At 37.0% G+C, this 144,179-nt stretch overlaps 1 protein-coding gene across 1 annotated transcript; it reads right to left on the bottom strand.

Annotated features, from left to right (window-relative positions):
- Positions 1–25,677: 25,677 nt before the first annotated feature.
- LOC134531490 (thyrostimulin alpha-2 subunit) lies at positions 25,678–137,282 on the bottom strand. Its single transcript, XM_063367199.1, has 4 exons — positions 137,210–137,282; positions 63,569–63,711; positions 40,367–40,542; positions 25,678–28,114 (listed from the first exon to the last, which is right to left on the bottom strand). The coding sequence occupies exons 2-4, from the start codon at positions 63,687–63,689 to the stop codon at positions 28,022–28,024; spliced, it is 390 nt and encodes a 129-aa protein (XP_063223269.1). The 5' UTR covers positions 63,690–63,711; positions 137,210–137,282; the 3' UTR covers positions 25,678–28,021.
- Positions 137,283–144,179: the final 6,897 nt, after the last annotated feature.

Below are 144,179 nucleotides of genomic sequence, written 5' to 3'. Positions count from 1 at the left end.
CACGTTATTAACACCTTCATTCTGTCCAAACTTTGGTATTTAGGATATATATTTCCACTACCACCAAGCCTACAAGCTCGTCTAACCATGTATGTCAGAATGATAGTTTCTATGGAAGTCATAAATGTTCTGTATCCCCCTGTTACCGTTTTCGGTAACTTTCTTTGCGATTTAGTTGGCTGTAGCTTGTTTTCTTTTAAGAAGCGTTTCTTTGTTTTTGCCTTTAATAATTTAAAATTTGTTTTCGTAATTAATAATTTATTTATTGTTTTTGTTATTGTTATTTAATTATTCATAGTTTTGCTTATTAGGTTTTTCCTTTTTTTAATATCTAATTGCATTAGGAGGACACAAAGAAAATGAAACCGTTTGCTCAACGGCCGCCTAGTGATGATTTTTTTCTAACCTAACTAAAACTAAGTGTATTTTGGAGGGGTCCGGGTTAGGGAGGGACCTAGGTGCGTCTCAGGCAGAAGCCTATACGCCTAGTCATGCTGGGATTAGCCATGCAGGGAGAGGGTCGCATGCATCATGTGCTAGGAGGGGATTGGCCAGCCACGGCAGCGATTGGCGCCATGACTAACTCCCCTCACTCTTAAATCTAGACTATAACTAGAGATAGGTTGGGCCCAGGTAAAACCTGCATAGACACAGGGAAAACCCTGGGCACATTCATGCGGGATGCAAATTGGCATGCATTACGTGTAGGAATTTACAGGAGACAGAGGATGGTCTGGATGAAGTGTTGGACAGAGTAGAAAAGAGTCTACCATGCGGGGGTTGGGCACTTGGACTCGTGGTCCGCTTTGCTAATTGTCCAGTACTGGATTTAGTGACCAGGGACGCAAGCGCCCCTGGTGGTGAGTGGTTGCACTGACCACTCACTCCGCCGCCAGTCAGCACGCCTAGTGATGATTTTTTTTTCTTTTCCTAACCTAACTTAAACTAAGTGTATTTTAGAGGGGTCCGGGTTAGGGAGGGACCTAGGTGCGTCTCAGGCCGTAGCCTATACGCCTAGTCATGCTGGGATTAGCCATGCAAGGAGAGGGTCGCATGCATCATGTGCTAGGAGGGGATTGGCCAGCCACGGCAGCGATTGGCTAGTGATGTGTGGGTTTGGTTGTTACGAGTGTACCCGAGGTCGGCCGAAGAAGCTCGATGGTGACGTAGCCGAGTGACGCGCTCAGCGGTGGCGCGCGAGTGTGCGGCACGGGACTTGCAAGCCGGACTCGAGAGGAGAAGGATGGTTCGGAGCGACCGTCTGGCCCGCGGTGTGGCAGCGGTGCGGAGGCAGGTAGACCACCAGCTGGGGCCCCACTCAACATGCTCAAAGTAAGGAGTCGACGCTCATACTTGTTATGGCCAGAATAGGCGAAGCTCGGGGCTGTGAAATACGTTTTGCTGAAGTAGACGGCGACTAGCAACGTAATTTGACTTTACTCAGGACCGGTCAATACATTTTTGGTGTATGAACGTTAATGTACTTATTATTTCATTCGGGCTTGCATAGTACTAATTTGGATGGAGTGCATGGAGACAGTTCACGTACTTTTGTTTTAATATTACGAGGACTGCAGTAACACCCACGAGCAAACGAGTTTAGGGAAAGTGCGCGCACAGGACTGATAGAAACTTTATCTCTTAAATTGTATAGTATCTTTCAACTATAGATTATATATATATATATATATATATACCTTCTGGTAGGATAACTATGTATTTATTGTATACGTGGGGGGTTGTAATCATTGGTAATGAGTAATAGCCATGAAATTAAATAATGACTGCACTTAATTTTATTTTTTTTTAATTTAACTCACACATTGCCCGGGGAATAAGCGGAGAGGTAGCCATTTACCTTCGGTTGGCCTTGGGCATGATTGTGGGGAAAAGTTGCTAATCGCACTGTTGCGGGAGTTAAGCAGCAGGGCGGTAGCACCCCGCACAAAAATTTACTTCCCTACAAGTGCCAGCGAGCTAGGAATAATTTACATTAAATATAAGGTAACTTCACTATTTACTGTCAATGTCGTTTAGGCCCTTTTACGAGAAGAGGAGACAGTGAAACTATTGCAGCGGCTAGTGCTTGATGGTGTTGGCAGCCTCTCAGATGAGTACCGTACACACGATCATTCAGGAACTTCCCGAAGGTAAACATGTTACAGCAAGTCGACTCTACCAAACGCTTCAAAGGAAGAAACCTTTAATATCGCCAAAACGATTGCTGCACTTAAATGTTAACTGGGTACAGTTATGGCGGCAGCTGTCCGATCCGGCGTTACCTTCACACCTACGTTCGGCAGCTTATGATTTCTACAACGACATTATCCCCACGGCATACAAGAGAAAGAAGATTCATCTTGAGAGTACGAATATTTGCCACTGGTGTGGGGACATAGACACCGCATACCACAGGGTAATATCATATTCGTAAGCCCGACCAATATGGCGCTGGGTTAAACTCCGCATTGCTACGACTATTGCCGTTCCAGACATCGACCTGCCAAATGATGATATTGTGAATATTCTATTCAAGTTGTTTCCGCGTGTGCGCCAGCGCGGAGTTATGTTTGTGGCTCTTCACCTAAGCCCTGCAGTACCCGTTATTGCGACAGTGCCGCCGGACACACAGGACTTCTTGCAACATCTAAGACTAGTGCGATACGGTATCCTCAACAATATGGACACGCCTTATTTGGGTTTTGAGCATGGTTTCTTAGTGGTAGCATTGCACTGGAGTACTTTATAGATAGTACCAATATTTGAATTGTCATGATCCCAATGTATGTGTAATATAACGTATTCTGTATCTAAAAATAAAATGAAAAATATAAAAAATTATGGGAGAGCGTTAGACTGAAGATCTAAAGGTCCCTGGTTTGTCCCGGGTTTTGGCAGTGCCTAAATTTTGTATTAGTTTCCGTTATACTCTTGATTGTTTATCCCAATTTTTAAAAATAATTAAAAGTTAATTTAATTTCTATTCAAATGTGAAAAAAATTATTCAGGAAAAAAAAAGAAAAATAAATACTGCCGAGAGGTCCAAGTCGTATGTGGTCCAACCCAGAGTTCCAAGCTCTCATGGTTCGAATCACCGCACTTCCAATGTATTTTGTATAAGATATAAAAAGTAATAAGTCGATAAGGGTTATAAGAACACTGGCAGGTAACGGAACATCGTCATGAGGCAGAGCGATGCTGGCCCGCAGTAGAAATAAACAGCTGAAAAAAAAACGATGGATATTAGATCATACAGGATGGCGGCCTCCAGCAGTCGAAAACTAAACGATGGCTGTAATTTCAAAATAAAGATGGCAGAAGCTTCTACCGTAACGAAACCTACAACATATTTAAGTGGGGTACTCGAATTTAAGATGGAGTATTTCAGGATGGTGGGAATGGTCAAGGTCAGAGGCTAATGATAAGGGCACTGTTTCAAGGTCAAAGGTCAAGGTCATTCAAATTGTTTCTGTAATGTCAGAACAAAGGTAGCAGACGCCATCCTCAATCCACACTCCAACTGACTCCTGTCCTAGGAGGAAATATTATATACTAATTACATATTTTCACCAATTATTAATAAAAAGAAAGCCCTTGAGACGTTTAAGTATTTAAATTATATGTTAAGTGATTGGAGCTATTTCAGCATTGAACCAATTATATTTTTTTTTAGGTGTACAAAAACAAATTGTTATGTTCGCTGCAAACTTTGTTGAGACGACTTAATATATTGTTGGTGGAAATAAATAATAGTTTTGCATGTATAAACAAAAGTTATATTGTCTCAAAAAAGCTTTTTCTCAGTGTACTTATAAGTTCACCCTTACATGAAATATTTTGAATTCCTAACTTTATTCTTTTGTCTGAGCCACTGTTTTGTGTAGCAAAGAAAAAGCCAGTCAATGTCAGTATATCGATATTCTTTGCCCTGACTTTACCCTTCTTCGTCACCTTACACACTTTTTTTAACCTCTAAAGGTTGTCTTTTAAACGCTGATAAATAAAATTTTTATTAATTTTGCTTCCGATAATGTATGATTTTTCAGAGCTAATGTGTTAATTTTTTTGTGGGTGATCAAACCTTAGTGTTAGAACATATTTCCTAACTTTACATATGCTAGATAATATATAAATTTTTAACCAATGCAAATAAATACCGGCAGATTAGAACATGAAGTCAATATTTGTCATGGGTAAGTTAATCTCATATCTGATCTGCAAGTATTTTTAGGTGCTTCCAAATTTACATAAAACAGTGAACAAAAGCAATGTTTTGCTAACGTGGGCAGAACTGTAGGTGATGGATGAGGCAAGTGGCCGCTATATAATTTTGTTTGTTGGCCTTCGCTTTACACTTCGTGTGTATACACTCCAGAGTGGTACGTGTGTGTGTGTGCAGAAAAACGTGCTTTTATCCTAATTTTTACTTGTAATCCTGTTTTTGTTGTTACCGGCTAAATATCACGGACGTTGGTTTAAAACTACAAAGACGTCAATTAAAATATTTTATTCTAATTACCCTTCTTTTGATTGACTTTCCCGTAGTACACTCTCATGGCAGTAATCAAAACTTCGACAATTCTCAAATTTACATTTAAGTCAAATTTGTAATTATTTTTCTGTAAAAAAATTTAGCTGAACATGTTAATCTTAAATGTTAGTTTTTAATAATTATTTATTTATATCTTGTAATAATATCAAATTAAAAACTGTGGAAAAAAAAATTCTGTGAAAAATAACGTAAATCTTATTTTGATAAAAAAAAAGTACATTTTAGTTACCTGAACTGATAAAGAAAACCTAATTTAAAAATTCAGATAGTTATAGATACTTCGAATGCTTCTAAGCCTATTTAATATCAGTAGCCTCGCAAAAAAAATTATATTATTTTTTAAAAAAATCTCAAATAAGTCGTTTATTACTGTGAATATTTAACGGATATACGTTTGTGTTGATAATAAAACTTTGTTACGTTGCGCTTTATTTTGAATTTATTTAATAGATAACTGATCACCGCAGTATAAATTATTTACAGAATCATTATATGTTTGCGAACATCTGCAAAAACAATTTCTAATTCCTCAAGTGTGTTGCAAATAATAAATACCATAAACAGAGGAGCAGTACAACTAAAATAACTTTCACGGTTATATCAACATTTCATATTACAGTTAATTTCTTTAAAAAATCGTACTAAATACCTACGGTAGATAAAACAAAATGTTTTTCGTATAATTTTGGTAATTTTTAGCTTTAATTAAGAAACAAATATAAATTTTAATAAAACCAAACAGTGTGTTCTCCATTCTCAAATACTATTAAAAACGTTAAGTTCCTCCTCCAACTTATTTGAATAAGATGGGAGTTACTACTGTATATACCACATGAATTAGCCATATGTATAATTCAAACCAAAATTTATGGAAGTTACTTCCTTAACTGGAGTTGCTGTCCGTCATAAATTTGGCAAAGACTCCTCATTCCGTAATTTTACTTCCTATCGAAAATGACATCTAAACGTTTGACTGGACAGAAGCTTCACTTTAGAGACGCAGGTGGCGCCATATAAATTGGCTAGTCATTAATGAAATATCAATGGTCTCCTACAAGAAAATGATAATTATCAATTTACGTCTACAGGAGTTTGGAAACAACGAGAAATTATTTGGCAGAGTTAACATCTTACTCTTTGGTGACATTCTGCAACTACCTCCAGTCAAAGGTCACTTGTGTTTTTAACAACCATATTGTTTTGCAACAGAAATTATTTTGAGGCCTCAGTTTTCATTTCGCGAGCTCACAATAAATATGCGCCAATGAAACCATAGTGAATACACCGATATGTTAATTAAATTGCGGATTGGTGAATTAAATACCTTTCAGATGCAATTACTATGTGAACGTCGCAGAATATCTTTAATAGGGGAGGTTACTGACGAAGTTGCAGTTCGAATCTATCCAACTGTGAAACGAATGGATGCTTACAATGATACCATGACAGCAGCAAATGCGAAAACACGTTCAGTTTACATCATAAACGCTCTAGATGAGTCTCGTGAAATAACCACGTATGGAAAGATGCCACCAAACATTGTCGTTCCAAAAGATGTCAATAACTGCGGCGGTTTATCATCAACGCTGAAGTTGCTGAAGATTTCCGGGTCATGCTAAGGCGAAATATATCAGTTTCAGACCGGCTTGTAAATGAAGCAATAGGGATGGTCAAGAAATTAAATTGTCCTGCTCTTCGGAGAGAGCGTACCGAAGAAGGCGAATGTGTTTTAATGAAATTTTATGATGATATTATTGGAAGCAGAATGAAAGATAAAGATGGCTTGATTGCGATAACCCTTGTTGCAACATTTCAGACGACTAAAGGATACGGAGACGTCAAGCGCCGAATGTTACATATGATTCTAAGCTGGGCAGTCACGGTGCACAAGTTATAAGGAACTAAAATTGATAAAGCTGTTATAAACCTAGGAAACAAAATTTTCAGCAAAGGCCAGATGTATGTGGCTCTCAGTCGTGTGAAAACCTTGGAATAAATAGCATGGTCTGATTTATAATCAAATAAATTATTGATTAAGCCAAACGACAAAGATCACTATCAGAAATGATGCGATTGTGAAGTCTAACTTCGTCCTGTAATTGAAATTATATACTTACAAATTATAATTTTTACTTATAACATATATTAAAAATTGCATAACTCACACGCAATAAATCAATTCACCGTATTTATGTTTTTTTTTTTTTTTTTTGCTAAAGAGTTCAAATGTGTTTCTGCTTAGTTCTATAGTAAGTTTTGACATAACATTCATAATATCTCAATCTACACATTCGTGCTGTTTGTCACTAACCTTCGTAGTCCAAGTCCAGTCCAGCACGTCCTTGGCCATAGTTAGATACCAGCCTGTCTTGCGATTGTCATAAACCTAGCAATACCTCAATCGCTATACATTTCATATTTGATTTTGAGGAGTTTTCTGGCGTATCTTCGAAGTACAAGGTCCAATAACAGTGAAATAAAAATGGGAACACCTTGTAGGTATATTTCATCCAAAGCAAAGAGAATCATTAAAGTCTGTTCATAAACAAAGAAGTTATGACCGAACGTACATAAAAAACACATATCTAGACGAATTGAAAACATCCTCATTTTTGAAGTGAAAAATACTTTAGCCACTATAAGCGATTTTTGGTAGTGGCAAAACTTATGGGTTCGCGTCACCGACATGCTAGTTACGTATTGCGCCAGACTGGCGAATCGCAGCGGCCTGTGTACATGTATACGCATATATACACTAATACATTGTATATACTCGACTGTATCATGTGCGTGTTGGACTCTTTTTTGGATAAGTAAAATCTTGTTTGTTCGCATCACCGACATGCTGTAGTAGCAGTAAGTGAAGTTAATTTGACCACGTGAATACATGACCTAGGTCTGACATCACTGGTGAGTCATAGCTAAGTAATGAATTTTTACGTAAATTTTACATACCACTGACATCTGTTGTGACTAAAAAATGATGTAATGATAAATGATATCATGCTGACATCGAACTGATATAATACTAAAATCATTTTCTTACGTACATTTGACGTAGAAATGATGTCATATTACACATTTAAAAACAAAGTTTTAAGTTTTCAATTTTGTTGACAGTCCCAATGACTGGCTATTTTATTTTGTAATGACATTTATCTTAGTAATTGTATTTTCTCTGCCCCGTCTGGGCTTTGCTGGCAGTTCGTCTGCTCGTTGTCCCGTCTGTGTTAGCCAGTGCCTCTGAACGTTTGACTTTTGCATGGATTAACATAATGTTAATAATTCTAGTTGTGGTCTTACTGAAGCGTGTTTTCCACACGCTGGATTCACCTGTCTGCCCCGTTTTATTGGATATTGTGGACGTTAATACGTCTTATTTTTGGCTTTATGTGTTTTCGTGGGTTTTTTCCCTTTGCATTACATTGGACCGGCGGGTCGTATACCTAATCGTTAAAATCGTGTTTTCGATTTTGTATTTCGAGATATGTATGTATTAGGCGCTTCACTGCACCTAAGAACCGGCCTGTTTTTGTATTTGATTATTGATACTAACATTGCCTGTAAACTGGTCATGGTCATTTATTATATGTATATATTATTGTGTGTTACCTTAAAATTGTGTGTTATGAAATATCTCGTGGGAATATACTCCTTCCGTTCGTCTAGACACGTTATAGCGTGACATCACGGCTAGCGAGATTGACAATAAATATTTAAATTTTTTAAAATTCAGTTGCAATTATTCTGTGCTGTATTTTCACCTCGTGCCCAGGACATTATGTCCAAGAATCCCTGTTTAAATCGTCTTCTGAAGTTTCACGTATTTATTATACTTTAAAAGCCTGTTATTTTTCCTTGCTTTTGGAACCATATATCTTATATTCCAGCTGTTGGCAATTATCTAGTAACTGTGCCTAATCAAGCTTAGGTAAAGGGTTTATCTTGTCGTTGTTCACAGAGTTGAATTCTGCTGGGACTTAGAATCCCAGGAGGTTTTAAAACATTGTTGTGAAACGTTTCTGACGCGAAATAGACGGAGAAAGTTGGCGGACCGCGATGCCTTGAGCGGGCTCCACGTGGCGGCGTGCGGCTCAGGTTGAACCCCGCCATGCTGCAGGGATAGGCGGGTCACGGCGGTAGGGACCCGCCTGCGCCTGCCGCCATCAGACTTGCTGGCATCTAGTAAAGTAGTGTTTGGGCAGAGAGCAACACAACGAGGTTTCAGCTTATTGTGAACCGCCCCACGGGCCATATCTGCAAAAAAATGGCGTTTTTTTCATGTAAGTATTATTTTAATTACTTGTGTAAAACAGTAGTTAAACAGTGTTATTTAAGTATTGTTTTAGGTGTGTAACTAAATATTTTTGAATGAAACTTCTTTGGGTGCGATGAGATTAAAATTTCAGTTACAATTTCAAGACAGAATTTTAATGCAACTTTTTGTGAAACATAATTTTGAAACGTTTCTGACGCCAAAGAGATAGAGAGAGCACTTACGAGTCAAGGTTCGAATTGCCAAAGAAATTTAACTTCTATCATGTGTACTGAGATATACGCGCTCTTTCTTTATTTTTAGTTTTTGCATGTTTTCCCCACGCACCCTTGTGTTTAATTCTTAACTGTGGCGACAACATGTTTCCACGTTTTTTCCTCCTTTTTTTTTCTTCTTCCCCCAAACATTCTACTCCTCCCCCCCCCCCTCCCCCGCGGGCCAACAACCCACCAAAGGGTAAGTGTTAATTAGCGACGCGAAACGCGGCGCCAACACGCGCGGAATGCCGTAAACGCCCCTCTCCGTGGTTTAATAACGGCGCCAACCACGGCCACCGGCGCGACTCTGCTGCCGCCAAGCGGCCAGACCGCGCACCAAGCCTGGGCGCACCGCCTTAACTACCGCCGCGGCCTTTATGCTTACCCCTGCGCTGCCCGCGGCCGTAAAATAACTTACCAACCAGGACAAATGCCACGCAGATGAACATCCTGGCATTCATGACCCGTTTCGTTAGTCGAACCCCCATCTCCGTGTGCGGAAGAGAAAGCAATGCTTCTGATAACGGGCTGAAGCTGGGTTCACAATAGCGCGACATACGCGGGGCAGCAGTGAAACATCACGTTATTGTTGACATGCAGTTTCACCCGCGCGGCAAACACATATTACATGTGCTCCACACATCCTGCAGTCGTCTATGTTCACAAGTTATTTAATCGACATTTTTGAGAGAAATATTTTAAAACCTATTTTTAAAAATTTCGAATAAATTATTGTGCGTGAAATCACCTCAATTATTTCTGAGGAAATTTCATGAAACGTAAATTTAATAAAATCTAGCACTCAGCCTATAAATACAATGTTACCTTTTAATAACATTTCCTTACTAAAAGGTCTACATTTATTATTACCTTGAGAAATTGTAACTTTAATATACATAATCAACAAAAATACAATAATAATACCAATATACCTGTCTAACTACTATTTGAAAACAAAATTTTGACACGCATTTCAGTACACACTTAGAACTTACATTAAATTTACAGACGTTTCAAATAAGTATTCACCTCAAATAAACGAACAGTTCATCATAAATTCAGAGAGCTGAATCTCCTTTAAGAACTACGCCGTGTCCCAACTTCCTAGCTCCGTGCTCCGTGTGAACAAGGTAAACAGGCAAGTGCAAGGAAGAACGGCGTTCTCGCTGTTGAGTTAACAAGTTTCAAACAATTTTTGTATGGTATGATAAAGATTACCCTTTTGGAGTAATGTTCTATGCAAGAGGAATCGGTAACTGTAAAATTACGAAGATAGCAGTAAATTATCGAAGATCCGTGGATAATTTGTAACTTGAGTTCTTTATCAATTTCAGGTGAACATTTTAAACAGTGTAACGTCAGAATCGAGACGCAATGGAAATGGAACATCCCTCTAATTGGAAATTCTTCCACGCCTGCGAATTTTGCTGCACTGACGTCACCGACGTGTCTATCTGTGTTGGAGGGGGGACAATTCCATACTCGCTGCGTGTTGACGCGCAGCTGTGTGGTCGGGTCGCCCGCGTACAGCCGAACACAAGCGTGGTCACGAAACTCAACTGGGGAAACTGTTGCCAAAGCAATAATATTCAAGCGGTGAAATAAATACTTTTAGTTCCGTATAACTGTGCAAATCTTGCTACAAAGATAAACATGAAACCATGGACGAGTTTAATGATTTATAAACAAGTGTATCCAGTTTTTCGACATTTTAAAATCTTGCTAAATGAGACATCGTTTAAAAACACGTTCCAAGTTAAATTTTTCACTTGGATGGATAGTCAAAGGTGGCAAAGGTAACCTATTAAAATATATTACGTCATAAGTCATGCAAAAAAGTATAATCGCGTTAAATCTGAAGCAAAAAAAAAACTATCATCCTTACGTGCATGTTTGTTTACATTATTCACAAGAAAGCCAATTAATCTACTAATGAGTTTCGTGAAAACAGCAGCCCACCCCCTCCTCTTTCAAACAATAACGGCTTTTTATTGCCAGCAAGCAGGAAATTTTTTATATTTTCTCGGGGAAATTTCTCTTTCTCTCTTTCTCTCTCTTTCACCCTCCCCTTCTTAAATTTTTTTCCAATTTTTTTTTCTTCAAAATTATAGAAAATGTTATTTTATTTTGAATTGTTTTCAACAGTCTGATTTTTGAGGATTGCGTTACAAAGATTAAAATGGTATAATATGAAAATTTGTAGTCGCCGTATCTAATAATTTGATGAAAGTTGTGGGTTTTAAAACTTATGAAAAAATTAAATTTATATTTAAAACTACGACACTTCAGAACAGTAATAAATGGGCCTGTCAGATGTTCACAACTTGACTTTGACTTCTGGGACATGGTGTCTGCAAAAGGCTGATAAAAGGTTCCCTCTTTCAGAATATAAAAAAAGAGTGACTTGGACGCAGTCGTGTCGCACTGTCGCTCGCCGGTCCGACTGGCTTCAGGACTGGCCGAGTGTCGCTGCGAACGGGCGCAGGGCGCGGGAAAGAGGCACCCTCGCGTGTAACTCTAGCCTGGCTTCTCCGCGCGAGTCAAAGAAGGGCAGTTTGCCTCCTGCCCGCCCCCATTACCCGCGGCGCGCGCCTAACGAGCCGAGGTCTGTACCTCGAGTCTCCTGTGACGAGACGTCCTGCCGCCGCCGCACGACTGCGCGGCGAGACATTCCTCGGCATGTGGCATTTACCGGACACCAGTCAGTTGTAACACATCGAGATGGATATTGTAAATACATACAACACTTGGACATGGATAGTTTTGCTTCCATGAAATATTTTTTTCTAGAAAATACTCAGTATTTCGTACGGAGATTGGCGCATAATTCTATATTTTACTTCATGTTTCATTCAAGGAGTGTATTTTTTAACCACGGAAATGATGATCGATTGCTCAAAATTTTGACATTATTTTGTTGTTTTATTTTTTAATGTACGCAGTTTAATACTGGAAAGCTATTCAGGAAGCGGTTCTATATAACGATAACTATAGGAGGTACTGGGACAACAAAAAGCATAAATTCCTTGGTAGGAATCCGAACCCAGTATACTACGAACACAATTATTTTTAGTGATTAAGTGGTTTTCATATAAATGTACAAGTTTTCAAATATCTGTAATTTTACATACATGTTTATGTTCCATTTACAAAATGAATCTACAGCGTGGAAGCAGTTGCAAATGAATGTATTGTATTGAAGTAACTGCATTTTCAACGATGGGGATTCTTAATTGCCGGTGTATTTGTCTGGACGCAGATGACTTCATCTCTCGCGTTGACCGAACACACGATTGTCCACGAACGATGCAATAATATTACACTTAACTCTAATGGATTAAACCGTAGAGTGGTTTCGGTACTTGGAAGTTACGATTGCCTACAAAGTATGACTTTCATGTCGTACACAGCATCACGGCAAACAATTGCCAACTTTGGTAACGTAGGGTTTTACGATATATGGTTACGCACAAAGGCCTAAGGGGGAGAAATAGGAACCTAAATTTACTTCCTTGGTTTAAATGTTTTGTGGCCATGACATTTTTCTGTCACTTGATATTACAAATTTGCCTACGTATAAACACAGTAGGTATACTTAATAGAACGCCTTAAGTTTGTATGTAGTAACTAGCTGCTACAAACAGTTCACCCTGTGATGTCACTGACGTTTGGTATTGAATTCATTATTGGGGTATGAATACAGCCATTTATTATAAATAATACGTATAGAAGTTGCCAAGCCATAAGAACATATTGCACTTTTAAATACTAGTAGAGCTTCCCAGCGCGAGATGGTATTTTAATCGCCTTGTCAAGCTGGTTGCGTCGTCGTGCGATAAGTTGGCGAATTACCACAAAATATCGCTCTTTCTCTGTCTAAACCACACGTGGGTAGAAAAAAATAAAATTGCCTTTTGACGCTAACGAAAATAGTAAATATTTCCCTTATAATTTCTCTGCGGTATGCTGAAATATTATATGAGGGATACAAAATTATATCTTATATCGGAGCTAGAGAATGTTTTAAAATTTAAAAAAAAATTAAATGTTTTTTGACAGAAGGGTATGGTAAAGTTAAAGTTGTTATTGGTTTACAAATTTTCTAAACATATTCCTTGATGAGGTAAAAAGATATAATATTTGGTATTGTAAAATATATGCTTCTTTCATGCCCAATCTAAATGGTTTATTTATAAAATTCACTTATAAATTACCACTTTGAAATCCAACTCTGAATTTTTTTATTATGAATGAAACCTTGAATTCAGAACGCATTATTTGGAATTAATCACATACTACGTAACAATACTTGCACTATATTGAAATTATCGTGAGGGAGTCAATGGCTTATATTTATAAATATAAATATTTATCAATATTTATTTTTGTATTAAAATTCCTAATCTAATTTATATTTAAATAAATGTTCTAAATGAGTATTCATCGCATAATTATACCGACATTGTATTACCGAAAAAAGTTTATAAGTTCTCTTGAATTACGTGACATGAAGAGTTTTAGGTGTCAAATTAAGTATCGCACCAATGAACTTCTTATGGGAAGTCGATGAAGCAGCTGAGAATCTATTACTGAAGTGGCCAAAATGTTATGGAATGTTATAGAATTTTACAAAATGTTAGAGAGTCTTCCATAATATATTCCAAGATATTCGATAATGTTCTAGTATGTCCCAGAAGGTTCTGGACCATCCAGGCGACTTCTCGTTCTAGAACATTCAAGAACTGTCTAGTATGTTGTAATTTAGTTACTTTTCTTATATTAATGTAAGTAAGAAACAATTCTGCAATTTTCCAATAAAATCTTTTATACGTGGGTTATACAGGTCTTACTTTGTTTGTTTGGCCACTAGGTACAAAGTCATTTTATTGTGAGCGCCTGCATCTTTAGACCGGGTGGTTTTCTATAATGTCAGCCTTACATCATATCCACTGGCTGTAAAAAAGACAACAGACCGACACAAGTCAGGAATAGGGAAAAACTAATCGGTAATTGGCAATAGAAGCCATGAGACATCGGACAACCGGGCTGAGATTCGAACTCCGCTTGTCAACTCTTGTATCACTGACTGATAATGCGACCTTCGACATCGGTTACCGTTAACACAGTCTCTACCTCAAAATTACACTGAAACACTTTTAATTTAGTAACAATTTTTTTTACTTCCACGTACATTACTTCGGGTCAAAGGTTATTGTTTCACAATAATTTATTTTGCTTTTAGCACCTCTTTACTCACTTGGATTCTTTGAATCATTACTTTCCTATAAATAACAAAGGATTTCTCTTTTGGTTACCATGACACTGACGAGAGGAAGGAGGGCGTAACTAGTGGCCAGTCGTCACATCACCCTGGGTCCAGCTCTCGGCCCATGTGAGCTGCATGTCCACTCTATGGCCTCGGCGATTTGTGACGCTGCTGTGAGGTTTCGGCCACACAGAGCACTTTGCTTGCTATGCTCTCTATGTTCGCTTTGTTCGCAGTGTGAGTAAAATATAGTCAGCTGCATCTCAGGTGTCACTGGCCACATCAAGATGTGTTCGCTATGTTTGCTATGTTGTTGATCCTGACATCACCGGGTGTTTGCATATCGTGCCGTCAATAGCGATTTTCAGCTCAATTTTTAAATTTGAACTTTAAATTATCATCTTAACAGTAATTTTATAGCTTGAATTTAAAATTATACAACTCACTGTAACCTCACACTTAATTTTGGTTCGGTTAGTTCTTCGAATTGTTTACAGCGCAGTATCCGAATTTTAGCCGACCCTTTGCGAGGCCAGAATCTTGCCTCGTGTTCTTCCCACTTTGATGCATGACCCGCGCCTGAAGTCGTGACCAGGACCGCTAGTCCCTGCAGCTTCTCAGGGCAGCTCGTTTCTCAGAGCTCGCCTGAGGTGAGCACTCACAGTCTTGCCTCATCCTTATGTTCCAGGGCTCTCGAGCACGTATAGGCGCTCCGGGTAAGACATTTCTCACGAGCCAGCACCCCACCCCCTTCCCGATATTCCACGAATCACAGCCCAGAGCATTGACCGGTGCTAAACCCCGGCTAGCGATGGCCTGTCTAAAGGACTGGTCACTGGTGTTCGAATGTACCGCCTCTGACCTCTAGTGGCGGAGTTGTCTACTACTTCCCTGGGTGTTCGAGATTTTGCTCAATTTGCCTGCCTTCTAGCGACCCACGCAACAAATTTTCTCCTGTCATTCTCTTCCGAGCCACCAGAGCGCTCCACCAGTCTCCTCCATAAGCCCCTTGCTTTTGAAATACTCTCGTTCGAGATGTGCGAGTCGACTTCCCTTCTGTTTCGGCCAATCCCCAGGCGCCAACTGCAGCATCGAACTTTCGAAGCCTGTATTTCTCGATCCCTCCCTCGGATGTCTTCGGAACCTTTCGGCCCTGAAGCCGAAGTATCCCCTCTTTCTTTCAAGGCGAAGCGCCGAATTTAATTAAGCAACATGGGTGCCATAACCGGTACTTCTTGGCGTGACTTCCGACTGGCTGCATAGTTCTCGGCTAGCCCTCAGCTAAATTCGACTTCACTTCTCCAACAAAGATGAAGTCGCCTCGTCAAGGGATGTTTTCCCAAACCTTGTTTTAATTACATTTTTGTAAACAGTCAGTCAGTGTTATAGTTAATAGTGTGTTAATTTTTTTAAAATTATAAGTTGTTCTGTGTCCACTGTGCTAGTTTCCGCCGAGTTTCGTGAGAATCTCGGTGAGACACCTCCTGATTCCAGGATCAACACCCTTTTTTGGTGAGTTGTCAATACCCATTCTCTTCCCCGATAATTACCTTTTTTTGCTGCATTGGTGCCTATTTACGACTGTCTGCAGATTAGATCTAAATCCTTTATAGGCCTATTTGGCTTGTTCACAGACAGGGTTCAAGAACCGGTGCTGAGATTGCAGCCAAATGGTCTTCCTGGCATTATAAGAAATAACCACTCCAAATCCACCGGTTACTGATTGTCTACTTCAAAATTTTCCACGCCGACTCAGGACCTTTTTTTATCCGTAACACTAATGGCGGGCCATTTCCGCGAGAATTAGGATGTTAGCAAGTTGAGAGAAAATACAAAATTTAAATACCGCCACATTTTTAAAATTACTTGTATACCAAACAAAAGTGTGTGTCAATCATATATATATAAACATACTGTATCACATTTTATTTTTAATTATGTCTTAATGCATTTGTGCAATTAATTTCGGGCCTGTCCTATTAAAAATTTACTCTGTCATAAACTTAACTCATGTTAATTTCTTTTTTTAACAATTTATACATATGAAGTAAAAAAAATTGTTGTCTGTAAAGTCGGTTTACGGACGATAGTTTAACGTAACAACATAATAACAAAACATTGATGAAATGATTGATCCAGAAGAAAAGGAAATATCATATACGGCCTGAGACTGAGCCGTAATTTGTTTTTGCAACCAAACCATTTAGGCATTAAAAATGTTATATTTTGTTGAATATTTTTTTTAATTTTTCTATCTTTTGTATGATAAAATCTACCTCTGCATATATTTATGAATAAAATCGAATCATTTTTATTGAATTATCACTATTTTGTATGGATACAAAGGAGTGAAATGAAATATAAAATTTAATTAATAAATTTACTTTTATTTGCATTCATTAATTCAAATAAATTTATTACTTTTGAAATGTTGCGTACGTCGTATTTATTTATACAAGAACAAAAAATAAATTTCGTAGCTGCCAGGAGTTGAACCGTCAACCTTCGGATCAGAAATTAGACACGCTAACCACAAGACAACAAGGCCAATTTTGAAAATTGATAGTTTCAGATGGTATATACTGGTAAAAAAAAAATTTGTTCACGGTAGGGGAATAATATAATTTAGTTTTTATAACACGATTTCATAACAAATACGCATCCCAAATACACCAAACATATTTATAATGTGTTACAATATTTTTTAAAACATTGTGCAAAAAATCCCGGGTGTAATTTGAATTATTATGTGTAACTGTAAAACACCATTGTTGGTTCAAAACGTATTTGAGTATTCAACATTACTTTTAAATAACCGTACCGATTGTTCTGAAAATCGGTGGACGATCGTTAAATTACGTTATATTAATAATTCGAACGACGAAAATATGATTGAAAAGTCAAATCGATGGTTGTTCCAATCGAGTGGAAGAGAGATGCCACGCATGCGTACAATGAGCAAACAGGGCACATCCGTAGTGGGACATCCGTAGTGGGACACTTTTTCGTGCGTGCAGCCGGCGTTTATCGATTTATTAGACGTTGTCACGTCAAAAAAAATCGATGCACGCCTGCAGACGAAACAGCCTTTTTTTTATTTATTAATATAAAGTTACCGATCCACAGTCTCCACAGTGTTTACAGGAAGCCATTATCTTTTCTTTGTTTGGCCTTTAGTGTCGCCTCTGAGATACTAAGTTTTGTAAGCCTGTTTCATTTTTTTTAAATCCCAGCCACTTCCAAGATAAATTATTATTATATTCTTATTTTCTATTACTAAATAAAGCCATTACAATATCATTTTTTTATAAACCTTGCTAGCTTTGCGCATTTGAAGCTAATGAAACTAATACCTTTTCGCGCAGAATTGAGCTGTACTTCTGCCATTGATGATTATAAAGTTTAGTTTCTCATATTATTGTGATTTAAATAGTCTGGAAAATGGAAAAATTCTTTGCAGAAGTACGATGGAAGATTATACAAGGCAGGATATGCAGAAAAATGAATGGGATTTTATTTCAAGGGAATTGTATTGAACTGTGTTGTTTATATTCTGAAATATTCCATACATTTGGCTTCGTCCTCCAACACAATTTATTGCTTCATCAAATGATGAAAATCATTTTATTTTTATTTTTTGAATTGATTTCATTAACCAATTTCTTTATAAGTTTACATACTGTGAGAGCCAGCAGAAAATCATAATCGTCGGAGTCATCACTCGAATCCCACGGCATAATTCTTTCCAACATCGCGAATCAGACTGGTCTGTCTGGCCACCTGTAGCAGCGAACATAGCTTATTATTACGTTTTATGCGGGGAGAACTACTGGGTAAGTGATAGCCCAATTAAGATAATACAGTTCTATTCATTACTAATTTCTACACATTAAATTTAATTACTGCACACAATGTTTCTGTCCAGAACAATTAGTCTTGCATTGATCATTGAAACATTAACACTTTCCACTGGAGCTTGGCTCGACAGTGGCTCGTAGTGGCTATCATTTCAGGCTCGAACCGGATTCTGTGGAACTGCTGCAAAACCAAACCCCGGTGTACTATGAAGCGCATTGGTACATCGCTGTTGCAGTGAAACATTTACTTTGTAACGAGTGTATCTTCGTACACACTCAGAATCGACATTGCCCCTAACGTGTCTGTGGATGCTGCCCGCGCAACACTGAGCGCGCGGGCTTTGAACGCTGCGGCTGGGCGTCATCGGTTGCGCGCCGATTCGCCGGAAAAGGAAGTCCCCCGAACGTACGAGACCATTCTGTTCTAGCCTGGTGAGGAGTTCTGCGGGTATAAAAGGGCAATGCTTCGAGTCAACAGAAGGCAGATCAACTGGGACTTCACCGAGCCAGCCCGCCGCGCAGCCCGGACACCGCTCGCCGCCCTACGCTGTAAACATCGTGGAGTCACCGCCACCTAGAGAACCCGACGGACTTCATGTTGGTGAGACTATTTCATGTCATAAACGTTGCTAGAGACAGTTAATGAAGATAGCATAAAACTCTGGGAGCGGTAGGAAACTTAAATCAAGTCTCAAGTATGAAGTCATGATAGGCGAGTGTAAGGCAACTTCCGTGAGGGCGAGCGAATGGGGGCTTCAAAAAACACGAACAGAACACTATACGTAAATGCAAATACTGACGTCGACTGCCATACATAACGAACACAGGCAAACGTAACACCGCGCTCACAAGACAAGTTGCTGCAGCTGTTTTCAGTATTAACACACGGTGCGAGGTGCATAAGAATAACTACATGGAATACAAGTGATTTGGGTGACAGCGAGACATTTTGTGGACGTAGTAAAAACTTTAGCCAACTTCTACAGATACCATATCAGTCAATTTTATTTTATATTTATTATGGTAGTAATAATTTTAAACCACAGGCAGTACTTGTTATTGATTGTAGAAATATATTTTTATATCCTTTTTTGATAAATTCTGTATGTAGTGGGCTGCAAATATTTCATTGAGAATTTGTACAATTGTTTATAATATTTTTGTAAATGTCACCCAGTAAATCTATGGCCAACCACCGTTGTGATTTACAGTGTATACGCAATACGTTGAACCGAGGCTAGCACAAAGTTGATTTAGGGTGCTGCTTTGATATTTTTATCACATTGTTAATTTAATGTGTTTTTGTTATAGCTGACCTGTAACGAGTATTCAACCCCACCACGCAGGGGTACAGCTTTATAACGATAAAAGTCAGTTCGATAATGAGATGAGATATTTGTTTGTGAGAATATTCCTGTTAATAAAATGTTGTATTTACGAATTCTACTGGGCACCTAATTTTCTGACACACTCGCATCCGTTCTTTCCTGGCTTGTTAGGGTTTCCTGTTCCTTTAGTGATACCCGTGACAAACTTTATGCCGAACAGTAGGGCCTTTGCACGTCTTCAAGTGTCTTTTCAACTTATTATTTCTTGTAAATTGCTTCCGACACTTTTTACAACTAAACATATTGCTAGAAAGATTTATTAGCACATTTTATTTTCTCGTGTCAATGTGCATTACTGTTGTTGAGAAAATCTTTTCGCAGTAACGAAGATGCCAATGCAACTTCAGTGGTCATTGCTGCTAGTGGTACTGCAGTCATTGAATTCTCCTTCTCTGACAACTTATCATTTTCGGAGTTTCGTCTGTGGCCATCAATGTAGACATTAAATTCTCTTCTGCTGGTAGAACCACGCCTGTTAAATTCCCCTCTAGTTTTGTTGTTTTCGATGGAACAACTTTCATCAAGGTCTTCATAGTTAGCATCGACGATGCAAACCGGATATCCTTCGCTGTCGTCACCGCTGCCATCAGAGTCCCCGACTTCGATTGTAAAACTTCCATCGAGTTCGTCGTTAAATATGATAAATATGCCATCAAGTACTCAAAAATCGAATCTGGTGGGTCAAACTATATTATCTTTTCACCGTTGTAGGCAGTAACTAACTTAGAGTAGTATCGTCCAGTCACCACTTATATATCTGTGGCTGCTGGAATAATATGCGAGTTTAAACAAGAACGATTTAGTTAATACACGAGTCAAACCCATATTTGAAAAAAAGAAGCACATTTCAAAAAACATTCGGCAAAAAAGGAAGCACATTCCACAAAAGGAATTACATTCGTCAAAAAAGAAGCACATTCGTCAAAGAGGAAGCACTTTTGGACGTAAATCAACTTGGTGTGATAATATCTCAACACAGATAAATGATCTCATCAGAGGATTACGATATCAATAGTATGGATACGATCTCATCAGTAGAGATACGATCACTTCATAAGGATACAATCTCGTCACAGGGATACAATCTCGTCAGTAGTGATACGATCTCATCATAAGGATACAATCTTGTCACAAGAATACGATTTCATCCCAAGAATACGATGTCATCAGAGGAATACGATTTTAACAGAGGGATAGTATCTCATCAGAGGGTTACGATATTACAGACTTAACTTCGCTCATTTAACAAAAGGACGTACATTTACATGAAAATTTGGTTCAGTAGGATGGCTATCCTGATACTATCGCCAAAAAACAGAAGGCTCCAACTGCTCCAACGGTCTTGACTTCTACTCTCTTTGGGTCCAACTGCTTCAATGGCATTTGCCTACACGACTAAAAGGCTACTTGGTTACAAGGCTACAAGTCCACGAGCCTAGCAGGCACCAACTAGCTACATGCTACGAATCTACCAGTCTACGAGACTACGAGTGTAGAAGGCTCCACATGGCTACGAGGCTACATGGCTATAAGACTAGTTGACTACGAAGCTACAATTCTACGAGACTAGAAGGCTGCAAAGCTGTGAGAGTACACGTCTGCAAGTCTCAAAATGGCTACGAGGCTACATGACTATAAACTACATGGCTACAAGTAATTCGACTAATTAATGAATCTCTTTCTTTGACATGTTCCTCAAACAGTCTCTCTTTCATGTGGGATGCCGGATACTCACTCACTATCGCAAGAGAAGAAGGGTTCGCTAGGTATAAAAGAGAAGGAAGTTCTTCTTCCATGATAGAATTTCTCAGTTGTTTTAAGACAACATAATCGCCTGAGTAATAAATATTAATGTTTGAATTCCACCTAATAAAAAAATTTTACGTGCTTATTTGGTATCTTTATTTGATAATTCACTAATTAAATGAACTTCCTAATAAAACTACTTGTCTCAATTTGAAAAAAGTTAATAAAGGATTGTTTTCTCAGGAATAAATAGATACACAAGGAGAATATCAGCAGAAGTCTTGCCAGGAGTAATCAGGATCACTTGGAGAAAACCAACAAAATATTGACATGAATAATAAGGAGCACATGGATGAATCCATCACACATATTGCTAAATCAAGATCAGCAAAACACACAAATTATTTAAAAATAAAATTTAAAACAACTTCTATCAGCTTGAAAACTTCTTCTTTGTTCAACAAGGATATAGTTCTAGAACAGGCCATCGTATTTTTGTATGTTTTTTTTTTCATTTTTTTTAAATAATTTTTGTGGTTCACTGATCTTATTTAGCAAAAAATTTGCTAGTTTTCTTTATGTGCTCCTGATAATTTCTATCAATATTTGGTTGTTTTTATCTAAGTGATCCTGATTATTCCTGGCGAGACTACTGCTGATATTCTTCTATTGTTTCTAGGTATATCTGAGAAAACTGTCCCTTCATGCAATCTTTTTTTCTTAATAAGGCAAGCATTTTTATTCAGAGGTTCTTTTAATTAGTGAAAGCCTGTTACCGAATAGGCATATATACTATTTTATCAGGTGTAATTCAAACAAAATAATTTATTACTCAGGTGATTACATTGTCTTAAAACACTTGAGAAATTCTAATATGCAAGACGAACTTCCTTCTCCTTTATGTCTAGCGAAGCACTCTTTAACTTGCGATCGTAAGTGAATATCCCGCATCTGACATGAAAGAGAGACTGTCTATAAAATGTATCAGACAAAGAGATTCAAGTAGTCTTGTAGTCATGTAGCCTTGAAGATATGTAGCCTCGTAGCTATGTAACCCGTTGTAGCCTTCTAGGTTTGTAGACTTGCAGCCCTGTAGCTAAGTAGCCTTGTAGTCATGTAACCAAATTCCATTGAAGCAGTTGGAGCCACAGACAGTTGGAGGATTTGGAGCAACCATTTATTGGCGATCGGATCCTACTGATTAGATCACAATCCGACTGAGTTGAATGTTCATATAAAAGTATGCCTTTTTCGTTAAATGCACGTAGTGAAGTCTGTAGTATCATATTCCTCTGATGAAATCTTATCCCTCGGTTGAGATCGAATCCCTCTGTTGAATACTTATCCCTCTGATGTTCTAGTATCCCTCTGTTGACATTGAATCCCTGAGGCCAGATAGTATTCCTGTGACGAGAAAATATCTCTGTGACAAGAATGCATCCCTCTGAAGTGATAATATCCCTGTGACGATATTGATTTCCTGTGATGAGATCTCATCCCACTGATGAAATTATATACCTGAGACGAGATTTTATCCCTGTGAAAAGAATCTCTTTAAGGAGATAAAATCCCTATGATTATATGGATTCCATGTGACGAGATCATATTCCTCTTTTGAAATTGTATCCCTGAGGTGAGATTGTATCTCTGTGAGGAAATCCTACCATACCAAATTGAATTTTCGTCCATAATTGCTTCATTTTAGTTGAAATTTCTTCCGTTTTTTCGAATGAGCTTCATATTTTCCCAACGCTTTTCCTTTTTATCGAGTGTGCTTCCAAATGTGCTTCCTTTATAAATACGGTTTTGACTCTTGTATTTATGTAAATGGTTCTTGTTTTGAATCGCATATTAGTAGAGCCACAGTATATTAGTGGGGAATGGACAAAATGACTCTCAGTTTATTACTGGCTACGAAGGTATAGGGATCATCTTGATAATTTGATGGCATCTTAACCAACTTTAACAACCAACTCGATAGACGTTGTACAATCGGCGTCGGGGAGCCTGATGGCCGCGACGACGAAGGAGACGCAGATCACATTGCATCGTCGACAACAGCTACGCAGACCTTGATGGAAGTTGTACCATCGACACCGACAAAACTAGAGAAGAATTCAAAAGGTGTGGTTCTACCAGCAGAACAGACTTTAATGTCTGCAGTGCTGGGCATAGACGATATCTCGATGAATGATATTTCGCCAGAGAAGGAACATTCAATGGCTGCAGTACCACTAGCATCAATGATGACCACTGAAGGTACATTGGTGTCTTCCCAGAATCGGTATCGTTACTGTGACAAGATTTTATCCAACACAGTAATGCTCATCGACACGAAAATAGATAATGTGCTAATAAATATTTCTAGCAAAATATTTAGTTTTAAAAACTGTCGCAAGCAATTTACAAGAATTGATAAGTTGAAAAGACACTTGAAGACGTGCAAAGGCCCTGCTGTTCGGCTTAAAGTAAATGTTTCGCTGCAACAGTGATGTATCGATGCGCTTCAAAGTACACTGGGGATTGGTACTACGGTAGTTACATCAGCATCTGGTTCGAGCCTGAAATTTTCGTCTTTATCGACTAGACGTCCTTGTATGTACTGCGATATGTGGTTTGTGTTTGTCTATGATGCATGAAGAAATAAATGATTAAAGATTCCTTCTTGTACACTTAGTGAGTCGAAAAACGTTTTTACTTTTCTTGAAGATATCAAGCAGTGCATTATCAATCAGTTTACTGGTGAAGTAACGACTTACTGATGAAGTAGCAAATTATGGCTGGACTGTACTTATTGTAAACTGTATCCGTTCGAGGACCAATATTCAAGACTATGAATACTATAATTTACAGTTCTGACGATGTAAACTAGTAATCTGTTAAACACAGTGTAGATAATCTCTGTCGGGAAGAGGACGACTATGTCACTATAAGATCTTGCTGGTCTCTGTTTTCATTTAACCGATTGGACCTGAGTATTAGTCAGTTCAAGCCAATGGAGAATTAAATATTTATTAGATTGCTACTTTAGCAAGTGTTCCTGTGGTAGAGTATAAATGGTGTGATAAATTGTTATTTGTAACAAATTTGTATTTTTTAACCTGTAATGCTTATGGTTAATTTAAATATATTATCATTTTGCATCAGTCAAGGTTATTCATTATTTTAACCAGCGTTTTTTAAATAATATATAGTATATTTCCCAAATATTTAGCAAAATAATTACAGAATTTCATGATGGCGGCTAAGACGATCGACAGGATGGTGGATATCAAGGCAATCAATACTACTGCACTCTAGCATGTGATAGCTATAGGACCAAGATGATGGCTTCAAGCAGACGAAAACCAGATGGCCACCATATGTCAAACTGAATGACATTGTACTTTTAAAATTAATGGTGGGAGGTCAGTTTGCCGGCAGCTTCCTTGGAGAAAGGATCTTCGTCATTTTTAATTAATTTTCTTCATCGGGTACGAACCGAAGACTCCATGATATAAGTACTTATTTATTTGAATTTTATTGTATTAATTTTTTTTATCAAGTTTACAATTTTTTCGCTAATTTCTATCATAAAAATACGGATTTTTAATGTGGCGGACAGATTAAAAAATGGTGGATTGATTTTTACTAAATTATATTAAAAGTTATCATTAAGTTTTAAATTTGTTTCCTTATTTTTTTTAATAATAACGGATTTTCAAGATGGTGACCATAATTATAATTTTAACGATTAGGTAAATGAAAACTGAAAATGGTGACAATGACATCCAAATGGCGGAAATCATGATCTCTTCAGCTTCGGACGGCTATTCTACGGGGAATTTTAGCCGCATTGGAAAGGGGGGAGGATATTGGTTTTTTTTAGGCAAAAATATTTTGAGGTTTTTGAATTCCAAATTTTTGAATTTTTTATATGATTTTCCCTCAAAAATTTAATTTTTTTAATTTTTTGGTATAGGTAATTATTTCCTAAAAATTGGACATTTTGGCGATTTTGGGCGAATTTTTAGCAAATTTTGAAACATTTTGCAACAGTTGTTTGCAAATATTAAGGTCAAGGTCAAAGGTCCTCCAAGATGGCCGCTCTGACGTCAAAATCCAAGGTTGCTTTAAACTTTACGGCTCCGCGCCCTGGACCCTGCCGCCGTATATGATATATCTACTACTACTAGGCAGCAGCCAAATTATCAATGCAGCAGTAATCAATTATACCACCGCGGCATTTTCCCGGCTCTTAAAACATTATAATTAGATTTGTGTAGCAAGATATCTCTTGCAAATATTACGTGTATTTGGATAACATCCGTGCAAAGGACAAGAAATAAGACAATATTTTGTTTCTGCTCTTTGAAAGTATTTATTTACAAATCCATAAGTCAGTTCAAAACAAGGTTCATTTTAACACGCAGAACTTTAAGCATACTTAAATACAGGTGATTGTGTTATGAAACATGCATGAACACATGATAAAATATCACATTAACACATTTCGTTAAAACGTTTTGAAAGATTGCAGTTACACACAATGCAAGAAATTTTTGCCCATCAGATGATTTTCAGTATATATTTTGGTTTTACTTCTCTTAAAACTGTATGCTAGACATATTTTTGAATTAAGAAGTTTAGGTTTAGCCAATGTCAACAATTTAAATAAAAAAAACTATTATTAAGGGCAGGTTATTGCTAATAACATCAATTTTATAAAACTTAAACTTCAATAAAATAAAATTGAGTATTTTTTATATTAGTATGCATTTTACATTGCAAATATAGATAACTATTTTACAATGAATCAAAAATATTTTCAACAAGGAAAAACAAGAGGCTAAATGAAGAATACAATAGGTGATCGCGATGAAGACACAAAAATAAATTATATGCTTTGAAATAAAAAGATCTAAATAGCAGATACTGCAACATATATATTATTAGCTAATTGTAACTATATAAAAGCAAATGTATAATAATAAATTAAATATGGATTTTTTATATTTATTTTAATTCTCTATATTCTCTAAATGCACTACAGTAGCTGGAATGTCAATTTTACCTTGATTATGTATTTAAAAGTCTTGGCGCCTAAAAAAATTAAATTGTATGGAAAACGTAGTTAACGAAGCCGTAGTCAAAATAGTCATTAGCATCATCAGACCAACTAAATAACATTCATTGAGATGGTCACTTACAGCGAAACAAAAAAAAATGTGCAAGATAGTCTGTAGGACAATGTAACTTCTCCCACACTTAGGTTGGGAGAAATATTTTTAACCTTGTGCACTTATTTTCATTATATTCACGAGCCTTATTAAAAACTAAACCATTGAAGAAAGAAATGTTGAAAATTAAAAAAAAAGTTAATTCATAAATAATATTAGAATTTGTTTTTTTTTTTTTTTTACGATAGACAATATAGCTGGCTGGCAGCCTAAGGTGAACTTAATTGTACTTATTAATATTATCATGCAATCAAAACATCCTCTGAGACCAAAGTTAAAAACAATCAAGAACAATCAGGCGAATCTTTATTCAGGGAGAGGATTCCTACCCGTCGCAGCACTTTACAGCCCCGAGGCAAGCCTTTCCTGGTCGTAACGTCTGTTTCACGGAAGCAAGTCTTTATCTCGCGACCGCGCCTCAAACGACAACACTTTAAACTGTACAGCTCCAGACTAAAGCTACAGAATTACACATCTCTTAGATTGGATCCTGAAGAAAGCTTAAACACGGCATCATGGATTAGACGAGATTAAAGTGAGCCAAATTCTATATTTAAAAAAAAGCAGTGATACCATGTAGAGTGACCAGTATTATTGTTTTCTTTTTTAAACGTGTTAATAACTGATTGTTTAGCTATTAAATAAAAATATAAAAATAGTATAACAGATAATGAATTCCTTGTTTATGAGACTCTTAACCTAAAGAAGAAAATTAACTCCAAATTAACAAATTTGAATTAAAATAGGATAGTCATCGCTCATCAGTAATCCTAGTCCAAAAAATACAATTATTAAACGAACCCATTTGTTTCATTTCAATGATGTCATTCATTTTTACAGTTTCTTATACTTATATCTCTGATGTACAAATAGTTACATGATTATTTATTCCTGTTGCTGATAATCACTGAATATTAAATGCATAGAGATTACTTTTACCTTCATTCAAAACAAAATAAAATTTTCAGTAATAATCATCAAAAAATATGTGCAGTATCATCTATAAACACAAAAATAAAATTCTGCCATCACAATAAATAAAATACTGGTTGTGCATTGCATCAGAAAAATTCATATGTGAAACATTTCCAAGGAAATTTACATTTGAATAAAACGAAAGTTTACTATTGGATAATGATAATTCCTACATGATCGTAAGAAAAAATTAAATAAGGCTGAAATGACATATTGCGGGAATTGTTACATAATGTTCTCGAAACGTAGTGGCATTGCAGTAAAAACCAGCGTCACGAAAGCAGAATGCGCGTAGCAGGAGATGATGAGCCCAGAAGAGGTAAGAGTGGAGACAACGTTCACCAGCAGCAAGGGTTAGACTTTCTTGCAATGGTAGCAAGAGCTGCTCCTTGTGTGCTTCACAGAGGCAGAATGCGCATAGCAGAGAATGATGAGCTCAGAAGAGGTAGGAGTGGAGGCGAGGTTCACCAGCAGCTGCAGCAGAGTTAGTCCTTCTTACAGTGGTAGCACGAGCAGCTCTTAGCAGACTTGAACACGAGGTCTCGTGTCCCGTCCAGACACATCACTCGCACCTCGACCTGCCACACACAATGCAACACATCAGCAATCAGCAGTCCTCTCCAGTGTTTGCAGTTTGTCTCTACCCAGTTTAACCTAAACTCTGGTCACGCATTACGGGATGTTTTAAGAGCGCAAGATTATTGTAAGTTTCATACTGAAAAATTATTAACAGTTATTGTAGGAATAATTTGCTTAAAGAAATGGCTTCTACATTATTTTTGTTCAACCATTTAAAACAATGATCTTATTGAAATCAAAAATATAAATAAATAATAGTAAATCTAAACATACTATTTTACTATAAACATTTATAATTTATCATTCATTTTGTGATCAAAAGGGGGATTGTAGGATTGGATCATAGTTATCTTATCAACAATTCTGTTTTTAAATCAATTTTCTGTTGTTTCAGGAAGTTAATTTACATTTTCCAAAAAAGAAATAATTAACAATGGATATTAAATAAAACTGTACCTGTGTTCTCTATTACACTGAACACGTATGTTTGAAAGCACTCTGTCACTCGTACGTCACTGAGTGCTACTGAGGGAGTGTACTCGCAGTCACAAAGGCGAACAGGCACGCAGCTCGCTGCAGGTAAGGTCGTGCAGATGGACACAATGTCCCGCCTGACTTGGCCCTGCTACAGTCGCGAGTCGGGTCTGTCTGACCTGACTTCTCGTGCTGTCCGACCATGATGACTGTTTGGATGTTTGGTTTTATCGTGCATTGTGCCACTGTCATTTGTCTTATGACTCCGGTTATCATTTAAATGTATAGAGAACAACACGGTTGATTTCTATAGATATTTTCTTTGGCTTAACTCGATATATTTATATAAAATACATTAATGGAATTTTTAATTAACAGAAATCAATATATTTCTTGAAAATGAAACAAAGTACTTTAAGTATATTTTGGGATAATCTATTAATTTCCTGTCTACGTACTACTTTCATAATTTTTTTTTTTCCTTTTCAAAGAAACTTTACTGAAAAAAGATAAAACATAATGGTGCCAAAGACGAAAAAGATGAAATCCTACAAGATATTGTTTCACGTGATTTTATAGTTTATTGTTCTCATCATGCTTCTCATTGGTGAACACTGCCCATGACGCCAGATGCTGATGGTTCTGACTGATCTGTCTGACCTCGGAAGTTCAAGTTTGTCAGCTCTGTTCAGACAGATGCGCTTCACGCGACTGTAGCATCAAAACCTGACGTCATATCTCGCAGGTCACGTGAACCAGTCTAGTGTAACATCCGCATCTGCTCGATCAGCTCCGACCCGGACAGACGCGACTGCGTGAATGTTACTCGGTCTCGGTCCTTCGATGTAATTAAATTTGATCTTTCCTGATCAATGAGGCCATGCACTTTTCGTGAAAAGATTTCCAGACCAGCTGTGTGTTAAAACTTTGTAGCATCGTCTGCGTTTAGTGGTTGGTTGGGTTTATTTCAGGCGCACTTCTACTGTTAGCCAACCAATCACAGCCATCCAGTGAGGGAGCAAACGCGTCCTGAGTGGCCCGGCCAAACAGGGCAGATGGCCACCAATCACAAGGGGGCAATCGCTGGCAAGGGGTATGCCTTACTGTAGTCTAGTGAGCGGTCACATTTTTCTTTTCGCAAAAAATACATGCCCCTACTGATCGAGTATAGTTCATTCTCGAAAGTTTCGTATTCTAAGTTTTCATGTGATGTCATTCTCGATCTATAAAATCGTTACAAAATATAGTTTCGTCTTGAGAAGATACGAAGCCCATTTCCTTGGCCGTTTTCGTGCTTGTTTTCTATTTGTGCGCATCTGCTCCCGTTAAGGCCTCCGTTCTAGAGTTCTGGCTCTGGGTTTTCATACCCAAAGCCTTACCTAAAACCGTACTAGAACCTGTTTTTCTTTTCTGCTATAGCCAAGAGCCAAATTTGTCAAGATAGTGGACCCGTGTGTGATGTCATACACCCGTTCAGTATATTCTCATTCATTTCAGGGGACGAACTATACGTATTGGTGTGCCAAATGAAAATTTTTTATGGTCAAACTATCCCGAAATACAATTTGTAAACCTTAATAGTTATGAAAAGAAACAATCATAACTTAAAAATACGTGATAAAACTGACAACACAATTTTGATAGCTCATACGCTCAGCTCATTCTAAAGTGGGTGGTTCTCGGACTCTATTTAATGTTTTGATGTGGTTCCAACACTTTCGCTGGAAAAACTTTAGATTTTACTTCTATTGCATTAAACAATCTCTACTTTGTGACCATTCAGAATATTTGCGTGTTGTTTGTTATGGTTATTTTGCAGATATTTGTTTTTAAATATTAATTTTAATTATTGTAATGTACTAAAGTCATCCTAGTGTTGCAGCGAGCTACCCATGGTTAGGAGTTTTGATAAACACTTATTTTCGGTTTCACTTTTCCTAGTTTGTAAATTAAATTTATTTTTATAATTGAATAATTCCTTTTTGTGCTGTGTCTGCACTAGGCACACATTATTCTTGAATTAATATCTGAACACAGTTAGCCAGGTAGAAATTATTTCATCCAATATTTCTCTTTGATGCCTTACTCAGTTTGAATGTAAGATTCTAGTCGCTTGAAGCAGGACATGGGGCCAGACGACTCCTGTGCGGGGCGGCCCCGATTCCCACGGGATTCGCACATGAGACCTCGTGACGACAGCGGATCAATTAGTAATAGTCTATATCAGTTAAATTTCACGACGTCTGCCTTCTGTAGTGTCACACGTGCGGTGTAACGCCGGAGCCGTAGTGAACTTCCGCGTTGGACGTTAACGAGACTCCAGTCCAGGTTCAGCCGAGTCGCCGATGACGTCCTACATCCTGATCCGAGAGATACGTCCTTGCTGAGATTCTCCCAAATCCCCAGGTGTTTTCCAGCAGCCTGGAGGAGCTGCTGTGGCTGAGTTCCTGGCGTCTATAGCTGTAATTTTAGCTCATTCTACATCGTCAATACCTGACGTTCCTGGAGGCTGTGCTGTCCACCTGGAGTTCACAGCTCTACCGGACCCTGGGTATGTTGCGACACATTTGTGTGGTGAAAGTGTTTTCAAGTTTTGATACATCTAACCCAGAAATAAACACTTAAATCTTGAAGTATTACTGTGCATTCAAGGGTATCCCACTGGCGTACATGAAGTGAAACTTCAGCTATGTACATAAATTGATATAAACATGTTAAGTACAGATTATAAAGAATCAAATATCCATTCCAGAGTTAAATAAATTTAGAATAAACATGTGTATTTTTTTTTTTTTTAGAATTTGTTAAAATTGACAGAAACTTGTATATTTTTACATTGATAAGCAGTTTCTTTAGTAGATAACTGCTTTGGTTGTTCTTCTGTTAGTTCTTTCGGTATCGTATATGCAAAGGAAAAAAAATATTTTTTTTCGTTATACAAACTTTCACATAGTTACCACAACTGTAAACTCAAACTTTTAATCACGGGAGTGAGTGAAATACATAGTTAATAACTACACATTGTTTTTATCTACCAATCAACTAAGTTATGACTATAAATATCATTACATATTTTGATATCACACATTTATGTTTCAGAAGAATGCATTTTTAAATAATATATAAGAAATATATATTCGTAAATATAAATATATTTATTTTATACGTTGCCACTGTAACATTATGCCCGCTCCCAAGTTTCAAAGGAGGAGAGGAAATCTTAAAAGCCGAACTTATCCGAGCGACTATAGCGTCTTAACGATTACCTACTTAGAATACACTTTACTTGCTCTCGATATTTTCTGTCGTTAGAAACTCTATCGAGTGAACACGATGTTGAGATGACTCGATGGACGTAACGATATACTTTGAATAAGCCCCGAGGACAAGCAGAATAGAGCTGTCCAAGCCTTATTACCGCACCGGCCTTCCAATTACTGGCCATCAGTCGCTTTCCATACAGGGATCAAGTCTACGTGCTCTTAGGTTATGCCGGAAATGCGCTAAAAGAGTTTGCACACAATGACGTTCACGGATTTCTTTTTCTGTTGTGACAATTGAGAACAAATCCACAAAGTTTTTTATCAAAAATAAAACAGTGTATCGGTTGTGGGAGAATGTATATTGTATATTTTTTATTTGTATACTCTTTCAGAAACTGGGGACGAAAAGGTCATCAAGAGGCCCGCCTAAGCGGGCACACATACGGCGTGCAGAGCTTCAGGAAAAAACACGCCCTCATTACCAGAGTGGTGTCTATTTACGAAAAGCATTTAAAGATGCGCTGAGGGAGGATTGTTAGTTCATTTTCCGTATTTCGTATACAATTTGTAGGAGAGTAAGAAGGGTTAAGACGCGTGATTTCCGAATAATTTTTAGACATGAAACGCCCGGTAAGGATTCTTGAAAGCGCCCAAGGGCCTTGCATTACACCTCTGTCTTCATTTCACCGCCATATAATGTAAAGTTTAGTGCTCTAATCTCATAGTTGTCCTATGCACGCAGAGCAGATTGCGCGCCAGTTCAAAGCCTGGGGCTTAGAGGCGATACTGCGCTAGAAAAACCAGCGAGCGTCGCACTAACACAGTTTCAACCCTGACTAGGCGGGCTACTTAAAATACAGTTGAAGAGGAAATGACGCCCTACCGACTTGGATTTTTCAATTATTTAGCCACTGTTTGCCATGCAGTTTCTGTATTATATTTAATGGCTCGGGGATCGAAGGACTTGGCTTTGAGAATGTGTTTAAGTCAACATTTATGGACTGGTGTAGTTATTACGATAGTTGTTTACCAAGTGAAATAGCAAGATATTTTTTTCTGCGGGGGATTACAGTCTGTGTGCGAGTGCGAGGACAAAACATGATGTAAAAGCTTTGGACTATAGTATCTGTGTCAGGCATTAGGATATAGATTTCAAAGACGTAAAAAAACTGATAATAATTATTCATCCAAAATTGTATATATTTATTGTCCAGTATCAGCCTCGCGAGGTCGCTGTACCCTGGACGTCTGCACGACCCAGTGCAAGTAGGTCCCTCTTCTCCCAGCCTGACGCACGTCTGAGCGCTGAGTCGACGACCAGGTCTGAGCCCGCTGCAATCCGGGCGGTACCGTCGTCGTGAACAGCGCGACGTAAGGCCGGAGAGTTTCAGCAGTCCTGCGGGAGCACATTGAGCTGAGAGATAAACGATCGTTTAAGGGGCGAACACAAAGGAAAGGGAATGAACCGGTTTATGGACTACGCATACTTCGGACAGTCTTGCTTTATGGCTTACGTTTCTGATTTCATATTTAAAGTAAAGTGTTCTGAAAAATTTTAAAGACGTAGACGTTACATGCAAAGAAGAATTTATGATATTTTTTTAGGTAGATTAAAAAGAAATACTACCTATTGTAGCCGTTACCATTGTGAGACTTTTGGAAAAATTTTATATAGTTTTTCGTTTCACGGTCCATAGACACCAAAACCATCTTCAACTCAAAAGTATGTATATATTACTTTTTGTGGACACCATAACTGTCGCAATTTTTCAGAAATCACTTCCAAACTGATACATAAAATCTATTAGTGGAAAATCTCGGTCGAATTCGTTAACGAACAATATTCGACCAAAATAGTAGAAATGGGGAAGGTTTTTTTAAAAACAGAAAAATTGCTATAAATTCCATAATATGAAAATTATCACATTCTTTTGGACGTATTATAACTCGAAGGAGTACTACCGAAATCATTTGTTTGAATAAATATTTAATACGACCAACCATAACTGCAAGGGGTTAAAAAACAAGGTTTGGAGGACAAAAAGGTCATAACTCCCTTCATAGCAACAACATCGAATTCATAAATAATTGTTATTAATCGTATATTTTTCATCGAAAACTTTTGTCTGAAACAATTTTTGATTAGACGAACCATTCCTGCAAGGGGTTGAAAAAATAACGGGTATAATAAAAAAATTCGTATCTTCCTTAGTAAATACACTTTTATTTTGTTAAAATGTTCGTTAATCTTATAAATTTAATCAAAAACATTTGTCTGAAACAATTTTTGATAAGACAAACCATTGCTGCAACGGGTTTTAAAAAATGAGGTGGAAATTTTAAAAACATTCATAAAATATGTTCCTTTTACAATATGAATCCATTCCTTTATTGTAAACCCTAAAAATATGGTCTACATTTTTTTCCGAATTTTTTTTTATACGACCAACCATTTCTGCAAGGGTTGTATAAAACAAGGTTTGGAAGTCAAAACATTTTTATAACTCCCTTAGTAAATACATAATCGAAACCGTTCAATTTTTTTTTAAATCTTATAATTTTTCTATAAAACTTTTATCTGAAATAATTTTTGATAAGATGAGCCATTACTGCAGGGAGTTAAAAAAAAAGAAAACAAGTGTGGAATTTTTAAAAAAATTCATAATTTTCGTACCATATACAACTATCAAATTCTTTATTATTTTTGTCTAACTGTCTAAATTTTGACTAAAACTATTCTCAGGCAAATTTTTGTTTACCCAACCATTACTGCAAGGGTGAAATTAACAAGGTTTGAAAGAAAAATAATCAATAATTTTAAATATATATATATATATACATATACTATTATAACCGTTAAAATTTATTGTATGAATCCTAAACTTCATCTTAAACTTTGGCCTAAACAGTTTTTGATCAAACGAATTATTACCGTAAAAACGTGGGTTGAAATTTTAAAAAATCGAAACTTTCTTAGTATAAATTTCGTTTGAATTTATTTCAAACCATCCTAATATCATCTAAAACTTTGGTGAAAAGAAAAGTTTTATAAGACCAAGTTAATAGTGCAAATGATGAAAAATAGTGTTTGAAGATAAAAAATATAAATATTTACCTAAGTTGGCATATAATATATTCATTCTAAACTATGCAATGCTGCGTTGTAAACTATTGAATGTTGGATACCTTGAGTTAAAAGTATTCGTAATATTTTTGTTGCATAGAAAAAGAGCAAATATTTAAACGATAATTTTGTAATATTGGATAATATAACTGTTAGGTACGTATATTAAGTTCTTAAAATGTTCCAGAAATGTATAGAAGTTTCCAGAATAATTCCAGAATAAATAGGTACTTTGAAATATTCCTACGCATGTAGGCTGTGCCGAAAGGGATTTTTTTATATATATTTATCATGTTTACACTTGTTAAACTTTCACTCACTTAACGCAAATTACTCTTTTAAATCAAATTATTGGCGATTCATTTTTTTCATTAAAACATTAATTATCAAAAGAAGCTTGAGGAAGATGTTTGTTTCCTACTGTTTTGCAATTTCAAGTTTTAATGTTGGTGACATGTTGCGACATGCGTGCTTCCTAAACGACCGTGGTTTTCTTGCGCTGGTTGCTGTAGCGTCGTGTGATGTTACGTCCCTTGTGTAGTTTATAAACCCGGCCTTAAATTAGTTTTATGTTTGCAGGTCTGCCAGTCTGGCATGTTGGGTTACTGCCATTTACAAACCGCTTAAGTTATATTTCAAGTGTCTGGATACAAATACCATTTAAAGGATACTGCACTTCCTTATGGTAGTTTCGTTTCATGGTATAGTTTTAATCATCTAATTTTTCAACAGCATAAAAGGTTTTAACAGGTTGTTACCGGGCGTTTCATGGTGTGAAAACTTTGGTGCACTATAGCGTGAGTAGGATGGGTATTGTGACATAACATTATAGTCTCACAGACCTAGGCCAGTTCGGTGCCTGGCCTCAGATTCATTAACCTTAGCTCTGACTCCAGAGCACGGTCTTTGCCTCGGCGTGTCTCGTCGGCTCAGTGAAGCTCACGGCACTAGTAGTAGTGGAGCCACATTATTAGCATTATGTTAAGTGAGATTTCGTATATTATTCCTAATTCCTTCTCAATTTTTTTAAATTCCTTTCCACATTAGCATCTTTTCATTCGTTTGGTTTTTTTTAAATGCCTATTCCGTACCAAAGCCTGAACATTTCTCCGTATTTGTCAGTTAAGTTGAAGTGGTGAGAGAAATGCTCGCTCTTGTATTGCGCCTGGTTGTAATGAAGGTTACATCTCCAAACCATAATGTTTCTGCTAAACATTAAATTTTTAATTTTATACGTAGTAATAAAAGGGAAACTTTTTTGGGATTCGTTAATGCTAGTAAACAAACTGTTTTATGATTTCTAAGCTTATTTAACAATTAAAGATCATAAGCGAGTGCATAGCAAGCCATGTGCATAACTGTGGACACGACCTGTGCGAAATCGGTTCACAACTGAAATATTACTCTTCATTCCAGCCAATGGAATTTCGCGATGTATCCGACATGTGAGGGTAGTGCCTGAAAATAACCATATAACTACCAAATGATTATCTCACGACATCTGACCAGTAATTTTTGAAGAAAAGTTTTTTACATGCAAATTAATTTGGATTATGAAAAATTGTTAGTTTACCATTCTGCCCAGGAAATATTGTTATCTATTATTTATTTACATTGATGTTAGTGAATTTTTATACGCAATATCAATAATTAATTTTTAAAGCAGGAATTACTTACCTTCACCTGAGCATTGTAATACCTAGACAATTACTTGCCCCAATACTATTGAAAATTATTAACAGTTCACTAGTCCCACCAAAATTGCATCATCCGCTACACTCATTGGTTATTGCGCTACGAATCCGTAACAGAAACAATATTATTTATTCATTTCCTTCCTATGTTTACGACATTTCTCCAATGCACACGACCATCCTATGCGCTATTGGGAGTCAGTGGGATCGAAAACATGGCGGTAAAATTTTGTGCACACGACCTACTGTAAATGTTATTATTTCAATTGTGTACCCATATTTATATAACTCCATCTGTAAAGTAATCCATCACATGTTTTAGCTTTCCTTTCAAGCATTACGTGGGTGAAATTTTTTGGCACCCATCTTGAAAGTAAAAAATATTTTAGTAAAACCGTATTTAAATTTTAACATCATCAATTAATGTCTTAAAATGATATTAAATTCAAAAATAACATTCTGGGCGAAATAAACAACGTCAAAACTACATTATAAAAAATATTATTCAAAGAAGTAAGATAATATATTCCATTAATTAATGTACTTAAAAAATTTTTATTCATAAACGAACCATTTAAATATAAATGTCATAATTAAGAGGATTGTCCGATGGTCTTAAGGTTAAGACTGAACGAACATGAAAAAATAATAACTATATCTAAAAATTCACATTTCAAATAATTAAAGTTGCTTGAAAATTAAAATGTATAGCAAACGAATAATATTGATTTAAATACGCAATGAACATTTCAAATATGGGATATCCTAGTTATTTTTTAATGAGCATTCTCAACACTCCAACTTTGAACTAACATTTGCTGTAAAGTTACAAGTTGTTACTATGTATTTAACCCTTACAAAGCTTCCAGATGAATTTCAAATCCTCAACTGTAACTTAAATTTAAAACAACACAGATATTTTATTAATGTGCCCACTTTTCTACGAAACTCCCATGTACCACAATGTTAATAATGGGCTCAACTACTTCTAGCGTTGCTAATTAGCAGGCCGCCACGAGTTTCACTAACATAAGCGGACGAAGAATGAAGGGAAGTGGCCAGACCTATCTATATTGCCGTAGTTTCGAACGTATCTGAAGCTTGTTGCTCGCTTGTGAAACTTCGTGGTCAATATATATATATATATAAAAAAACATATTTCAGAGTTGTTTACAAGTTAAAAATTTGTAATGTTGCTGAACTAATTTAAAAAACTTTCAGTTTAGTTACGATTATCTAGAAGTCCGAAAACGTACACTCCCATAAAATAAATAAAGAACGAATTTTTGCAAGAACTTTATTTATCTAACACACCTGATTTATCTATCCTTTACCTGTACGACAGTTAAAGAAACGAACGTGGATTGAATGTACGTGTGACGCGGGGTGAATGGAACGTATGTTACCGCAAACACTCTGGAGACTAATACTAAATATTGTAGTAGATTAATATACGAAAGACGTCAAAAAAAACGGGAGACACGTTGTTCTCAACGCATTCTAGTGGCAGGGCCTGATCCTACAGTGTAAGTGCATTTGTGACAAGGTTATTTAGCTATTTTAAATATATGTTTTTCCAGGTTTTCTGTAGTTGTAGTTATTTATTATAGCCGTAAAATTTCTGTCAATGGTTGCAACAATTAAAATGTTGCTAACTACTCAAAGTAATTATTGAATTTAAAATTTCATTAAATTCTTTAGGCGCATCGTTGTGGAAGTGGTTCTCGTATGCCGTAATTAACCGATATCCGCTTACATGAACACCGGGGGACATATTAAGCTTATCGGTGTGCCAAATAAATCTCTGTGATAGTGAAAATGATCTGGAATACATTTTATAAATAGTAATAATCACACAAAAAAACACAACTTTAAAAATACGTTATAATTTAAGTATTACAAAGTTAATAACACAATATTTTACAATAATTTGTTATATATGTGGTTAGCAGTGGTTGATAACCAAAAGTACTCGGATTCAAATCCAATGCAATTCTAATTTTTACATTTTCATTATGATTCATTACTACATTTTAACACCATTGTTAAAGTAAATTATATTATTACTTGTTATTGTTTAAGTAAATGTTATAATAATAACTTTAAATACATAGCCCAGTCCACTGGTTTGGTTATTATACAGTAGGTAGGCATATAATATTAATTGTTTACTTACAATAAAAATATAAAAAAATTCGAAATTGTTTATTGGGTATACGGAATATGTTTAGATGCATAAATATAAATAAAGTTTATGTTTGTTTGCATGTCTTTTATACAAATTTAAAGTTTTATTGCAAACTTGATGAAATGTCTCAGCCTACATAACATTCCTAAAAACCACTCCCATTGTCTTTAACCCCCTGAAACTGAACTGAATTTGGATACTTCTTGGTAAAATTTGACACAACTGCCATACTGTCTTCATCTGATTGTGAAAAAAGTGTATATAGCCTACAACCTTTATAGATACAAATCTCATTTATATATCTGAAGCATTTTATGCTTTTAAACGTTAATTTGTTTATATATAATAGTTTTTTTAATTTCGAAATGTTAAATGGTAATAATATAGAGTTTTCGCTCTCGTAAAAAATAATATAAATGTCTGAAAATAGTATTTTTGAGTTCCTCTCGTTTTGTTTGATGACTGTTAAACAGCATTGTGATATTTCAAGAAGTTTACAAATAGTTCGCTGTTTTTAACAGTTGATACAGTTAAGTTAGCTACATTTAACACGCTATAAATGTTTTTTAATGGTTTATTAGTTAATTTAGTGACATTAAAAACACTGTGTTTTTCAGGATACAAACATTCAAAATACCATTATTTTTTTTCAGATGAGCACCTATACTAGGAATAAACTATTTTACCATGTCTCGCGGGATAATTAACTAAATAAACTATTAACAAAAATTCAAGTTTAATGTTAAGTATGTTACATTGTTAAAAGTTGTTTGATCTTTGTCCTTTGTTGTTTGCCCTTTGTCGTCATGTTTAAAGTTAGGCCATTTTTCATGATCTTTAAGTCAACAGATTTTTTAATTTTGCTGAAAATTGTTTTGATTATGAATGCAATGTTTACATAGAAATGTATGGAGCATACTGTACGACAACAATATTTCAAACGACGAGAGAAAATCTGTGCCGAGATCGCCTATTATAATACACGTAAATTTGAATTTCGTGGGCGTTCTTTAGGCCAAGCTGCTAGGATCGCTGTAGCCAGGTGTCGCCAGCGTTCGCCATGTTAAAAGGCTCGAGTTTCCTATATTGTCCTACTACAACATTTGATAGTACCCGACAGCTCTATACTAATAACACAGGTGAGAGTTCGAGTAATAATCTAGCGGCAAGAGGTGAAGCTCAAAAACACATTTTATAATAAATGGTTGAAATACATATTATAGGATATGGGTCAAATTCGATTATTTTTTTTAAGTAATTCGAATAACTGGGGGTTTCATTTTGCCGCATAAAAGTGTAAAATGAATAAATACGAAAATATTTTCTAAGCTAAAGGAAAGTTATTTCTGCTGTCCTAATGTAGAAAGCAAATGCATTAAACAGATACGTTGTTCATACTGTCACGCCAGGTTTCCACACAGAGGTCTTGCAGCTGTCGGGGCAACTCTGCCACGGTAATCATGGTAACAACGGGTGACTGCGGTGCAAACGGTCGCAAGTGTACTCACGTCCTCCGTGTCCATGATGTTGCAGCACTGGCCCACGGACGTGATGGCCTGGTGCGGGTTGACTCGCAGGGTCTCCAGCGCCGAGGGGATGGCCCACGACTCGCAGTAGCCGCGACACGCGTTCGTGGTGATGGGGAACTGCACGCAGTCGGGGATGCTGATGGTGCGGGTGTGTCCTGCGAGCAGAACACTCGTGCCAGCGAGAACACTCGCGCCAGCGAGAACACTCGCGCCAGCGAGAACACTCGCGCCAGCGAGAACACTCGCGCCAGCGAGAACACTCGCGCCAGCGAGAACACTCGCGCCAGCGAGAACACTCGCGCCGCCCCAGCGCACGGCACATTAGCCACAGTCAATTATAATAAATGTTTATTTTTTTTAATTCCACAATATTTTGAATGTCCTTGCAAATTTACAAATGAATACATTCTGAAAGAGAAATTATCAAATATAAACTTAATTTATTATTTCACAGGAGAAACTAACTACAGCAGTCGGTCATTGTTAATAACAAGACATTTCATACAATCAAAAAGATCATTATTTTTAATATAAAATAACATTTTAAACATGTAAGCATTTCAGTACTCGCCAGGGATGTTTAAATATCTAACCTCAATAGCCAGCAAATTCATGTGTCCTCACGTTGCAAATAAACTCATAATACGAACTTCGGGCACGAAGTTAAACGCCGAATTCTTTAAAATAATGCTGAGTATGATATAAATGAAAATTATTAATTTTAAAAATAACCTGTAAAACGTATTTAAGGTTAACTATAATTATGTTAAACAATATGATACTAATGATTTCTCAGGCCTAACCGTACAACAGGAATACCGATCGTGTCGCATGTAAACTCCCCATCAATGTTGTACCTGTGACATTTCCCCTAGACATGAATTATCATTTTATTTTGATGTTGTACCTACTTCTTTAGGTGCATTGATGGTGAAATATTAACGCAACAGAAATTTAATAGTTTGCAAGCAGAAACTGATATAGCCACGAGCCGAAGTCATCACGATGGTGGACACATGTGTGGCAACATGCACCCTTATGTATTATTTTTTGCGAGCATCGGGGATGCATTAAGCGTATTGGTGTGCCAAAGTAAATTTTTTAGTAGTAAAACTTTTCTGAAATATATTTTGTAAACAGGAATAGTCATAACAAGATAATTTTGCTACTTTAAAAATATCTATAATTTATTAGTCAGGCCAATTATGTTGGAACAAAATGGTATCAAAGATATTTAAAATTGTTTGTTCTCTATAGCATTACGAACTCGTTGCTATTTTTTAAGTGGAAGTTCTATATCTATATATATAATATTATATATAAAACAAATTTAAACTGAAACCTTTAAAAACATATATTAAAACACTAAGAATATGTATGTATATTTTTTTTTCCTAAACAAGAGGAATCAGTCTGTAAAGACTGTATGTATACACATAATTGATGTACAAAAGTTCCTCGTCATCGCTCAACATGTTGGTCTAAATGTTGAGAAACATGTTGCACGTCAATTGTTGCCTAATAACTACATCGCTTAATGTGCGCAACTTATTCACTTGCATACACAGTCACTCTGCACTAAACTGACTAATTTCTTTGCCGGTTCACCACTGAAAAAAGTAAGTTCAAAAAATACATCTCTCAAAAGTGTTTTGTATCACCTGGAATTCTAATGAAGCATGTGATCTACAGTTTACCACAGATAGTGAAAAAGTGCACACATTAGTGACAAAACTAACCAAAATGTACGACTCCGTACAACCTGATTAGAATAATGCCCTACAGTTGATCTCCACTCGATATGTAAAACCGCTGTGTAGTAATATATAACTATTTGTGTACACAGTCTTCTGTGTACATACGTAATGGGTATTTCTCCTCTTGCGCATTACTTTGTCTGTACGAATAAATTTTTATAATTTAAATTTTTTCTTGTACCTTTTATTAGTATCACTGTAACCACAAGAGGAATAATATGTCTTTTTTGTTATTTAATATGATTTTAATCATACGATCCTAAGCATATGACAATCACATAACACTAGACATATAATCTCAATATAAAACATTATACTAAAGAAATACTTTAATAATCCCATATAACCATAAACTTACAGTAAGAATTATGATCGTATTCAAAATTAACAAATATTACATACATAAATAATATCACAATGTAGATAGCCTATAGGGCGGGCACATATGTAATCAAACCATATATCAACTTAAATAGGGCTTGGGTAAAAGGCACTAAAATCGTATGTATTCTCAGGATAGGTATTCATAAGATTTTTAATCAATCTTCTCAACAACTAGATTTCTGTCATTAGAGGTATAGAAATCTTTCTCTACAACTGGAATTAAAACGTTTACCATTTATACTTTTAAAAAATATTTTTAATTAAAGATTATGGATGAAAAATCAAATAATGCTCACCCATAAGTTCGCTAAATTATGTAGCTATGACTGGAGGACAGTCACTAACATCTCGTTACAAAATCCACCATATATCCAACTTGGCTTACCAGAAACACAAATGCAAATCTTGAACACTGAATTTAAAGACTGGTGTCGTTGAACACGATCTATTTTCTAAACTCATAAGAGACTCGTTCTATCTCGTTCCTCTTGTAGGAAGCAAAATAGAAATTCAACATATTGTTGATAGTATGTTCTTAATGCAGAGCTAACGTACAAAAGGCTTAACTCTTAGCCTTCAAGTCTCTATTCTAATTTTAAAAATTCACATTGTTGTAAATATTACTTTCAAACTTTTCCTACCTAACAATTATAAACAGCTGTAACCTTCATTTAAACTTGGTACCGTCAAGGGCACATCCAATCAGTGCGCAATATGAACCATGACATTGACATTTACAAAATACAGGAAATAGTCAATTTATCCTGACGTGTTCATAAAGTACTGGTATTGACCCGCAAACTAATACATGGTACAGTATCAACTCAGTCTATAAGCTCTGGGTTTAAAATGCCATAAATAATCCAAAGAGCATGCATACATAGAGTATCGCGGTTTGTATATCGGAATGTTGTCTTTCCAGTCAGTGACCAACGGTAAATAAAATTAATTTATAATAAAATTAAAGTTTCAGCATAGGTTGCGCTAGATGTTATCGTTCAAAACATAACCAGAAAATCTGTTAATAGTATATAGCATGCTTTCAATATGAGTGACGCAAGACTTTTTGAGTATAATATACAAGACTTATGGTCTAAAGTTCTGCTAAAGGCTTAGAAGTAGGAGTTAATACTGGTTCATCACAAATAATAGAGGAAAACAAAAACACACGTTGTTTTGATAAATGCTAGTATCAAATTTTAAATGAAAAAATGCAATGCCTGGTAGGTGTGCACACGCGCAACACCAAGTATTTTAAAATGTTGCAAATAGTGCTGGAGTCACACTGCAAATTACAAGGACCACAGGGTTATTAAAATATACAACGAACATCGAGACAAACAATCTTGAAGAGTATTTTAGATTGATTGTTTTTTTTTTCCTTCCTTTTATTGAATTTTTCATCAGGCAACTCATAGATAGATTTCAAAGCCCTAAAGAAATTCTAAAATCAATGCAAAAATTTGTTAGTTAATAACATAGTACTAACTACAGACGAAGACATACAAGCCATAGTGTATGATGATGTGAACCTGTAGACGTAGAACATTGATACATAACCAGAGTCTTATTTTAATCAACTAAAAATCCAAAGAGTTAATTACCTCGAGCATAAAACTTTCGCCTCGTGCCAACTGATTCTATTTCAATTGTCAACATGTTCAATACTCGTAAGCAGAAAAAACTCTTTTGCTTAATACCAGTAACATTTTCAACGTTAAAACATTCCTTCTCTACGCTACATCATCTAAAATGTATTCGAGAAGTATTATGGGGGGGTAAAAGTGATTAAATGGCTTGACATTGATTTTTACACATAACGAGGAGGAAATAAAAGCAAATGAAGTACTGGCAGGATGTCAAAAAAGGCTATTTCTGTAGGGCCAAATGTCAGCATGTTAGTTTCAATGATAATGTAAGTTTTTTGAACACAGAATATAATTATTTAAATCCCCCTTAACAAAATTTCCGCATTCACCTGGACATATGCATAAATTATCTGTCTTTAGTCAGATTAATACATGTAGCGTTAATTGGAATGTGAAGATTGTCAGAAAAATAACAAAGGCCGTAACAATCTTAAATTAAAAAAAGAGAGTTTGCAGTTACTGTTTCGGTTGCGTTTAACGTCACTTCGATACAGAAGTCGTTACAGATGGAAATCAAGGGCTACTAAGGCAGCAGTAGTCCAGTGTGTTACCACTGAGTTGCCTTGAGCCGTAATTCCTTGGATTCAGTTAAGTGGACGGATATGGTTAACGTTAATAGTTATGAACAGAAAGCCTTAATGCGATGTTACATGCGCAGATAACATTGCACTCTGAAACTACTTGAACAATAGTTCAGTGCTCATAACTAATTATGAGTCGTGCTGGAGTTGAGGTGCGGAACATCGCTCCATGAACTTCACGCCTTAGCACTTGCGGCTACTGACGAAGCCTTCACGTGAGAACCAAGTAATCAAGTACCTTTATGATTTAGTACATGCAATAAAACGACTACAAAATCAGTAAGAAATTATTAGTAATATAATCTACGGAAGATGTGTTTGAATGCCAAGCTACATTGAGCTACTTTCTGTTTACTTGTCAAAATTGTTGTTCTTCTACACTCAGACCATATCTTAAATTATTTTCCCCTTAAATGTAATCTACTGAATTATTTAAAGTTCTTTGTTACTGATACTCAAGTATTTACTTAGTGACAATATCAGAAAAGTTTGGGACCCCAAAGGAATTAAACGCACCACATCATGTTTTGTTTTTTACCGCAAGTCAAAATATGTATAGGTTCTGTCTTAATATTGAAATTCGAAGTTAAGTTTGCGTCGAAATGTATATGTGATAGAATGAGTTAAATACACCGGAACTACATTGTAGCAGTCAGTTATACTTGTAGTAAAATTATAGACCTAGTTGGCTTTGAAGCATTAGTTTAGTGAGAGAGTGGTTTGAGATCCATAACTGTCACTCAGAGAGAAAACTTACCTTTAAATCCCTAAGTGATTGATATCGCTACAAAAAAATTATAATGTAATTTAAATGAAGTAAAGTTTGAATTTAATTATGTTTCGATGCTTATATAAAAAGGCTATTGATATAGAAATTTTCGCAAATGACGCGTGTTAAAGGATGTATTTTCCCTGCGACATGTACTACGTTGCCGAGCGCCTTTGTCGTCTCGGTGCAGTATCGGAGGTAATCAGAGTCTTCTTGATGTGGGAGGAATGAGGAGGTAGCCATTACCGGCGCCTCGTGAAAGAGAACAATTATTACGTGCTTTGAGGCCACATCCTCGCCTCCCCAGCCGCTGAACGCTGGAGTCAGATCACTGCCTCACTTCTCTTCAAACAGTATTACGTCAACACAGCTCCTTCCTCACTATTGATGTGTCGTGTGTGTGTGTGTCATCTATACTTATATTATAAAATATGGGGGTGTGTTTTGCTTGTTTGCAAGAAGTTAACTCTTGAACCCTTCGAGTCATTTCAAAAAATATTTCACTTTTATAGTTATACATTGTTTCAGATTAACATGAGAAATTAATTTATATAAGATGTAGCTTGAACAGTAGAAAAACCAACAAAGTCTCAGCTTTCTTGTCTAACACAGATTAAAGTGTTAAAAATGTAACGCGATAACCATGTCACGCCAACACGTGTTTATCACGTACTTCTAGATGTGCATGTTACATACCTTATATATCTTATTTTATGTCTCGTAATTTGACATTATTTTAGTATAAGGTGCTCCTGAAACAGGTTCCAGGCTGTGTTTTTAGTGGCAGTGTCTGGTGTCTTGAAATTTACATCTCCGATGATATCACAGCGGCCATTTTGGATAAACTTGACCTTTGATTTTGACCTTTGACATTGACCCTTGACTCTGACCTAAAGTTTGACTTCAGTCGCCATCTTGGATTCCACCATCTTGATATCAAACATCCCACTCCCCGAACGTTGTACTTTTCGTTACGCCTGCCATCATGGATGTGTATGACTAGGGGCAGGCACTTTTCGCCAAAAGATCTGAACACTTATTAGACTGCAACAAGGTATACCCACACCTGTGGTTTCTTACTTGTGATTGGCGGCCGTCTGTGAGAGAAGTCGTTGCCTTGTTTGACCGAGCCACTCAGGTCGCGTTTACTTCCGCACTGAATCACTGTGATTGGTGTTGCTACAATCGACGTGTACCTGGGAGAAACTCACCCAATCACGAAACACAGACGGTGCTACAGTGTTTTAACTTTCATCGAGTCTTTAAATCTTTTCGCGAAATCTGCATGCCCCTATGTATGACATCATCGTTGCACTTTTCGTTACTCCCGCCATCTTGGATTCTAGAACTTTGCAATTTTCGTTACGAGCGCTATCTTTAATCCTAATGTCATAGCCATCATCTTAAATCCTAACGTCACAGCCGACATCTTTAATCTGATGTCACAACCACATTTTTCGAATCTCACATGTTAGCCAGACTGATGTCGTCTGCTGGAGGCAGCCATCTTGTGAACTCTTTTTTTCAGCAAGGATAGAGTTCTAGCACAAGCCAGAATGGTTTTAATTTTTGATTTTTAAAATAAAAAATTTGTGATTCACTGATCTTGATTTAGCAAGACCTGAGTTGGTTTTTTTCTTGTGCTTCTTATTATTCCTGTCAATATTTTATTTTATTTCTCTGTGTGCTCCTGATTATTCCTGTAATTTCTCCAAGTGCTCATGATCATTTATGCTAATATTTTGTTGGTTTTCTCCGGGTGTTGCTGGTTATTCCTGACGAGACTTCTGCTGGTATTCTCCAAGTGATTCTGGTTATTCCTGAGAAAATTATCCTTGCATGTAATTTTTTGTAACCAGACAAGTAATTTTATTTATATTTTCGTTTGATTCGTGAATTTCTGTTACCAAACCAGTACTTACAATTATTTTTTATCAGGAGGAATTCAGGCATAAAAAAAGATTCATTAGCAGACGATTACTTTGCAGAATGTGTGTTCGTTGTGTGCCATTTTGGTCGAGTGTTTTCAAGCGTGTGTCCTTTTCGTTGAATGTGTGTCCATTGTGGATCCTTTATCGTTGTATGTGTGTCGGTTGTATATCCTTTTCGTTTAATGTCTGTCTGTTGTGTGTCATTTTTCCCGAATATGTGTCCTAAATGAATTTACGTAGTCAAGTCTTTAGTCAGGGCTGATTATTTAAAGATAATATGTCAAATTGGCCTGACAGTTTTCTTTTATATATAGTAATTTTTTTGTAGTGAGAATTATTAATAAACTCGTGGAAAGGTAATGGGAAAATAAATTTTAATAAATATTTTAAGCTTTAATTACTTTAAGCACAGACCAAGGATCCAACCAAGGACGCAAATCGATCGAATCAATCATCTCATTAGTAAAAGATTTTTTGATGAATTTTAGAATTATTCACAAATTTTTAAGGTTAATAATTACAGATTTAAAAAAAAAACTGGTGATAAGTACTATAAAATAAAATGGCTGAACTAAAGTTGGTGGAAGGTTCTAGAAATTAAAAAAAATGAATGGTGGAATTAAATATAATGGTAATTTCTAGAAAAACCAAAACTACAGAATTCAAGTTCAAGGTTTGTTCTAGAAAATAAAATAAAATAAAAAATAAAAAATGTTTTACTTCACGATGGAGTAAAGTTATATAGAAAACAAAATGACTGAAAGTTAAAGAAAACCAAAAATAATTGGGGCAAGGGTCAAGGTCATCAAGATGGGGGTTGGCTCTCGGCTCCCTAGAATGAACTATGTATACCTATAACTACTAACGTATCCCCCACAACGTAGACGAGGGGCTGGAATTATGGGGAACAAAACCGCTATAAGCTTCTTGTTAAGAAAGGTTATGCTATTCTGTGATTCGATCGTGTCATGAGAAAGCTTTCTTCCCCAAACACACTTCATTTTGACGCTAGGCACCCCCTGTCATGTAGACAGTCCGTATGCCGCCTGTTGTTGGAAGCTTTAGGCGGCAGCCCCACTACAAAGCTCGGGCACTGTGGCACAACCTTAAAGAAACATCAGCAAAGAGAAATCTGCATAATTTTCCTGAAAAATAAACCATATGTGTTTGCTTTATTCTTTTTACACTTCATTATTAATCTTGTTAGATTCAATCATTTAGATTACTTAAAACAAAATATACTTATTAACTGATCAAACACACTTGGTCACCTATCCATTAAAAAAAACTCACATTTAGAGTAACAAATCCCGTATAATTGGTTCGCGCCGCAGAGATATTATCCTCTAAATGCCTTCCACAAATCTCTCGAAACACAGCTGATAAGAAATGACAAAACAAAACTCGTACCAGAGAGAGAAAATGGCAGAGTTTTCTAGAGCGCGAACAGAGTACTGTTGACGTTCCTGCGTCCTCTACCAAAGGACCTTTACTCCCCCTCCCCCACCCTAACAAGACCATCCCCCCCCCCCCCCCCCCCAAGCGCTCGGGAGCGAGTCGTTAAAACCGCGTGGACGGCTTTGCAGTTCTGTTCAATCGCGCGCCGCCCTTCGCGCGGCCCGCCGCTTTGTTCCAGTGCACAGCGCGCGCGCTCGGCTATTTCAATATTTCTCTGTCGACCAGCTTTTTCAAATCCCGTCGATAACGGGCACAAAACAACTGATGCGCGATGGAACTGTTTTTTTTTAATTAACAGGTGAAATTTCCAGTAAATTATAACGCGGCAAATCCCTACCATGCTTATGAAACAGTTAACACCTATAAATTTAGTTAGGAAAAAAACAATATTTTTAGAATGATGATCAAACGAAATGTGAAACGTTCAAAAAGAGCGAATAAAAATAAATTGGGCTTAGTACAATTAAAAAATTGTTGTTGACCAAAGCTCTGGCTTTATGCAGATAATTTAATTAAATCATGTGCATGGGATATGTATGATTTCTTGCGATATATTTAGTAGCTATGTGTCGAAAAATTGCATTTTTAAATTAAAAGAATTGGAAAGAAGCCATTAAAATCCATTAGTGGGTAGTGTTTTTCAAGGAAATTTTAATACTAACATACATATTCATTCAACAACTATTAGGCATTATGCTGTCATAAAGATACATTGAAAAGTAATTGAAGAATCTCAGATTACAATATATTAATTTTCAATTTCATCACTGACGTACAGATTCAAACTTGGTAGGCTTATTTTGAAATCTAAAAGATTATATATATTTACCATTATGTGGAATATCAGTTAAAGTATAGATTCTGGTTGCAGCGCAAATTCAAATCATGTATCGCGCGTGGACCTAAGTCCGCCACTCCGCTGTTTCCCCTCCTTTCCCTTCCACCTCCCACTTTTCCGAGTTCCTCTTCTCCTGTCTGGTTCGAGTTCTGCGCACTAGGGGCATGTTAGTCTCGTTCTTGTTAGAGTAACCTATATAGAATGCGTATTCTCACCCCGTTCTTCGCTTATGGATGCGGAACAGCCAATCAGAAAGTTGCTGTGCGTTGTTTGGAGGTATGACGTCAATCGCGTCAATCTAACATGGTGGTTCGCTTTTGTGGATGACGTTCGCTGTTTTGAGCGTTTTCCCAGTAAGTTTTAGCAATGCCTCAAATATGCTTTGTTGTGTAATGCAGCCACACATCTTTAATTGCCGTCTAATACGTTTTCCGTCAGACAAAAAAAAAGAAGTTCTACTCGAGAAGCTTATATACGACGTAAAGACTGGAAGAGAAAAGTACACCACAGAATTTGTGAGGTAAAATCAATATTAATTTTATTTTACACTAGCTGACCCGGCGAACTTCGTACCGCCTTAGCGTAGCAATGATGCACTACTTTATTTTGTATAGCTGACCTATCTTAGGTATGAGTACCTATTCAATTTGAACTGGAATCTATAATATCCTCCATATAAAAATGAATCCATAATTCCCTGGTATCACTATAACTGAAAAGGATCTTACTAATTTAATTAAATAAAAAACAAAATATATACTGTCGAAATAGTGTTTATTCCATAGGATTCAATAATTCCACAAAAATCTTCTTAGTCTTTAAAACAATTATATGTCAAACGACATAAATTTACATTAAAAAAGTTCAAAAATGAAAATTCAACTGTAAATTAAAGAAAACGGTTGTATTCTTCTTTATAAGTAAGTATATCACACAAAAACAAACATAGAAAATGTTTACATAATGTATTGATTTGTTTTTCTATTTTTAAACTGCAACACAGTAATAACGAATTATGGCATGACAATGGCCTAGGCAGAATGTACACAGCCAGAATAGCCTGCGCCAGCAGCTCTGTACCGAATGTACCGGTACAATATGTAGTAAAACGTTAATGTTGATAAATATTTCCTAAACGATACAGTTTCTTTACATCCTCTTTGAAGATATTTGCAGCAAACATTCTGTCAATTCTATGTCAAACGTCATAAGGTTACTTTAAAAATATTTATATTGTACAAAGTGTTGGGTTAGTTTGGAAATAATTTTATATATGGTGGTTCAGTATTCTTAAATTTTCTAATTTTCCGTGAAATTTTTTCTTTCATAAGAACCTTCTCGTGACAATAACAAACACAACAAAAAAAGAATTAGTGAAATCGGTTCAGTCATTTACGCGTGATGGCGTGACCAAGGGAAATAGGAATTCATTATTCTTAAATTTTCTAATTTTCCGCACAATTTTCTTGTTTTTTCTTTCATAAGAACCTTCTCCTGACCATAGCAAACACAACAAAAAAAAAAATTAGTGAAATCGGTCCAGCCGTTCACGCGTGATGCCGTGACCAAGGAAAACGGGTTTCATTTTTATATATATAGATAGACTGATCGCCGTGTCTCAATGTGCATGGCAATAGGCCTTTATTGGCCTTATGTTCATTAATCAAACTGTAAACGTATGTAGATAGACAAGCTACATTTGTTAACTTTCGTACCAATTTATACATCTATATAGACACACCTTCCATGTAATTCTTACGACGTAATTTAATTACACTTTTATGTTGTTATTTAATCACATTTATTTTGTAGGCTACGTGTGCAGTGTGTGACTAATGCCAAGAATCTGTAATGTGAGCTGTAAATAGGCTTATATTATAAATAAAATTGTAGTGCTGTATCAATTTTTTAGGCTTCTGCTATGGCAAATATTGATTGCTACAATGCTTTGCATTAATTATTTTGCTTAACTTAATATAGCCTATTTGTAATAATACTTCTCTTGTGATGTTTCATGATGACCAGGAAAATTGCAGGGTTAGGGAATATCAATTTTCTGTGAGAGAAAAAAAAACCTTTAAGAAAGTCTTCCATTTGGCAAATTGGCATGTTATGTTCACAAAATAGTCACGTAGCTCAATTTTGTCTATAAGATGATGTTATTTTTACATTTTTCTAACTTGTGAATGTATACAAAATACAAAAAAATATATATTTAGCTGCCTTATTATTATTTTCGTTAATTAACAAAATGTTTAAATTGATATATAGTTGGTTGTATTGAAATAAAAGTACGCTTGTTGCTCCCATAATAAATATTGGGTTAGTTATTTGCAGAAATAATTTTGAAATGCTTACCTATACAGTAGTAGTTAAAAATATTATAATTTAGGTTAGGTTAAGGACAGTTGCACATGGAAGTGTTCTTCTTCAATGTGACAAAATGTTACAAAATGAGTTGGAACACTGGCATAGCCACACAAATGAAAACTTAATGGGATTATTTTGAAGAATGCTTTCAAGAACATGAAATAAGTTATATACTGAAAGAAAATAACAGGCTAATTTCACAGTAGCAATTCATAGTTCTTAGTCTTCAGCTGCCACAAGTACTTATTATTTTTTGACCTTGGTGTCACAGAAAGTATACATTTCTTGCATATATTCAATTAATTATTCCCTGATTAATGTAATAATTCAAATTTAGAAATTTGATTTGCGAAGAAAATTATTTTAAAAAAGCCACTTGTAAATGATGTTAGTATTAATATTTTGTTTTCCAGTGCCACTTCGACAGTCATCAGTTTGAATTAAATCGTTCTGATTGAAACCGTAAGCTGCGTCGAGATGCTGTGCCATTAATTTTCCCTACTCACAGGATCTGTGGACAGAATGCTTTTTTTTGTCCAGGTAATTATGAAAGTCTTTAATTTTGGAATAAACTTGTCAGAATTTGGTAAGGTAATCACATTTATAAGAATATTTTTGTGATGAGGAATTTTCAGTGAGTATGGTTAATGAAATTAGTGAGAGATAATATTCTGCAGTGCTGTAGGCTGGGATTAAATCTGCTACTAAGCATGTTATGTTTATGAAGTACATTCAATTTTTATTGAAATACATCTATAAGACTAAATTATAAATGTGATTAAAAAATGCAAGACTCAAATTGTTCACATTATGAAATTTTCCAGAAAAAGGACTTCACCAAACATGGTTTTCTTCTTGCATGTTGGCTCAGCATACACATGTGTGTTTTGTTGGCATTATCAAACTAGTATAAAAACTACAAAATAGTTCCACTTAATTCCGAATACATGAACAATACTAGGAAATGCCATTGTGAATTGTCTGCATTTGTAAGGAGGAATAAAGATGTAAAGTACTTATTCAGAGGTCTAAAAGTAACTGAGCAATCAGCAACATTGTAGAATAAATGTTTTAAAAAGGACATACCCTTTCCATTCTTAATTATTAATTATTACTTATTTTATATGGCTATCAATGATATGCATAATTCTTTATTTGAAAAATAAGTAAATTATTTAGTAATTATATACTTTATGGCTGTATTATTTATATTTTTTGGGGGGGGGGGAGGGGAAAGAGGGGAGTTGGGTTCCGACAAGTCCATATACAGTTGTTCATACTTGTAAGCATGACATTAATGTTTGTAGGTTACAGGTAACATTCCTTTTCTTATTTATTTATAATTAAAAATACAATACAAAAATACAACACTACTTATGAGACAGAGATTCTTCAAACTAGAGTATTTATATGTAACAGTTATTATTATTTTTTTCCAGAAACCTGTATCGTGCATTGGTGCCTCTTCTGAGAAGGTTGAAGTACACACCGATGATGTTAGACTAATGGCCATGGGTTTACGCAAACTTGGATTATAAACAATCTCAAACGAAATGTAAACAAATTTGATCTTTACATAAAATAAAAGTGGTGAAATGTTTTCCTTTTCCTGCCAAAATTATTATTAACTTTAAAGGGCTAACTTAACCATACATATTTTCCTAGCAGATTATGTTTTTGTTTAACTGATTTTAAGGGGGATGGAGCACTGAAGTTGTGAATTTACCATTTCAGCATGGATAGTTTTAGAGAAGTGTAGTGAACATTTTTTGCTCTACATTCCATAAAACTTCACATGACTCATTTTTTAAATAATTACACATATAAAATAATCATTCAAAGGCTGCTGGGCTACTAATTACTAAAAAGTTGGGTTAAACTTACCGAAACGTTGTGTGTTGTGCATCCGCGTGAAAATGTGTCGTCCCTTTGTGTGTTGCTATTCGCAAGATCTAATCTGCGAATACTTCTAACCATCTGTCTCGTATGTTATGTTATATAAAATAATCATTAATGGTTACCTGCCTCTATGATGAAAATAATATAGATTAATTAAAATGCTAGAAGTCATTTATGTACGTAGGCTACATTTCTGCAACTTCATTCAGTGACCATTATAGGGATAAGAAATTGTCTATATATTGTTATGCCTTTTTTGTTTCAAATAACAAGTCATTTCTGTTGTTTTGCATTTCTAAAAGAAATAATTGTTTCAATTTTCAATTTCTCATGACAATAACAAAAAATATCCAACTGAACTTTTCTCACTGTTATTACTGTAAGTGGCATTTTCTTCGGCTGTTAATATTTCAGAGGAAGTTTGAAAGTAAAGACAAGATATAATTTTTTTATGTTGATTAGATTAGATAGCCTAATTTATTTTGGTCAGAAATGGTACAGTTTTGAATTTTCTTAAGTTATTTTATTTTACCCACACATTTTTCTTAATCAAAATTAATTTTGATGTAAGGAGAACATTCCTTAAATATTTAGCTAAACTATTAGTTATATTAAATTATTTTGTTTGAACTTAGTTAATTTCATGATTTAACATCAATTTCAGCATTATCAATTTGCATTTTTGTGTTACTTATATTAGTTTTATTTTTCTGTTATTTATATTTTATTTCTGTGTTATACCAATGCACAATGAATCCTGTCTCTATATATAGATGACTAGTAGTATTTGCTATGAGAAGTATTTTCGGAATATACTTTTCAAATCCTGGAAGAAAAAAAATAGTCCTATTGAAATTCAAGCAAGTTTTTTAATATAACTACAAAAAGGTTGGTATTCGTCATCAATGTTGAGCGGAGGATGCAAGCTGTAAATTGCTTGGTCTGACACTTGAAGTCATTCGTAAAGATTTTGCTTGTCGTTTGTGGGTAAGTTGCATATTTGAGTGCTCTCAAGGGTACTAAAGGTTTTGGCCTGCAGATAACATGCAACCATTAACTTATTCGTAAAATTACTGAAAAATTTAAGCACATTTGAAATCACTTCAATAATTTTATAAAGCCATTCATTACTTTACCACGTGGGCACCGCTGTTGGAGGCGAATCGTGGTGACCATGTTGGGATGGGTAACCTCAACTTCTAGTCAAAGCCTCGCCTTAACTGAAGAGGACCATGCCAGGCGTAACCCTGCCGCAGTGCATCCTCAATTGCATGTATGGGACCAGAAATGGTGGATTGGCTGAATCTGCGGGCAACAGCAGATGCGATTGAAACCTTTCTGGGGGGTTCGACTGCCCAGCCTCGGTGTCTTGGTTCCAAGGGGCCCATAGTGAATGGATCAGGCCTATGGTAATGGAAACGACCGAGAATGGCGCCGGCGTGTTCGGGGGCACCCAGCTTAAAAACAAAAGCTGTAAACTGCTTGGCTAGGTGCGATACGTTCCTCTAGTCCAGTGGTCTGGGGAGGTGCCGAGGTAACACCGAGCCCTCCAGCCCACGCACGGCTGGACTGTAAGGTCTAGCCAGGGCTTTCTGCGGTCGCCGCCGGATGAGTCGAGGCACGTCCGAACCTTAATCGGCTGTAAATCCGTTGGGCCGAGGTACGGCAGGTCGGAGAGTAGTCCGAGGAGACGAGGACATCCAGTGGAGTGATTCTGAAGAGTGGTGGTCGGTCAGCCAGTTGGTGAACGGTCTTATGTCGTATAGACACCAAGTTGGTAGTAGTACGGGAAGAATCCATCATGTTTGAATGGTGTCCCGCTGAGGTTTTCTCCAAGGCCCAGGATTCTGATTGGGTAGGACTCGTACTTGGTAGTGATGCTCCGATCGCTTGGAGCAGACTCCAAGGGTTCCCTAGCCTGATGCGGAGTCGACGTTGTGAGCGTCGACACAGCTCCGGTGCTAGCCTGGACAGCTAACAGAGGTTGGATAGGCCTCCACTGGACCACGGGTTCACTGGGTGTTTTGAGGGGTCCCAGTGTGATGTGGGAGATCGGGGTAGGCGCCAGCAGTGCTGATAAAGTCTAAGGGAAACTGACACAGCCAACTGTCTAGGCAGCTGAGTGAGGCAGGGGGCTGAGGTGATGACATCGTTCAATCTGGGGCTCTAACACCTTCCAGATCAAAGGGGGGAGTAATCCCTTGACAGCTCTGTCGTAATTTTACTTGTTCTGGAATTTAAAAAAAATTAATCTGTAAGCCACTCCCAATCTACCCTTCAAGGGCGCACATATGGGAGGACTGGTGGAGGATGCCGACCAAAAGGTTAAAACATAGCTGTCAGTCCATCAAGAGATGCCACACTTGATAGCGTCGATCCTATATCAATATTAGGTTCCTTTTTAGGATCAAACCTTATTAGTGAACTGAAACTTGTAAGTGAGTCTGAGTTTTTAAGGGCTCTTTTAAGTAAGTGCGGAGGAATGTATGTGCAAATGCTTACCGAGATTATTGTAAATTTTCTTATCAACGCGGTGTTTACATCACAGGTCCTGCATTTTGCTTATCCCGCTCGCATCATGGACGCATGCATTCACGATCTTATTAAACAGTTTCAGAAACCAAATTAGTCCCTAGATTCTCTAATCAATTCCGTTACAGCTTATGCGGAAGTGCTTGAACTTAATATAACTGAATCGCAAATTGTGCAAAAAAATTCTCAGTAAAGTCTCGCATATGTTGCTACAGCATTGTGCTATGTTGCCCGCCCCTACGACTATATATTAGTTATGTGAGTGTGGCAGTGAGGTTGAATACCGTTTGTCAGCCAGTAGTATGTAAATGGGGCTCCAGGCACAGGGTTCAGGGTGTGGTGCCTGTGGTGCCACCCGCCATCTTGGATTGTGACGTCACGGCAGTCATCTTGGATGACCTTGACCTTGAACTTTGACCTTGACCTTTTACCTTCAAAATTAGCCAAAATATAGCCAAAAATTGCCAAAATGTTCATTTTTTGGAAAAAAAAATCCCGCTAAATAAATCTCAAAAAATTCCACAATTCAAAATTTAGGATTTCGAAAACCTCAAAATACTTTTTGCCTTTGAAAGAACACAAATTCCTAAAAGAGGCTTAAGCATCCATGTCTAATGCCTCCGATTAGCATCTGATGTCATCTAGGATTATGACCGCCATCTTGGATTATGAAGTCATCGTTGCAATTTCCGTTACGGCCACCATCTTGAAAATCTGTAATTTTAAAGTTAGAAAATCGGGGAAAATTTTAAAATTTATAAAAAAAATAATTAATGAATTAATAATAAAAATTTAATAAAAATTATTCTTAAAAAATATAAAAAATGTACTCTTACGTCATAAAGATTGGAGTCCTCGGTTCAAACCCGGTGAGGGCAAAAAAAATTATGACGACAGATCCTTCCTCCATGGAAGCCGCTGGCAGAATGACCTCCCACCACTTATTTCAGGTGTATATATATATCGTCAGCAAGTATGACGTCATGTCTGCCATCTTGGAAATATTTATTTGTTATCCGATTTTAATGAAGAAAAGGTTTAATATTTATAAAATAAAAAATTAAAATTTAATAAAATATCTTAAAAAAAAGTTGAACGATTCGTTAAGACCGCCATCTTGAAAATCCATAATTTCAATGCGAGAAATTCCGGAAAATCCCAAAAATTATTTTTAAAATTGCCCACTTCAAATGGTTACTTATTTAAACGATTTCGGTTCACGGTTCGATTTCCGGCGAGAGTAAACCAGTAATTTAATAATGTATTTTAAAATTATCAATAAAAAGTAATAAAAACATCTTATGGCACACCCAACATTTAGAAATATGTCACCATTGTATCAATTATCGTTATGTATGCCATATTGAAAATCTTCATTTATTATCCCATTTTAATAAAGTAAAGTTCAAATGCATCAAAAAAATTACATATTTGAATACTGATTGATTATATCAATTCCTGTCCTTGGTGCGAAACCGGTAAGATCAAAAAATAAAAAACAACACATTCTTCCTCCACGGAAGCATCCTAGACTGACCTCTCACCACCAATACCAAGATATATATAGTCAACTGGTATGACATCATGTCCGCAACCTTGTCTTCGTCCGCTGGAGGCCACCATCTTGTTTTCTTCTGCTAGAGTGTGCTGGCGACATGTTAGTAATATTTTCTGTTCACCATACCTTTGACCTTGACCTTGGCGGCCATCTTTGATCCACCATATTGGATGACGTTATCGCCGCCACATTGAACTTTTAACTTTTACTTGAAATTTGACATTAACCTTGATATTTTACCTTGACATTAAAAATTGATAATGACCTTGAAATTTGACCATGACCTTGAACTTTGACCTTGACCTTCAAATTTGACCTTGACCTTAGAATTTGACCATGACCTTGAAAGTAAAAGAACTAATTATTATTTACCAGCAAGCAGCATGTGGCGTCATCTGTTGACATGAACTGGGACCACTTACAACAGGCTATTTTGCATGAGATAAATTAACTCTCACCACTGAATGGTGCTATTGTAGTCAGTAAGAGTCATGTAGTCTCTTAGCCACGTAAACTTGTGTCCTAGATGCCTCGTAGTCCTGTTACCACACAATCACGTAACCTTGTGTTCTGAAAGCTCGTAGTCCTGAAGCCTCGCAGTCTCGTAACTTGTAGACCTGTAATCGTGTAGGTTCGTAACCTCATGGCTCGTAGTCGCGTAACATTGTAGACTCGCCGTCTCGAAACCTTATGAGTTGTAGTCGCGTTGTCTTGATGCCTTGGAGCCTCGTAGACTTGTAGCTACGTAACAAAGTAGCCTTGTAACCTTATAACATAATGCTGCTGGAGCAGTTGGAGTCAAAGAGAAAATTCCGCTGAAGACAGATGCAGCAATTGGAGCCATTTAGACTTGTACCTGCGTAGTCAAGTACTCATGTAGATGTGCAGTCCTGTAGTCTCGTATCTTCGTAGACTCCTAGTTTTGTAGTCAAATAGCGCTAGGTCTAAGACTATTTGGATTCAAATTCTTTTGACGTCATTGATTGTTGGAGCCAAAGACTGATCAAGCAAATGACTGATGGAGCCAAACGACTGTTGGATTCATAGACTAATGGAGCCAATGACTATTGGAGGCAATGATTTTTGGAACAAAAAAAACTGTTGGATTCATAGACCGTTGGAGACATTATATCCTAAATTAACATTAGCGATCGCATCCTACCGAGTTGAAAGTACGTGAGAATGCACCTCATGTTCGTTAAATGCGCTTCCGTTATCAAGAATTTCCGCCTAAATGTGCTTCCTTTTCATTAAATGGTTGACCTACGTGAACGTTGCATATTCATTGCGTGAACACTGCGTAAATTGCGTGTACATTGCGTGTATTGTGCGTCAAATGTTTGAAAATTGCGTGGTACTTCCATCCGTTTACGTTGTATACTGTGTGTACTGTGTGTTCATTCCGTTTACTGTGTGTACTGTGCGTACTGTGTGTACATTGCGTACATTGCGTGTTGGAGTTTTGGAGCTTTGGAGCTGTTGGAGCTTTGGAGCTTTGGAGCATTGGAGATTTTGGAACTTTGGAGCATTTGGAGCTGTTGGAGCTTTGGAGCATTTGGAGCTGTTGGAGTATTAAAGCTTTTGGAGCATTTGGAGCTGTTGAAGCATTTGGAGCTTGATAGCTGTTGGATCATTTGAAGCTTTGGAGCTGTTGGAGCATTTGGAGATTTAGAGCTTTTGGAGCTTTGGAGCATTTGGAGGTGTTGGAGCTTTGGAGATTTAAAGCTGTTGGTGTTTTGGAGCTTTGGAGCCAAAAGACTGTTGGAGTCATAGACTGATGGAGCCAATGACTATTGGAAATTTGGAGATGTTGGAGCTATGGAGCTGTTGGAGCTTTGGAGCAATGGAGCTGTTGAAGCATTTGGAGCCAAAGTCATTTTTATTTTTCTTGGCGGTATTAGGCAGAATATTATAAATCAGCTTACTGATGATGTAGCAACAAACATTCCTTAAAAAATATAACATGTGGCTTAAATCTATATATGGAAATGCATATATGTTTGATGACAAAGTGAAGAAGTGTGCATTCAAGACATCGGCTGCATTAATTTACAGTTCTGACGTCGTGAAGCAGAATGTTAAACATGGTGTCCAGAAACTCTGTCAAAAAGTGGAGGACTATGTCAGTAAACGTTCTGGCTGGTCTTTGTCTGGAGCTAAGAATTAGTCATTTCACAGGTATGTAGACCTAAATGTATATAAGATTGCTAACCTTCGTAGGGTGATCCTATAGTAGAATAGAAATTAAGTAATAAATATTATGTTTGTAAGAGAAATTGCTGTGTTTTATTTCTCGAACCTACAACTATTTTGCTAAATTTATGTTATATTCAATTAGTTCTATATCGACCAGGGATCGAACCAAGTTTCGAATCAATCATTATTTTAATGGGTGAATTTTTGATGAATTTTGGATTTGTCCCGAATCTCTAGCTAAATAATTACACGATTCCCAGATGGCGCCCAAGTATCCAGATGACGGACACATCAGTAACAATAAATGATTACTGCAATCCAGCGGGTAAAACTTAAACAAGTATGATAGTAATGCAATCTATAAGACGCGTACACACACAATATGGTGTCCTCCAGCAGACGAAATCAAGATGGTGGCAATGTCCTCTAGCAGGTGGTAGCTACTGGTAGCATGTACTGAAAACAAGATTTCGGACCAATAATGGTCGTCAATATCAAAGTCAAATTCAAGGTCAAAGTTAGATTTCAAGGTCAAGGTAAAATTTGAAGGCCAAGGTTAAAGTTCAAGGTCAAGGTTTATTTTCAAGGTCAAATTTCAAGGTCATGGTCAAATTTTAAGGTTAAGGTCAAATTTTAAAGTCAAAGTTAAATTACAAGGTCAATGTCAAATTTCAAGGCCAAGGTCAAAGTTCAAGTTCATGGTCAAAAACCAAGGTCATTATCAAATTTTATGTTCAAGGTAAAATATCAAGGTCAAGGTCAAATTTCAAGTACAATTTCAAAGTTCAATGTGGCGGCGATGAAGACATCCAAGATGGCGGATCCAAGATGGCCGCCAAGGTCAAGGTCAAAGGTATGGTGAACAGAAATATATTACTAAAATGTCGTCAGCACACTATAGCAGACGAAAACAAGATGGCGGCCTCCAGTGGACGAAGACAAGGTGGCGGACATGATGTCATACCAGTTGACGATATATACCTTGGTATTGGTGGTGAGAGGTCAGTCTAGGTGGCTTCCGTGGAGGTAGGATCTGTCGTTTTTTTTTTCATTTTTTGCTGTTAGCGGTTACGAACCAAGGACGGGAATCGATATAAAAAACAGTATTCTAATAAGTTAATTTTTTGATGAATTTTGAACTTTATTTCATTAAAATCGGATAATAAATAAAGATGTTCAAGATGGCGTCCATAACGATAATTGATACAGTAGTGACATAATTGAAAATGTTTGGTTGTTTCAAGATATTTTTTTACTTTTTATTGATAATTTTTTTAATACATTAATAAATTACTGGTTTACTCTCGCCGGAAATCGAACTGAGGACCGAAATCGTTTAAACAACTAAACATTTGAAGTAGGCGATTATATAATTTTTTTGGGGATTTTTTTAGTAATTTCTAGCATTGAAATTACGGACTTTCAAGATGATGGCTGTAACGATAATTGCAACAGTTACGTCTTAGTACAAGGATGCGGTTCTGTCTCGAACAGGTGATACTATTATAGCTTTAAATTAAAAAAAAAACTTACAAGTTCGAATATGCATGTTATTTTTATATAAACCTTATTTAATTCTCAGTCTGGTAACTGTCTCGATGGTCGTGCGGTTAAAGGCGTATGTTTTTCAACCTAAAGATCAGAGCGGCAATGTTTCGAATCACAGCACTTCCAATGTATTTTGTATAAAAATTTTAATTTAATATGTCGATAAGTACCATAATAGCTCTGGTAGGTAATGGAAAATTGACCTTATGTGATGAGACAGAGTGACGCTGGCGCTCTCTAGGAACAAACAGCAGAAACAAAGCCGGCGGTATCCAAGATGGCGTCCTCCAGTAGAACAGAAAAAAATCAATATGGCGGTTGTGACGAAAATTTCATCAAGAGTGAGTGGGCGCACGATTTATAGATGGTGGATCCAAGATGGCCACTAATGTCAAGGTCAAAGTTTCAGGTCATAGTCATAGGTCAAGGTCATTCAAGATGGCCACAGTGACGTCATCGAAGATGTGGCTTCCAAGGCAGCAGAAACCGCCACAAACCACACCTAGAACCCAGTCCCCGGAGCCCCATTCGTATACTACTGGATGAAAATAAAAGACTTCGAACAAGAAAGAAATGACCCTATGGCCGTTGGCGCACAGCTGTTGACAGTTTGTGCGCGCGGGTCGACGTGCGGCGCTCCGCGTGTTTGCCGGGGACACGCGAGTGTGTTACGTGATTACGTGATGCCACACATTACGTTTGTAAACCTGTGCCGTCAGGATTTTTTGCTACAAGAGGTCCGAGGTGTTTGTGGCGGGAGAAAGGCTGTATTTTTCAAGATTTGTGCATTAATTGGAGTGAATGGCATTTCTCCTGCCAAACCTCGTGCAAACTGTGTGCGAAATTTTGGTTTTGCGCGCAGTAAGGAGGTAACTTCGTCTTACGTGAGTTTCCATAATGACAGACGCCCTGCCGTAGGAAATCAAACATCTGTTAAACTTCGTGAAATTTACTGTTGTATCTAACTCCCCTTCTTGACTCGGTGCACTGGTATTTCAAACATCGCAAGTCTACAAATTAACTGGAGTGTGGCTGCTGTAAAATTAAATGTATCTACTTGGTGTAGTTACCTTTTAATGTAACTATACATAGAAAAGTCCTTAGAACTCTGTACGAGACATGTCCGCAGACTACAGCATTTGTTTTTTGCGTATTTTTAAAGTGGTTCCAAGCACACGCAATCAACTGGAGATATGAAATATTTTTAAAATATATAATGCCTATTTATTAATATTTTTCATATGATGTTATAAGTACCCATAGAGTCATTGTAAATATTGTTAGTTCGTTTTAATGAAAATTGTGAAATTTTTAGAGTAATTTTTTATGCTGTGTTTAATTTTATATTATATTTATAAGGTATTAGTTAGTCCTGTGCCATATTACCAATTAACGCCTATGTATTTGTTTTGCTTCGTGAGATATACCATTTGATTTTTAATGTTTCCATTAAATTTGGCTAAATTATGTTTCAGTTTTTCTTTCAGCTACTCCTATCGGCCATTCAGTTTTTTTTCCGCAATAATTTCAGGTTAAAAGCTTTTTTTTTTTTGTTTTTACCTACAGCCCTGTTAGTGCGAGAGCAGGTAAGGAAGACTTGCGCCGCGCATGTTCGACGCTGCTCCGAGTGGGAGGGGGGAGGGGTGGTCTCTCCCCTGAGTCGGGGAGGTGACCTGGAGTAAGAACTGGAACACGAAGACTCAGGCCTCACCGACTTTGTGGCAGCCGGGTCGCTCCCAGGCGTCTCTGCTGCTCGCCGCCGCAGCCACGCACAGCAGCACTGTCGCCGCCACCGCCAGAGCGCAGCAGTGCAGCCGACAACAGGACAGCATCCTGGTCTCTGTGGCTCGGCGCCTGGAACAAGTTCAGTTGGCCTTCAGGACTCACTCATCCGCATCTACGACACTTGTGTTCGCGCCTTCCTGAGATACCGACACTGTGGCAATAATAACTGCTGGTCCAAATGTTCTGTTGAAGGTTGGAGAGCGTGTCAATGTTGACCAAAAAGTTTGTTTTGCACACGGCATTCATTTAGCCGTTTGCGATATGTTGTATTAAAAAGTACCTGACACTGTGCAAATCAATGTTGATTCAGATGATGATGAAGATATTGAATCAGGAGTAGATATTGAAACAGGTAATTTACGGGATTTGACGAATGACCGGAATATTAAAGACGTAATAAAAAAAGTTTCTTAAGTGGCTCTTAAGTAGTATGTAAATGTATTTCCTGAAACAGGATTCAGGATGTGGTTGTGGTGTCGGTGTCCGCCATCTTGGATTGTGACGTCACGGCGGCCATCTTGGATGACCTTGACCTTGACCTTTGACCTTGACCTTAAATTTGATCCTCAAAACTTGCCAAAATTGGGCAAAAATTGCCCAAAATTCCTCAAAAATCGCCAAAATTTCAATTTTGGTGGAAAAAAATTCCGCCAAAATATCTCAAATAATTCCACAAATTAAAAATTTCCAGTTTCGATGCAAAAATTCCCGTTTTCAGACCTTAAAAATCCCAGCGGCTGAAAATTCCTAAAACTGGCTTAAAACCCCTAAGAGATAGCCGCTTATAAGCCATTTCTAAAAATAAGGATACCATGACCGCCATTTTGGATTATGTCGTCACCGTTGCAATTTTCGTTACGGTCGCCATCTTTAACTTTTTTATTTATTATCCGATTTTAATGAAATTTTTTTTAATTTATAAAAAAATTCACTTAATAAAATTAAATAAAATTTTAATAAAAAACAAACATTTACGACACGGAGCTCTGAGTCCGCGGTTCGAACCCGGTGCGTGCAAAAAAAAATGGCGACTGATCCTTCCCCCGTGGTGGCTGCTGACAGACTGACCCCCGACACTTATGTCAAAGTATATATCGTCACCTAGTATGACGTCATGGTCGCCATCTTGAAAATCCGTAATTCTTATAATAAAAAATCGAGAAAAATTTTAAAAATCATTAAAAAATTATTTAATGGAATTGATTAATAAAAAATCTTAAAAACCACTGTTGCACTTATCGTTATGGTCGCCATCTTGGATTATATAAATGTTGCATGTTTCGATACGTCCTGCCATCCTGGTTGAGTACGATGCTATCATTACACTTTACATTAAGACCACCATATTAGATCCTAATAATGTTGCAAATATTGTTATGGTCGCCATATTTAAAATATTTATTTATTATCAGATTTTAATGAAAAACATTCCAAAATTCATCAAAAAAAATTTACTCAATCAAGCAATGAGTGGTTCGAGACTTGATACGATCCCTGGTCGATACAAATCAACTTTAATTTTAAAATATACCACAAAAGTGACAGGTTCGAGAAAATAAAAAACACCGCAAGTTCTTTTAAAAAAAAAAAAAACAATTTTATTACACAATTTCTATCCTACTACAGGATCACTTGCGAAAGCCATCAATCTTTTAAATATTTAGCCCTGCATAGGCGTGAAATGACTAATTCTTAGCTCCAATCGGTTTATACTAGACAGAGACAAACCAGAACCTTTACAGACATAGTCCTCCTCTTCTTGACAGATTTTCTGGATACCGTTTTTAACAGTTTGCTTCACATCGTCAGAACTGTAAATTACTGCAGCAGATGTCTTGAATGCATACTTCTTCACTTTGTCATCGAACGGATATGGCTTTCCATATAAACAGTCCAACCACAAGTTATACTTCAAAGGTCCGTTTGTTGCTACGTCATCAGTAAGCTGATTGATTATATTCTGTCTGATATCGTCAAGAAAATTACAAGTGTCCTTCGTCTCACTAAACGTATTTAGATAATAGTAGTCTTTCAACGTTCCACGAAATGCAGACTGCGCCAAGTAGAAGCCATTATCGATCACTTATAATGCTCCGAACACAGTCTTAGGTTTAGTTCCATGTTCAGACGTCATAACGATCGGTTGATGGACATCTGTTTTTTTTTGGTTGTACGCTTTCGTGTCTCCAATCTAAAGCGAGGAGTCGAAATGTCGGCAGGTAGTTTAGCAGTAGGAGCACAAACTCCACCTTTACATTTTTTCGCATGATGTCGCAAACTGTCAATTCGAGTAAACAATTTAAGGCACTCATCACAGCGAAACTTCATGCGAGAAGGATTCTTCGTGCATTTGCTCCGCTCATGTCTTCGTGCATCATGGGAAAATGCGAACGACGTATCACAGTAGCTGCAAGGATACCGTGGTGATGAAGACGATCCTTTCAGACCTGATCCAGATACAGGCGTTGCAACAGTAGTACCATTTCCAGGCATACTCTTATGCACATCGATGCATCGTTGTTGCACCGAAACCTTTACTTTCTGCCGCACAGCAGGACCTTTGCATGCCTTCATGTGCGTTTTGATATTATCTTTTCTGGAAAACTGCTTATGACATTTCTCACAAACAAACATTTTACGATATAGGTTCTTGGCGCATTCGCTCCTCTCGTGTCGCCGAGCATTGCTGTTGTTTGAGAAAATCTTGTCGCAGTAACAGCACCGATGTTCGCTAGTTGTCAAATCAGCATCCAATGAAGTCTCCATCGAGGTCGTATCGTCGATCGTCGTGGTTTCCTGCACATCCAGCTCTGTAGTCATTAAGCTATCTTCTGCTGGTGGTATCACATCTGTTGAAATCTCCTCCAATGTTGACGTCGTCGTCGTTGTTGCCAACGGGATCTGCTCCACCATTGTCGTCGCTGACGTCAAGGTTCCCGTAGACGATGGTACAACGTCCATCGAGTTCGACGTTAAAGTCGTTAAAGATACCATTGAGTTCTCAAGAATAGGTAATTACGCGACTTATGCACCAGATGAAATAATCTAGGTGATCCTTACACCGTCGACGACAGTAACAAACTAAGCGACCTGCTGTCTAGGACTCGCTTATATACATGCACCGGATGGAATAATACGCAAGTCAAATCAACAACAATTTACTATAATACTAGAGTCAAAACAACATTAAAAATAGAAGCACCATCAACAAAAAGGAAGCACATTTGGAAGCACCGACAACGAAAAGGCAGCACATTTGGAAGCACCGACAACGAAAAGACAGCACATTTGGAAGTACCGACAACGAAAAGACAGCACATTTGGAAGTACTGTCAACGAAAAGGCAGCACATTTAGAAGCACCGACAACGAAAAGGCAGCACATTTGGAAGCACCGACAACGAAAAGGCGGCACATTTGAAAGCACCGACAACGAATAGACAGCACATTTGGAAGCACCGACAACGAAAAGGCAGCACATTTGGAAGCACCGACAACGAAAAGGCAGCACATTTGGAAGCACCAACAACGAAAAGGCAGCACATTTGGAAGCACCGACAACGAAAAGGCAGCACATTTGGAAGCACCGACAACGAAAATACAGCACATTTGGAAGTACCGACAAAGAAAAGACAGCACATTTGGAAGTACCGTCAACGAAAAGGCAGCACATTTGGAAGCACCGACAACGAAAAGGCAGCACATTTGGAAACACCGACAACGAAAAGGCAGCACATTTGGAAGCACCGACAACGAAAAGGCAGCACATTTGGAAGCACCGTCAACGAAAAGGCAGCACATTTGGAAGCACCGACAACTAAAAGGCAGAACATTTGGAAGCACTGACAACGAAAAGGCAGCACATTTGGTAGCACCGACAACGAAAAGGCAGCACATTTGGAAGCACTTACAACGAAAAGGCAGCACTTTTGGAAGCACCGCCAACGAAAAAGGCAGCAGATTTTGGATGCACCATCATAAAGGCAGCACATTTTGGAAGCACCATCGAATAAGGAAGCACATTTGGAAGCTCCATCAACAAAAAAGGCAAAAAGGAAGCACGAGTTGCGAGATCTAAGTCTTAATTAGAAATCAGAATACAAGAAAATAAAACTTTAAATTTTTATAATTTAAATTATTTCTTTTATTTCTTTACATTATACAAAAGCAAGTAAAACAAGCCATTATTGTATGTAGCCAGCTTTCCTCAGTTCCTTGAGTATGAAGGATATTTCTTTGATGCACGAATAGTTTCCTGCACAAAGCAAACCATGTAGAAGTCTTAGCCGGTCAACCAATATGTTTGGATCTTTCCATGATGTGTAATCATTCTCTTCTACCACCATCTTCCTTGCACGTTTATAATAAATATTATCATCTCTGGTGTCTTCCGTTTTACCACCAACCTCAGGGTAGCTTTCATTTTTGAGACGGTGATCATCACAAGCTTGATCAGATTTATTTAATATATCACGTCGTTTCCATCGTTACGGTCTCAGGACACCACCACATTCTTCGATCTTGTCAGCTTTAGGTGCTTCATCATAGTCTATGTCTTTGTCAACAGCCTCAGAGTCACTGTAACAATCACCGTAGAAGGTATCGTCTTCACCCAATTTACTGTAAGAATTCGACGTTGATGATGTTGAAGTGTCTTCATCGTCTTCATGCTTCCTTTTTAGGAGTCCATCATTTCTACAAAGTAGAAAAGATCTACTTGAATTCGGCTGGAATATATTCTCACTTTTCACGTTAAGAATTCTTCCACTGTCTTCATTCTTCCATAAATCATCAACCTCCTTCAATTTAAGTTCTTTGTCGAGATCGGAAGAGCCAGGAAAATTATTGTCGTAATGTAGATCACTCTTCCTTAGTCTAGTAGATTCATCGTTGTCCTCTAGCTTGTACGCAGGCTTGGCGTTACAAGTTCTGCCATGTCTTTTTAAGCTCTCTCTCCGCGTAAACGACTTGCTACATCGAACACAACTTATCATATTGCGTAGTGGATTTTTAACACAGTCATTCTTCTTGTGTTGTCTTTTATTCTTTCTCAAGATAAACTATTTTCTGCAAAACTCACACCTATGTTCTTTCGATACAGCGTCAGATCCTAAATCGGAATTCATATTAGTTACCGAGACTAATGCCAGATGCAAACTAAGAGTTTTAAATTAATAACCATTACTTAAATACAATTTTTTAAATATTTCGTCAGCGAGATTTAATTTATCTTATGCAACGGTACTTAGTGCAACTAGTTCCGCTTTTCAACATCAGATGACGTCACGTATTGCTTTCAGGTAAATAATATTTATTTCTTTTATGCAGTATGCGGGATGCTCACTATCGATCGCATAAGAAGGATAGCTACGATAGTCTCCAAGGAGCTTCCTGCTAGTGCTTCTCAGATTTCTCATGGTCCGCCATCTTGGATTGTGACGTCACGGTGGCCATAATGGATGAGTGCGACCTTGAATTTGACCGAAACCGCAGGAATGATCGCAAACACACGGATTAACCATCAAAATATTAACAAGAATAATCGGGAGCACACGGAGAAAACCACCATAATACTGACAAAAATAATCAGAAGCACACGGAGAAAAACGGCACAAATTTCAGGGGAAAAAAATAATTTTAAAATAAAAATAAATTAACAAAAAATAAAAAAATACATAAATATATTCTGCTAGCTTGTGAACTTCTCATTGTTGAACAAAGATAGAGTTCTATTACAAGCCAGAATTTTATGTATTTTTTTATTTTATTTTTTATTTTTTGTTAATTTATTTTTATTTTTAAATTATTTTTTTCCCCTGAAATTTGTGCCGTTTTTCTCCGTGTGCTTCTGATTATTTTTGTCAGTATTATGGTGGTTTTCTCCGTGTGCTCCCGATTATTCTTGTTAATATTTTGATGGTTAATCCGTGTGTTTGCGATCATTCCTGCGGTTTCGGTCAAATTCAAGGTCGCACTCATCCATTATGGCCACCGTGACATTACAATCCAAGATGGCGGACCGTGAGAAATCTGAGAAGCACTAGCAGGAAGCTCCTTGGAGACTATCGTACCTATCCTTCTTATGCGATCGATTGTGAGCATCCCGCATACTGCATAAAAGAAATAAATATTATTTACCTGAAAGCAATACGTGACGTCATCTGATGTTGAAAAGCGGAACTAGTTGCACCAAGTACCGTTGCACAAGATAAATTAAATCTAGCTGATGAAATATTTAAAAAATTGTATTTAAGTAATGGTTATTAATTTAAAACTCTTAGTTTGCATCTGGCATTAGTCTCGGTAACTAATATGAATTCCGATTTAGGATCTGACGCTGTATCGAAAGAACATATTTGTGAGTTTTGCAGCGAAGAGTTTATCTTGAGAAAGAATAAAAGACAACACAAGAAGAATGACTGTGTTAAAAATCCACTACGCAATATGATAAGTTGTGTTCAATGTAGCAAGTCGTTTACGCGGAGAGAGAGCTTAAAAAGACATGGCAGAACTTGTAACGCCAAGCCTGCGTACAAGCTAGAGGACAACGATGAATCTAGTAGACTAAGGAAGAGTGATCTACATTACGACAATAATTTTCCTAACTCTTCCGATCTCGACAAAGAACTTAAATTGAAGGAGGTTGATGATTTATGGAAGAATGAAGACAGTGGAAGAATTCTTAACGTGAAAAGTGAGAATATATTCCAGCCGAATTCAAGTAGATCTTTTCTACTTTGTAGAAATGATGGACTCCTAAAAAGGAAGCATGAAGACGATGAAGACACTTCAACATCATCAACGTCGAATTCTTACAGTAAATTGGGTGAAGACGATACCTTCTACGGTGATTATTACAGTGACTCTGAGGCTGTTGACAAAGACATAGACTATGATGAAGCACCTAAAGCTGACAAGATCGAAGAATGTGGTGGTGTCCTGAGACCGTAACGATGGAAACGACGTGATATATTAAATAAATCTGATCAAGCTTGTGATGATCACCGTCTCAAAAATGAAAGTTACCCTGAGGTTGGTGGTAAAACGGAAGACACCAGAGATGATAATATTTATTATAAACGTGCAAGGTAGATGGTGGTAGAAGAGAATGATTACACATCATGGAAAGATCCAAACATATTGGTTGACCGGCTAAGACTTCTACATGGTTTGCTTTGTGCAGGAAACTATTCGTGCATCAAAGAAATATCCTTCATACTCAAGGAACTGAGGAAAGCTGGCTACAACCAATAATGGCTTGTTTTACTTGCTTTTGTATAATGTAAAGAAATAAAAGAAATAATTTAAATTATAAAAATTTAAAGTTTTATTTTCTTGTATTCTGATTTCTAATTAAGACTTAGATCTCGCAACTCGTGCTTCCTTTTTGCCTTTTTTGTTGATGGAGCTTCCAAATGTGCTTCCTTATTCGACGGTGCTTCCAAAATGTGCTTCCTTATTCGATGGTGCTTCCAAAATGTGCTGCCTTTATGATGGTGCATCCAAAATCTGCTGCCTTTTTCGTTGGCGGTGCTTCCAAAAGTGCTGCCTTTTCGTTGTCGGTGCTTCCAAATGTGCTGCCTTTTCGTTGTCGGTTCTTCCAAATGTGCTGCATTTTCGTTGTCGGTGCTTCCAAATGTGCTGCCTTTTCGTTGTCGGTGCTTCCAAATGAGCTGCCTTTTCGTTGTCGGTGCATCCAAATGTGCTGCCTTTTCGTTGACGGTGCTTCCAAATGTGCTGTCTTTTCGTTGTCGGTGCTTCCAAATGTGCTGCCTTTTCGCTGTCGGTGCTTCCAAATGTGCTGTCTTTTCGTTGTCGGTGCTTCAAATGTGCTTCCTTTTTGTTGATGGTGCTTCTATTTTCAATGTTGTTTTGACTCTAGTATTTTAGTAAATTGTTCTTCATTTGACTTGCGTATTATTCCATCCGGTGCATGTATATAAGCGGTCCTAGACAGCAGGTCGCTCAGTTTGTTACTGTCGTCGACGGTGTAAGGATCACCTAGATTATTTCATCTGGTGCATAAGTCGCGTAATTACCTGTTCTTGAGAACTCAATGGTATCTTTACCGACTTTAACGTCGAACTCGATGGACGTTGTACCATCGTCTACGGGAACCTTGACGTCAGCGACGACAATGGTGGAGCAGATCCCGTTGGCATCAACGACGACGACGTCAACATTGGAGGAGATTTCAACAGATGTGATACCACCAGCAGAAGATAGCTTAATGACTACAGAGCTGGATGTGCAGGAAACCACGACGATCGACGATACGACCTCGATGGAGACTTCAATGGATGCTGATTTGACAACTACCGAACATCGGTGCTGTTACTGCGACAAGATTTTCTCAAACAACAGCAATGCTCGGCGACACGATAGGAGCGAATGCGCCAAGAACCTATATCGTAAAATGTTTGTTTGTGAGAAATGTCATAAGCAGTTTGTCAGAAAAGATAATATGAAAACGCACATGAAGGCATGTAAAGGTCCTGCTGTGCAGCATAAAGTAAAGGTTTCGGCGCAACAACGATTCATCGATGTGCATAAGAGTATGCCTGGAAATGGTTCTACTGTTGCAACGCCTGTATCTGGATCAGGTCTGAAAGGATCGTCTTCATCACCACGGTATCCTTGCAGCTACTGTGATACGTCGTTCGCATTTTCCCATGATGCACGAAGACATGAGCGGAGCAAATGCACGAAGAATCCTTCTCGCATGAAGTTTCGCTGTGATGAGTGCCTTAAATTGTTTACTCGAATTGACAGTTTGCGACATCATGCGAAAAAATGTAAAGGTGGAGTTTGTGCTCCTACTGCTGAACTACCTGCCGACATTTCGACTCCTCGCTTTAGATTGGAGACACGAAAGCGTACAACCAAAAAAAACAGATGTCCATCAACCGATCTTTATGACGTCTGAACATGGAACTAAACCTAAAACTGTGTTCGGAGCATTACAAGTGAACGATAATGGCTTCTACTTGGCGCAGTCTGCATTTCGTGGAACGTTGAAAGACTACTATTATCTAAATACGTTTAGTGAGACGAAGGACATTTGTAATTTTCTTGACGATATCAGACAGAATATAATCAATCAGCTTACTGATGACGTAGCAACAAACGGACCTTTGAAGTATAACTTGTGGTTGGACTGTTTATATGGAAAGCCATATCCGTTCGATGACAAAGTGAAGAAGTGTGCATTCAAGACATCGGCTGCAGTAATTTACAGTTCTGACGATGTGAAGCAAACTGTTGAAAACGGTATCCAGAAAATCTGTCAAGAAGAGGAGGACTATGTCTGTAAAGGTTCTGGTTGGTCTCTGTCTAGTATAAACCGATTGGAGCTAAGAATTAGTCATTTTACGCCTATGCAGGGCTAAATATTTAAAAGATTGATGGCTTTCGCAAGTGATCCTGTAGTAGGATAGAAATTGTGTAATAAAATTGTTTTTTTTTTAAAAAAGAACTTGCGGTGTTTTTTATTTTCTCGAACCTGTCACTTTTGTGGTATATTTTAAAATTAAAGTTGATTTGTATCGACCAGGGATTGAACCAAGTTTCGAACCACTCATTGCTTGAATGAGTAAAAAAAATTTTATGAATTTTGGAATGTTTTTCATTAAAATCTGATAATAAATAAACATTTTAAATATGGCGACCATAACAATATTTGCAACATTATTAGGATCCAATATAGTGGTAGTAATGTAAAGTGTAATGATGGCATCGTACTCAACCAGGATGGCGGGACCTATCGAAACATGCAACATTTATTTAATCCAAGATGGCGACCATAACGATAAGGGCAACATTGGTTTTTAAGATTTTTTATTAATCAATTCCATTAAATAATTTTTTAATGATTTTTAAAATTTTTCCCGATTTTCTAACATAAGAATTACGGATTTTCAAGATGGCGACCATGATGTCATACTAGGTGACGATATATACTTTGACATAAGTGTCGGGGGTCAGTCTGTCAGCAGCCACCACGGGGGAAGGATCAGTCGCCATTTATTTTTGCCCGCACCGGGTTCGAACCGCGGACTCCGAGCTCCGTGTCGTAAATGTTTGTTTTTTATTAAAATTTTATTTAATTTTATTAAGTGAATTTTTTTATAAATTTTAAAAAAAAATTCATTAAAATCGAATAATAAATAAAAAAGTTAAAGATGGCGACCGTAACGAAAATTGCTACGGTGACGACATAATCCAAGATGGCGGTCATGGTATCCTTATTCCTAGAAATGGCTTATAAGCGGCTATCTCTTAGGAGTTTTAAGCCAGTTTTAGGAATTTTCAGCCGCTGGGATTTTTAAGGACTAAAAACGGGAATTTTTCCCTCGAAACGGTAAATTTTTCCCTCGAAAAGAGAAATTTTTAATTGTGGAATTATTTGAGATTTTTTGGCGGAATTTTTTTCCACAAAAATATAAATTTTGGCGATTTTTGAGGAATTTTGGGCAATTTTTGCCCAATTTTGGCAAGTTTTGAGAATCAAATTTAAGGTCAAGGTCAAAGGTCAAGGTCAAGGTCATCCAAGATGGTCGCCGTGACGTCACAATCCAAGATGGAGGACACCGACACCACAACCACATCATTAATTCTGTTTCAGGAAACACATTTACATACTACTCTCTTATTTTTAAAAGGTCATCCTTGAAGAATGATATACTTAAACATAATTAAAAAGGAACATGGAAGAGAGCTTACTTTACTGATTGCAAAGTGAGGTGGAATAGCCTCTTTACAATGCTTTAGCGCTTTTTCCTTATAAAAATAGCGTTCAAAAAGCACGTATCGACTTGAATTATCCTGTGCAGTTCAAGGAATCAGATTTTGAACTCATCAATGATATAATCAATTTTTTTGCCCTAGTTTAGTTATCCGTAGAAGCACTTTATCGTTCTGGCTTCAATTTGTGCACGGTTGATGCGACTTTGAAGTGAGCGACAATGATTCCATTTTGGCTTCTAGATTAAAGACACATTTATTATACCGCATAAAAAATCGTCGACGAAATGAGTTATTCCTCATAATGGCACTGATAATTTGTACGATATAAAAGATTTGTTTTCAAGTCCAAACAATATTATAATAAAAACAGATTATTTCGTTAACTGATAGGTTGAACATAAAAAATTACAATGAAAAGGAAGATATGCAAATTGGATCTACAATACATACATCTACAAATAATTATTTAAGATTGAAAGAAAAGGCGCAGCTCCAATTCGAAAATAGTATGAAAACATTATCTCCAGAAGACGAATTCCGTGAAGTAAAAAAAAAAAAAAAAAAAAAAATTGAGCATGGAAATATTATTATTTTTAATCTTATTCACTCTCATTTCCTTAAATCCAGCTTTATTTGCTATGGAGATATGATTTGTTTTTCATGACAAATTAAAATTTAACTGCCTTAACACGCCCCTAAAAGAAAATTTCAAGAATACTGAAAAAATACAATTTGTAACTCTATAAGTAAAGCTTGTAAATTCGGAAGAGTGCATAATTTCTTAAAATCAAACTTACCCTTTTTATACTCATTTAGGCAAGAATCTCGCAAAGTGGTAGAAAAGTAATGTATGGCTTTTTTTTATTATTCTTACCAAATAATTTTGGTCTTACCCAATACGTTTCCAAGATTATTTTTTTTTTGAAAGAAATAAAAACCTACCCATATATCACAGTTTTGAAAGATTAATTTTGATCAATAAAAAAATAAAAAACGTTACATAACTTACATGCCTGTTGTTCTTTCTTACATGTTTTGTTATTTATTATTTTAAATTCTTAGTTCTAAAACAATCGGAAGTGATCATTAGCCGTTTTAGAATCATACTTACCATTCCCCCCTTCCACCTGATGTGTTTAATTTCGTAAAATGTCAAAACTTTAGTTGGTAGTTTTTGTATGTTTATTGTGATATTTAAAACTTCATTAGACTGCTATGCTTCATTAGATTTGGAGTTATAATTAATTATATTAAAAAGTTATTTACCAAGTTTTCACCCCTTACGGGTGAAATTCTACAAAATGGTACATTTGTGTTGGTATGTTTCGTATGTTTATTTTTGCTACTAAATATCTTCTATAATACTTGAATGGATTCGGATTTATAATTTTTTACTTTAAACCATATTTAGCCTACACCCTTTTCAGGGGTTGAATTTCGCAAAATCGTAAAATGTTGGTAGGTAGTTTACATATTTGCATTATTAGTACCAATACCTTTTATTATAACGTATTAATTAGGTATCTGAAAAGATATTTGCCCCTTTTTGCAAAATGGTAAAATTTTTGTGGGTTTTATTCCTTCGTTTATTATTGGAACCCTATAGCTTTTCCTAAGCTTGATTGGATTGGAGATATCATCAATTATCTTAAAACCATATTTACCCTATTTTCACCACATTAAGGGTGAAATTCTGTAATTATATATAGTCTGGTTTTTAAGTTAGTCAAAGACCTTACTAATAAAAAAATTCATCAAAATCCGTCATACAATTTTCAATTGGTGCTAGAACAAACAGACAAAAATTGTAAGATCGATATTTTTGTTTTCTAAAAATGTAAATAGATATCCATTATCAAATATATTTTCTGTGCAGACTTTTTGCATCATTTTTTTATTAGCATAGAGAACATGCAATTTTAATGGTAATTTTAGTAATTTGATGTATAATTGCTAAGTATGAACAAGAGTTTTTAATGAAACTGATATTTATCCAGATCGGCCTGTATTAAATAAATTTAGAATGCTACAAATGATACATATTAATTTAAAGGACAACAAAAGTTTCCTTCAAAATTTATGTCCTTTTTATGGTTTTAAATAATAATGATAGTAATTATTTAATGCTTACATTAATATATTATTACTTAGTTCATTACATGTTAATTACTTAATTTAAAGGTTTTCTCCCCAATTTTGTGAGTCATACTGCCCAATTAAATGCTTCATTTTACCCGTAGTTGCGGGTAAAATGACGTATTGTGGTAGGTTTAGTTTTTTGGTCATCCACTGCAGTGCAAATGGCAAAATGCGTAGGCCTACAAGTTTTATATATAATTTATATTAATAAAGTGGAGTGTACATAACTGCAATTAGAGAGAAATGTGTCGTTGTTTAACCAAATTGTAGGCTTTTATTTCAAGATGCGCCCTATTCCCTCACTTTCCCCTGAGCAGTAGCGCGAAACGAGCCCTGCTGTATCGCTGGCCGCCTCGCGCCTCTTCGCCCAGCGGCACTGGGCACCAATCAGGTCGCTGCACCTCGCTTCCCCTCGCTTCCCCTCACTCGCGCCAGTGGGCACGCAGGTTTACGCCACACTCCGATAATTACATCCAAAAGGTTACAAATCTGAGTATTCTATTTTGTTTAGCCATAATATTAAATAATGCATCTGTCAGGCAATTCAGAAATAATTAAAATCGGCAGGTAAAATACTCTAAATTTAATGAGTCCTACAATAATAAGGATTGAAAGCATAGGATTAAGGGTTTTCAGGAGACTACATACTGTGACGTACTAAAAGTCACGTATTTACCTCGCCATCGCAATATTGTTCCACCCAAAACAATGTGGAAACTGTTTTTGATAACGTCAGATGATGGTAATTAAGTATAAATTAGAATTATCGTCGATAAACACAGTCAATTTGTTTTTAACTAAATTAATTTGAAACTGTTTCCACAATGCAAACACTACACTCCATCCAATCATTGTTTTAAGCGTATAACCCACTTGGCACAGTCTTTAAGCCAAATTAAAAAAAAAAAATGTGTGAGTCTTCCAGTAATCGCCAGTGATGTGTAAACAATCTAACCTCGGAAACCAGCAATTTTAGGTGTTCTCATTTCGCAACTCCATACTAATATTATAAATGTGAAAGTAACTCTGTCTGTCTGTTAACTTTTTCACGCCTAAACCGCTGAACCAATTTTGATGAATTTTGGTAGAGAAATAGATTGTACCTTGGAGAAGGACATATTCTACTATTTGTTGAAAAAATAAAATTTCAAGGGGGTGAAATAGGGGATGGAAGTTTGTGTGGGGAAATTCAGATCTATAATAGAAAATCAAAGAAGGTAGGTAATAAAGATACTAACAGTGAGAGTGTATTATTTCTCTATTTCCGCTACACGGTCCTGTACAAACTTCTTCTTGGTTTAAGTTTTCCTCGAGTGGCGATAAATCGCATTGAGGTTCAAACGCCCATTGCCATGGAGACAAATCATCAATAATGCATGATATTTTTTTATTTTTGTTTGCTGTATTTTTGTTGTATGTTTAACCTATAAAGTTATAAATACTGACTTTTTTTAATTCTATGAAGAAAGTCAATATTTAGTGTCATTTAACGTAGGTTGTATGTTTAACCTATAAAGTTAGAAATTTTGCTTTTATCGTGATCCTGGTCAGTACTTTAGGACTAAGTTAAACTTTAAATAAAATTGTTTTGCTCATTTGTTGTAATTTTCATATATGTAATTACTTTGTAGGAAGGTAGGTTAATAAAGGACTTAATTATTTTTCTGTCCGATTCTTATTAAGTAGGTACTTACTGAGTAGATCTGAGAGTTCTGTAAAACGTTAGATAGCTTCATCGTAGGAAAAAAAATATTCTTAAGCTTATTTTTGTTCTTTTAAAGGTACCTCCTGATGCCGATATGCCTCGTAATAGTAAATCTAATCTAGCACGTAGCTCTAGCAAAGCTCGAGCTGCAAAAGTAGCAACAACCCAAGAATCTGAGGAGCAGACTCGGACTTGGCAAATTTGGGATGCCGAGCGTCACGTAACTCAAAAGGCTGCAGAGACCTTAGAACAGACTCTAGCCCGTCAGGTTTTAGATGCCTAGTGACATGCGTCATCGATAGCTGCAGAGACGCCTGAAGAATTCCAAAGACGACGTGTTTCAAATACTGAACAGCAGACAGGTAGGAGACAATCGTTTACAATGAGTGAATGGGCGTCGTTTCATGATGCTGCCTTTGATTATGACCCATTAATTATAATAATCATCGATTAGTTTTCACAGTGAGAATGGACGAAAAAACTACACATTGTGAAGCACTCAAGTGGAAAGAAGAAACTGCGGGTATGTGTTTTCTGATATTTATATAAAAATGGATGTTGGTATTGTTACGATTTACCGCGGGTTCGTAAAGGATAGCCCAATTAAAGATTTTTTTCACACACAGTTTTATTTATTGGCACTATTTACATTACTAGCTAAAAATCTAAAAATGCCAATTAATCAATTGTACTTAAGAAAATAATATTGCTTCCTCCAGTCACTCGTTTCTCACAATCCACACGCCTCGCTGGGCCGCACCTTTGGCGCAACTCTCGCTGCAGCACCCCTCGTGGTCCTCCGTCGCAGGACTCCGTCGCCGCACTCCACCGCCGCCGTCGCACTTCCCCTTCGCCGAGATCCCACTCGACGCCTAGCTCGGAAACTTCGCTCGGAACTCCGCCGCGCCCGCGACGCTATCGCCCGGAACTGAATTCTTCGACCTGGAACCTTCGTCCAGGGACTTCACCACTCTATCGCCCGGAAACTCCGCCGCGGGAAAACTCCCGACTTCACTCTGAACTCCACTGACTCTCTGCCCTGACGTCCTCGGGCATATATATAGGCCCCGGCGCAATTCCAGAACTCACGAGAGCGGCTGGGGTCAGTCGCGTCATTCCGAGCCGTCCCGACGGCAGAAATCTCTCGATAACACGTGTCGGCGGCTCGCGTAACTCCGCAGCTGGCAGGTTTCGGATGTCAAACTAACAGTGCCGCGCGGGGGGAGCGGAGGGCTGGAGGGAGATAAAGCGGCGACCCAGGTGCGCACTGCACATCTCATGTTACGGCGGCATGTGATGTAGCCCAGCTAGCTCTGCACCTGCGCGTGACGTGGCCTTGCTAACATTCGTAACAGTATATATAGGATTGATAATCTTCGACACTGTTGACCAATAATCATAAAAGTTGGCATATCGAAGTGTTTTTTTTTTTCACGGAGAAGGGTTTTATGCTATCTATTTTTTTTTGTAACACTCCGCTAGATGGCGCTGCAACTCATCAATTTCTATAATTATGTTTAACAAAAGGTTACTATTGATTTCTCAGAGCTAACCGAACAATAGCAGTACCAAGCACGTCGCATTTAAATACCTCAACGCTGAACAATTGACATTTCCCCCTCTACCAGAATTATCATTGCCTGCGTTTGTGAGGTTATATTTATTTATTTTGGCCCTTTGAGTATACAATTTTAGTATGCACAAGAAAGGCAATGAAATAAGCGCGCATTTCACAACGGAATTTGACAGGTTGGAAGTCCAATGCGCATACATGCAGAAACTGCTATAGCCACGAGCCGAAACCATTAAAATTTAGGACCCACGTGTGACAACATGCACCCGTATGTATTATTGTTTGTGAACATTGGGGATGTACTAAGCGTATTGGTGTGTCAAAATAAACCCTATGGTAGTGAAAATATTCTGGAATATATTTTATAATATTCAACAGTCATAACAAGATATAATCGGAACTTTTAAAAGTCGTTTAATTTATTAACCAGAAAAGTTGTGTTGGAACAAAAATGGTATCAAAAAATATTTAAAATTGTGTTGTACTCTTAAGCATTACAAACGCGGGGCTATCTTTAAGTATTAATGGAACTAAATGTTACAGTCCAATAGATACATTAAAACAAAACTAACCTGGGACATTTTAAAACACTTATTATAACACTAAGTATATATATATTTATTTGATATTGCTTAAACGACTTAAATCATTCCATAAAAACTTCTTTGGAAAAAAACCTTCACCTTATTAAGCTGATTCAACATTTACGTTTTAACAGTAAAAATTTCATCCCGAAATTCTTTTATTCTTGTGTCTCTACAGTATGACTAAAGCTGCGCTATCTCTCTATTTCAATGTGAACTTAGGATTGCAAAAATTGTTTAATTTGTCATTACTTATTTTTATGACTATGAATTATAAAATAAAAATTAAAGAGGTTTTATACTTTTGTAAAGTTTTTTATTAATATATATGCACAGTGTAAATTCTGCAATGTACATGAAAGCAATTTATACGGAAGAACAACGCGGGTTTGCCATCTTTTAGAGATTTCTAAGACTTTAACAGATGACAGCACCATGTTTAAACATATCTGTTTCAATTAACTTCCATTCCATTCACGAAATTACTCCTTCCAAATGACGTATACCAACGTATACCGAGAGCTAAGATGTTATACATCAAAAAGCTTCACCCGGTTGCCATACGTGGCCACATACTTGGTTGCCGAATTACAACTCGTATATTTGAGTATGCGAGGCTGCAGGTGATGCCAAATAACGAAAAACAGAAGCTGTCACTACCAATAAGTACCGTTTGGAAATTAAGTTTTGATTTATTAACGAGTTCAAATTCGTTTATGCATATAAGCTCATAAACAGGAAAGTCTAAGGTTTTTTTATTTATTATGTGTGTTTATGTTAATTTTTATTTGTATCAAAGAAAACTTATGTTTTCAGTATATTCTGACGACCTGAAATTTTAAATATAAAATATTTATAATATAAAATGAATTAAAGCTGAACAACAATACCAAACATGTCAGAAGACGTTTTATACTTACAAAATTAGAGTTTTCTTCCAGCTACGTAAATTTAGGGCCTTTAATTCATTACGACGATTATTTTGAGTTTTGGAATGACGATTCTGAACTGACTCCTTATTTTATAGATGAGTCATTAAAATAATCTTATTAAGGAAATTGATATAAGACATGCAGGTTTCAATTATTCCTTTGATAACTTTATTTTTAATACTGTACCAAAATAATTTTAATGAATAACGCATATATTTTTTTTTCAAATGTGTTTACCTTACTGTAGTACGTTATAACTAACAGGTTCGTTACGTAACAGCCAAAATGATATAACAGATTATGTTACGTGGCCTTGATATCATAGTTTCACTAGCACATGAAGGTTAACTTCACCAGACGTCTTCACCTTAATCATGTATGTCTAAAAATTACATTAAAAACTACCTTTTTACTGCATACTGAAACTAAAATTTGAAAAAACCAAAATGTTGGGATTTAATCTCATTTGACTCAATTATTACAAGACAGAAGAGCCCTCGACCTAATATTGTTAATAAATCGCACGGTCATGCACAGAGATACAGAGTGGCAGAACTTCCAAGTCGCATTCCGTGGAGGCGTGAACGACGTGGGGGCGTGAACGATGCTCGTAAGTAGCTTCAGCTCAATTCTAGTCGCGTGAACGGGATTTCTCGGTGAATCACGACCACCGCAGTCTTCGACGAGTGTAGAATAATCCTAAAACGATAATACACTTAAATACTTCAGATAAGTATGTAATTCGTGCATTCTGCCTCCATCCCTGCTACCCAGAAATTTGTGAGCGAGAGAATAGCAACATTTCACGGAACAAAGTAACAGCGTAAATCCGTTATTAAAGTTCCTGCATGCAAATGAACTCATTAAGTTTGTTTTTCACTGCTGTTTGGCTTAAGTTTAAGCTGCACTTTCCTGCGAAACAACTTCCGGTGCGGATTCGCCAGCAACTGCGTGGTTCGTTTGCCCTGTTCTGCCCGCGCCGCGCCAGCATAGCGCACGTGGCTCGCATGCGGAGACTAGGTTATGTGCGGCCCCGCTCCGCGAGTGTCGCAGCTCCACTCTCTCTGACCTCCTTGGACTCCAACTCCACCTCCGGGACCTTGCATAGATCACCCGCCCTCTTCTTTCACGTCTCCACACTTCTTCCGGTGCGGATTCGCCAGCAACTGCGTGGTTCGTTTGCCCTGTTCTGCCCGCGCCGCGCCAGCATAGCGCACGTGGCTCGCATTCGGAGACTAGGTTATGTGCGGCCCCGCTCCGCGAGTGTCGCAGCTCCACTCTCTCTGACCTCCTTGGACTCCGACTCCACCTCCGGGACCTTGCATAGATCACCCGCCCTCTTGTTTCACGTCTCCACACTTCTTCCGGTGCGGATTCGCCAGCAACTGCGTGGTTCGTTTGCCCTGTTCTGCCCGCGCCGCGCCAGCATAGCGCACGTGGCTCGCATGCGGGGACTAGGTTATGTGCGGCCCCGCTCCGCGAGTGTCGCAGCTCCACTCTCTCTGACCTCCTTGGACTCCAACTCCACCTCCGGGACCTTGCATAGATCACCCGCCCTCTTCTTTCACGTCTCCACACTTCTTCCGGTGCGGATTCGCCAGCAACTGCGTGGTTCGTTTGCCCTGTTCTGCCCGCGCCGCGCCAGCATAGCGCACGTGGCTCGCATGCGGGGACTAGGTTATGTGCGGCCCCGCTCCGCGAGTGTCGCAGCTCCACTCTCTCTGACCTCCTTGGACTCCAACTCCACCTCCGGGACCTTGCATAGATCACCCGCCCTCTTCTTTCACGTCTCCACACTTCTTCCGGTGCAGATTCGCCAGCAACTGCGTGGTTCGTTTGCCCTGTTCTGCCCGCGCCGCGCCAGCATAGCGCACGTGGCTCGCATGCGGGGACTAGGTTATGTGCGGCCCCGCTCCGCGAGTGTCGCAGCTCCACTCTCTCTGACCTCCTTGGACTCCAACTCCACCTCCGGGACCTTGCATAGATCACCCGCCCTCTTCTTTCACGTCTCCACACTTCTTCCGGTGCGGATTCGCCAGCAACTGCGTGGTTCGTTTGCCCTGTTCTGCCCGCGCCGCGCCAGCATAGCGCACGTGGCTCGCATGCGGGGACTAGGTTATGTGCGGCCCCGCTCCGCGAGTGTCGCAGCTCCACTCTCTCTGACCTCCTTGGACTCCAACTCCACCTCCGGGACCTTGCATAGATCACCCGCCCTCTTCTTTCACGTCTCCACACTTCTTCCGGTGCGGATTCGCCAGCAACTGCGTGGTTCGTTTGCCCTGTTCTGCCCGCGCCGCGCCAGCATAGCGCACGTGGCTCGCATGCGGGGACTAGGTTATGTGCGGCCCCGCTCCGCGAGTGTCGCAGCTCCACTCTCTCTGACCTCCTTGGACTCCAACTCCACCTCCGGGACCTTGCATAGATCACCCGCCCTCTTCTTTCACGTCTCCACACTTCTTCCGGTGCGGATTCGCCAGCAACTGCGTGGTTCGTTTGCCCTGTTCTGCCCGCGCCGCGCCAGCATAGCGCACGTGGCTCGCATGCGGGGACTAGGTTATGTGCGGCCCCGCTCCGCGAGTGTCGCAGCTCCACTCTCTCTGACCTCCTTGGACTCCAACTCCACCTCCGGGACCTTGCATAGATCACCCGCCCTCTTCTTTCACGTCTCCACACTTCTTCCGGTGCGGATTCGCCAGCAACTGCGTGGTTCGTTTGCCCTGTTCTGCCCGCGCCGCGCCAGCATAGCGCACGTGGCTCGCATGCGGGGACTAGGTTATGTGCGGCCCCGCTCCGCGAGTGTCGCAGCTCCACTCTCTCTGACCTCCTTGGACTCCAACTCCACCTCCGGGACCTTGCATAGATCACCCGCCCTCTTCTTTCACGTCTCCACACTTCTTCCGGTGCGGATTCGCCAGCAACTGCGTGGTTCGTTTGCCCTGTTCTGCCCGCGCCGCGCCAGCATAGCGCACGTGGCTCGCATGCGGGGACTAGGTTATGTGCGGCCCCGCTCCGCGAGTGTCGCAGCTCCACTCTCTCTGACCTCCTTGGACTCCAACTCCACCTCCGGGACCTTGCATAGATCACCCGCCCTCTTCTTTCACGTCTCCACACTTCTTCCGGTGCGGATTCGCCAGCAACTGCGTGGTTCGTTTGCCCTGTTCTGCCCGCGCCGCGCCAGCATAGCGCACGTGGCTCGCATGCGGGGACTAGGTTATGTGCGGCCCCGCTCCGCGAGTGTCGCAGCTCCACTCTCTCTGACCTCCTTGGACTCCGACTCCACCTCCGGGACCTTGCATAGTACATCCGCCCTCTTCTTTCACGTCTCCACACTTCTTCCGGTGCGGATTCGCCAGCAACTGCGTGGTTCGTTTGCCCTGTTCTGCCCGCGCCGCGCCAGCATAGCGCACGTGGCTCGCATGCGGGGACTAGGTTATGTGCGGCCCCGCTCCGCGAGTGTCGCAGCTCCACTCTCTCTGACCTCCTTGGACTCCAACTCCACCTCCGGGACCTTGCATAGATCACCCGCCCTCTTCTTTCACGTCTCCACACTTCTTCCGGTGCGGATTCGCCAGCAACTGCGTGGTTCGTTTGCCCTGTTCTGCCCGCGCCGCGCCAGCATAGCGCACGTGGCTCGCATGCGGGGACTAGGTTATGTGCGGCCCCGCTCCGCGAGTGTCGCAGCTCCACTCTCTCTGACCTCCTTGGACTCCGACTCCACCTCCGGGACCTTGCATAGTACATCCGCCCTCTTCTTTCACGTCTCCACACTTCTTCCGGTGCGGATTCGCCAGCAACTGCGTGGTTCGTTTGCCCTGTTCTGCCCGCGCCGCGCCAGCATAGCGCACGTGGCTCGCATGCGGGGACTAGGTTATGTGCGGCCCCGCTCCGCGAGTGTCGCAGCTCCACTCTCTCTGACCTCCTTGGACTCCGACTCCACCTCCGGGACCTTGCATAGATCACCTGCCCTCTTGTTTCACGTCTCCACACTTCTTCTGGTGCTTTGAGCGCGTGGGCGTCGCTTGCAGGACCATTTAGTCCCGTTATACTATGGCACGGACTCAAAACGGATCACGTAAACGAAAATGGCTCTCACAGATCAGTCTCTCTACATTTACCCGCAGATGGAGACAGACATATAAGGATTTGCACAGCTCGTCAGTTTTGGTTGCCCCGTACAGCCAATAGAAGCCGAATATTGGCTGCGGTGGTAGCCGTGTTTGTTTATGTTCTTAATACATTAAAAGTCATTTTAAGTACAAGATTATCTAGTGGGTGTTATAGAATAGTTCCTTCAAGCCTAATGTATTTCTTATGGGACTATGGCCTGGTGGCTTACTCAGTTTTGGCTTGACAATCGTAAGGACTCAGCACGTTCGGGCATGTCCACCGCTCGGTGCGTATGATCACGACCTCGTCCATAATATTCGGTAACATTCGTCTTTATTTTCACACGCAATCCTTCCCGGTGGTTCGATAGTTGTAATAGTGTCATCTGCGAGGTGTACTACTGTCGCCATATGCCATATTTTATAATTTTCCATATTGGCAACTACTAATGTAAAAATCGCTATATATTAGTCCTTGTGAAGGTTTATAAAATATTTGAATAAATTAAAAATATGTTTGAGGTAGGGGTTTACGAACTCACGACCTTCAAAACATCAGCACAGTGTCTTTGGCCGCTCGGCTATAAAGCCAACCCTAATCAAAGTGTTTATAGTTCATATGTGCCTACTAGCTGTAATTTCGAACGATGACAACTCGGACCTCTGGGTTGGAAATCATAGACCTTTGCTCGCACAGCCAACGAAGACATTCACCAGGATGAAAATTAAATAAGGTTCATAAAATAAAACACACTTATTCGGATTTGTAACCTTTTTAGTTTGTAGTGTTAATAGCCTCACCTGCTAGAGGATGCTGTCAGCATATATTTTTTTAATATTTTTACTACCAAGCACACACATTGTCGCCATATTACTTTTAGTACTCGACACCAGGAGAGCTAGTGTCATGTAGATACATGTCTGCTAGATGTCGTTGTCCCATATTGATTTTATTTTTACCTTCTATAGTGCACTAGTATTTATGACCCTGTCATAATTCTCCATTATGTTGGCCGACTTGGTTGCTATTATGAAAATGTAATTATTCAGCTAGAAATTCGCAAAAAAATTCCATAAAATCATCAATTATTGATTTGATTTAATTATGTCTTTGGTTGATGGTTGGTCAATGTAAAAATGTTTATTTTTGGTAAAAAAAAACACTATTTAATAACACATGGTGAAATATTCTAAAAGCGGTTTAGATTCCTCATCTACCAGCCTCCAGTAAGCCGATGATGACATATTGACTGTCATTGTGAAAATTCGTTATTATAAACCTAGAAATTGGAAAAAAATTCAAGAAATCATCAAAAAACACCTATTAATATAGTGATTGATTCCATTCATTTAAGTAATTATTTTTTATCCTTGGTCAATGTAAATAAAGTGAATCTAGCCATACAAATGTATATTTAATTAAGGGCCCTTACTACGTAAACGACTCTAAACAAGATACCTGCCTGGCTGAATTAATATACTACTCAATATCAGTTCGCCTACCAAGGAGGTCCTTTTCGATACTTGGCGAACCTTTTAAACATGACATGTCAAATATCAGGCGTATAGGCAAACATCTCCGAACCAAGAGTTATTTTTGTCAATACTCGGCAAACATTATAAACAGGTCAATGCAATATCAGATGTGTAGGCCAGGCTTTACCGAAACTCGTGGGCAATCATGTCCTGACTACAGAACTATTGATGCACAATCAACGAATAGGAAGCACCCTTGGAAGAACATTAAAAAAATAAAGCAAATTTTAAAGTACACTCTAAAATGGAATCACATATGAAAAAAACAGTAAGAAAGGAAGCACATTTGGAAGCATAGTCGACAAAAAATAGGCACTTTTGAAAGCACATTCAAATCGGTAGGATACAATAGAATAATATCACATCCTTATGGATATTATAGAAGGATACAATTAGATGTGATTCCATCAGTAGGGATACGATCGACAAGATAAATTATGATACGATCCCCTCCGTAGGATATGATCTCATCAAAGGAATATGCCATCAAGGGATATAATCTCATAAGTAGGTAAACAATCTAATCGGTAGGGATACATAACCATCAAAGGGATAAGATATCAACAAAGGGATAAGATCTCATCAAAGGTATACAATCTCATCAAAGGTATACGATCATATTAGTAGGCATACAATCTCATCACTAGGATATGTTCCTATCTGTAGAGATACTAACTTGTCAAATTAATACGATCCCATCAAAGGGATACGATTATATCAATAGGGTATGATGTTGTCAGTAGGGATATCATCTCATTCAAGGGATACAATCTCTTCAAAGCGATACGATCGTATCAGCAGGGATACTATTTCATCAAAGGGATTCAATCTCATAAAGGATACGATCCCATCATTAAGGATAGGATCTCATCAGAGGAATACAATCGATAGGATATAAAATGCCTACAACGGTCTTTGGCTCCAATTGTCTTTGCCTCCAACTGTTCCAGAGACATTTGGCTACAAGGCTACAACACTAGTTGCTATGAAGCTACAAGTCTACGAAGCTACAAATCTACAAGATCACGAGGCTACGAGGTTACAAATATACAAGGCTCCAACTGGCTTCAATTGTGCAATTCAGTAGCGAGAGTTAATACATCTCATGCAGGAAAAAAATGATGCACGTAGTTCTGATTCTTGCCAACAGTCGTCGCCACATGCTGTGTTGTACAGGAAGTAAATTTTCATATGGGATGCGGGATGCTCACTCACGATAGCAAGAAGAGGGCTTTTCTAGATCTTAAGGGGAAGGGAAGTAGTATAACATGATGGTGTTTTAAGCTGTCTTTAAGTATAGTAGCAGACTGAGTAATGAATTTTATTATTATTTTTAAATACTCCTGATTAATTGATTTTGTATGTGTTAATTCGGTAACAGTTGTTCAGCATTCAAATAAATTTCTAAATACAGTTTCATATCACAATTGAAATAATGCATGCAGTGATATTTTTTTCTCGGGAATAACCAAAGCACAAGGAGAAAACCAGCAGAAGTTGGCCAGAAATAAACAGAAGCACTCTGATAACACCAAAAAAATATTACACAAATAATCAGGAACACACAGAGAAAACCAAAAAATATACAGGAATAATCATATGCACATAGAGAAAATCTATGCACATTTGCTAAATCAAGCTTAGTGGATCACGAAAAATAATATTTAAAAAAAAATTAAATTTACAAAACAACTTTTGTTAGCTGTCAACTTCTCATTTTATCAGCAAGGGCAGAGCTATAGAATAATCTAGAAGGTTTTTGTAATTTTGTATGCTTCTGATTATTCCTGTAAATATTTGGTTGGTGTTCTCCTAGTGCTTCTGGTTATTTCTGGCATGCTTTTATGTTGGTTTTCCCATTGTGTGCCTTGTTAATCCTGAGAAATCAATCATTACATGCATATTTTTCGATATTAAATATGCAACCGTATTAAATGTTTAGTTTGATTACTGAATTCATGTAACCATATCAGCACATATTTATTTTAATCAGGTGGATTTAAAACAAAGAAAATATATTCATTACTCAGTTGATTACTATGCCTTTAGACAATTAAGAAACACTATAATGTATGACGATTCCCCTTTCCTTTGAGGTTTATTGAAGTTGTCCTTCTCTTGCGATAGTAAGTGAGCATCCTGCATCCCACATAAAGCAGTGCTTGCCTGTACAACATATAATATAAAAGATTCATAACTCAGTGGATTTCTATGCCTTGAAAATGTTGAGAAACACTATCATGCAACATGATTTTTTGCATCCCACATGAAAAGTGACTGTCTATACAACACAGCATGTGGCGACAACTGTTGGCAAGAATCAGAACTACTTTCTACATTTTTTTTACATGAGATAAATTAACACTTGCTGCTGAATGGCACAATTAAGCCAGTTGAGCCTTGTAGCAATGTTGGAGCAATTGGAGCCAAATACAATTGGAGCCAATGACAGTTGAAGGCATTGTAGCCTACCATATATTGACGATCGTATCCTACCGAGTTGAATGTTCGGGAAAATGCATGCCATTTACATTAAATGCGCATAGACTAAACTGTAGTATCCTATCCTACTGATGGGATCATATCCTACTCTAGCCTGCGATCTTTCCCTACTGATGTATTCTGTCGTTCTTATCCTACTGATCGGATCGCATCCTTTTGATCAGATCATATCCTACTGATGAATTTTTGATGGGAAAGTATCCTACTGATGGGGTCGTATCACTTTGATGAGATCGTATCCTACTGATTATATCGTATCCCTACTGATTAGATCGAATCCCTACTGATATTATGCTATCTCTTTGATGAGATTGTATCACTTTGATGGAATTCTATCCCTTTGATGGTTTTGTATCACTACTGATGTGGTCGTATCCATACTGATCAGATTTTATCCCTTGATGGTACCGTATCTCTTGACCTGATTTATCCCTAATGATGGGATCGTATCCTTTTAATGAGATTTTATCCTACTGAGAAGATCATAACCTACCGATCCTGGCGATCGTCTAGTTACTGATAGGATCGTATCCTTCCACATATTGCTGATCGTATCCCTAATAATCTTATCGTATCCTACTGTATCCTACCGATTTCAGTGTACTTCCACACATGCTTCATTTTTGTCGAATAGGCTTCCAAATGCACTTCCTCATTGAATTCCTCGGAATAATTTACCGCCATAAGTATCTATACACAATTGTCTAGCAGCCCAAAATAGCTCTATTCCGATTACAGGCTGCTACGATATGCAGCCTGAAATATCAGTTAACATTCAGACGCTTCTTGCTCGGGAGAAACGTCGTGTAAGGTTATCGGAATTACATGTCTTCAAACATTGAATGTAATTCCAAATGTGCTTTTTTATTTAATGTGCTTTCTTTCAATGTCCTTCCTTCCTTTGTGAATGTGCTTAAAAATGTACTTTTTTATTAATGTGTTTCGAAATGTGCTTCCTTTTTTAATATGCTTTCAAGTTGTGTATCGTCAAGTCTGTAGTAGGACATGATTGGTCTCGTGGTTCGTGGATGCTTGGCCTCCATATCAGACATTGTACATGACATGTTTAAAATGTTTGCCATGTATCTAGAAAGAAACTGCCTCTTTGTTCGGAGATGCTAGGCCTATGCGGCTGACATTGTGCATGACTTTTTTTTCTCCAGTATTCCCGAATTTTCTTATTTTCTTGTTTATTCACCTCTCTTCTCATTTCTTTCAAACATTCTCTTCTCTGGTTTTATCCTTTTCTCTTCAGTCAATTTTTTTTCTCTACAAGTAGATCGTTTTAAGGTGTTGAGGTAAGTATCTCTAATTGTTGTATTCCTTGTAATCGTTGTGTTCTCAAAAAAAGTTTCAGATGACGAGCCATGAAGTCATAATAAAACTGCTTTCCAGTAATTTTGTGTCCCTTATTAAACTAGTGAGGCAACTTAAGATGCTCAGACAAATCGAATGCTAATTTCATAAATTAATTACTACTTAGGGGCATGAATCTGTCTTCCTGATCTTGCATATAAAAAACAATTTTTGACGTGACAACGTCTAATAAATCGATGAACGCCGGCTGCACGCACGAAAAAGTGTCCCATTACGCACATTGTTCCATTACGCTGTGTCCCGTTACGCTCATTGTACGCTTGCGCCGCATCTATCTGTCTACCACTCGATTGGCTTATGCGTCCGAGGAGAAGAAAGACAGCGGCAGCACACAACTTACATTTACACGTGAACTGATTCGTCGACTGGTCATAAAGTGAAGTGAAAAGTAAATGTGGCTTTCATTGCTTATTACAACAACAATTTCGACAATAGAGGTTAATTATTCTTGTATTTTAAAAATCTGATTACTTGTATCTATAATTTCAAGTATTTATTCTTTTATTATAAAAAAAGTAGCATCTGTCGGCGAGTGCAGTAATAAAAGGTTATGTTAGATATTTGATTATACTTTATTTATATGAAAACTTGTTCATAATTATATTTAAACGAAAAGTTAATGTGGTTGCCATTGCTTACTACAACAACAATTTCGTCAATAAAGGTTCATTATTCTTGCATTTTAATAAATCTGATTACTAGTATAATTTCAAGTATTTATTCTTTTATTATTAAAAAAAATTGGTTGTATGTAAAGTCGGTTTACGGACGATAGTTTTACGTGACAACGTCCTAAAAAATTGATGAAATGATTGCATACATTTATGAATAAAATTGAATCCTTTTTATGAGACGGTCCCACACTCGGCTGCTTTTTATAGAAATAAAACAGTTATAAAATTTATAATTTTTTTGCTTATGTATTGAAGTAAAATATCATCAAGAGATCACACTCTTGTCTGTGTGTCTGAGTGTGTATGTAGATTTCAAATTATGGTTTTATGAATTTTAAATTTTCCCCATTCATTAGTTTAAAAAATACATATTTTCAAAAATGTGGCACAGATTTATAAAGGTAGGAAAGATTTTTGATAATAATTTATTATTTAAAATTTTAATAAATTTTATGAAATTCCTTCCTTAATATTAACGAAATTTCAATATGGCGGCCATAATTTAAAAAATATACAGTGATGTATACATAGCCAAGATGGCGACCGTAACGAAAAGTCCAATGTTCTAGAATGGTGGCTGAGGTCAAAGGTCAAGGTCATTCAAGATGGCCGCCGTGACGTCAGGGCGGTCAGACACTGGTCGGCACCACCGGCCTCAGCGGCACCGGACCCAGGAGCGCCATTTACATACGGCTGTCATAATTATCTTATCTGCAAATATCCCAAGCCTTCTAAATTATGAAAAAAAAATATATTAATTATTTTATAAAATTTCGTAACATATTTAATTATTATTTGAATTAGTTGCTTTCTATTTATTTCAGCTAATATTATTTATGTTTAAATTTTTGAACCAATATTTTTATATTGGCAACGGTTTAATACGTTTTCAATAATTTAAATCTAGATTTTATTGAACAGCACATACATTTTACCTCTTTTTTTTTACAGAATAAACGAAACAGCGCCATTTTTTTTTTTAATTGAACTAATTTTTATAAAGCCGGAGTTGATATTTTCTATTCATGAATCCTAAACGTATTCAATACAAGGTTTTAAGTCGAGAATATTTTATTTAATTCTATTTTTATTTTATTAACTTAATTTTTCTTTCCGTTATTTAATTCGCTTAAAAAGTTATAACGAATGTTTAGAGGTTTAATTAAATTTTATATAATTTATAATTTTTTCTTTCAATTATAATTAGTAAGTGTTCAAAATATTTAATTAATAACAAAATTTATTTTAATACAACAATTCACAGTGAACCGCATAAAGGGAATCTAGGCAATAATAGCTTATTTTACCAGCATTCTGACAGTTTAAAATGCAAAACATTCATCAAGACAAAAAAAAAGATAAAATTACGAGACAAAATACATGGATTCACAGAAAATAAGCTTTTAAGAAAAAAGCAGCAACCTTTTATTTTGTATTTGGTTTGTATATACGTAATAAACTATTTGATACACCATGTTTTTCCGTAATGCTACCACTCTTTCAGCCACATTTTTTTTAGAGCCACTCCTCGTTTCCTCTTTTTAGGTAGATGTCGAAGAAATAATACCTATTGTAGCCGTTATCATAGTGCGACTTCGGAAGTTTTTATTTAATGGTTCATAGACACCTAAACCATGTTCAACTCTTATATATATACATACAACGAAATTTTGTGAACATGATAACTGTCGAAATTTTCCAAACTGATACATAAAATATAATATTGGAATATCTGTTCGAGAAGGTTTTCTAAAAAACAGAAAATTCGCTGGAACTCCCATAATATTTACAATATCACATCCGTTTGAGCATATTATAACTCGTAGGAGTAATACCAAAATCTTTTGTCTAAATACGTTTTTGATACGACCAACCATAACTCCAAGGTGTTGACGGAACAAGGGCTGAATGACAAAAATAACATCATAACTCCTATTACAGGCACAACATCGAATTCGTACCAATTGTGTATTAATCGTATAATTTTTATCAAAAAATTTGGTCTTACACAGATTTTGATAAGACGAACCAATCGGGTTACTGCGGTTTTGAGAAAACCTGATTTTTATTTATTTATGAATTAAATTCTGAAAATTTTTTTAAGACGAAGGCTAAATACGAACGGATAATCAAAAACTGTGCACAACTTGATTTTATTAATTGATATATAGCCTAATAGGACTTACAGAGTTTGCATTGTTCTCGAAAACCATTAAATAAGGACTTGCCAAGTAGAAAGAGCCGTTTGTAAATAATGAAGGGTGTGGGGATACTAGGCCGAGCGGGCGAGCAGCTATCAATCGCTGGCCGTATAATTGCGGCTGTGCCTGTGGCCCAGGAGGCTGAGGAGGCTGCGCGCTAAACGACCGCCCGCCGCGCTGCAAGTCTCTGCGGGACTCCCGCCTCCGCCGAGTCGCGCCACGGGGCCATCCATCACCTCCCGGCGCGGCATCGCCAAGTGGCCGGCCAGATGGATTGCCCTCGTCCTAGCCCCGCCGTGTTCCTCTCGAGCCACCTACTGCCCCTGTCGCACGAGGCAGTGCGGTTCGTCCAAACAAGTTGACTGTTCGACTCTCAACCTGTTGACTGCCTTGTGAAGACTCTTTTTAGGCTGGTTTCTCACCAGGCAAATTGTGGAATCAACTTCTCTTCCCAACGGGTGGTCAGCACGCTGTTGGAATCCGAGGAAACAGGAGCACTTATTGTGCTTGCTTGCCTGCAATAAGATAACCAAAATGGGAGGAAACCCAGTCGAAAAAGAGTTTGGCATCATCCGTTGTTCCAAAATCGGGAAACGGGTGCCTTCTCATTGCTATATCCACAACTGCTGAGCCACGAGGATAAATTCTTCAACTATTTCCCGCATCTCACGATCATCATTGGATGAGCTACATATCCCATATCACGTGACTACTACAAACTGCTCCGCATCTAAACCGACCGGTGGAACTCCCTCCATTACGATCTCGGTGGACTCAACTAGGCGACTGGTGTGAATGCCGAGCAGTGTCTTGTGTTGAGTCTACTGGTGAGCGGCACAGGTGCCAGAGCGGACGGGTCGACTGCGTGTGAAGAAGTTCGGGTGGTCCCCAATCATCTCCTAAATCGCTACACTCGTTGACACCCTTCCGATCAACTAGTCTCCTCGTCTAGAAGGGGTCCAAGTGGCCAGTCATGAGACGACCAGTTCATGGCGGCGCCGGTTAAGATAATAACGAGCACGATCTCATATAAGGTGCTTTGTTGGCTGCGACTCCCTCGCCGTGTCACTAAGCTCGCAGGAAAGCTGCCCACTGTTCAGTCTATAGTGCATATCACGCTTAGTTTGCAGTTCAGAGCAAATGGCGCGCACTGTTGCCACATTGATACTACCCGGCTAGTTAACATTTAAAAACTATGTGATGTGTAACATCTTAGCTTTCGGTATACGGAATTTGGTGGGAGAAATTTCGTGAATGCGATGGAAGCTATGGAACGGTAATGTGTAAAAACCGTGACGCTATCTGTGGCAGATGGCGCGAACCAAAGTTTACAAAGACAAAGGTAAACTGTGTAGTAATAATGGTTTAGTGATTTTTAACTGGGCAGTATTTTAATAAAAACAGCTTGTCAAAAATCTGGCAAAAGTCGGAATTTAGTACTTTTTCAAGTATTTTCACTTTTATTAGAGCCGTTTCTAATAGTTTGAATTTCCATCTTCTAAGCGGAAGTTTCGATAGTCGACGTAGCAGATGTGTTGCTATCTACTCATGATGGTGGCACGCCACGTTTACGATTCCACCAGTGAATTCTAGCGGCGGGTGTGGAATGTACGTGTGTGATTTTAGTTCAGAAATGTAGGCCTTCTTGAAAATATATTTTGCGTATATTAATTTATCACGCTTGGCATTGAACGGTGTAACTAATTGTTATGTGGCTTTTCTAATAAGTTATAATTACATAGTTTTTGATATGACTTTATTCCTGGAATTTATTTGTATGAAGAGAGTATTAATAAAAAAATTGGTTGTCTGTAAAGTCGGTTTACGGACGATAGTTTAACGTGACAACGTCATAACGAAACAGTGATGAAATAATTGATCTAGAAGAAAAGGAAATATCATATTCGGCCTGAGACTGAGCCGTAATAGGTTTTTGCAACCAAACCATTTAGGCATTAAATATATTATATTCTTTGAGGAAGAAATTTTTTTAATTTTTGTATCTTTTGTATCATAAAATCTACCTCTCCATAATTTTATGAATAAAACTAGCCGAACCCGCCCGCTTCGCTGGACGTGAAATAAGGTAACTGCATTGAAGGCAAATAATTAAGTAATGACTGTTATACGCAAGAACCCATTAAAATTCGTATAGTAGTGAACACCGCGTATGAACAGACAGACGGACAGAAAAAGAACTACTGTTTTATTATAGTAAGATATATAGATTATTCTTACATGTTCGCATCCATGCAGTATATGAAAAATCCTATAACTATACGAAGCTGCTGCCCACGACTTTTTCCGCATGGAATTTTGTATTATCTTGCACCATTTATAAATTTGAACATTATAACATAACAGTTGATACAGTTGTAGTAGTTTTCGTATGTTCACAAATGATAATTTATCTCACCTCTATTTCAGTTTTGCAATAAAAATATGTTACTACCTACATTTTGGGTAAATATGTTTCTACTTTCAAATGTAATGTCGGGAAGACACTTCATAAAATTTGATGTAAACCACATTTACTGTTTTCCCGTCTTGAGCTAGAATGTAAAGATTGTCTGCATTACTGACCCGCGAGCTAGCCACATACATCTGGCCGTGGGAAAAACAATCAGACCTTAAGTCGACACCAGCTGCCTTAAGGCTCTGACCCTGAGACTTATTTATTGTCATCGCGAAACAAACTGCTACTGGAAACTGTGTGCGCTTGAACCCGAACGGGAAGTTATTCGGGATGATCGGTATGCGTTATATGAAAACAGTTTCACCTGAGCCACATCCAGTGTCGGGTTCCATTGCACAATTTTGGGGGAGTAAGGTTCCTCAGAAGCATTATTGGAACACCGACTTTGAGAACAATTTTGTGAACAGGAAGACCACTTGCAGTGAGAGAACTCAAAAACTCAATTGGATAATTAGTGGCGTCATCCTGATTAAGGACGCTGTTAAACGATGTGTAAACCACTTCAGCCCCATTCAATTCGTTAAAAAAATTTTCATTGATTGCAGCAGCTTGGTCATTTCTTGGAGTGAGTATGGCACGTTCACATAACCACGTATGTTCCTGATGTTGTATGTTTGACAGATCCCCGAATACCGAACGCATGAGTTCGTCTTCCGAAGATACGACTCTGGCAAGTATTTCTGGAAGCGTCACCTGACCGTGTTGCTCAGGGAGGGCACCTTCTCCAACTTTTAATAGAACAGTGGAAAATTCTTGCGCATGAGAATTAGTCCCTCGACTTGCAACTGGTAGAGTTTGCCGAAAATCTCCAGAAAAGAGTAGTGTGACATTCCCCATGGGCCTTTCATTGCGCCTAATGTCCCGTAGTGTCCTGTCCACAGCTTCAACTGCTTTTTTATTCGCCATCGTGCATTCATCCAAAACGATTAGAAAGCAATCTTGTAACACTTTTGCCATATCACAATTTCTTGTTATCGAACATGTTGGTGATTCATTAGTGTCTTTATGAGAGCAGATTTCCATGAAATAAATCATTCAGCGATAAAAGCTGTTTATTTAACCAAGCGGATGGGTTCGCCCCAAGGAGAAAATTGACGTGGCGAGACCTCGTGGACATAGAGAAATGACACCCACTCACTATTTATGTGTCTATGAAACATGATTTTTTTATGCAATTTAAATTGTAATATACAAAAAGGGTATTGAAAATTTAAACAAATATGGCGACACTACAAACTGTCAGGATCTGTATTTTTTTCTTACTCTCTACTTATTTCCTTACAATAGCAAAACTTAATGGCTTCTTATAATGATTATATTGTATGTCATAAAATTAAGATTTATTTTCTTTCCTTGAGCCGATTTTGATGAAATAAATCTTATATTTCTTTCTCTGCTACGCTCAAGTTAACTTGAAAACCCCATTAAAATTCGTATAGTAGTTTTGTAGAACACCGCGTACAAACAGACAGACAGACAGAAAAAAAACTACTGTTTTACTATAGTATAGATAGATGATTCTTTTGCGTACATTTTGTCACATGAAATTAACTGAGCAGAGAACAATGAGTAGTTGATTTGATGGTTTCCAATTGAAATGTTAGGAAACGAATAACTTACTTTTTTTTTTTTTTTCACAATTTCACAGTAAACACAATACCGGTTTGTCACATGAAATTAACTGAGCAGAGAACAATGAGTAGCTGTCAAACAATGTATCACGCACCGGCGCCATCTACTTAAAATATTGGTTTGTCCTGAATTTTTCCTGAATTTTCTTTGCTATAAACCTCACGGAGCCCGAGACCTTTCCAACGACTGCAAAACCGTGGAAATCGGTTCGTGCGTTCTGGAGTTATAGCGTCAGGAAGGAAAACCCGACTTATTTTTATATAGTTGATTGAAATATTTTTATTGAATTATCAAAGGAGTGAAATGATATTTACAATTTAATTAATAAATTTACTTTTATTTGCATTCATTAATTCAAATATATTTATTACTTTTGAAATGTTGCGTGCGCCGTAATTATTTTTGACGTGACAACGTCTAATCAATCGATGAACGCCGGCTGCACGCACGAAAAAGTGTCCCACTACGGATGTCCCACTACGGATGTCTCCTGTTTGCTCACTGTACGCATGCGTGGCATCTCTCTTCCACTCGATTGGAACGATAATCGATTTGACTTTTCAATCATATTTTCGTCATTTTAATTATTAATATTATGTAATCAAACGATCGTCCACCGATTTTCAGCACAATCGGTACGGTTATTTAAAAGTAATGTTGAATATTCAAATACGTTTTGAACCAACAATAGTGTTTTACAGTTACACATAATAATTCAAATTACAACCGGGATCATACACATCGTTCGGAGGGCCCCAAAAACCAAATCCCCTGGTGTGGACGGTATCCCCTACGAATTCTACCAGCACTATTGGCCAACGATTCGAGAGGAATTTTGCGAAATGGCGCGCACGGTCATTCGACGAGGGCGTCTGTGCAGCACGCAAACAGAGGGAATCATTGTGCTCATACCCAAGGTACCACAGCCACGTGAAGTAGCCCACTATAGGCCTATCACGCTTCTGTGTGCTGACTACAAAATCATCGCACGGGTGTATGCCAATCGTATTAAATCAGCGCTGTCTGATGTCATCGGGCCGGACCAACATTGTATTGTGCAGGGGACGTCCATCACACATGGTACTTCTGCACTCCGCGATGTGCAGCTCCTGGCGCGCACAACGCCGGGTGCTGTCGCCCTCCTGAACATTGACCTGGAGAAAGCCTTTGACCGGGTGCAATGGAGCTTCCTCGACAGGGTGCTCGAGCACCTTTGCTTCCCTCCCACAGTTCGAGCTGTCCTACGCACGTTCCGTGAGAACCTAACCTCGAAGATGTCCATCAATGGTTGTTTTGGTGACAAATTTCCGATTCGCTCCTCTGTCCGACAAGGGTGCCCGCTCTCGATGGTACTTTTCGTCCTTTATATTGAGCCCCTTATAAGGAAATTTAACTCTACTCTCTCAGGACTGAGTATTCAAGGGAATCCTTTAACGTGCATTGGGTATGCAGATGATGTTACGGTCATTGTGCGTAGTGACCATGAACTCACGGCCGCTCATGCTATTCTTGAGGCCTTCCACAAGGCAACGCATGCAAAATGCAACTTCGCGAAAACCAAAGTGTTGAATCTGAAAGCAGCGCCAGATGTGATTGTGCCACAGCATTCATTCGTGTCTACGGATGCGATCAGGACACTTGGAATACTTTTCACGGGTGACATCGGTCATACCATTCAAGAGAACTGGGACGGAGTGGTGCGGAAAGTTCGTGGTAGCCTGCTTGAGTCACACCTTAGAAACCTCAACATCATCCAACGTGTATATATCGTTAACATGTACTCCCTTTCACAACTCTGGTACATGGCACAGGTGTTCCCCATGCCAGCTGCGATTGCAGCTCAAATCAGGCAATACATTGGATGGTTTATCTGGAAAGGATTCCTCTTCAAGGTCAGCCGCGATCAGCTGACGATGCCTGTCAGTAAAGGTGGTCTCGGACTCATTGAGCATGAGCAAAAAGCACGAGCCTTGTTCCAGAAATGCGTCATACAACGTGTCTTACAGGGTGGTCGCTCCTCGGCTTTGTACACAGCCGCATGGGGCGCCAGGGAGCGCCTACCCCGACACTACAAGTCCGCCGCCGATCACCTTCGCACGACGATTTCCGAACTTCCCGAAGGTACGCATGTCTCCACACGACAACTGTATGGTTTCCAGCGACGAGCAACACCCTCTGTGCCGAATATTCAGAATAAGATCCTTTCTTTGCGTTGGCTGAACATATGGAAAAACGTTTCTGATCCTGAATTACCTACTCATCTCCGTGCCGAAGCTTTCACATTTGTCAACGACCTGACACCCACCCTTTATCGCAAGAAACGCATTGCGTTATCCCAGGATGACCACTGCGAACTCTGTGGCTACCGTGACACCGCCCTCCATCGCATATGTGCTTGCTCATTCTCGCGCCCCTTGTGGGAGTGGTGTAAAACCAAACTCTCCAGACTGCTCTGCCTACCTCCACGGGACGTGTGCGCGGACCGCATGTGCTACCTCGACATCACGGCCTTCCCTACCGTGAAGAGGCGGGCGGCTGTGTGGCTGATGGCGAATTTGATAGCTTTTGTGCTCAAAACTCAAGTGCCATACTTCTTGCGGGACTTCATATCCCAGCTACGACGTGACAGATGGTCTATGGTAAAAAACAATACGTTAAGAAGGAGGTTTGGACATTACCTTTTCATGTTTTGAAATTTGTACAGATGGTGTGGGACTGTGTTAATCCGCAGGGGCGAGGTATCAGTATCGTGTAACCCATTTGTGCTGACTTTAATCTGATGTGAGCTGTAATGTTATGTACATGCACATGATATCACAATAAACTAATAAACTAAAAAAAAAAAAAAAAAAAATCAATCTTCTAAGCGTAAGGTTGTCGGTTCTAATCCCGGCAGGTGCGAAATTTTTTTTGTACTTGTAAAAATAAATACGGCGCACGCAACATTTTCAAAAATAAATGAATATATTTGATTTAATGAATGCACATGAAAGTAAATTTATTAGTCAAATTGTACATTTCATTTCACTCCTTCTTTGTATCCATACAAAATAGTGATAATTCAATAAAAATGATTCAATTTTAATCATAAAAGTATGCAGAGGTAGATTTTATCATACAAAAGATAGAAAAATTTAAAAAAAATTATTCCTGAAGGAATATTATATTTTTAATGCCTAAATGGTTTAGTTGCAAAAACTTATTACGGCTCAGTCTCAGGCCGAATATGATATTTCCTTTTTCTTCTGGATCAATCATTTCATCAATGTTTTGTTATGACGTTGTCACGTTAAACTATCGTCCGTAAACCGACTTTACAGACAACCAATTTTTTTTTTACAAGTACAAAAAAATTCGCAGCTGCCAGGATTCGAACCGACAACTTTACGATTAGAAGATAGCGTGGCTAACCGCACGGCCATGAGGCCATACTTGTGAAATTAGAGTTTCAGATGTCATAAATATATTTATAAACATTTTGTTCATGGTAGGGGAATAATATAATTTCGTTTTTATAACACGATTTTATAACAAATACGCATCCCAAATACACCAAACTTATTTATAATGTGTTACAATATTTTTTAAAACATCGTGCAAAAGATCCCGGGTGTAATTTGAATTATTATGTGTAACTGTAAAACACCATTGTTGGTTCAAAACGTATTTGAATATTCAACATTACTTTTAAATAACTGTACCGATTGTGCTGAAAATCTATGGACGATCGTTAAATTACATAATATTAATAATTCAAACAACGAAAATATGATTGAAAAGTCAAATCGATGGTTGTTCCAATCGAGTGGAAGATAGATGCCACGCATGCGTACAATAAGCATGAAGAGAGATGCCACGCATGCGTACAATGAGCAAACAGGACACATCCGTAGTGGGACACTTTTTCGTGCGTGCAGCCGGCGTTCATCGATTTAATAGACGTTGTCACGTCAAAAATTCTGTATGTCAAATTATGTCGTTTTAAAATTTGAGTGATCGCTTGTTTATGAAGTTGTTAGGATTTGATCAATCCGAAAACAGTTGAATAAAAACAACTTATATTATATAAATCAAAATGTAGTGTGATGTGATGTAAATGTTTATGTAGTGTGATGTGTTCTAAATGTTTATGTAGTGTGATGTGTTGTAAATGTTTATGTTAGTAAAAGATAGTATTAAATAAAGAAAATAGTTTTATTTATTCCTGTAATGTCTGAAACGCTTCTGTAGCTGCGGGGACAGGAAACTTGTGGCCGGTACTTGAAGTGGTATTAGGAGGCTGGGGATGTGGAAAGACAGGACTAAATCACACAGCTATCATGGCTGGGGAAGGGTCAAGGTGAGGGGGAAGGCGTAGGTATGACATGCGTCAGAGGTGCGTGCGCTGGGGACGCAATGACAGGACTGTCAAAAAAGGTGATGAGGAGTGGGGAGGGGCGTACCATACCATATATACCACCGATGTTTGTGATCAATATTCAGTTTGATGTTAGCGATTATGCAGGGAAGTGATTACGAAAACAAAATGTGTATATTCCTGGAGAGCAATTTCGAGCATAGTTGGTCGAGTGTAGATATTTGTAGGACCTATACGCCCGCTCCTGCGATCGACATGACGACTGATAAGAAAAGGCCGAAGAAGCATACCTCCACAAATGAACAGCTACCGACCACTGCATACGTCTGGGTCACCGTAACGGTGGAAGCGGAAGGAGCCATGGGGGCGAACTCCTGAGAGAGACTGTTCACCACTGGAGTCAGCTCACCAAGTTTTTGGGGAGGTGACCTCCCACCTGTTGGAGAATCGAGGGCCTGTGCATAGACCACCGCCGCCCCTCATCACGATTGCTGCTGTCCAGAGCAGCAGGCTGCATCTCACGCTGTAGCGTGTGGACCACCACCGCTGACTTCGCCTACACCCCCCCCCCCCCATCTCCTTTTCCTGATGGTGTCGTTGACGCCACTGATGCAAGTTGTCGGCAACCTTCATCGCCAGTGTTGGAGAGGCCGGCACCATCACCAGAGTCTGCTTGCCTCACCTGTCGCACTGCCATAGTGCGGGTGGGACACACCATCACCATCGAGGGCTGACTACAGACAAGTGAGGATGGACCGAAGATTATAGAAGAGAGTTTTATTGCGCGAATCAGAAGCCTCGATATGTTCTCGGGGGCTTGAGTGTTGAGGTACGCCTCTTAAACATGTTCTTGTGCAAAGGATTTTGGTAGCGATTGATATTTGTAAATACTTGTGTTAAGGTTTGAAGTTTTGATGTATATAATTTGTGTTTTTTCGTGTAAATTAATTTAAATGATTTTCTTTGAATTAATCTTTTAAAGTTTGACATATGGTTTCAAAGAAAATGTATTTTTACATAAAAAAAGAGATAGTATAATTTTTTATGTGGTGAGAGAAATGCAGATATATATATATATATATATATATATATATATATATATGCAAACATATAAATATCTGCTTCCATGAGGCTTTTAAATACAAATACGCAAACAAGATCATGCTTAAAATATACATTAATAAAATATTACTTGTAGGTTAGTATTCTGAAAAATTTCTAGTTCTAATTGGTATAAGATGGTTGCATAGATTAAATAAAATTATAAATTTGCTTTTTAAAAGTATTATTACTTTAATTAAATCATCGAATCTGTAATGATGAGATGATGAGTATGTCTTTGAGAAATAATGGTGGTCACAAACAACCACCATCATCAACATATTGAAAGTGAATTTTGTAAATTTTGTGGATTTTTTAAAAAAATTGTAGATTTTTGGTCTATAAGGTTTATAACAACACTGGTAGGAAAATGAAACTCGACCTTACATGTATAAGTAAGAGCGAGACTGACGTACTTTAGGAACCAATGCCGGGAACAAAGATGGCGATATCCATCAGATGAAATCAAGATGGCTGTCTCCACTAAACAAAAACAAGATGGCTTCCTCCAGTAGATGTTGGTGGTGTTAGCTTAATGAAAAGTGCAACGCACAGAATTGCGGTAGTCTATGATGTCATCGTAACGAAAAGTGCAACACATAGGAGTGGGGTACTCGATGGTGATGTTATCGTAGCTAAAAGTGCAACGCAAAGATAAGGGCGCTATATGATGATATTGTGTTTTTATTAAAATTTTATTAAATATTTTTTTTAATTTTAAATTGTTTCCCAATTTTCTAAGTTAATAATTGCGGATTTCAATATGACGAACGTTGAAGTCATAATTCACAATGGTGGAATGTTCTAGTAAACAAAATGGCGGAATCCTAGATGACCGTCGGGATCAAATGTCAAGGTCATCCATGATGGCCGCCGGAAGTGACAGAATCAAAGATGGTCGTCGTAAGTTACGTAATACAATATGGCCGCCGCGGATCCCTGGATCCCGACCCATGACCCGGTGTCCCAGAACCTACGAAACCTACCTACTGTGATGTATTTGAGCAAAGCTTCACAATTGTGTGCTTTTGCATGTTAAATTCCTGGAAGAAGTAGAAGTTGTTAGAAACATTTCCTTTGATATTTTCGTGAGTCCCGCAGAGCCAAATATTTCGTATTCATCGCTCCGTTCGGCGAAGGAAGGCCAGGAACGAGCGGCAAGCTTGCATCTGGAAGTGGAATTCGCGCGCGGTAGGGAACAGTCAGGCGCGAAGGCGGCAGGAAATTGCGCTTGAAGTGATTTCGGCCTGTCGCACTAGGCGTTCACGAGACTTCACACACACAAGATAGCGGGCACAAAGAAAACCCAACAACTGTAGAAGCGACCCCTTATTACAATCCATTAATCTTATTTATGAAAAATATTCATCTCGGTAGTTCTTATGCACCGACATCTGGCTTCGTCACAAATTTCCTCAGAGAAAACATTATTTTCAAAAAATTGTGTACCTAAAATCTTAGCTCTCGATACGACATTTGGTAATGAATAATATCGTGAATTGAAAAGACTTCGACTGGATCGGAAATGTGAAACCATATTACTGTCATCTGTGAAAGTCTCAGAAATATCGAAAACATTGTATACCCGCGTCATTCTTCCGTATATATGGCTTTGGTGAATACTGCAGAATTTACACACACATAGATATTCAAAAATAAAACATTATAATAGTATAACTATCCTTCAATACGTTAAGTTATTTATACTAATATTATAAAGCTGAAGAGTTTGTTTGTTTGTTTGTTTGAACGCGCTAATCTCAGGAACCACTGGTCCGATTTGAAAAATTATTTTAGTGTTGGATAGTACATTTATCGAGGAAGGATATAGGCTATATTATATTATCAATAACATTAGGGATCCTTACTAAAAGTCCAATTTAGAATCAATTGCATTGGAGGGGGTTAGATACAATATTCAGTACATGTACGAAGTGTGTGTTGACAATGCCGCAGGCGCTAGAAGTTTATTTCCTATTGCCTATTAACATTGTTGTCACGCACTAGATGCCTTATCATTCTTAATTTTCCCATACAAGTAAAAAAACACCCGTGTGATATTAACAACGAAGCAATCAGTACCCTCATAAGAGTTCAATTAGTATTTAAACACTTTTTATCACTTTAAATCGCCAACCTAAACTATTGTTTTTTTCCTCTCTCTGTGTTTAATTGTTTTTTTTTCTTTTACTAGAATTATTTTTTATTATTTTTAATTAATTTTCATTTTTCGGACCATCAATAATTTTCCTCTCCCGTTACAATTCTGACAAGGACTTGTGTGTATATATATATATATATATATATATATATATATATATATATATATATATATATGCGAAATACCACTCACTGACTCACTCAAAACGAGATCTCTAAAACTATACACCCGATTGACTTGAAATTTAGCATAGTTACTCATTTTGTGATGTAGACGCTCACTAAGAACGGATTCTGCGGAAATCCGATCCCAAGGGGAGTTTCGGGGGTGTAATATATCAAAATTTCTAGGTTTTGGTAGGAAATAACCATATCAGCGGCTGTTGGTTTGTTGATGCTTCATTCGTCTCTATGGCAACGACTATTTCATTGTTAGTGCAGTCCTCATCACCGATGAAATTTTGCGGGTAATTTAAATATCAAAAATTGCCCTTTTTTTCAAGTATATATATTTTACAGACTTGAAACTTCACAGTAATGTTCCTTATGTTACGCAGCATGACATTTTCCGAAAATTAGATCCCATGGGTGGTAAAAACCAAGCAACAGTGGGTACTTTCTCTGCATGAGTACAGGATTTTGCATTGTTCATGCCTTCTGCGTCTCCATGGCAACGGGCATCGCGCGGCAGTGGCGTACCCACAAGGAGGGGCATGTATAATGAGCGGCGCAAGAGTGATCTGCCTGTAGACTGCCGTAGCGAAGTACGGGTACATCAGTTGTACGTTGCCTGCACGAGTCGGGAAAACCATCGGTGCTATTCATTTTTTCTCCGGTACATTATACAGCTTTGTAATAATAAATGTTCACTGAATTTTTTTCTTTACCATTACTGTAAATGGGAGATGTGACTTAATTTTTTTCCATTGGTATAGCCGTGCGAAGCCGGGTCGGGCAGCTAGTAATTCATAGTAAAAAGCAAATAATGACAACTTAAAATATGCTTATTAGAGTTTTCACATCCGTAGTTAACATTGAATGGTAGCGATAGCACAGCGCTCGTCATACGCGCTTGTTACCCTACATAAATTCAATGATAAGAAAAAATATAATAATTTCGTGATTTAATTTTTACTGTTAAATCTTTAATGTTGAATCAGCTCAATAAGGTAAAGGTTTGTTTTAAGGAAGTATTTATTTTAAAATTTGTTAGTATTATCCAAAGCCTTCGTCCAAAGCAAATGTTTATACGACCGCATTTTAGTGCAAGGGATAAAAATAGTGATTAAAATGCATCAATACACATTGTTACAAGTAAGCTTTAATTTTTTTTCTATCGTTCTCTTGTCTAAATCATCTTTGCAATTAATTAGTTTTCTGCTCCAGCAATAAACATGCGTTATGTTGAAGTTATGCTTGTTCTACGTTAAAAATTAGACCTTACTTCGGTCTCCCTTGCGGTCAAACTCTTATTACGAAGTGTTTTTCTAATACATCTCCAAAAACGCCAGACAAATATTTTCATATAAATAAATCTTTTCTCAAAATTATTACCTCTAAGGCCGTTAAGATTCACACTAACATCCTTAGTATTTTTAAATTTCAATTAATTTATATTTGTTTATGTTTGATGTAACATAATATCCAGGAAGACGTTATTTGTTTGTGTTTATTTCCTTTGTTTTTTTTTCAGGTACATGATTGTGTTGCCCTGCTCAATATTCATTTTATATCTGAAAGAGTTTTCTTTTAAATTGGCTGCGAGTTCGTGCATGAACAGTTGTTGTGGTGGCTTCACGCCCCACAACGAGAGAAGAGACTTGCCCCTGAAGTGACGTTCACAAGTGCTACGTACTTGTGTGGCGGGTGTCCAACCCTACAGGCGCACTACTTAAAGAAGCGTGCGTGCGCCCCACCCATAGCCACGCAGTGGAGGGGGTAACTACGTGACTGGGAAGTGGTCACGTGACGCATTACATGACCTCCGTCCCCTCCAGCCAACCAGACTGAAGTAGGAGTAACCACGAGGTTCTAGATGGTTGGTGAATAGAGGGTAGAGCAGAGCTTTCGCTGATCGCAGATGTTGATCTGCTCTTAAGCTTAATTGTCACGAAATATATCAAAACAAAAGATTGAAATATATTGAAATGATACCTTATTCTTCATATCAAAGTGAAACAATCTAAATAATCTAAAACGAAACAAATTGAAATGAAATACAACCCAAAGTAACGAGTTGAAATGTAAACTAATGTATCAATTTAAATGATTGTTAACTATATAAATGAACTGAAATGTACCCAAATGAAGAGAAATAAATTAAATTTAGTAAACCTACATTAATCAGAATAGAAATAAACCAATATTAATTCAATAAAACTATTTGGAAACGACGTCAGGTCGGGGTCTCATATCCCTTGGGCTGCCTTCCCCTCTATTCACCAACCATCTAGAACCTCGTGGTTACTCCTACTTCAGTCTGGTTGGCTGGAGGGGACGGAGGTCATGTAATGCGTCACGTGACCACTTCCCAGTCACGTGGTTACCCCCTCCACTGCGTGACTATGGGTGGGGCGCACGCACGCTTCTTTAAGTAGTGCGCCTGTAGGGTTGGACACCCGCCACACAAGTACGTAGCACTGGTGACAAGTCACTTCAGTGGCAAGTCTTTTCTCGCGTTGTGAGACGTGAAGCCACAACACAGTAATAAAGTATACTTACTTGTTGGACTGCCAAACTCAATGTATCTCATTTTTGCTGTATCTCTTTTTCTTATGACCACGATCCTTTTCTGTATAAAAGAGTGATATTTCACATTTTTAATCAATTGTAATTTATGATTAGAAAAACCCTGTAATTTTAGTGTTCATTTAAATCTTGTACTGTGGTGATTGATGGCCACATATAAGCTGGCTGCACTGCGCGATGCTGTGATTAAGCTGAATTTTGTAGGGGAATCGTCAAATGCGAGGCCAACGACTCCTTGTCAAGTTATCGCGTGCCTTCAGTTCCTGGCAACTCTTCAGGTAGTCCTTTTGGAGAAGGGTGTGTTTGTGGGAGGGGGAAGAGAGAAGGGATTAGGGACAGTACAGTCGCGCCTAGAGCATTGTAGCCACGCATATAGCAGATTTTCTGGCAGGTAATATGGCCTTAAGCTTACCACTAGATTAGTTGTCTATGCATGATGAGAAGACTGGCAACTGCGCGCTAGTTTAACGATTTGCTCTTAGAGGCGATACCATACTGTATGCACCAGCGAGAGTCACGCTTAACATCCCGCCTCACTGACACAGACACTGACGAATGCAGGGAATTATAAGGGGGATAAATAACCCTTCTTTTCTAAAATTTAATTAAATTTTCAAAATATCAGTGAAGACAATATGTTACCAAGTGAGAAGCCACGTCGCCTACGGCCTCTACTGTAGGACCATATATGAGTGTGCTAGTGTCAATAGAAATTTAAGTTATTTTAATAGTTACACGTGTCCTAGTTTTAAATTTTTCCTATTATTTTTTCAAAAATCTCCCTCCCCTCTCACACCACGAAAAATTTTCAGTATTTGCCACTGGTTAGGTGTAAACCCCAACCACTGATAGTTAAGTAACCTGAAGGTTCCGTCGCCTTTAGTGATATGTGCAACCCTAAAATCAAATTTTTTCCAGGCAGCACAAAGTTCCACAATGTTTGACGTCGTTAAAATAATAACGAATAATTGAATTGAAGCTGCTTCGAAAATTTTGTTTGTTAACAATAGTTTGTAAGGCTACTCAGGCAATAAAAGTGTACGAATTTGAATTCATGTGTTAATAATGAGAGTGACAATGTTCTTATTTTTATCGAAAACATCGTGGTTTTGCCCCAACTGTGTATTTAAGCACATTAATGACGTCAGTGTGACATTACTGGTGGACACGACCGTCTTCCCATTTATAATTTTATTTTAATTTCCTATTTCTATCACATCGTATTTATTTTTACTTGGTCCCTTCTGAGGAATTTTCTTTTTGCTAACAAGGTTGTGCCATTTTTAACTACGGCTACATTCAGCTATATTCATGTCCTGGTTTTCTACCACATACAAATACGTAATTTTACAATTATTTCCCGATTTGGTTTAATGATCCAATTTTCAGTTGATTTGCTATTTGGTGACACAACTGTTGCTTGTAATATTAAGTTTATTTTTACTATTTCGCATGGAAGGAATACGATTTGTTTTATGCAAGAAAAAAAAGCAACACTAATCTGTCTACAGACAGACGGAGCTGTATTCTGTTTGCAGGTCCCGACGATACATTTTGGAATACTCATTAGGTTCCATTCATGTTGGGTTCTGAGCTACTCCCTTATCCCAGGGCGAGCTACCACAATTTCCCGCAACCTTCCTGGAGATGAGTCTTTTTTGCGCGACATTCAAAAAAATTACGTTTATTCTTAAAGCCTCGCCTTTGCTTTATGTGTTTAACCCCAGAACAGGGTAAGACAAATATTATCAAAAGGCATATATTGAAAAAAGCAAGCAAAGTTTCAAAAATTAAAGGAGCAGCATTTTCAGCACCAAAGAAAACTCTCAAACAGATTCATTAAACATTTAATTGCAAAAACGTTATAAAATACACAATAAATAAATGCAATAATTAACGCATGATGAGTGGGAGAAATTTAGGGTATAAATACTAGAGGTTTTAGGCAGTTTAGTATGGAGCAGCACGAACCATCAAGATGACGCCACCATGAATCGGTGACATCAGTTAGAGAGGGATACTCGAGAGTGTAAAGGTTATTGGAAAGTTAAGTAGAAGTTTTGTGTTTGTTATTTTCTTTAATGGCCAGATTTTTATCTAAGTCTGATATGTCTTATATTGTACATGATACTTGCAAAATTTCACTAATGTTTTATGACAGCTTTTTCATTGAATTTTTGTGCATAATGCACCTGGTAAAATTAAAGTAAATGATAGTGTTATTTTGCTCATAGTACTCGTTTATTATTTTCACTGCACGTGTTTGCACTTTCTGCAAATTATGTGCTCTTTACTTGGTGGTCATTTGTTTCAGAGGATTGAATGTTACTTAACTCTCCAAACCTTGAAATTATTTGTAATTGTGTATTCTGTTATTTCTCAAGGTTGAATAACTTGATCACTTTAAACTCAAAATGTTTAATGTAAAAGTAACTTGGGATAAATCATTTTCAGATTAAATTAACTTTGTGAGATAAATTACTTTTTTGGTTATTGCTTTGATAAAAATAACCTCATTAAACCTGAAAATTTAATGTCAATCAGACTGATTATTTTTTGTATTGTTAGTGGAATATTTTTTTTCTTATATTTGTTTATAATTAAAATTCAATAAATTATTAAATTTACTGCTTTGTATTGTTCTGCCACCTTGTAAAGTTTTAATCATTGACTTTTTTCATTTAATACTAAAGTTATACTTTTTATACGAGGTTCTCGCATTTCATGTTTGCACTACTTTCTAACTCTGCTGGAGAGGGGAAAAATAAAGAGAGGGAGATAGCTGGAGAGTGATTGCTCGATGGCACAATACACGAATATTGCTCGATGACGCAAGTCTAGTGATGCTGGTTACTGATGGCAGCAACAGCGTATGATTTCATGTACTTTCAAATACTTTCGCAAACGTTTACATACTTTCTCATATTTGTCTAATTTCGCATAATTTGGCAACTCGTTATTCAAACTCTAAACAGTAAACTCTGAGGTTGGATCGGATGTTAGCATTAAAATTATGACAATATGATTGGGAATTTCCAATATCGTTATTAATCATAATTTTAGCTATTATAAACCCATTGATATATTAATAATTCCATCGAAGACATGGACAGACTCTAGAAAAGTATCCTTTAAACGGAAGATTACAAATGCTTCAAATATTAGTGTACCCTAAAAGTGTTCAATCCCTCTTCTGTGTGGAGTTGCACTTCTGTCCGCGTGGCAGCCACGCACCTGTGGTTATTTATACGATTTAAAACGAAGAATGCATTAGTTACCTTTTTCACTAATTTAAAGTTTAAAACTAAGAGTGTTTGGGAATAGTATGGGTAAGGGGGACTCTAAGTGCGTCACATGCTGAAGCCTATACGCTCTAATCACGCAGGATTTAAGTCATGCAGGAAGGGTAACATGCATCATGTGCTAGGAGGGGATTGGCCAGCCATGGCAGCGATTGGTGCCATAACTAACTCCCTTCACTGACTTTTATAGACTTTAAACTAGATAAGTTGGGCCCAGGTAAAACCTGCATAGACACAGGGAAAACCCTGGGCTCTGACATGCGGAGTGCAAAAGTCATGCATTAAGCAAGCAGATTGGTTACGGGAAGCAGAGGGATAGTTCAGGAAAAATAGTTGGACAGAGTAGAAAAGTGTCTACAGTCTGGGGGTTTGGGCGCTTGGACATTACTGTCCACTTTGAATTGGTTGTTGCTGGTTTCTTTGGGGACATCTTTCATCGTTTCCCATCAGACTGCCAGCAAGCCTAAGCTAAAATTAATAAGGGGTAGAATTTCGCGCATAATTCATTTATTACTTCCCTAACTAACGCGAATGTGCGCGTTGAACACCCAGCACTGCCAGCCTGAGCATGCTACTCTTGGGCCAGTTCAGCTTCAACAGTGTATATTTGAACTCTTCCACCAATTATCATATTTCCATGGTAATATATACCAAAGTATTTTCATTTGCTCGCTACACACACACATAAGAGGAAATGTAAATAATCATCGGGTGAAGAGTACATTACTTGTTAAACACAACCACTAGGTCCATATAGTTAACAGAGAGTTACACGCTGGGTTTAGCTGGCGACGAGCACAACGAATTGCAATATAGTTATCTAGATCGCATTTAACATTTACCGCCATCTATCGGCATTAGGCGCCAAGTTCCGAGTCCAGTGACTATGTTATGCCCACTTAAGGAATTTTTAATTTGATGAATTTATACTTCACCAACTGTATTTAGATATAGTATCAGTACACTCATTTTATGATTTTATTTCAATTTATTAAATTATGCAAAATTAAAGTTAGTTTTTTTATTATGCCAAATAAGCAAAGCTGTTAACGTGCGTAACTACTATCAGCTTAAATTTTGCGTCGCACAGTGACGGTCCTATGGTGTGAAGGGGCAATCCTCCCACCATAAATAAAAATAACTGGAAATATAATAAAAGACTGTTCAAGAAGTCACATTTTCAAACATTCTGACTCCACATTTAAATCTAAGGTATTAGCTAACTTCCTTCTCCCCCCCCCCCCCCCTCGCAAACCACTGGTCGTCCGCGCCCCCTACTACATGGTATATAGCCGCCAGCCACATTCCTCGCGGGGGTCCCTGTGGGCACCAGGTCACTCGCCCGGGGGTGATCTGGGACTACAACCCCCACACGAGGAGCGCTCACGGGCTCGGGCGAGAGCAAGGGTTACCCCCTCCCCCTGCACGGAGCCCGCTAAGAGGCGGGAAGCCGCCAGGTTTCCGCCGCGAGATAAGCCCGTGGGACCCACAGACACCGCGCCTGTTTGTCTTCCCGACGCAGCCGCGGGGAGGGGAGTGAGTAACGCCCTCCGCGCCAACTCAAATAGTAAGTCTGCTAATGAAAGTTTGTTCGCTGCCCTGCACCCTCGTCGCCCTTTTCCCCTCCTTTCCCTTTCCCCTTCAAATCCGAGCCTTTTTGCATGGCAAATTTCCCCTGTAAGGTTGCCCCGTACAACAGCGGTCTCTTCTTGCGTGTGCTGTGTGGATGCAAACCCACCCCGACCCCCTTTTATCCCCCTAACCCATTACCCTTCGTCTTTTTAACAAGCACTGGACTGCTCCGTCTTCTTGCAGCTGACTTCCTGCTGGAGGCGAGGACTGCTCCAGCGGACATTCACCCGGTCTCCTCCCCATGCTGCGCGTCTGTGTCCCGTCCCCTCGTCCAAGATGTTCCATCATGTCCAACATACTTACCTTGGATTCTGGCTTCTCTTCGATTTACATTCATTTCTACATTGCGTTTTTATTTTTTTATTTTTTGGCACGTGGCTTAAATGTTACGTTGAGTTCAGAGTAGCTTTGTACAAGTGAGATGAACATCAAATTTGACTTTTACTTACATTCTTTCACAATGCGCCTCTTTGACAAGCAAGCACAGAACATTTTCTATCCGGCGTTTCGAAAGCGTTTTCACACAAACTACTTTTGGCGATTTTCTTAAATGTTGTGTTTAATAAAATCAGTACTCCAACAGCATAAATAAAAAGAAACAGCATAGTTGAACAATTTTCTTCTATTTTATGTTCTATTTATGTTATTGTCTCAAGTTGGAAGCGAAAACTGTTACTTTTCTTTTTCAGACTTCTGGACTTTTAATTTTTTTTACCACATTATCACCACCTTTTCTATCTACACCCATATAACTTTTGTATTGGAAATATGATGCTTATTGTGTTAATTATCTGTAAAAAAATAAACTTTAAGGTTTAAAATGTATACAAATTAATTTAAATGTGGGGTTTTGAGTTTTCTCATCAATATCTTATAATTATATTTCTTATTTAGGTGATCTATTAGAAAATGCACAGTTATCTATAAATAAACTTCACTTTTTTTGACCAGGGTTCAGTCGTTAGGAAACATAAAGTGTTTCGTTTTGCCATCTTAGCTGAGTGTTTGGAATTTATTAATGTCTACAGAGCCTAACTTCAAATTACTTAAGACCTTTATTGCTTTTTATTGCTTCGGTTTTCTTCATTCCTGAACTAGTTACCACGATGACTAATGACGCTGTAATATGAGAGTATTTCTTCAAAATAGCGACTCGTATGAACTGTCCCCAGACAGACAGGAAAAACAATTGTACTTTTACAAAAGATTCCTTTGAAAATAGTTTTAAAGTAATAGTTTGTTACACTACAAGAAATATATTGTAAAGTTCTGCAATACGTTGCTATGTTTTTTTATATATGAAATAAGTTTTTGGAATCATTACTACATATTTCTTGACGCAGTTATTAATATTGGCGCATAACATTAAATTTTGATTGATGTTTTATATAAGTGTACCTTTATAAACTATTGAAAATATAATCGAATAGTGAAAAACCGGGCTTTATTTGGTTTTATTATGATTACATTAATCCGCGCAGTTAATACTGGAAAGCTTTCAGGGAACGGTTTACAAACAATTTTAAATATTGGAGCTACTGAGATAACACAATGACTAAATGCTCGGGTAATAATCCAAACCCAGTATTTCCTCCGAACACGTTTTTGTAGTGATACATTTGTTTTCATGCAAACATACAAATTTACAAATATTTTTAATTTTATATAAATATTTATGTTCCATTTACAAAAAAAAATTTATTTCTGTGAATTATATGAAAAATATTTTGGGACTAAAATAAAAAAAAATTAGAGTAGCTTATATTTTTTGTAATCATTTTGAGATTTGATATGTTACTACCCCTGAGTTTAAAATACCGATAATTTCATTTTATTCAGTAAGATGTTTCAGAATAATTAATTTTTATTATTGATTTAGTGCTTTAAAAAGCAAGTTGTTCGTAAAGGTATCAGTCTGATATTGCTTCACACAAGCCAAGGTCTGGGTGGAGTCCAGCCTGGCTCGTGATGAGGTTGCTCCTGAGGTGGAGCTGGCTGTCTGTTCCTATGGCTCTTCCAGAATCCTGGTTCCAGAAACACTCGAAATATGCAACTTCAGTCTACGAGAGGTAATTCAACAAGTTCGATTCCAAGCTCTATAAAATAATTTTGCACTTTTCACAGGGAGAATATTTGAAAAAGTTTTCAAAATAAATATTTATAATTTTAAAAGTAATATAGAAGAATACGTTTCTGATACTTTGCTGTCAACTATAAAAAAATGTTTATTCCATGTTCATCGCAATTTTGGAAAGTAGTGCACGGTGACAAGAGTTGGGACAAGGAATAGTTTGAAATACTACAAGAAGATATTGTAACTTGGTACAACACTTTGCTATGGTAATTTTTGCATATATGAAATACGTTTTTCGAAATAAAACAAAGTATTTTTTACAAAAATTGGCGCATCATCTTATATTTTATTTTATGTTTCATTCAAGCTTAATTACTTAAACCATGGAACATATATAAAATGTTTAATAATTATAATTTATTTTGTTTTATTATGCTTATTAATGTGTGCAGTTGATACTGGAAAACTATTCAAGGAACTGTTTAAAAATAATTTTAACTATTGGATGTACTGGGACAACACAATTCATAAATTCCCGGGTAAGAATACGAATCCACTATTACTACGAACACTATTTTGTAGTAATACAGTTTTTTTAATGTAAATGAACACATTTACAAATATCTGTAATTTCACATGAATATTTCTGTTGCATTTACAAAAAAAAATTAATACAGTATCAGAGTAGTAGCCAGAAGGGGAAATCGGATTGAAGTACTTTAACTCAAAGTAAAAACTAAATGTATTTAGAAAACATTAATTTGTTTCGATTGTGGAGACTACAAATTGTTCTGAAGCATGTCAACGAAATTCGCTAGGCAGGTGGGTGGCGGACTCCAAATACACGTGTCTCCCCTCCTCATTCTCAGTTTTTTTACATGCGTCGTATTCCTGAACATGTTTCACCCGCTTTTATAACACAATATAAGCTACATACATGCTTGCAGTAGGTGGTTGTGATTCGTCCGCAACCATCTAATCTGTGTCATAAGTATCCAATTGTCCAATCCAATCGAGGAAGCAGCAGGTCGTACAGTGTTTTGAAACCTGTTGACACAATTGATGTTAGTGATATACCACCATCTGTAGTTGAGATGACGATGTAGACTCGAACTCGGTAAGTTGTACATACCGATCATCTCGGAATTACTTTTTTTTATGAGAGCTGCAAACAAGTTTTTTTATAAGTTGTCATTTTAATAGGTTTTTAACTGTAGATGTAAATTAGTAAATATAAAATGTATTTATTTTACTCGATAATTGCATGACTAAAATCATCAGTCATGTAGCTGGGACTGTATTTATAAGTATTCAAATATTGTAGCATCAACTTCCTGCTGTGATTTCATTCTTAGGGTTAAGCCATATCACTAAGTACTTTTATAAACGCTTCTCCAAGAAACTGCAATACAAAAATTTTAAAAACGTAATAAGTTTTGTTATTTAAAGTAATACATATTAAATGTCCCTAATGTAATAAATTATGTTCTGTAAAATAACACCAAGGCAGGCTCTAACACTAAGACAGTTAGTATTGTGTTTTATAAAATACAAATGGTTTACAATTATATTATTATAAAATGCCATAATTATTGAAATTTAGACTAAGAACACATTTATCTTGGGGTAAGAAACAATTAATACCAAGGGACAACATAACATTTCAAACTAGCGGTATTTCCTTGTGACCTACAGCAGCAATGACATTTTAGTTTAAATAATATTTAAATATGAACATTTTTGGCTGAAAAGATGCTACTAAAGCTGACGCGATTACACTTAAACTGCATGATGCCAAAGATAATAGATAGCTGCATGAAAATGAAATTTAGCGACCTAATATATATTCTAGAAGCACAAGAAAAATAAAGAATGGCAAGTAAAACAATGTTAAAAATGGATTAGGAAAATAATAATAATAAATAAATGTAAATTGTGGAGCATAAGGCCCAGCTAACTAAAGGAAAAGAAATAATAACTAGAGGCAACTGCTTTATCATAAAGTGATGATAATTTTTAAATGTAATTAGAGACAAAAAGTTTTGCTACGACTGTTACGAAATATTGCAAGAACTGTGTGTCTTTTTTCATCTGCTGCCATGAAAATTCCAGCCATATATTTTTTTGTTAATTGTTAATTATATTTAGTAGTAATTTTAATTTTACATTTATATATATTTCATTAGTGAATTGCGTTATGTACAGAAACTGTTTTCACAAGCGAAAATTTGTGATCTAATGTTTTATCTCTTTAAATTTATCTTGTACATTTGCTTCCTGTTATTACATGTACGATATGATTATTATAGGAAAGATTTTATAAAGTTTGCTTTATCTGTCTCTTAGTATCACTATGACAATTCTTGTCTCGTTTTGGGATTTTAGCTGTGCAAGCAGATAACATTTAATTTAATTCAAAATTTGTGCTGAATTTGCAGAAACGTTTTTGTGTCTTAGCAAAACTAAGATGACATTTATATTGGAATCTTGGTTGTTTAGGCACTTATCAATTAAATTTCTCACAAATATTGGTAAAATTTGTAAAAAAAACTTCACTGTTGCTTACGAGGAAAAACAAATTAAGCTGGAAATAATTCCAAAGTGTTTATACTTTGTATGAGCATACACAGTAAAAATTCCCTTCCGAAACAACCTACAGGTGAAGGTAGATTTCTAAGTACCTATTTATTCTGGAAATATTTTGGAAACTTATATAAACGTCTGGAAAATTTTAAGAATTTAACGTACATAACATAATTATGTTTTCCAATATTACAAAATTATCGAATAAATATTTTCTCATTTTCCATGCAGCGAAAATATTATGACTACTTTTAACTCAATGTATCCAGCTTTCAATAGTTTACAACGCCGCATTGAATAGCTTAGAATGAATTTCATAAATTATAAGCCAACTAAGGTAATCATTTAATTTTTTTGACCTTCAAATACTATTATTCATTCCTTTCACTAATAACGTGGCCGTATAAAAATTTGCTTAGCATCAAGGTTTAAAATAATATTAAGATAATTTTAAATAAATTCAAACTAAATTGATTCCAAGAAATTAGGAATTTTTTTTAAATTTCCATCCATGTTTTTTTTGCGGTAATAATTCGCTTCATCAAAGTTGTTCTATATGAAGTTTAGGATTTATACAATAAATTATAACGGATATGATGGAATATCTATTTAGAAAAAACTTAATATTTTTTTTACTTTCAAACCTTCTTATTTCTATCACCTGCAGTTATGGTTGGGTACCAAAAATATTGTTTAACAGTAGGTTTAGTCAATATACAGTTAAATAAAAATAAGAATGGATTCGATAGCGTACCGGGTAGGGAAGGTTTATTTATTTTCTCATTTCAACCCCACGTTTTTTTAACCCTTTGCAATCAATAATGGTTTGTATTATCAAAAATTGTTACAGAAAAATAGTTTTAAATAAAATTATTAGAATTACAAACAATTTTAACGAATTCGATAGTGTGCCTACTATTAAAGTTATGATTTTTTTTGTTATTCAACCCCTGTTTATTCCCCCTTGCAGCCATGGTATGTCATATAAAAAATTATTTCAGAAAATGTTGTAGATAGTAAATAAATATTTTACAATAAATAAGAACTAATTTGATAGTGTACATCGTACGGAAAATATTTTTTTTGACGTGATAACGTCTAATAAATCGATGAACGCCGGCTACACGCACGAAAAAGTGTCCCACTACGGATGTCCCACTACGGATGTGTCCTATTTGCTCATTGTGCGCATGCGTGTCATCTCTCTTCCACTCGATTGAAACGACCATCGATTTGACTTTTCAATCATATTTTCGTCGTTTGAATTATTAATATTATGTAATTTAACGATCGTCCACCGATTTTCAGCACAATCGGTACGGTTATTTAAAAGTAATGTTGAATATTCAAATACGTTTTGAACCAACAATGGTGTTTTACACTTACACATAATAATTCAAATTACAACCGGGATCTTTTGCACAATGTTTTAAAAAATATTTTAACACATTATAAATAAGTTTGGTGTATTTGGGATGCGTATTTGTTATAAAATCGAGTTATAAAAACGAAATAATATTATTCCCCTACCGTGAACAAAATTTTTATCAATATATATAACATCTGAAAATATTAATCATCGAATATGGCCTCGTGGCTAAGCGATCAGCGGCGCTAACTTGTTTTTGTAAAGTTGTCGTTTCGAAACCCGGCAGGTTCGAAATTTTTTTTGTACTTGTAAAAATAAATACGGCACACGTAACATTTCAAAAGTAATAAATATATTTGAATAATGAATGCAAATAAAAGTAAATTTATTAATTAAATTGTACATTTCATTTCACTCCTTTGTATCCATACAAAATAGTGATAATTCAATAAAAATGATTCAATTTTATTCATAAAAGTATGCAGAGGTAGATTTTATCATACAAAAGCTAGAAAAATTTACAAAAAAAATTCTTCCTCAAAGAATATAACATGTTTAATGCCTAAATGGTTTGGTTGCAAAAACCTATTACGGCTCAGTCTCAGGCCGAATATGATTTCCTTTTCTTCTGGATCAATCATTTCATCAATGTTTTGTTATGACGTTGTCACGTTAAACTATCGTCCGTAAACCGACTTTACAGACAACCAATTTTTTTAATTCTAACCTTGTGTTTTTAACATTCTGTAGCAATGGCTCATGTTATCCAATATTGTTTCAGACAAAAGTTTTAGATAATAATTATAAGATTTACAAACAATATTAATGGATTCGATTGTGCCCTTAATAGGGGTTATAAATTATTGACTTCCAAACCTTGTTTTTTTTTCATCTCTTTCAGTTATGGTTGGTTGTATGAAAAATTATTTCAGCAGAATATTTTAGAAATAGTTATACTGTTTGTAAACAATTTTTTTGTCTTTGAACTCCTGTTATTTTTTACCCCTTACAGTAATGGTTGGTAATATAATGAATAATTTCGGACAAAGTTGTGGATAATATTTTTAGGTTTTATAATAAAAGGAATAGATTTAATAGTGTAAAGGGTATGGATTTAATGATTTTTTTTAATTTACACCCCTTTGTTTAAAAAAACCCTGGCAACAATGATTCGTCTATCAAAATTGTTAGACAAAAGTTTCAGATAAAAATTAAAGATTTACAATATCTCTGAATGAATTCGATGTTGTGCCTACGAAGGGAGTTGTGAATTGTTTATCCTCCAACCCTTGTTTATTCCACCCCTTGCAGTTATGGTTGTTAGTACTTATAAAAAATGATTTAAGGCGAATGTTGTAGATAATAATTTACGGGTTTAAAATTAACCAGAAAGTATTTAATAGTGTGTATGATAAATGAATTATGAGTTCTTTTAAATTTTACACGTTTATTTTTTGAACTCCCTGTAAAAATGGTTCGTTTTATCAAAACTTATTTCAGACAAAAGTTTTAGATTAAATTTATGATATTTGCAAACAATCTAAACCGATTTGATAGTGTACCTACTAAGGAAGTTATTGATTTTTTTATTTTACCCGTTATTATTTTCAAACCCTTTGCAACAATGGTTCATATAATCAAAAATTGTTTCAGACTAAAGTTTTAGATAAAAATTATAAGATAAATACAAAATTTGCACTAATTTAATGTTGTGCCTCTGAGGGAAGTTATGATATTTTATGTCCTCCAACCCTTGTTTTGTCAACCCCTTTAAGGTATGATTGGTCATATTAAAAATGTTTTCAGACAAAATATTTTGATATTACTCCTACGATTTATAAACGTTTAAACGGATATGATATTTATCGTATAGTGGTAATGAAGGTGATTTTTTTGTTTATCCAATAAAACTTTCCCATTTCTACTCTTTGGTTGGATATTGCCCATTAAGGAACTCCACCGAAATTTTCCACTACTAGATTTTATGTATCAGTTTGACATGATTTGTGAAAAGTTACTTTATAGTGTCCACTAAATTTCGATATGTGTGTATGTATATATATAAATATATACATACATTTTCGGAAAACGTATTTCTTGGATATCTACCTAATAATTATATGCTTTTTACAGAAACATTTTTAAAATATAATTCCTGAAGATAGTTAAAAATTCAAGATAGTAGTATGTTTTGGTTCCTCCGGGCACAGGCTTCAGGCTGTGATGAGTGGTGCCGACCGAGCTCTGACGTCACGTCCATCTCCGATGGAGTTACGGCGGCCATCTTGGACTCAAAACTTCCTTAAAATTCCTCAAAAATGACTCAAAATGACTCAAAAAGGACTGAAAATGACTCAAAAATTCCCGCTTTGAGGAAAAAATTCTCGTTTTCTTCCTCAAAAATTCAAAAATTAGGATTTCGAAACACCTCAAAAGCCATTTTGCCTTAGAAAGAGAACCTTGTCCATATAGAGGCTTAAGCATCCATGTCTACAACCTACGATAAGCCTCTGACGTCATCATGGATTATGTCATCATGGCATATTACGTCCTTTTAAAATTTCAGTTACAGCCGCCATCGAATATCTTTATTTATTATCCGATTTTAATGAAAAAAAAATTTAAAATTTATAAAAAAAATAATTAATGAAATTTTAATAACAAAAATTTTTAAAAAAACATACATTTATGACATGGAGCACGGAGTCCTCGGTTCTAACCCAGTGAGGGCAAAAAAAATTAAAATGGCGACTAAACCTTCCTCCAAGGAAGCCGCTGGCAGTCTGACTCCCCCCAACCACTTATGTCAAAGTATGTATATATATCGTCACCTAGTATGACGTCATGTCCGCCATCTTGAAAACCCGTAATTTTAATGCTAGAAATTCGGAAAAAATTTAAAAATTAATAAAAAAATAATCAATCGAATTGAATAATAAAAATTTAATAAAATATTACTTAATAACCACTGTTGCACTTATCGTTACGGTCGCCATTTTGGATTATATAAATGTTGCATGTTTCGTTAATCCCGCCATTTTGGTTGAGTACGATGTCATCGTTACACTTTGTGTTACGAACGCCATATGATCCTATTAATGTGGCATGTTTCGTTACGGCTGCCAACTTGAAAATCCGTAAATTCAATGCTAGAAATTCCGAAAAAATTCCAAAAATATTCTAAATATTTACTTCAAATATATACTTCAAATATTTAGTTATTTAAACAATTTCGGTCCTCGGTTCGATTTCTGGCGAGAGTAAACAGTAATTTATTAATGTATTTAAAAAAATTCTCAATAAAAAGTAATAAAACATCTTACACCACACAAAATATTTTGAATAATGTCATCACTGTATCGATTATTGTTACGGCCACCATCTTGAAAATCTGTTATTCTTATGCTATAAATTCAGAAAAAAATCCAAAAAAAAATATTTAAAAAATTGCCTACTTCAAATGTTTAGTTATAAACAATTTCGGTCCTCGGTTAGATTTCCGGCGAGAGTAAACCAGTAATATATTAATATATTTAAAAAATTCTCAATAAAAAGTAATAAAAACGTCTAATGGCACACCTGACACTTTGAATTATGTCACCACTATCAATTATCGTTATGGACGCAATCATGAAAATCTTTAGTTATTATCCGATTTTAATGAAAAAAGTTCAAAATTCATCAAAAAATTAACATATTAGAATAATAATTGTTAAGATCGATTCCCGTTCTTGTTTCGAAACCGGTAAGAGCAAAAAATAAAAAACGACAGATCCTCCCTCCACAGAAGCCACCTATACTGACCTCTCACCACTAATGCCAAGGTATATATCGTCAAATGGTAAGACGTCATGTCCGCCACCTTGTCTTTGTCCGCTGGAGGCCGCCATCTTGTTTTCGTCTGCTAGAGTATGCTGATGCCATATTAGTATAATTTCCTGTTCACCATACGTTTGACCTCAACTGTTGACATTGAACTTTCACCTTGAACTTTAACTTTAACCCTGATGACCATAATGGATCCGACATTTTGTGTCCAGTACATGCTACCAGGTGCTACCACCTGCTAGAGGATATTGTCACCATCTTGTTTTCGTCTGCTGGTGGACACCATCTTGTGTGTGTACTCATCTTATAGAGTGCATTACCATCATGCTAGTTTTATTCTAACCCGCTAGAGTGCAGTAATAGTTAATTATTACTGAGGTTCCCGAAATCCGGAAATTTGGACGCTCTCTTGGAATCATGTAATTATTTAGCTAGAGATACGGGAAAAACAATCCAAAATTCATCAAAACATACATTCGTTAAAGTAATGATTGATTCAAAACTTGGATCGATCCCTGGATGATTTAAAATTAATATAACATCAATTTAGCATGATAGTGAAAGATTCTAAATGAAAAAAACACATTTTTTAAATACATTTTATTACATATCTTCAATTCTACTACAGAAACATCTGCGAAAGTTAACAATTTCATAAACATTTAGTTCCGCATCAGTGTGAAATGACAAATTATAAGCTACAATCGGTTTATATTAGACAGAGACCAACCAGAACTTTCACAGACATAGTCTTCCTCTTCTTGAGGGAGGTTATGGATACCGCGTTTAACAAATTGCTTCACATCGTTAGAACTGTAAATTACTGGAACCGATGTCTTGAATGCACACTTCTTCACTTTGTCATCTAACAGATATGGTTTGCCATAAACACAGTCCAGTCACAGGTTATACTTTAATGGACCGTTTATTGCTATGTCATCAGTAAGCTAATTGATTATGTTCTGCCTGATATCGACAAGAAAAATAAAAATTTCTTTAGCTCCAAATTCTCAATCACCTCCAAATGCTCAATCGGCTCCAAATGCTGAATCAGCTCCAAATTCTCAAACAACGCCAAACTCCAACAGCTCCAAAAGCTCCAACAGTTGCAAAAAGCGCCCAAAGCTCCAACAGCTCCAACAGCTCCAAAGCTCCAACAGCTACAAAGCTCCAACAGCTCCAAATGCACCAAAGCTCCAACAGCTCCAAGGGCTCCATAACTCCAACAACTCCAAAGTTCCAACAGCTCCAAAGCTCCAAATGCATCAAAGCTCCAATGCTTCAAAGTTTAATAGTCATTGGCTCCATCAGTCTATGACTTCAACAGTCTTTTGGCTCCAAAGGTTCAATTGCTCAAAGAACTTCAAAGTTCCAATTGTTTCAAGTGCTCCATCTGCATCATCTTCATTTGGCCCCCACTGATTTCAATTTTTTTTTATCGATTTTGACATGATTACTTGCATGAGTTTATTAGTATACAATTTGGCTGTCATTGGTGACTTTTTTACACATTTAAGTTATAGGTTTTATTTATAAATCAGATTTCGAGAAATGATAGAATCCACTTTGAAATTAATATTTATTTTTCTCCAAGTTTAAACATGTGCATTTAATTTAAGCCATTATTGTATGTAGCCAGCTTCCCTCAGTTCTTTGAGTGTGAAGGATATTTCTTTGATGCCTGAATAGTTTCCTGCACAAAGCGAACCATGTAGAAGTCTTAGCCTGTCAACCAATATGTTAGGATCTTCCCATGAGGTATAATCAATCTCTTCTGCTACATTCATCTTCCTTGCATGTTTATAATAAATATTATTATCTCTGGTGTATTCCGTTTTAACACAAACCACAAGGTCACTTTCGTCACCGAGCCAGTGATTATAACAAGCTTGATCAGAATAGTTTATTTTATTACGAAGTTTCCATCGTTTTGGTTTTAGGCCACCATCACAGTCTTCGATCTTGACTGCTTTAGGTGCTTCAGCACAGTACTTAATCATGTCAGCCTTAGATTTGTCAACACAATCATCGATCATGTCAGCATCAGATGTGTCACCACAGTCTTCAATCATGTCAGCTTCAGATGATTCATCACAGTCTTCAGCCTTGTCAGCTTCAGGTGGTTCTCCATCTTTCACATTTTCATGGAGACGACTAGATGTTGGTGTAAATATCTTTTCATTTCTAATGAGGTTGCTACTTTCTTCGTTTGTTATGATTATTTAATTTTTATCGTGATCTAGATCAGTATTTTTAGCATTAGCTTTTTTGCATTCTTCGTAATCATTATTGTCGTCTAATATTTCGCCTTCGTTCCTCTTCTGCGATGTTGTAGCCCAGTGTTCGTTATCTTTCCTCACCTTAGTTGTAAAGGTCTTGCAATGTCTATTCAAGTAATGTCTTCTACCAAAGGATTTCTGACACTGACTGCAATTAAATGGTTTTTGACAAGGACCCAAAATACACTCGCTTCTCTCATGTCATTTAGCATTCTTTCTCAAGGTAAACACCTTGCTGCAGTATCTACAGTGATGTCGTTTTGATAAAGCTACAGACAATGGACCAGGGTACATGTTAGCTTCTGCGACTTATGGCAGATGCCTAATAAGAGTTTTAAATTGAAACCATTACTTAAAAAGAATTTTTTAAATATTTCGTCAGCGAGAGTTAATTTATCTCATGCAAAAGTACTTGTTGTAAGTAGTTCTGCTTTTCAACAACAGATGACGCCACGTGTTGCTTGCAGGTAAATAATATTTATTTATTTTATGCGGGATGCGGGATGCTCACTAACGATCGCAAAAGAAGGATGGCTTCGCTAGACTCCAAGGAGAAGGAAGTTCGTCCTTCCTGTTAGTGCTTCTCAGATTTCTCAAAGCTTATTATTATTTGACTGAGAAATGATTTTTTTTTTAAATTCTACCTGCTATAAATATTGCAAGTGTTGATTAAATACCTAGCAGAAATTCACTAATTAAATGTAACCTTGAATAAAATTACATGTCTCATTAAGAGTAAAACACTTTCATGGAGAGATCGGTTCCTCAGAAATAACCAGAAGCACTTAGAGAAACCACAGGAATAATCGCAAGCACACGGAAAAAACCATCAAAATATTGACAAGAATAATTGGGAGCACACGGAGAAAACCATCATAATATTGACAAGAATAATCGGAATCACACGGAGAAAACCGTTGCACGTTTTCTTTGATATCATAAAATTACAAAAAGAATTTAAAAAATAAAAATAAATTTAAAAAATTTAAAATAAAAACAAAAAAATTACAAAAAAATACACAAAAACAGATTCTGCTAGCTTATGAACTTCTCATTGATGAGCACAGATAGAGTTCTAGTCCAAGCCAGAATGTTTTGTATTTTTTGTAATTTTTTTGTTTTTATTTTGAATTTTTTTGAATTTAGTAAGTAATCATGTTGTTGTGAAAGATATATATATATATATATTTTTTTAAGGTACAAGTTAAACTCTTCTAACAGCTTGATATGTCAGAATGTACTAGGTATTAAAGGTATACTTAACTTTTAACTTAATCACTATGCCTATGCAAGAAGACTCTTAACTTAAATTATTATATTAACCTGCTCTTATAAGGAATTTTTAGGGTGTTGGTAGCACTCTGATTACCACAATTAGACGGAGGAGTACTTATAATTTATTTCGTTGACGCGGAACACACGTCAATGTCCGCGGAGCTGATAGCATGGTGAAGGGAAGGAAGGGGGTGTGTTTTACGTGTTGGAGGCCTGAGATCAAATCGATGGAAACGTCGTAATAAAATAAATTATCCTGATCAAGCTGACATGATTGAAGACTATAGTGACACATCTGAAGCTGACATGATCGATGACCGTGCTGACACATCTAAGGCTGTCATAACTGAGTACTATGCTGAAGCCCATAAAGCAGGCAAGATCGAAGACTGTGATGGCGGCCTGAGACCAAAACGATGGAAACGTCACATAAACATAAATTATCCTGATCTATCTTGTGATAATCACTGGTTCGATGACGAAAGTGACCTTGTGGTTTGTGTTAAAACGGAAGACACCAGAGATAATAATATTTATTATAAACATGCAAGGAAGATGAATGTAGCAGAAGAGATTGATTATACCTCATGGGAAGATCCTAATATATTGGTTGACAGGCTAAGACTTCTACATGGTTCGCTTTGTGCAGGAAACTATTCAGGCATCAAAGAAATATCCTTCACACTCAAAGAACTGAGGGAAGCTGGCTACATACAATAATGACTTAAATTAAATGCACGTGTTTAAACTTGAAGAAAAATAAATATTTATTTCAAAGTGGATTCTATCATTTTTCGAAATCTGATTTATAAATAAAACCTTTAACTTAAAGGTGTAAAAAAGTCACCACTGACAGCCAAATTGTATACTAATAAAGTCATGCAAGTAATCATGTCGAAATCGATAAAAAAAATTGAAATCAGTGGGGGCCAAATGAAGATGGTGCAGATAGAGCACTTGGAACAATTGGAACTTTGAAGCTCTTTGAGCAATTGAACCTTTGGAGCCAAAAGACTGTTGAAGTCATAAACTAATGGAGCCAATAACTATTAAACATTGGAGCGTTGGAGCTTTGAAGCATTTGGAGCTTTGGAGCTGTTGGAGCTTTGGAGATGTTGAAGTTATGGAGCCTTTGGAGCTGTTGGAGCTTGGAGCATTCGGAGCTGTTGGAGCTTTGAAGCTGTTGGAGGTTTGGAGCTGTTGAAGCTTTGGAGTTTTTGGAGCTGTTGGAGCTTTGTACGCATTTTGGAACTGTTGGAATGTTTGGAGCTTTGGAGGTGTTAGAGCTTTGGCGCTGTTTTAACTTTGGAGCTGTTGGAGCTTTGAAGCGTTTGGAGCTTTGGAGCCGATTTAGCATTGGGAGCTGATTCAGCATTTGGAGCCGATTGAGCATTTGAATTTGATTGAGCATTTGAGGCCAAATAAATTTTATTTTTCTTGACGATATCAGGCAGAACATAATCAATCAGCTTACTAATGACATAGCAACAAACGGTCCATTAAAATATAACTTGTGGCTGGACTGTGTTTATGGCAAACGATATCCGTTCGATGACAAAGTGAAGAAGTGTGCATTCAAGACATCGGCTCCAGTAATTTACAGTTCTAACGATGTGAAGCTAATTGTTAAAGACGGTATCCATAAACTCTGTCAAGAAGAGGAAGCCAATGTCAGTGAAGGTTCTGGTTGGTCTCTGTCTAGTATAAACCGATTGGAGCTTAGAATTAGTCATGTCACACTGATGCGGAACTAAATGTTTATGAAATTGTAAACTTTCGCAAATGTTTCTGTAGTATAATAGAAGATATGTAATAAAATGTATTTTGAAGAAAAAATGTGCTATTTTATTTTCGAACCTGTCACTATTTAGCTAAAATTATGTTATATTAATTTTATATAATCCAGGGATCGAATCAAGTTTCGAATCAATCATAACTTAAAAGAGTGAATGTTTTGATGAATTTTGGTTTTTTTTTTCCCGAATCTCTAGCTAAATAATTACACGATTCGAAGATAGCGATCAAATTTCCAGATTGCGGGAACCTCAGTAATAATAAATTATTACTGCACTCTAGCGGGTTAGAATAAATATAGCAGAATGGTAATGCACTCTATAAGACGAGTAAACAGACAAGATGGTGTCCTCCAGCAGACGAAAACAAGATGGTGGCAATGTCCTCTAGCAGATGGTAGCTTCTTGTAGCATGTACTGAACACAAAATGTCGGATCCATTATGATCGTCAAGGTCAAAATCAAATTTCAAGGTCAAAGCCAGATTTCAAGGTCGAAGTTAAAATTTAAAGATCATTGTCATATTTCTAGGTCAAGTTCAAGGTCAAGGTCAAAATTCAAGGTCAATGTCAATGTTCAAGGCAAGATCAAAGTTCAGGGTAAAGGTCAAAGTTCAATGTCAACAGTTGAGGTCAAAGGTATGGTGAACAGAAAATTATACTAACATAGCATCAGCACACTCTAGCAGACGAAAACAAGATGGCGGACTCCAGCGAACGAATACAAGGTGGTTAACATTTATGTCATACCAGTTGACGTTATATACCTTGGTATTGGTGGTGAGTGGTCAGTCTAGGTGGCTTCTGTGGAGGTAGGATCTGTCATTTTTTATTTTTTGCTGTTACCTTTTTCGAAACAAGGACGGAAATCGATCTTATCAATTAGTATTTTTAATAATTAATTTTTTGATGATTTTGATTTTTTTCATAAAAATCGTATAATAAATAAATATTTTCATGATGGCGTCCATAACGATAATTGATACAGTGGTGACATAATTCAAAATGTCAGGTGTGCTATTATAAGTTTTTATTACTTTTTATTGAGAATAATTTAAATATATTAATATATTACTGGTTTTCTCTCACCGGAAATCGAAACGAGGACCGAAATCGTTTAAATAACTAAATATTTGAAGAAGCAATTAAAAAAAAAAATTTAGAATTTATAGCATTGAAATTACGGATTTTCAAGTTGGCGGCCGTAACGAAACATGCCACATTAATAGGATCATATGGCGGTCGTAATGTAAAGTGTAACGATGACATTGTACTCAACCAAAATGGCGGGCGTAACGAAACATGCAAATTTATTTAATCCAAAATGGCGACCGTAATGATAAACGCAACAGTGGTTTTTAAGTGATATTTTATTAAATTTTTATTATTCATTTCGATTTATAATTTTTTTATTAATTTTTAAAAATTTTCCAGAATTTCTAGCATTAAAATTACGGATTTTCAAGATGGTGGACATGACGTTATACTAGATGACTTTGACATAAGTGTTGGGGCGAGTCAGTCTTACAGCGGTTTCCTTGGAGGAAGGTTCGGTCGCCATTTTTATTTTATTTGTTGCCCTTACTGGGTTTGAACCGAGGACTCCGAGCTCCATGTTATAAATGTATGTTTTTTTTTAATAAAATTATTAAAATGTAATTTATTAATTTTTTTATTACTTTTTAATTTTTTCATTAAAATCGGATAATAAATAAAGATTTTCAAGATGGCGGCCGTAACGGAAATTGTAACGGTGACGTCATATGCCATGGTGACATAATCCCTGATGACGTGAGGTTTATCGGAGGCTGTAGACATGAATGCTTAAGCCTCTATATGGACAAGGTGTTCTTTCTAAGGCAAAATGACTTTTGAGGTTTTTCGAAATCCTAATTTTTGAATTTTTTAAGAAGAAATCGAGAAAGTTTGCCTCAAAACGGGAATTTTTAAGTCCTTTTTAGTAATTTTTGAGGAATTTAGAGGAATTTAGAGGAATTTTTGAGTCCAAGATGGCCGCCGTAACTTCATCGGAAATGGACGTGACGTCAGAGCTCGGTCGGCACCACTCACCACAGCCTGAAGCCTGTGCCCGGAGGAACCAAAACATACTACTCAAGATTTTAGAACACACTTCGGTAGAGTATATGTTAAATTTATTTTGCAATGCTACAAAATAAATATGATACTTAAAAATACCTGTTTTGCGATCTCGGAAAATGGAAGTCTCATAGATAAGTTTAAAATGAACAAAATTTTGCTTCTATACTACAAAACATATTTTTGGCATCTATTTTATTAAAAATGTGTACTGTTTATACTATAAATTACTTTGAGTTGTGTGTTCCCGCAGTTTGAAAATCTCGCGCATCGTGAAATATTCAAAAGCATAGTAATCCTTATATGTACTGAAACATGTATTTTATAGTATTTACTACAAAAAATATATTGGTATCGAATCAATTTAGCAAGGTGTTTTTTGTATTCTTTTTGAGTTGTAGTAATTTAAAGTTACTTTACACTATTTAAAAAAATTGGAGTAGACATGATATGTTTTATAAAAATATGTGTATGACAATATTCTTGTGTAATATGCATCAATATACACTGTTACAATCAAGCTTATATTTCTCTATCCTTTTTTTTAAAATCACAGTTACAGTTAATTATTTTTCTGTGCCGGCATTAAATGTGCGGTATGTTAAAGTTATGCTCGGACTACAAACTAAAATAGGCCTCTTCCTTTTGCAACTCTCTTTCTTGCAGTCATGCTTTTATTACGGAGTGTTTCTCCAAAAAAAAGTCGTAAAATATTTTCAGAAACAGAAATCTTTCCTTAAAAGTAGCACATCTAAGGCAGTTTACATTGCATACTAACAGCCTTAGTATTTTTTAAAAATAAATTTCTTAAAATTTATTCATTTTTGCTGTAACATAATATTGATTGTGTTAATTTATTTTTCCTTTCTTCTTCATGCGCATGATTCAGTTGCCTGCAAAATGTTCATTTCATATCTGAACGAGTTTTCGTGAAAATTTTCCGTGCGTTTTCGAGAGAACAGTAATAAAGTATACTTACTTGTTGGCCTAGTGAACTCAAAGTTTATCATTTTTTCTGTATCTCCCTTTCTTGTAACCACAATCCCTTTCGGTATGAAAGAGTGCTATCTCACCTTTTTAATTAATCGTTGTTTAGGATTAGGAAATACCTGTATTTTTAGTATTGCTAACTTGAATGTCGAAGAAGCGGGTATTTGGTGGTGACTGTGATTCAGCTGGAATATGCAGTGGACTCGTCATTGCGAGGCTAACGACTCATTGCCAAGTAAGTTATCGCGTGTCTTCAGTTCCGAAAAACATTACAGGTAGTACTCGTGGGGACAGGAGTGTTTGTGGCGGTGAAGGGCAGTACAGTCTGGCCTAGAACATTGTAGCCGGGCGTATACCAGACTGGCTGGCGGGTAATATGGCCTTAACTTCAATCGACAGTGTGGACAAGGAAACGTGCCTGTTTCTTACCCTTCAGCGCGCTTTGTTCACGTCTGTTGTCAACGGCAGCCGCAAGAAAGAAAGGGGGGGGGGGAAGATAACTGAGATGATATATCACCTCCTCTCCCCCCCCCCCCTCTCCATGTTATGAAAATGTTTTTGATATTTCGGTGAAGACAGTATGAAATTTTTGATGATTCAAGATAAGTTATCACAAAGCTTGGAACAAGCTCCACAAGGAATGACTCATGTTGATATTAGTTATGTAATTGGCCAAACCCATTTTTGTTGACGTAAGGCTTTGAATACACAAAATCTAATTTTACATTAATTTTTAATTTTTCTGTCCAAATTTCCGTCTCAAAAAATTCCTGTATCCGCCACTGTGTGTTAATTTCTCCTCTCATTGGAACACATCTGCTGGAGAAGCTAGTCCCGAACTAAGCAGTTGTTTAAGAAAGAAGCTATTTCCTAACAGAACATCCGTTACTTGCCTGACGATAACTACAAATAATTGAAAACATTTCCACAAAAAAAATTAGTTGTATTTTGTGGAGAAATTCATCTTCTTGTGGCGCTTGACCAACCAACAGAGTGAGACAGTAGTAACTAGGCCTGTCACATGCAGGGCTGTTTCCAAGCGACTCCCGCCTCAGATTATCCATTTTGATAGGGCTAGATTAGAAATCAATACATCTAAATAAGAAATCAAACTACTGATTGATTAATTTCATCAAGCAATACAAAATATAGGTTTGCAGATGCAGTTTTTATTTCTCCTTTGAATTATGTTACTATGGCCAAGAAAATTATATAGGAAAACATGGTATCTCTCATTAGTAAGAGCCATTCTCGAGTGCACCCCCAATGGATGGCGCTTTCTATTCGTGCCTCAAGACCTGATGTTCCATAGGCTAGCTGGAGTACGGGGTGAAAGTGTTAACAAATCATCGCCAGTTCCTATATACATAATTGACCAATCATTTCATAGGTTTGCATTGAGTGTCAATTGGAGGCTTAAATTTCCTTCGTGATCCTAATTAAAAATAATTTTTGAGTGAAAAATGTTTTTCATAACTGTGAACAATGAGTCTGCTTCACATTTAAAAATAAATTATGTAATTTAATATAAAAAAAATAACAGTATACTATTTAATGCGTGCAGAAAATATATTGCTTATGAAGTCTTTAAGCTTTATTGTCTTGGTTGGTTTTAAGTGTACTTTATTTCTGTTAATGTAGTAGTTCTGTCAATTTAATTTTCTGTCAAGGTGTGTTCAAAAAATTAAAGTAAAAGGTGTAAATTCTCCTGTGATATAAGTCCAGTTGACTCAATTTTTACGTTGCTTTGTTAGTAAACATGTCTGAAAAGTATATGTACATTGTTAGTCACATTAGATGTTTAGTTTGTTGTTAGCTGTCAAAAACTTTAAAAGTGTTTGGTGTCGTCAACGATTTGTTATTTTAATTATTTGTTTAACAAAATGATTCAGAAAATTTACATCAACTGTGGTTTTAATAATTTATTAAAGAGTATAAAAGTGTTATTGTTTTTGCAACGGGAGCACTCAGCTCCAGACGAGGGCTCAGCCAGTGCGAGAAGCTAACGCAGGTCACGCCAGCAAGTGCGGCTGCCTGCAGAACGCCAGCGTGCGGCGGGAAGTCGCCCTCCAGGCGTTCGGCCTCAGACTCTCCCTGTGGTCAGCGCGTAGTGAGCCTGTGCCACGCGGGGGTGCAGAGACCGGGGGCTCGATTCTGAACTGCACACTGCGAGTAGGTGGCAGGTGCGAGTGTTAAATTAAATTTTTATTAAGTTAAAATTTGCACTGAATGTTTTTTTTACAGTATATTAAGACACCTTTGTTGCATTTTAGTTAAATGAAGTATAGAAGAAGAAAAAAATATATATGTACATTTCCTAAGTTACCTATTTTATATATCACTACTGAAATATTCATGTTATTTCAGGATATTGTCAAATTACAGCAATGTATTTATTTCTATTCATATATGTATCTGCTTTTGTCAGCAAATATGGAGGCTGTTTTTCTGGGCACATTATCTATCGTGTGTGCGAAGAACCGAATTCATTCTTCTCTACTGATATACAAATTGTCATGCTTACTTTTATACCTATTGGGATGAGAGACAATATGGAAGAAATTAAACATCGTGTAAGGCGGGCTTAGTAGCAACCTGAAGTGTCTCTGCTAGTCGATATATCACAACATTTTTTTTAAATACAAATATTATTTTGTAAACTGTGCTTATGGAATATTGTCGTAATTACTTTTATTAGACTTATTTTGCTTTGTGTGATTAAGTTTTTCATATTTGGTATAAAACAAAATAGATAATTGGTGATATAATAAATCAAATTAGTTTAAATATTCAAATAAATTATTTAATAAGGTTTTCTTGAAGCTTCCATTGTCTTAAAACCATGAATACATCGCTGCTGAAGTGTACATTACAACATTTCATTCATTGTTGTGCCACTAATCGAGCTTTACAAGGATAAAGCTTATTAAAATATTTTTTTAAGGCATAAAACCACACTTTTGACACAGCAAAAATTATTTACTTTACTATGGGAAGTTATTATGCAACCAAAGCCAAAATTATAAAACGTATTTTTTAATATTTGTATAAATTTATATTTTTTTCCTTGGTAATTTTATGTTGTATGGGTATTGCTGTCAATTTAACCAAATATTAATAAAACACCAAAAATGTAAGCGATCGATTCTAAAACCATTTTATCACTTGATTTGATTTTTATAATGTTCTTCTACACGTCACTTCAAAAAATTTAATGTAAATGAAGTGTCACCGAATGGAAACAGTTCTTTTCAGCTCTGGACTAAATTAGATGAATTATTTCTTCTTTATGAGCTAATTAAGAAACGTATTCATCTAATATTATTTTAAGAAGTATACAAGAGAATTAGAGTTTGGTTTAACGTAAAAAACTTGTAACATATACCTCATTGTAAAATAAAATATATTTAATTCATAAGGATAGTCCACGTCCACATTAATAAACGTATTCATTTTTACAGTTGATTTTGACAACCAGTCATGCCTTTTTAATATGTTATTTTGTGTTAGTTTATTAGTGTGTTGTATAACATATTAAGCTTTTTGAGTAATTACAATAAGCCTTTACGTTTTGAAGTATTTATCAAGAAACAACCAAAGTTAAAGATAAGTGAAATCTTCATCGTTAACTAAAATCCTTAGTGAAAAGGAAAACACCTCGTATTCCTATTAATTGCTCTTTAGAACATCAATAATATATCGACATTCGTTTACTTGTTAATTTCTTCAGTTACAAAGTTAATATAAATTTATAATAATTTAAATTACTTTTGTATTTATTGTTAATTTTAAAATCAATTTTAAACATTTCTGTAGGCCTAACTAGTACGAAATAATTTAGCGAACGGGCAGAAATAAGTATGAAATATTATTACAAAAATTAGAGAAATAAAGTAGCTTAACTTCGTTTTTGGGTTGTAGCCGCGTCCAAGGTGAATATATCACGGACATTTTGGTGAACATTGCAGTCGCCATCATCAGGGCAGAGTAGGTAACTCTGCAGTACAAAAAGTATGTGACTCTTCAGACAATGGCAGAGAAACCTGCGATATTTTTTAATTAGAGAAATAAATACTATAAATAATATTTTTTTTTCAAAAGGTAAAGTATATATAATGTAATAATAAAGTATATACAAAATTATGATATAAAATTCAAATACAGGATCAGAAACACGTCATGTTGGCCATCATGTTTCGTTTATTGGCACATGCACTTTAAAGTTGTGCTACAGATAAACGATACCTACAACATTGAGATGTTAACTCATAAATATAATAAAGCTAGTTTAATCACTAATTCTTAAAGTTATGTTTATTTCATATTAAAATTATTAATTTTTACAAAATATATTGCAAGGTAGTTTCACTATGACAAAAATTTTATTTGACACACCAATATTTTTGGTACGTTCCTCGTTGTCCCGAAACGCGAAAACGTAATGGTGCATGCTGCCACAAGCGCGACTCCGCCATCTTGACAGCTTTGCCTAGTGGGCATGGCAGGGAATAACCACGCTATTCCCCAGCATGCAACACGAGTGGCACCGCCTAGCAGTGCTCGGAGGCTACACGTGGGCGGAAGTCTTGATGTCGCCTGCCCCAGGTTTGGTAACTGAGGACACCGATACCGGCGGACTGCGGGTTGTCGTGAGCGGGGGTCACGGCAATGCGAGGCTAATGCAGTTTGTCCCGGCGAGAACACACTTGCTCGTCGCTGCTACCACGTCTCGCCTTGTGCCGTGTCAGTTCGTGATTGGCATTCAGTCTTTCTGGGCGTGTTGAACAACTAACTCTTGGTTCAAATTTGGCACTGAGATTACTATATATTTTTTTCAATGAAAACACTGCATCTATGACCCTTCCAGACAACAAAGGACTGGGCTGGAAGTTATATTGTTTCACATTAACTTGTTATTAAATATATTTGGGTATATTCTGTAGAAATATAATTTTGTTGCTGGCACTTAAGTCAGGATTTTCTAAATTATATACGTAACACGAGTGGTTTTTTTTTTGCGCGAAAATATTACACGACTACCTATGTGTCGAAGAACTGTAGCTCTGTTTCTTGATTGGTTGATTTCTTTCAGCTACAAGCCAACTGTCGATACAAATGTTAAAACAACTCAGTGAAAAAGCAAACGCGTCTTGAATGCCCTGGCCAAATAAGGCACTGGCTTATATTGCAGACGCCTACCAATCACAAGGGAGAAACCGGTATAACATATTAAAATCTAATGAGCGTTCAGAATTTATTTTTGCAGAAAAAAAAAATCCATTACCTAACACTAGAGGCACCTGTCATTAGCAAAACGTTTCGGTTCAAGATATTTCTGAAAACACTGTGGCTCATTCTCACTATTTCATATGACAATTTACTGCCAAAATTCGCTGTGTTATTTCGTGACACTCTATACTGCAAATGTTTCTACACTTGACTGACGTCATTAGATCACCTTTTATTTGACTCGCCCTGTAGGAATAGTTACCAATGACAAGAGCCTATAAAACCTGTTAAAGTATCATGACTGATCCGGAGCGGAGGTTGAAGGCGGAGCAACCAATGAAAACGTGAAATGGACTTTTTTAATGCACACGTTTTGGAATACACCCTGGCACCAGAAAAAAAAGAAGCGAACTCTACAGTTCTCTATGCAATCTCAACGGCCACAACCATAATAAACATATTGTGGGAAACATTTACACAACGTGTCACACATTCAACACGCGTGTGCCTACGAGACACACGTGTGCCTAGTTGGCAGGAAGGCCACCGGGGCTGGCAGCGCCACTCACCTCGGGGCTTGTGCGCGCGGGGTTGGCAGGCCTGGCGTGGCGCTGCTGCGGTCCCGTCCAGAGGGAGCCGGCGACTGCTCTGGCGGTCTTATAGCGGCGAGGGGCGGCGAGGGGCGGCGCGGGCGGCGTGGGGTGGGTAGGGGCGGCCCGCTGCAGCTCCTCATGCTGGGCGGGGCCTCGTGACGTCAGCGGCGCAAGAGCCCCGCCCACCGCTCACCCCCCCGCTTCTTGTGGTCAGTGGGGGGAACTGATATTGCTGGCGGTACTAAAAAAAAAAACTAACATATTTTGGTTAATGTGATGCTTTCCCAAAATTGTTCACGCAAGCGTCATAACACACACGCGTCGTATAAATAGATATTCTACGATCCCCTTAATTTAATTTATTTGTTCATTCCGACGATTTCCTTATGGCAAAAATAAAAAAAACTGTTGACTGCAGTTTACAAACAAAATATGCCATAACTTCCTGACGAGGTAAGTAATAAACACCATTTTTAAAGTCCATCGGTAACAGAAACAATTAACTTTTTTTATTTCTAGTTAGTACGCCTAGTTAAGGATTTATTTTAGTGAAGTAACATCAATTAAAAGGTTATTAAACCACAATATTTAGCACAATGCAGGTTTCTTTCCACCAAATGACCAAAGTTTGACAATCTTGAAAAATTCACTACCTTAGACAAAGCAACAAGTCGGAGTTGCGCGTTATAAGAATGCACGGATATATATTTCCAATCAAACTTTTATCAGTGGCGTTAAATTCAGAATGCTACAATTTCTCCTGCGTGACTTATGAAGTGTTTATTTGGTAAAATTAGGGTTTGTTTACCGAAGAGGATTTATATATATATATATATATATATGTGTGTGTGTGTGTGTGTGTGTGTGTGTGTGTGTGTGTCATAAAGCATTGCGCAATTTTTTTTTAATTTTTTACCATGTGAGTATAAGTAGATTTTAGGGGTTTTGATGTCTACGAGAAGTAGAAAACAATCGGTATTATATTGGGAATTGTTTAAGTAAGCCTACAGTTATTATGTTGCAGTGTGGCGCTCGTAGGAGAAGGATGTGTATGCACCCCCTCCCGGCTGCCACTCTATCAAATCGGTCATAATTTGTTGTTTTATTGTGTAAATTTTTCGGCTTTTTCGTGGAGTAATTCATGCCCTCTAGTGGTGACATTTGCTTGGTATGTGAGAAATCTTTTTATGGCAGACAAGAAGTTATAAAATGCGCGGTTTGTGGAACTCGTCTTCATATGAAGTGTGCGACCCGACTCGGTGTAAAAAAAGGAGAGTCTTATACGTGTGAAACTTGTAATCAAGAATCTTGTAATCAAGAAACGAATATGTTCAACTTCGCTTCTCCAAAACGTGATAAAAAATCATCCGAAAAGTCCAACTCGAAGACATCTCAAGAGATTCCAACGTGGCAATTTTCCTTCATGGAGCCGTCAACTGACACCGCGTTATCTCCAAAGGATAAAACAACACATCAGTCATCAAACAGGTTAGATAACAGCATTGAGTCCCTGCTTAATGTACTGTGTGAAAAAATTGATTTCCTAACTAACCAAGTCAAAGACCTAAAAGAGGAAAATACGGTTTTGCGGGCAATGTTTGAAAGTGTGTTATCTGCAGGGCATGAGGCACACATCTGTGACCATCGTTCTTTAAATGGGTCCATTAATACGCTCAAGAAAAAAACATACAGTCAGATTGCAGGAAACGAGGAGCCACCCGGCAATAACAAAAATAGATATATAGCTAATAAAAATACCAGTAACCAGCAGTGGCAAATGCCGTCAGTACAGCGCCTCGTGGTAGCGCTACGAAGCAGCCTTCCTCTGCAGACATAGCACAAGTTCAGCACATAGCGCCACAGTCAGCTGCTGACGCTGATGGCTTCGTTGAAGTGCGCGGCCGCGCGAGGAAGCCACCTGGAGAATCTGGGTCAGCAACTTCCAAGCATGGTGTCGCCAAGAAACAAGTACAACTCGGCGTCAGAAACAACGTGCACCTTAAAACAGTATCCAAACCTGTCAGGCCCCGCACTAAATCAATTTTTGTTTCACGTTTTGCGCCAGATTTCCAAGAGAATGACATTGTTTCATATATCAACACAGAACTTAAAGTGACGAGTTTAAAGGTAGTCAAACTAAAAACCCGTTATAATAGTTACTCTTCATTTTATATTGCAGTTGCTGAAACAGACTATGATCGTATTTTCAATACAGTTTTTTGGCCTTCTGGATGTTTAATAGCCCCTTTCTATGGACGTCTAAAAAATGAACAACTCTTCACGTCAAGTAATAACCCTGGCAAGCAAAGTGATAATGTGACTCCCTTCAGTTCTTCTCAAAGTGACAACCCTGAGCCATCTGGAAGACAAAATACTCCTGAAGAATCTTCTACTGGATTAATTAGTGCGGCGGCCGGAGGCGCAGAAAAAACAGTCTAGGTAATAAATAAGTTGAAAAGTGATACCTGGCATTTGTACTATCAGAATGTTAGAGGGTTAAGAACTAAATCTACTGAATTTTATGAAAATGTCTTAGCTTCCAATTTCTCAATTATCTGTTTAACGGAAACTTGGTTAAATGAAAATTCAATTAACTCTCATTATTTCAATGATAACTTTCAAATTTTCCGCAAGGATCGTAATTATGATACAACTACGATGAAACGTGGGGGAGGAGCATTAATAGCAGTTGACAAATGTAGTTTCTCAAATGTTTTGTATAAAACGGAGTTTAATATACCTGAAGTTGATGCAGTTTGGGTAGAAATTGATAATGGACATAACACAAAGTTTTTAGTAGGCAATATTTATATTACCCCCTATTTCTCTGTTAATGACTTTAAAAATTATTTTTCTTTTTTGGAAGCCAATCTTAGTAGATATCCTTACCCTATTATTCTCACTGGTGACTTTAACGTGCCAGGGACTGACTGGAAGTACAGCCATACACAAAATGTACGTCATTACTACAATAAAATTAAAGGACAGTTTCTACTTGAAATAATCAACACGCTTGGCTTAGAACAACATAATAATACTTTATCATTTTATAGTATGCTTGATCTTGTATTCTCTAACATGAATGTTATTAGTATTGATAAACATCCCGACCCGTTTGTCAATGAAGATAACTCTCATCCTGCTCTAGACATTGTCATTAAAACTTATTCCAATAAAGATAATTCTAATAACCCTAATTATCAATCCAGCTTCAGGAACTACAGTAAAGGTGATTACCTTTCTCTCTATGAGATTTTACTAAAATTAAATTGTGATTGTATTTATCATATGGACAATGTAAATGATATGGTTGAATATTTAACAAATAGTATTTGTAATTTTTATAAACGACATAGTTAATGTTATTCGGCATTCGAGAGCTTTGCTCTATGCGGATGATCTAAAAATATATAGTACCATTAGAACACCAAGTGATTGTTTATTGTTGCAAGAAGATATAAATAATGTAACTAAGTGGTGTCAAACTAACGGAATGAAATTAAATCTTAAGAAGATTAAAATAATATCATATTCTAGGAAAACATATACAGAAAATTTTAACTATGTAATAAACAACAACATGATACAGAGAACTTATTGTATGCGTGATCTAGGTATTCTCTTAGATTCAAAATTTTACTTTCATCACCACGTGGATAATTTAATTGCAAGTGCAAACAAAATAATTGGGCTTATAAAATATTTAACTTATTTGGCTAGCTCTCTTGATTCTGTAATTAGTCTTTATTTTACCTTAGTAAGATCGAGATTAGAGTATGGCTCTGTCATCTGGAACTCTATAACTACCACTGACTCAAATAGACTTGAAAATATACAAAAGAAATTGTTCAGATACATTTATAACAAACATTTAATAGATGATAATTCAGAGAATTTTAACTACGATCTAATCCTTGAAACCCTGAACACGCATACACTGCAGTTTAGAAGGAAAGTTTCTGATACGGTTTTTGTAATAAATTGTTTTATAAATGTTTACCACAGCACTGAAATATTAAACAAAATTGGTCTTCGAGTTCCTTCATTCAATCATAGAACAATGCGACCCTTTCGAACGTATCACATAAAAAATGAGCTATCAAAACGGTGTACTGATAATTGTAATGATATTTTGAAAGATTTAGACCCTTTCCAAAGGGCAAAATTCTCTATGAAAGATATTTTGAATTCTTAATTTTCTTGCAGTTAAGATAACTTCTGATGTAAATAATGTTTTATTGTTATTTCATTGATAAGAATTAATTTAAATTTGACAAATTTAGCTACTTAATCTTATAAGGGTCCTTTGTCATGTGTTTATGTTTGTGTTGTCCCATTTTTATTGTTGTGTTTATCATTGTGTTTTGTGTATGTTATTGTTGTTTCTTTATGTAATAATTGTTAAGTGCCTACCTGTTAAAGGCTTTGACTGTTGGTAGGCACTCAAATAATAATAATAAATAAATAAAATTACCCATGTTTCTCGTTTTCACTTCAGTTGCCAACATATTATATTATGGCGGTGTTTTAGTCAATTTAGATTAATTACTTCTGTAATAGATTTTTATTTACTTGCAACTGTAAAATAACGTGAATATATCTGTTATCTAATTTGATAAATCGTTGCCACTACAAAATGATTATTTTTATGTAGGTAGCCTACATGTCACAAAACCACATTTAGTTTGGGTTTGTAACAAGTCATTTTGCACTTACAGAAAATGACTGAGAGACTTTATTTTAATTAATTATTATTTCTATAAGAATTTTTTTAATGTGCTAAGTAGTACAGTAAAGGGGCTCCGTGGACAGGAGCCAGGACGTGGATATTGGTGGTGTCTGCTGCCTAGTAAGCTATAGCTACGATTACGTCACGGCAGCAATCTTGGATGTAGTCACCATTGCACTTTTCGTTACGGTTGCCATCTTGAATTGATAAATGATGATTGACCCATACATTTAGCTTGACCTTTAACTTCCACTTTGATATTGACTTTAAACTTTACTTTTGACCCTGAACTTACCAAGGACCTGTACCTGAACCGCCATTTCGGATTTTTACGTCAAATCCACCATCTTGGATCTGGCATCACAGACACTTTTTTAGATTCTGAATATATAGTCTTCTTGTTTTCGTCTGCTGGTAGCCGCCATCTTGGATTACAACATTACATCATTTTGTTTTTTATGTTCTGCTGGAGATCGCCATGTTTCATACCGGCATCATTGTTTCTACTGTTTGTTCCTAGAGAGCCTCAACATCGCTTTGTTGAATGTTCATAAGGTCGATGTTCCATTACCTTTCCATGTTGTTATGGTTCTTAATGACATATTACATTTTTTACACAAAGTACATTGGAAGCGAGGTTATTCTAACCATGACATCTGGGTTGGAATACATGCGCCCTAGACTGCACGGCCATCGATACTTTACCAGACCGAGAATTAAATAAGGTATATAAATAATTAAAACATATTTGTACTTGTTATTTTTTTTTATTTGAAGTAGTTATAGCATCACCTGATAGAAAGTTCTGCCTCCATCTTGTTTTCAGTAATCGATACAAGGAGCGCTAGTGTCACATAGTACACTAGTCATATTCTAGTGTGTGCTGTCACCATATTAATATTTTTTTTATCCGCTAGTATGCAGTGGTAGTATTAACGACCGCGGCATCCACTATATTGTCGGTCATCTAAGCCACTAACTTAAAATTCTGTAAAAATTAATCTAGGAATTCGGAAAAAAAATTCTAAAAATCATTAAAAGAATCGCCTATTCATTTACTGATTGATTGGAACGATGTAAATACTCAGTTTATTATTTCTCTATGCAAAATGTAATTTAAGCGAAAAATGTGTTATTTGATTGCCCTTACTACTAAAAATACCTTATAAAAGATATAAGTCCGGCTGAATAAATACGTTAATCGTTACCACTATGCTTACCACGAATGCCTTCTTTTTCGATACCAGGAACAGACCATGTTCAATGTCAAGCATATAGACTAAGCATCACCGAACCTCGACGATACCTTCGACGATATCTCTTGTATATTTCTAACAAATATGACATATTTCAAGCTTACAAGACAGATGTCTTCGAATTGTCGGACTTACAGTATGGATAGAATATATCTATATAAACTAGAATCCCTAAAATATATTTTACACTTACTACAAGACGAAGAGTTATTGTTGATCCATTGAATATTCAGTACTAACTAAACACTTGACTATCTATATTTAACGAAGAGGAAGTACATCTAAACGAACATTCAACTCAGTAGGATACGATCCCATCAGTCGGATACAGTTGCTCACAGGATATGGCAGGTTACAATGCCTCCGCATTTTGCATTTTGGCTCTGTAAGGCTACATCACCATTTAGCCACAAGGCTACGAGTCTACAAAGCTCCAACTGCTCAACGACATTTTGGCTTCAACAGAATTTTGACTCCAACTTCTGTAATTCCTCCAAATGCTTAAACTGATCTCCATTCCTCCAACTGCACTCGGCTCCAATTCCTCCAACTTCGGCATTTGCTCCAACTGCTCCAACTGCTCATATTTCTCCAACTGACTACAGTAGCTGCAAATGATCCAACTGTTCCAACTGCTCTAACTGATCCAATTGGTCCAAATGCTCCAATTGCTCCAACTGATCGAATTTCTCCAACTGCTCCAATTGTTCCAAGTGTACTTGTGTACAACTGCTTCAATTACTCCAACTGTCTACAATAGCACAAATATCTTTAATTGATCAAAATGGCTTCATTAGCTGCACTGTTCCAATCGTTCCAACTGTTTCAATTTCTCCAACTGCACTTGGACCCATCTGCATACTTAGCTCAAACTGCTCCAATCGCTCAAACAGTATTTGGCTCCAAATGGTTTCAATTACATTTGTCTCGAACTGGCCCCGAGAGGATGAATGACTATTAT

The sequence above is a fragment of the Bacillus rossius genome, chromosome 3, assembly GCF_032445375.1.
Source record: "Bacillus rossius redtenbacheri isolate Brsri chromosome 3, Brsri_v3, whole genome shotgun sequence".
Classification (NCBI taxonomy): domain Eukaryota; kingdom Metazoa; phylum Arthropoda; class Insecta; order Phasmatodea; family Bacillidae; genus Bacillus; species Bacillus rossius.
This window is presented reverse-complemented; position numbering and strand designations above follow the sequence as displayed.

What these genes read in the sequence shown, in the direction of transcription:
- LOC134531490 (XM_063367199.1), bottom strand. Translation starts at nt 63,689, where the DNA reads ATGCTGTCCTGTTGTCGGCTGCACTGCTGCGCTCTGGCGGTGGCGGCG. An exon ending in ACCCGGCTGCCACAAAGTCG is followed by an intron (nt 40,543 to 63,568) that starts GTGAGGCCTGAG and finishes TTCTGCTCGCAG; the next exon opens with GACACACCCGCACCATCAGC. An exon ending in ACATCATGGACACGGAGGAC is followed by an intron (nt 28,115 to 40,366) that starts GTGAGTACACTT and finishes TGTGTGTGGCAG; the next exon opens with GTCGAGGTGCGAGTGATGTG.